Below are 102,776 nucleotides of genomic sequence, written 5' to 3' on the forward strand. Positions count from 1 at the left end.
TAGACATTAATTATTCCTCTCATTGTAGATTGGTTTTGAGATGAAACCCCATCAATATTAATATACACCCACAAGATGATATTCAAAGGTGAATCATGTGGGTGGGCATACTGGACTAAAATAAGATTTCAGATTGACATCTTAATATTTACATTGATTTATGATGATAATATCTGTATTTTTAATACAACAAATTGTGAAAATGTGTGAATTTAAACTTCCGACTTCAAGAGAAGAAATAACTGTTCTTAAGTTAGTTAATAATAATTGAGAATTGACTCGAACTTGTCCTAATCAATAGTATAATAAAATAAATTTAATAATCTCTTCATAAATTGAACTTAAACTTTGAGCTTGAAACATGCTCAATTTTGGGATTCTAGTGTAACTCAAAATTTTCACTGACTCCTTATATAATATGAAATAGAACACTACACACCTATGAATCTTGTTTATTCCATGTATTATTTTAATGGATTGATTTTTAGATTATGATTATAAATTAGAATAATGTTGTTAATAACTTAGACTTATTAAAATCAATAAATGAGTTATTCTTCAAAATTTTATTACTTTAGCATTTTCCAAAGAAGCCAATTATTCCAAGATTCCATGAAAATTGTAGTTTTTTGAGAAACCTTGAAATTAATTAAAGGCCAACATCATCGAATCCCCGTGTTCTAATTTTGGGAAAAAAGCAAAATGAATCATTAAATTAGAAAATTGCCCAAACAAATGAAAAAGATACATTAAATTCAACCAATAATAAAAAAAAAACTTAAAATTAACTCGTAAAAACATTTCAACCTCAAGTAAATAAAAATAGTCTCGTTTAAACATAAAAATGTTCAAATTAATTCCAACATAAAACATAAAAGGATTTAGATATTATTTTGGTCTTGTATTTTTAAGTTTAGTTTATTTCAGTCCAAGTACTCCCAATAATGATTTATTTACTTTAAAAAAAAATTATTTTTGTCATTATTTAAAAAATTTTGAAATGTCATACTAAAGTTGTAATTAAAAAAAAAGATAAAAATAGAAATGGAAAAGCCAAGATAGACCTTAAATGGTAAGAATCAAAATAATATTTAAATCAAATAAAAATTAGTTTCACCACATGGTTAAATTCAATGGTTTTTTTTTTCCAATAGTTTCCAAATATAGCTATATAATTGTAATAAGGAAGATATGAAACTACAAATTTGATAGACTTCACAGAAAATCTCAAACCTCAAAAGTGTCCATTCAATGAAAATTAAACAAATGGGTTGAAAGTAAAGGGATAAAAAAATAAACTTTCCTTCAAAAAAAAAAAAAAAAAAAGGTTAAAACTTGCACCAATTTTCAGGTGTTCCTTGTTTGCATGCGGCGTACAAATAGCGGATGATCATTGGAAATTGGGTTCCGGAAAAGAAGAAAGGAAGAAGAAGAAGATGATGGATCGAGTCTATTGCTGACATGAACCTTTCCCACTTTCTTGTTTTTAGTATAAATTCTCGTGAGAGGCCTCACATGCCCATAATTTCCTTCGCCATCACCGCCTTCTTCTACATCACTCACGTTTTTCACTCTGTTTCCTCCCTCTTTCTCGCTTCTACTTCCATCCCCATTCCTAATCTCACTTCCCTCTGATTCCCCTTTCTTCCCGCTTTCGATTCATTTCCCTTTGGTAAGTTTTTGATCTTTCATCCTCTTGCTTTACTTTTCTTTCTTGGGGCTTCTGATTTGCATCTACTTTTCTGGGTTTCTGTTATTATTTTAGACCATTTTCTTTATTCTGTTGCTAGTGTGATCTGTACTCTAAATGGTTGCTTAGATTCGAGCTTTTGCTTTATTGGGATTTGAGCTGGGGGTTATTACTGATTATATTGTATTTTGCACCATTTCTGATGCTGTATTTCCGATTGAAGGAAGGAGTGACTGATTTTTGTTAGATTTGGCGTTGGCTGTGAGACGGGTGCGATGGATTCTTGCTTTGTGTCTTTGAAACCCAATACCCATTTGGTGAAGGGAAACTGGGGTGGTCTGAATCGTGGAGAAAATGGATTGTATGGAGAGAAAGTTAGTGGAGGTCTGAATGGTAATGCCTGGGTTAATCGCCTCGCTAAGAGTTTCAAAGCTGAGAAGAAAGCTTGGAAGGTCACTCCTAATGTTGTTTATGCTGTTGCCACACCAAATATGGCCAAACAGGCTGCGGTGAGTTTACTGCATTGGATGGATGGCCATGTTGAATTGATTTCTGATATCTTTGGAAGTTAAGAGGAAAACCCATCTTGATTTTCTCTGTCTTTTCATTTTTTTGTATTGAACTTGATTATTGTTCTTTGAATTGAACTTATTTGCAGAGCATTCAAGCGCCACCATTTCCCAGAGTAAAAGTTAACCCCAAAAATGTTGCTTCTATCATATTGGGAGGGGGTGCCGGGACTCAGCTGTTTCCCCTTACTATAAGATCTGCAACCCCCGCTGTAAGGAAATATCTTGTACATATTTGATTGTGGAACTTAACAAGGGGCCAGGGCTCCGTTCAGATAGTTTTCAAAGCAGTTCTCTGTTTCTTAGAACTTAACTGTTGTTAATGTGTTCTCACTGATGTTGATGTATTTCTTAGAATGAATGAAGTTGTTTTATCTTTAAAATTCATGGGTTAAAAGGCGGATTTTCCAATAGCTTTTGTCATATTTTACTTGACTATTTCAAAAAGTCCAAGTTATTCACTGTGAAGTGTGAAGGATTATCTTTTTTTACTGTATACAATTTGACCGTCTAATATTTTTCATATTGGTAGGTTCCAGTTGGAGGATGCTATAGGCTTATAGATATTCCAATGAGCAACTGCATTAACAGTGGGATCAACAAGATATTTGTGCTTACCCAGTTCAACTCTGCTTCTTTGAATCGTCATATTTCACGCACATACTTCGGAAACGGTGTCAACTTCGGAGAAGGATTTGTGGAGGTATGGCAAAATGTGTTAGGCAGCTATCTTAAATTCTTGAATCAATAAACTATGAACTTAATGATAACAAGAAGGACATGAAAGCTGAACTTAAGAGTTGATCTTTTACTAGAACAACTGTCAATGCAATCATTTGAATCGACTATGTTTATTTGAAAAATGAGAGAGTATACAGCTGTGATTATTATCAGTAGTTAATTATTTCAGATCTGTGGATTAAACAGGTTCTTGCGGCCACTCAAACACCTGGGGAATCCGGCATGTACTGGTTCCAAGGAACTGCGGATGCTGTGAGACAATTTGTTTGGGTATTTGAGGTACGTACTAAAATTTACTCCTTTAGTTCCGTCTCAACACGAATATGAGCCTCTGGTTCATTTCTTTACTTTATCGATATTATAAAGTTTGACTCTCATATTAATTCTTGTAGGATGCCAAGAACAGAAATGTTGAGAACATTCTAATTTTAGCAGGGGATCACCTTTACAGAATGGACTATATGGACTTTGTGCAGGTAATAAATTTCTTTTCGAATGCTTATTAATGATAGTAGTTTCTGTTCTAGGTTTCGAAAATCTTACTGTATGCTATGATTTCACACAGCATCATGTTGATAGAAACGCTGACATTTCGATCTCGTGCGCAGCTGTGGGCGAAAGGTCTTATCAATGTCCCTTTTACCTCTTGATGCTTTTCTAAGAATTTGTTTGCTTTTATGTAATTGGGAAAGATGTGATAACTTCAGTTGTTTCTCTAAGTTAATTTTAGTACCTAATTTTGTGTGCTTAGAGAGCAGTGGAAATGCTAGAAATTATTCTTGATCATATACAGTTTGTTTATTTATTCTTTAGATGGAGCCTATGTATCATCTAATGTTTAATCCACTATTTGCAGCCGCGCATCAGACTATGGATTGGTGAAAGTAGATTGCAGAGGTCGAATTATCCAGTTTTCTGAGAAGCCAAAGGGTGCCAATTTGAATGCAATGGTAAATACTGGAGAAAATATAGAATGGTTACTTTTTTCACTGTGTGAATAGACTATTGAATTCAGCCATACTTTGGCAATAAGATTATCTTTATTGGCTGTAAAAGCGTCCTGTGTGCAAAAACCTTTTCTTAAATCATTGAGATGAATCTTGTTCAAGTCACAATATCATTCTAATTGGTCGGTTTTCTACAGCGAGTAGATACAACTTCATTGGGTTTGTCTCAGGAGGAGTCGTTGAAGTCCCCTTACATTGCGTCGATGGGAGTTTATGTTTTCAAAACAGATACTTTGCTAAAACTTTTGAAGTGGAGATATCCTACAGCCAATGACTTTGGCTCTGAAATCATTCCTGCGGCTATAGAGGAGCACAGTGTCCAAGTAAGATGACTCGCTATCAACTCTTAATGTTTCTCCATTACTTACATTTTTCGAGGTAGTAATAGTGACAATGTATGGAAACTGACGTAGCCAACAATTTCGAAACTCCCCGGATTGTGGAATCTTGAATTAATAACTTGGTGAAAGAGTATATTTTGGTTATGTTAATTGTGTGGTTGGTAATGATTCTTCATACAAAGTGCTTCACTAGGAATAAAGTTTGAGTACTAGACTTTTGTTTTGGCTGTACTTAGTAAACGAATCCCGAACCGACCATGGTTTGTTACTTCGACGTCTCGCTCTCTCTTCTATTAATATAGAGATTTATATGAATCCCTCATACTTGAACTTCTTGCAAGCCAATGTTTTGAGATTGATTTATCCATATGTGAGTGTAACTCCTCTTTCATTTTTCCTTCTCTTTTTGCTTATTCCAAAGGCCTATATGTTTAGAGACTACTGGGAGGACATTGGTACAATAAAGACCTTCTATGATGCAAACTTGGCCCTCACGGAAGAGGTATGTTTGATTTGTTCAGCCCATTTTTTTTTTTTTAATTTTCCTATATTATCGTATATGATCGGTCTGAACAGTGTGTTACTGGAACCTGCAATCTGTATCTTAAAAATCTGAATCATGGAATTAACCAAAGGCCAGAGTTTTTTGTTTCGAGCAACATATTTCATATCCAATGCCACATTGCTCCAATTGTTTCACATAAGTTGGCATTGATTATCTATTTTTCACTTTCTTGCAGTTTCCCAAGTTTGAATTTTATGACCCCAAAACGCCCATCTATACATCTCCTCGATTCCTACCGCCAACCAAGATCGACAAATGTCAGGTATATCAATAAACCTGATCTGATTCTCAGCTCATCTTTAGGACTCCACTCTTAAGCTTCAGCTGGGTTTTGCAGATTGTTGATGCAATAATCTCACATGGATGCTTTTTGAGAGAATGTAGCATCCAGCATTCGATAGTTGGTGAACGGTCAAGATTAGACTACGGTGTTGAACTTAAGGTGAAACCAGAAAATCTATACATTCAGACAAAGCTGCAGATTGGATGAAAACTTGGAATTGTAACCCAGGTTGCTGTCTTCTTTTAAACAGGATACTATAATGATGGGTGCAGACAACTACCAAACCGAATCTGAAATTGCAGCTTTGCTAGCAGAGGGAAAGGTCCCCATCGGGATTGGACGAAACACGAAAATCAGGTAAATAGACACAAATCTAGAGAAACCCATTACCATAGAGCTGCACAAGAACCTCCCAACAGTTTTGATGGCGCATTTTGTTGCAGGAACTGTGTAATCGACAAGAACGCAAAAATTGGAAAAGATGTTATCGTTATGAACAAAGATGTAAGCATATCCAACCCAGTCCTGCAATCAATCTCAAAACCCTCAGAGCGCTCTCCATGCACTAATCTGAATCTTTGTCAATTTCAGGGTGTTCAAGAAGCAGATCGGCCAGAAGAAGGATTCTACATTCGGTCGGGAGTCACGATCATACTGGAAAAGGCAACGATCGAAGATGGGACGGTTATATAAACAGATGTCAAAGTGTGTTGAGCCCTGAGAGGTGGAAAAAGAAAGCAAGCTGTGAAGTTGTTATCATGAGAGACTGCACTGTGGGAGCTGAAGAATGGGATTTGCAGCATTTCTGGGTGAGAATTTGAAGCTGGTTGGTTACAAAGATTGAATTTGAAGCTTCATTCAGATATAGGAGTTTTGGAGAGGAAATTTTACATGTTCCACTTTATTATATATATTATTATATAAAATATAGTAGGAGAGATCGAAACTAGAGCTTCTAAGTCTCAGTGTATTTCTCTCCAATAAGAGTGGCTACTAACTAGCCAGTTTAGTATTGTTATTTTATGTACATAGGATTTATATGTTGATCTTTATGGTGTATTATCCATACTCGTTACATTTATCAGTTGATATTGGTCACTTTCTTCAAAAAATGAAATCAAACTCCAACATATTTGATTTTATTTTATTAGTAGCACAGCCTAACATATATATTTTTTTTAACTTCATACATATTTTTTACTCGTATTTCGTTTGATCAGATTGCAGATAAATTTCAATCACTAAATCTGTTTTACATATTTTGTAATGTAATTCAATATTTTAAATGTAAAAATGAGATATTCAACCTTTGGGCAAGAATGAGATTAGGGATGTTGATGGAGCTAAGTGGGCAAGGACAACGAAGGCTTCCTCACCCCCATTTCATTTTTCATCCCCACGAAATTCCTCTCGAAATTCTGCGGGATGGGTCTCCACAGAGAATTTCTCCATTTATTCTTTTATTTTTAAAATTATTTCTCAAATTAAATATTTTTTGCTTAATTTTTAACAATAAATTTTTATTTACACAGTCCAATCCTTCCTATGTTGGGTGAGTAGGGAAGAATAGTGTTCTTTTAGTATATGTAAATATAGAGATAATAATAAGATTTTTTTAGTGTATATATATACATAAAGTGAGACGGGGAGAGGAACGGGAGACTGGACCAGGGAACTCATTTAGGTGACGGGAAAAAGCTTTCCTTATCTCCATCCTGAGAGGACTTTAAATGGAGATTCTCCACCTCATTTAGGCGAGTCCCCAAGGAACTCCATCCTCGTGTGAAAAATGAACATACTTAAATGATATGCATCGATCGCTTACTCAGTCATGTTGACTTAAAAAGAGTTTAGTTCAACGATAAGTGATACCTATCTCTGACCAAGAGATTGTAAATTCAAATCGAAGGAAAAAAATTTAAAAAATTTAAGTAAGCTGAAAATATGGAGAGATGTTATTTTCAAAATTTCCACGAGAGTCCAAAAATATGATAAGAAACGGTTTTATAGAAATAAATGATTGGCCCTAATTATTTGGAAGTATAACTTTTGTGTCCTTTTCCAAAAAAAGAAAAAGGAAAAGAAATGTATGATACGTGGCAGACAAAGATCTATGATAGATCCACACGTGGAAAAGAATGTGGCCATTCCACACTTCCCTTTCCCTCCCATCGAAAGCAGAGCCAAGACCAAAACCAAATTCCAAAGGCAAACGAATCGGAGAAGACGCACCCGATTCCAAAATGGCTCAGGCCGACCACAACTCCGGCCAAGAGATTGATTCCGCCGCCGCTCTACAACTCTACCTCGACCGCATCCCCGTCACTTCCATCTCCGGCATCAAAGCCGCCGCCGGTACCCTTCTCTTCTCTCTGTTTTCATCCCCATTCTCAAGCTCCACCATTGAATCATCTGGTTTTCTTCTTTCCATTGGTTTCTGCAAGTTCTGGAAGTCGAAACCGGAGACTCCGTGAAGGATGCGATCCGGATCATGCACGACAGGGATGCATCTGGCGCTCTCGTCGCCGACGTTTCCAGCCACGGATTTCCCGATCGCTTCATCGGCTTCCTTAATCTCTCGAGCTTGCTTCTATGGTGCCTCGAGGTAAATTTCTAAACGTCGCTCAACTCTATCACGAAGGATCCCGCTCTTAAACGCCTGGATTCTCAACTTATTCAGGAGATTGGGAAGTTGGAGAATGGAATCAAGTGCGTTGAGTCTGAGGAGACTAAGGAGACTGTATCTGGCATTCTAGGTTTTCTTGAACAGAATCCACACATTGCCCAAACCAAGGTTTCTGTTCTGCTCTGTGCAATTACACTGTCCATATCCCATTCCATAATTTAGAACAATACAAATCAGTTCTGATGGGTTTTTCTCAGGTGGGTGAGTTAGGGAAGACATTCTTGTGGGATCCTTATTTCCCAGTTAGGCTGGGGGATACGCTTCTTCATGTTCTTCTGCTGCTCTCCAAGCATCGCTTGCAGACTGTGCCTGTGGTTGAGATCTCCAATTCTCACGTCACTGGCTTCATTACTCAGGTACTTACCAGAAATCTCTGTTTCACATGATTCATTGATGTATCAAATCAGGCTAATAGAATTAGAGGCTGTGTTTATAACTAAACCTGCTGTGGAAGTTCAGAAGGTAGAATTAGAATCATTTCAGGTTTATGGAATGCTTGTAATCGTTTGTTTACATTCTATAATAGAATGCAGTAGTTCATTTGCTTCTGGAGTCAAGTGGACTGGAGTGGTTTGACAGCATAGCGGACAAAGTTATATCAGACTTACGGTAAGGGATATAATTGATGACTAACAGAATTATCTATGTGCAATCTGAATCACACAACACAATGGCTTCCTTGTTATCAATTCAGGTTTAGTAATGAAGAGCTCGTTCTTCATGTGTATGGGGACGAAAACATTACAGAAGCTTTTCATATATTATGGGAGAATCAAGTGGGTGCAGTTGCTGTAACAGATAGAGAAAGTAAGAGACTCATTGGTAGTTTGAGGAACAGCGACGTGTGTCTTCTCTTGGAGAAGGAAGATTTATTTCAAAATAGAAAGTAAGTCAATTTGGTGCACTTTTTGGATGCATTATCTGAATGATCTACCAGAACAATGATAAGAATTTACCTAAGTTTTGCCTCTTCTTTTCATTCATAATATAGTGTAAGGATTAGAGTTTATGGATGCAATTGCTAATGGGTCTTAAGTGATGCACAACTGCAGAAGACTAACAGTGAAGGAATTCATTCACATGGAATCGAATAGAGCAGACTTTAACCTGAACGTCGAAGGGGGCCACGGTACACCTACCTTGTTGGGCGCTCGTCCTTTGACTAACTGTGCGCTTCCAAATATGCACACCCCAGTCACCAGCAAGAGAGATGACACTCTGAAGCAGGTGATGAAAACATTGGCTGCGGCAAATAGCAGTTTCAGCTTCCTTGTCAATAATTCACACCGAGCAATGGGTATACTCACTTTGCGAGATGTGATAACTCAGTTTTCTCCTCCCTGCATGGATTCAACATTTCAAGGAGGTGGTTTTTTTGAATCTGCTCTGGAACAAACTGGGTGTCAGGTTAGAAATGGGACCATAATTTGTAACAAAACATTTTAGTATATTGTGCTGAGTTTATCGATCTGAGGAGAATAGATATACCAGAGGAGTAATCTGCAAGCATTGTCGCCTTTACCTAACTTGTTCAAACTCCATCAACTTCCATCCTATATGTTAGTTTTCTTCCTTGAAAAAGTAGAGGGTCGCTAAAATCATATGCAAAAAGTGGTACCATATATTGAGAAGGGAAAATGCAGTATCTGCACTTTCAATGGTTCCACGCAGAATACAAATCATTAAAACTATAAAATTGTATACAAGCTCGCTGCTCGTTTCTTTGCTATAAAATGGATGGATGCTTCACGTTCCCTATAGCCCCAGGGGGAAACGAGGCGGCTGCAGCAGCAGCAGCAGCTTTCTCTCCCTCACTCTAGTGGTAACGAGTGTAACGAGCTTATCCAACAGCTTAATTTAGCCCCAAGGCCTGAAGCAGACAACTAAAGGTCAATGAAAATTTAGAAAACTATAAAAGCAGCATTCATGGTCTCTCTAGCAGTTCAAACTTCTTGGGAGAGTTGATGACGGCCAGGCAGAAACCTGAATGACTCGGGGCTTTCAAATACCCTGAGTATTCCAAACTAAAGAAGAACCTCTTCTACTAAACTCGCATTGGGGAAGCCCAGCCACTGTCTTGCCCATCAATGCCATAGCAGCTACACTAGGAAATGGCTGAACTAATGTTCGTTTTGTATACTGTGGTTTTTGCTGTGGTGTTTGAACCACAGTAGTTTCAAGATTCCTTTCAGAAGGCGCTGGTCTATTCTTATGACACAATCTCCGGATCCAGGGATTGTAGAGCATAATTTCTCGATTTTTTGCACTTGGGTTGCTGCTTAAGTCGCTATCCTTTACTATAGTTGCTGTCTGACCAACTGCCACTTGTTCTTGTCCATGGAGTGGAGCCATAGAGCGGTCAGATTTGGTTGAACTGCATTTCGTTTTGTTAAAGAGCTGATTGGCTTTATCACAGGAAGAGGCTTCTTCCTTCTTCGTGCTCTTTATATCATGAACAGACTCTGAAGCACATGGCCTAAGACGGTTAAGCCACCCGCTGTCTCTCTCCCGTTTAGGCGAGTCATCTGGAGGGACAGTGGAGTTCAAAACTCTTGGCTGCTCGGCATTTGAAAGGAGGTATCCTACGTCAAAACTTTGTGTTTTTGAGGTACTTGATTCCATGTTGTCCATCAAGCTCGCAGAAGTAGAACGATTCGGTGGCCTTTCATTTATATCAAGTAATCTTTTCTTTGGAAAAGCAGTTGCGCTCGCAGAGGGGAATGATGATTTTGAGCTCCTCAAATCCTGCAAATCAAAGATCCCTCTTAGTACAGTAAATTTTTTTGTAACAGTTGAAGATACAAATACATCCATCCTGTATTTGTATGTTGACAAATATTCAGCCAAATAATAGTTGCTATTGGACCAATCCATTTGGACGTTTGGGAAGCATGAAAGCGAGATAATAGAGTGAATTGTTTTATCATGGGAAAGAAATGGAGGAAAAAAAGAAGAGGAAAACAAGATAAGACCACAAAATAAGATTGAATAAGATGAAAGAGTGAGGTCTCAGATAGAGGCTCCATTTTACCTCATCTGCTTGGGATGTATCCATGCCTGCAAAAGGTAGGGAAAGCCACATGAGAAACATTCAGAAGGAAACACAAATAAACAAACAAATAATACGAATGTCGTAATTGAAAATAAGTAAACATATAGATACCGTTTGGTAACGTTACTATTTCTTGTTTCTATTTCTTTATTTTTAATAAAGAAAAACGAATTGCATGACCCGAACATCCATGAACTCAAAGTATGATAATACAATCTTTTTATTTATGTTTTGGAATAAATTGGAAATGGGAACGAGAAAAAAGAAACTTGGTTTGATTGTTTCCAAAATTTCTATAGAGTTTTAAGAATGTTCCAAAAAAAATGAAGAAACAAGAAACATAGTGAATGCTTATATTTCTTAAGAAAATTGGAACCGAAAAACAAGAAACACATTACAGTTTTAGCCTTCTTTTCGTCATTTTTAACTTTCAGTGGAAGAATCAGGGGATAGAAGACATACCCCTCAAATGATTCTCTTGGAATGCATCCATGTCCATAATATCAGTTTCAGATGATGATTCATTGCTCAGAGAAGTTGCACTTCTCATATTTCCGAAATTTTCATTTTCTCCGTCAACAGTGCTAGAAGGTTGTATCAATTCATTTTCCTTCTGATCGTGTCTGCCAAAATCAGTGGATAAACTAAGAAGTGCACATGATGTTTTTTCTTTGAGATTGGTAGAAGCCACTGCCCCTCTAAACTCCTGACCTTCATACAAGTCAACATCAGTCTTTTTAGTGATCATAAGACGGTGAGTTGTCTGAGAAAACTTTGGAGGTCCCCTCAGAGCCTGTCCAACGGAGTCGACAGTGGTACATATTCTCATAGTTTCGACGTCGTGGACAGAATATGGAAGTCTCTGCATTGGGTAAACTCCATGATATAAGTATTCTGGTATGGTAGTGTCAGCATGGTTGCTCTGGCTTTGAAACGGCAAGCTACTAGAACTGGTTTTCCTAGTATCACGATTGCTTGAAGAGGGATTATGCAGTAAAAACGTTGTCATGTGCTGCTGCCTTGACATTGCATTTGTAGCTTCCGTTGAATCCAAAAGTTGGTTGATTTTAGTTTCTTGAACAAAAAGAGTAGAATAAGTGTGGAAATTAGTATTTCCAACCTGTTCTTTGGATGACAAATAGGAACTCGGTTCGTCGTGGATGTTTTGTTCATATGCGGTGAATGGAATCCTGTTACTCATTCCATATGGTATAAAGTTGGAAGCTGTTCCCATAGTCTCATCTCCAACAAATGTCGAAACAGTTAAAGCGTTGTTGTTACAAAACTTATTGGAATTCTCATGCTCGTTTTGATACACTCTAATGTCTCTGGAGTTTATCTGTTCCTTCTTGGGATTACCTCTTTCAGGAACTACTGCAAGCAGCGATGACGATCGACTCCCGTTCCCATTGAGAGACGAAGTTTGGTGCCCAGAGCTGGAACCAGTGTTAAATTTCAAAGCTCCACCTTGACTAGCCGTAGCCTGTTCAATATTCAGAGCCAGTTTACCCCCTCTATGCTGAGAAACACTGAGCATAGGAAAGAGCTCAGAATCTAACCTTTCTTTCCTTCTCTTCTTAGATCTCATCATAGTCAAACTCTTATTGTTGGGATTATCTGCACCTACTCCTGCTACTTCTCCAAATCCAATGTCATGTTTTATACTGCCAGTAGCTGTTGGCATTGGACCATCCAGCAAGGGGCGTTTCTTAGTTTGAGAACTCTCTTCACTAGACTCACCGCTGGTCGATAAACTATTACTGGCCCCGTTCGCAGATTTGCAGCCTGGCCGTGACCAGTGAGCCAACCAAGCTGAATGGTAGGGTCGCATTGACTTTCCATTTCCTTCTTGGTATGACTTTGTGGTATGATCAGACATGGCAATAGACAATCCTTCACTGGTAGCACCCCTGAAAAGTGTCCTAAGTAAAGTTCATAAAAACATCAGAATAACGGCTAACACACCCTCCAGCTCTAACATACGCACATGACCCGATGAAGCACCAAATAAGAGTCCTCGCCGCCGCAAGTAATTTGTATCAAACTCCACAGCACTAGAAAACTATAACTATAACCCTAGAAAACGAAGAGGAGGGGGAAATTTACAGCATACCTCAGAATTCAGTCAACAATTCATAACCAGAAGTTCGTTAATTTCAACAAGTAATAAACACAATACGCAACTAAGCCATTCCAGAACAATTCAATCAGTCCGATGCTCTGAAATACTAACCACCAACCAAGATATTGCACGAAGCCACAGAAGTTCCAGGACAAAAAGCAACAAACCAAAGAAAAATCGAGCAAGAGACCTACATGACATGCTACTATTCAGATTTCCGTTTATGTTTGCAATTACGTAAACAACTTCTAAAGACAAGCAAAATTAAAAAGAAAAAAGAAAACAGCCGCAGAGAGAAAAATTGTAGCAACAACACAGGCATCGGAGGCTAAAGAGAGAGATGCAATTTGCAGCAGAGATCGAGAGGTCTGATTATGGAGAAGAAACAGAGAACGTACCGATCAAAGAGAAGGCGAGGGGTAAAAAGAGCTGCCGTAGGATCGGTGAAGAAGAGAAAATCGAAGATAGTGAAACAGAAGAATCTGAAGCTGAGCTTCTTCTTTCTTTCTTTCTCTTCCTTTTTTTTTTTTTTTTTTTGGTTTCAGTTTCTACGTTGCATAGCCAGAGCCACATGGTTGAAGCCGCGCTACAGTAAGCGGGCCCCACTTATCCTGCACTTTTCCAATTGCTAACGCTCAATTTCTTAAAGGGAGATTTCGTGTGTTTTTCTCCACGTGTCATTTTTGCACATAGAAATTCGAATATAATTCATATTAGTTTGGAAATTAAGCACTCATTTACTAACGATTTCAAATCTTGTTTTCCAGCGACATAAACATCCCTATTATCGATATTTCGATTGATATGTTTATGAAATTTAACTTTTATTACCTTACTTTAGGATTGAAATCAAATATCTTTTATTTTTTATTTTTTGAATTTAACAATATGTAATGTGGGATTCAAACTTTTAACGTATTAGTGAAAGATATATACTAGGTATGTCCATACGTCCCAATCGATATTTAAAAATAATAATAATAACTTTATATTTATAATTTATTAGTAATGGCTTTGTCTTAAAAATCACGTCTAATATTTATTATCATTTTACAACTAAAAAAATTAACCAAGAGTTTGAGAAATGAGACAATGATGGAGAAGACAACTTTTAGGTCTAAAAGGATATGTTATATAAATATCCAATTGTTGGAGATGAATTATTGTCTACCACACGTGTCAACGCCAGAAATTATCTTTCACTTAGATAGAGAGAAGAACCTAACGAGATTTATCATTTTCTCGATAGCTCGGTAAGTGAGGCCAAGCTGACTCATCTTTCTCATCTTCATTGATCTTCTCAAGGTATGAGCCGATCTTCAAGAAAGCTGACAGTGTGCAGGCACAAATAGTCTATAACAGAATCTTAGACAACAAGTTACAATTCTCGAAATTGTTAGAGTGTCATTGTAGCACTGTCAGAGGTCTTATTAGAATTTTATCTTTATTAAATCTTGCTTCATTTGTCAGGTACACAAAACTATATTTTATCGACTATAGGTTGAATAACTATCGATTTGAGCATGTCGAAGCTATTTCTATCTTTTGTAGGTCCCTCTATTTTCATTACTATCCTCGGTTCGAACTTCGCTGCAAACCCGATCAATTTCTTGATGACATCCAACTTCATGATCACCCATTGAAGTATTGTCTTTTCGTATTTATTATAGAAAATTTCTATAAACGAGGATCAAAATGTAAGTTTCATAAAGTATAATGATAATATTTCAAAAATAAAATTAAAATCCAAACTATATTTACTAAAATAAACAAAAACTCAAAATCGATCGAGATTGAGAAAATATCTTTGCCACGTGTGATCGCATGCAAGATCCATATTGCCAGTTGCCACTACCCCTCCACCCTATTGTTTGCGGCAGATTCTTTTACAAGTATACATTTTATTATTTTCCAAAAGATTTTAAAGAGTTTTATCATACACTCTTGTTTAAGAGTTTTTTTTTCCCTTTTTAATATAATGTTATTGATTTTAAGTTTTACCCTTTCTTAAATATATTAATTAGGATTTTAGGAATATTTTTATCTTTTTCGTTTTGATTGATGAACTAGCTAGAATCTAGTTGGAAAATTATCTAAAGCCTTCCATTAAGTTATTTGAGGGAGATAGATCAGTTTTGATAAACCAACTTAAGCCATCAAATTTTGTCCTCTCAAGTTTAACAAGAAGTTTTCTTAAACTTTTGCAAAATTCATGGACTCAAAGAACGACTTAATAAACAACTCACCAAAAGACAATCTCATGTTCTTCGAATGTCATTGCAATATTTATGACTTGGGCCAAAGAAATTTTTCTTCTTCTTCCTCTTCTTCTTCTTTTTGTCTCGAGAGCTTTGAACTTAAAAGCAATCAATGTCTAAATAAGGGTTTCTAAATTCCAATTTATTAAGGTTTTCATATCATTTTGGTATCAAATCTTAAGTTCTAGATCACACATATATATGTCCCGGAAGTTCTTTGATCTTTTATTCCTGGAATGTAGATGCATCTTAATTAGGATTTTGAATTTCTTCTAATTCTTGTTGAGTGTAGCACCATAATTAATTAGGGTTGTTTATGTTGTTAATTTCCTGGAAATTTTGACTTTTTTTGGTTGGTTTAAGTTTGATCTTGCTAAATTTTGCTCGTTTGTTTTCATCTTGGATGGTTTGAAACCAATAATATATGTGAGATCAGCAGTGTTTGTTGGCGATATAAAAAATAAAATAAATTCAGGCGGTGGGAGAAATTCAAAGCAGAAGTTCGAAATAAATGTCTGCAGCCAATAAACAATTGAAGTTGCTGCAAGAATTAATGGATAAAAAGAAAATTAGTAGTGGAAATCATGCAATATCCTCATGGAAATAAATAAATTTTCTAATGAGGAAGTGTGTTTTGTTCTTAAATCTTTCCACAAATGGTAAACTTTGAAATAAGGAAAAACAATAGTGTGAAATATTACTACAAGGAAGGTGGTCCACGGATAACTTTTGAGAGTTATTATAGAATTAATGATTTTGAAAAAAGAGATTTAAGTTTAATTGATTTTTCAAAATCATCATATATAAAGTGATGTGTCAGGATCAATTTAAAGTGATTTAAAGTTGATTTTAAACTTTATTAAAATCAATTTTTTAATTTGTCAAACATGATAATAATGAGAAGGGATGAAGAAGTTATTATTGGATCGGTTCTACGAAAGGTTTAATGAGAAGGTTTCCAAGATGATTAATGAAATAGAAGAGATCTCGGAGGTACACTAAGCACACAAACACATGAAAGATTTAGGAAAATTCACAAAATTCAAAGTAAATAAATAAATAGAGAGTTTTGGAAATGAGAAAAGCCATGTGATTTTGTAAGCTCTCCGTTGATAAATGTGAGATAATAGAACTACTATTTTGTGGGATCTTTGTAAGACAGAGAATCAGAGTTGGAAAGAATGTGAAATTCAATCGATGACTTTGAAAAAGTGAAGAGAGTGCATTTGCAAAGTTTTAAAAAATAGTCATTTACAATCATGGATCGTGAGATAGTTAAGTTAGCCCAATCATAAATTGAAAAAAAAAATGTTTGAAACTATTTGTGACATTTTTTTTCTTGTCATGTAATCTCAAAATGGTCAAACTAAGTGTCATGGAATACCGAAATCTTTTTTAATTTTTTTGACGTTTAAAAATTGTCATAAAGGTCTGAAAATCTAAAAAACTTTGTGTTTTTTTCTTGCAAAAAATATGCTTTGATATTTTATGACATTTTTAAAAGTGGTCGAGGGGCGAATTTACCAAACAAGCACGGACCCAAGTACGATCCATTTCAGACGTGGGTCGGAGAAAAACCCAGCTAAAACAAGCTCAATCAAGGTAAAATTCCATATTGGGCACCTTATAGGTGACACTATATTGGACGGCTTATAGGTGCGCAGCCACCTGCATCCCATATTGGGCGGCTTATAGGTGTGCAAACACTTTCACCCAATATAAGGCAACTTATAGGTGCATAACCACCTTCGCGATATTGGACGGCTTATAGGTGCGCAACCACCTTTGTCCCATATTGGACGGCTTATAGGTGTGCAGACACCTCTGTGCCATTTTGGCCTATAGGTTGGCCTCAGCAGGTCACACCATATTGCAGGTTGTAGTGTGGACCACAAATATATTGCCACCATGTGTTCTCACAACAACAAGATCTCGTCTTTCCCCTATTTACAACCTATTGGATCTGGATATCCGATTTATCAACCCCCGACCTGACCAACTTCCAAAAAATTGCTTCAACAACTGTCATTTAATCCAAATATTTATTGACTTTTTTGTGAAGTTTAAAAAAATCCATAAATCTTTATTTGTGGGGGTGGGGGTTCGAACTCATGACCTCTCGATCAGAGATTGGTGTTTTAACCACTTGAACTATGTTCAGTTTGGCAACTTCAAATTCAATTTAAAAATTGTTTTTGGAATCTCCATTTGAAATGGGAATATGGTTGGGGACAAAAGAAAAATGAAAAGCTTTTTTATTCTTTTTTTAGGAAGGGGACACTGGGGTAAATATTTGCCCTGTCTCTTGACCTTGTCCCCGCCTTGAGATTCTTAAATTATTATTAAATATTGTTACAAAGTTAAAAAGTTTAATCTTTTTTTCTTTTTCCAGCTTGTTTTTTATACTGTTTTAAAGTTATTCTCTTTTTTTCTTTTTGAAACTTCTAAAGTAAAAAATTCATCCATGGAACTAATAAACCGTAAATATTTTAATGTTACCATTTATGGCATATAATATATATTATAGTATTTAATTAAAAATAATCCAACATCTACTAAGTACGTAATAATATAGAATTTAAATCACTAATATGAAAAAATTTCAAGTACCAACTAAAGTGAAGGATTTAGGTTTGCATAGTTCATTTATTACAAATTACTTTGTTAACATTAACTAAACGGTTAAGACATCGTACTTTTAGAGGTCAAAAGGTTCAATTTCTCATTCCTATATTGGTATATTAAAAAAAAGTTACCTATTTGTTAATTTTATGGAGAACATAAATTCATGTTACAAAAATTCATTTGTGCATATTAATTGTTAGGAAAAAAAAAAGAACTTTTCTACCCTTAATTTTGATCTTACACTTTTGCCTTTGAGATTTCAATAACATTATTTTTTTTCTTTTACTTTGAGTTAGCTTTCTTAATTGAAATTTGATGTGGCTTAGCTTTTCAAAATATTTTTCCTCCCTCTCCCCCTTAGCATTACACCCTCCTTTTCACCACCACTCATATAACTTCCTAAATACATGATTCAGAATCCAAATCTAAATTTGTACCTCTCAACTTTTTGGCCAGTTATTAATGGAATTTCTTGTTGACTTTCTGTATAATATTTATTTAGACGCGGGCTTTCAAAAAAAATGATAAGTTAAACACGTAGTGACGTTTTTGGTTTCACCCAAAATATCCTATATTATCAATTCAAGATAGTTATCTTTATTTATATACCATAAATCTTTCTCTTATATAGCCAATATGAGATTTTGGTTACATTCTCAACATCTCTACGACTTGGGCACTCAACGCAAAAAATTCCCTCAAGCCAAACACGATTTAATTTTAGAGTTCTTACGATTGAACCATAAAAAAGAAATGTGAACCTTTGTTGATAAATAGATAATAATTAACTATCACTTTTGTAAGCCCTTATTAACCATGTTTAATTTGCATAGCAAAAAGAAAAACCATAGTATAAGTTGACTCATGTATTCCTTTAATCAAATGTCATACCTTCCCTTTTAAGAAACTCCATATTTTATATTAACTTTTGAAGGTTGTGATACCATCTAAATTTTAGGGGACGAGAGAAAATAAAAAAATAACAAATAGGATTTTATTGAATTGAATTTTTTTACCTACCAACTAATAACCTATTTATACTAATATAATCCTATAATATAATCCAAATCTAATTATAATTCAAATAAGTGATCTAATAATACTATCTAAGACCTTAAGTAAAAGTAAAATAAATCAAACCTGAAAGATTAGTGACCCTTATGTCCTTCTCCAAAAGCCTAGAGTTTTTAATATAAAGAGCAATTTAATAAAAATATTATAAACAAACATAAGTGGAAGATAATAAATTTCAATATAGGTCAATGTGAATATAGCTCGTGATAATTGATATGTACTCTTTTTTTTTTTTTAATGAAAGTCGTACCTCGTACCTCCAATTGTAATTAAAACAAAAAAGAAAACTCCAACATAGATGGGAGTGGAGCCAAGGCTTGACAGCAACAACGAGCCATGGTCGCCGGTGTCGGTCCACAGCGGGGCTCAGAACATGATTATTTATGCTTTGATGCGACGTCTGTACTGCAACTCCAACCCGACGTGGCTCGGCTCGAGCCCAGCCGTCCAGCTCACGGCTAATGGCTAACACGACCCGGCCCGGTCTGTGAGGTCCGAAAGAAAGATTGTACTGTACCAAATTTGTTCCACACCCTAACAACTTCACCCCAACGAATAAAAAAATCAATGAAAACGTTACTCATATACATTAATTTCTAGCTAAGATATATAGTTAAATTACAATTTAATTCGGTTTTTGAATTTTCAAATTTTTATCTAATACGATGTTGGTAAGTTCTAAGACTTTTAATTTTGTGTCTAATAATATATATTGTTCACCTATTAGACTTTTAAAAAATAAAAATAAAAATCTACACACTGTTACTGTTAGATACAACATTCAAAATTTTTGTTGAATTCATTGAACACAGTTATACGAGCAAACACAATTCTGAAATCTTTATAGGCTGAACTTATAATTTAAAATTTTATTTTTTAGAATCGGATCCAATTTGAATATTTAATACAATGTGTTAGTTAGATTAGAAGGTAATATTGAATGAGGCCATAAATTAAAAACTTATGTTTGATTATAGATGTCGTGTTTTGACGATTAAACTCTCTAATTTACCAAACAGATAGACACATTCTAAATAAAAAGAAAAGTTCTGATGATCAAATTGTAGGAATGAAAAAAACCATTTTGACAAGATATGATGAACAAATTATTAAGGTCTAAGGGACATATGTATACTTGGCTTTATGTAAGAGAGTGATATTTTGCATAGTATACTTATGACATGATTTTATAATATAATGTTCGGATAAAGAAGACTACAAATTTTAGTACTATTCTTAACATTAATCAACGAAACAACAATCTTTTCTTAAATGTTTAGATAAAGTTAGGTGTGATCTTCATAAAAAGTTAATAAAATCAAGTGCGATATATCACAGTTGATTGAACATGATCAGGAGATTAACTAGAAAAATATAAAATTCATAAACCATAGACAAAATTTAATTATCCATTCCATCATGCTACATAAAAAATAAATTCAATGTTGAGAGGGTATTAGTCATATGAGATATTTGGAAGCAGGTGGATTGCCACGTGTCATGGCGTGGTGACACCACGCACCATACTTACAGACCAAAGGCAACAATTTGTGGCTGAGCTTCGTCCACGTCATGTATTTAAGCCTTTTTAAAGTCTCTATCGAACAACTAATTATTGGTTGAAGGATTTGTTATTAGCATAAATTAATTAACCCATGAATTGTGTTTCTAACATCAAGGCATTATATATACATTATATTTAGCAATTATCTGTCATTTTCCATCTCTTTTAAAATTTCATTTTATTTAATAGAATAATAATTTCAAAAAATGAATTCCATTTTACATAATACCATTGATTCTTTCTTTCCTTTTTCATTTTATTTTAAATTAATGCATCTTTCATACTTCTTCTATCTTGATTATCCTATTTGAATTGACATGCTTTATGAACTTTCTAGTGGTTGAAAAATCATGGGAATTCTTGAAAGGATTTTGGCTTGGGTGATAGTATGAGCTTCCATTGTTTAATCATTGAATCAAATTCTATCTAAACAATAATATGATATGGAGGTTTTTGTTGAAGTTGAAAATTGGATTTTATACTTCAAATTATTGGCAATCAAATGTTATGTCGTTTTCTTTCATGTTACGACGAAAAATTCAATAATTCTACTATAGTAGTTGTTTCTTATGAAATTTTCTTATGATCAAAGTTGGTGAGAGATGATTTTTATTTGCCTGGCGTATGTGACATCCTAACTTTTTTCAACGAATGTTCTTTTTTCTTCCTTTTTCTTGTTTGAAAAAAATATTATTGGGAATGCAATCAATGTTTCATATTTGAAAAATGAATATTTAAGCATGGAATTAGTATGAGGCCTTTTGGGTATCGTTGTCCTTAAATAAATACATTCAAAACTTTAAATAAGGTATAAAATACTATAACTCATCCGAATTGAAAATCGGTCTCAAATCCCTTTGCAATCGAAGGTGAAAGTGGGAAAAAGACGATTTCGTTATAATTTTATTTTATTCATACTATACATTTATGTGACATTCTAATTATATTATTTAAACATCACCTTAAATTATTTAGTGGAAGACAAGCCGCAACAAATTGTAAGAACTAAATAGACAATTTTAACTAAAATCTGATGGCTTCCTGTACTCAAAGTAGGAAGGCACAATTCGAGGAAGACTTGCATAGAGAAGAGGAAAATCTCACAGACTCAATTTAGTTATGGTCCGAGGTATTTGCTCCAAGACGAGCAATCAAGATCATGTACTTGCATTTGTCATTTGTCTCTGTATTTATATTATTGTTGATAGGTGGGTCCTACTCACTAGTCGCTTTTCTCAACTGCGTGATTACCGACACAATTCTAAAAGTTTAGATACCTAGTAAAAAAGTTATTATAAAGTAACGGGACTAAAAAGACAAAATCATAAAAGTTTTTCCTAAAAAAAATCATAAAAGTTTTAAGCACTTAATTTACAATTTCACACAAACATTTTGAACGGCTGCCAATAACTTCGGAAAAAAACCCTCCAATTATGAGTTAGAGAAATGCTTAGCTCCTTATCAGACATGATCAATCATTTTCTAAATACCATTAAATGTTTGAAAACTAACTAAAAGAGTGAAAGGTAAAAATAAAAACCTTTTAAAAAAATTGATGAGCTGTCAATTTTTAGTGGCGGGTCCTGACTCGTGATGCCAGGCGCGAAGTGACATTACTACCTTTTCTACTCAAAAGACAGAAATCCCAAGGCCCAGCCCACTAGAGAAGCCCAGCACCGTTTAAATGGGCCTCAGCCAGCAGTGGCAAAGGGATAGGATATGGCAATGGCATATTCTTCAAGGTGCTATTCTCACAGGTACCCGAAGAATTTTAAGATAACAGACCAATTATCTTTCGTCTCTTCCTGAAACGAGATCGGTGACCCAATCTTTCATTTTCAACCTCAAGTCCGTGACAGCAACGAATTATTCATAACTTTTCTCTCCTCTTACACAGAACGAAGAATAATTACTCCAAAAATTTAGAAAAGTAATTGAAAAACCAAAGTCCCAAAAAACTCGCAGATCTGCTGGTGTTTCGCCTCCTTACCTTCCGAATCTCCCCCCGTCGTTTCGTTTGAGCTTCAAATCTTACTCCCGAGGTTAGACCTCGTTCATTTTTCGGAACCGCTTCCTTCTTTAATGTTGATTTTCTGATGTGTGGTTCTCTTAGATTCCCAATCTTGCCTGTATCTGAGGATGAATTTGGTTTTCTTAGCTTTTCTAGATGTGTTTCCATTTCGTCTCGTGTTTTTGTCTTGCTTTACATTTCAGGTATGCTCTTGTATTTCTCTATTTTATCTTTAGGAATTTCTTCTGATTGACGATTTCTGGAGCGTCTCCATTGCGGATCTAATAGTGAAGATGCATTTTGTGTGTAACCCTAATGTTAGCTGGGTGGGATTGAGAAAGGAACCGCTAATCGAGGAGAGTCGTTGTGTTGATCTATGTCTTCAATTTTTGGACCGAACCTTAGAAAGTTTTCACTGTATGGACCCTTGAAAGTTTTTGCTTCCGGGATCCCAAAATTTATGCAACATTCTGAATTTTTTCGTTCTCGCTCTGATGGAGGGGGAAACTCTAATTAATGTATTGGGGTCTTTTTTTCATCCTTTTTTGGCGCTTATCAACTTGCAGATTTTGTGACTGTTATGCCAAAAGTGCAATAAGTTAGAGTAACTTGTATGGGTTATCTGCAGATAGTGAAGCTTTTAGTATTCAATGGACGGTATAGGAGGTGATACGGCCTCAGCAGCAGCACCCTTGAACCAGTGGCAACATGACATTTCACGGCTTTACCAATATTATCTGGATAAGACTACCCCACATGCTGTCTACAGATGGATTGGAACCATTTTTGTGTTGGCAATTTATGCATTGAGGGTCTACTATGTGCAAGGGTTCTACATTGTTTCATATGGTCTGGGTATCTATATACTCAATCTGTTGATTGGATTTTTGTCGCCCTTGGTTGACCCAGAGATGGAAGTTTCAGATGGACCTTTGCTGCCAACGAAAGGTTCAGATGAATTCAAGCCATTCATTCGACGACTTCCAGAATTTAAGTTCTGGTAACTATGGAATTTCCTTCATGAGCAAGCATTATTTTCTTTTTTATATTTGGCTGGTAAACTTTGAAGTTTGATTTTCTGTTGTTTCATTAATACATATTCGATCCGCAGTATTCTGTTTATCTATTATGTCAAGTTTGGTACTCTTAACTGGTAGTTTGGTACTATTAATTGGTTGGCTTCAATGGAGAAAAAAAAGGCATAGGCAGCGATGAGGGAAACTGACAGTGAGGTGGGCAGAGTTTGGTTAAGTTGTGAAGATATCTCATATCTGTCTACAAGTATTCTTTTGTGCCTCTTTTGTGCCTATCTCTTGTTCATTTTAATTATTACTCATTGGTGCTTGTTAATGGGCTTTGCTCATTATATATATGGTTATTTTGACATTCTGAGTCCATACTGTCATGCTTATTATTTTGCACTGTTGCACCTGCCTTGAGCTTATATAGTTGATATCTCAAGAATTAAAATGTAGTGGAGCAGGAAGGCATTTTCCTGTGGCTTGGTAATTTAAACAAGACAGGGAAAGATACAATCATCATATGGAAAAATATGCTTTTATATTTGTCAGTTCTCATTGAAATTTTGATGGTTTTAGAAGAACCTGGTCTCATTGTACCTTATTGTGTCGTGATGGTTAATGACTTCCTTTTTACCTTTTATCCTTTTTCTCTTCAAGTTTCTATTCCTTTTTTTTTCTTTCTACTATTTTCTGTGTGGAGAAGTTCCTTGACATTATAGAAGTCACTCAGAATGATAATGGTTCGAAAATGTTAACCTCTTTGTTGGGTGACGTAATAATTTGGGCACTCTCAAATATTGCCCCGAGGCTTAGTGAAGTAGACATGTTTATTAGATAAATGCTAGTCTACTCTGCACCTTGAGGGAGAGGCCCTAAGCTTCTTTCAGTTTACTTATTAAAAGAAAGGCTTCCCTTGCTCCCTGGCATTTTCTCACTTTCTTATATTAATTTGTTCGGGAGAGCTCTGCCATCCCCTCGAGATCATGCTAGGGTGTGAAACTTGGATAATTGAATTTGAACGCTTCAATTGATTATCCATTTGGGTTCTTTGGTGTTGTTCTTATTTTCCACCCCTGTACCAACTTTCCCTTTTGTTGAAGTAAATAAATTTTACTTTATTTCTCATAAAAATGAAAATTTGTGTTTGCAGGTACTCTTTTACAAAGGCGTTTTGCATTGCCTTTGTAATGACCTTCTTTTCCATATTTGACGTTCCTGTCTTCTGGCCTATTTTACTTTGTTACTGGATTGTCCTTTTTGTCCTGACAATGAGGCGTCAGATTTCACATATGATCAAGTACAAATACATACCATTTAGTCTTGGAAAGCAGGTGACTTACCAAATACTTTTAATACATTATGCAGCTGTTTCTTTCTCCTCCCTTGACCTTTCTCGAGTTGCTCCATTTTGTTGAGAAAAAAACTAGATAATCAAAACTTTGATATTTTACAGAAGTACGGTGGCAAGAAAGCTTCTGCAAGTAGCGGTATCTCCAACGACGATTGAAGCACATGGCTCATTATTTACAGCAATTAGTACAAGTACTGAATGGAGAGAGGAATTAGAGACCTGGATATTCACAGTAGCAGAAAATTTTTTCATTGAAGTTACTTGTAGTTAAGATTGCTTATGGATTTAAACATTGACGATGCACAGGACATGCTTATGCCAAACCCTTTATGATAACTGAAGGACTGCTGTTGTAGAAATTATCAGTTTATACACGTTGCCTTCTGCGATTAGTCGGGCGTCATTGCAAATCTTTGTTTTCTGGTTTTGATTCCCCCAACCCATCCTTTTTTCTGGTCTTGATGATGCAAATTTGAGCTGATAGAGTTGGCAGTGTTGTTGTAGAGTTCCCCAAATTGCACGTGGGAGGGAACTTTGTGTGTTTGATTATATTGATAATGATATCTGAGAGTTTTGTGTGACAGAGTCATGATTGGGAAAACTCAATTATTAGGTATATTGGAGAGTTATAGATACCTGAAAATTTAAGCCTAGGTTGATGTTTAAGGCAATTCAATTGACAATGTTGGGTAAATTGTGTAATGATATTTATTTTACCAAACTATGCTAAGTTTCAGGGCATCTCCTGGTTCCTGCTATTTTATTTGGCTAAGTTAATATTTGAAACTTTTAAATAGTTTTAGAGATTAAATAAATTTTTTAAGGACTAAATGTTAAATTTATTTTAAATGCAAGCGTATTTTATAATACTTTCTGGATGAAAATATACATAACACTGGATATTCTTAAAAAATATTGCTAATTTTAAAACTTTTTAAAAATATATTATAACTTTCAAACTTATTTAAAAAGTAATACTTCAAAATTATTTTATTAAAAAGATGTTCCAAAGGTCGCGTGTCTGCATGTTGTTTGTGTGTCTTTTCTTTTTGAAGCATTATTTTTAGAATATGATGTGAAGTTTAAAATATTTGAAAAACAAGTTCAAAAATTATTAATATTACAAAAAGTCCTAAATTATTGCTATGGTTAGTGAATTAATTTTTAAAGAAAAGAATTTTTTTTTTATATAGGTGCGTCCCGATTAATCACGGGTTAACTGTCTAACGTTAGCCTTAAAATCCTAAATTTTTAAAGAAAAGATAACATTTATGTAACAAATTTTTGAAAGGTGTAATTTTTCTTAAAAGGTTAAACGGTGTAATTTTCCATACTTACATATTTAAAAATGTAATACACAATATGATATTTATAAAAGTCCAATGTAAATTATTGGCATGGTTGGTAAATTAGCATACATGTAACCGATTTTCAAACGGAAAGTAACGTTAAGTGTCTAATTTACTGCACTTATGTATTTAAAAATAGACATACATGTATGTATTTTATTTATAAAATTTAAAAGTAATTATACCGTAAGTTCCAGTGTAGCTTAATTGATCAAAATATCTATCTCATATAAAAATTCATGAATTTAAATTTCCATTTCAAGAAAAATAATTATGTCATTTGATAAAAATTCTTATGTTTTTAACTCTTATTTTTTTATCTTAATTAGTCGACTATGTTTAAGTTGGTAAACATATTTGTCTAGATTCACTTTTAATGGCATAATTTTAATCATATTATTATGAATTAAATAATATTAATAAATTAGGTCAAATCGAACCTAGCTTTAAGACTTCAAGAGGTCATCGGTTTGAACCCACCCACGTCTTTGTAACAAAAAAAAAAGAGGGGGAAAAATGGAAAACCCCTAAACTAAAACCCTTAACCTGTGTCGCCACTATCGATGGGGTATTCGGAGGAGTAATAAAAAGCTGGGCTCTCCTTCTTCCTCTAAAAACCTAAAGGCCACAGCGCCATCGCCACCAAAATCCCAATTCCGCCATGGGCAAAGTCAAGGGGAAGCATCGTTTGGATAAGTACTATCGCCTCGCCAAAGAGCATGGCTATCGCTCTCGTGCCTCCTGGAAACTCGCCCAGCTCGATTCCAAATACAACTTCCTCCGCTCCGCCCATGCCGTCCTCGATCTCTGCGCCGCCCCCGGTGGTTGGATGCAAGTCGCCGTCGAGCGGGTTCCTGTCGGTAGCCTCGTCGTCGGCGTCGATTTGGTTCCCATTGCGCCGGTTCGCGGTGCGGTCGCCATCGAGCAGGACATCACCAAGCCCGAGTGCAAGGCCAGGCTCAAGAAGATTATGAACGAGAAAGGCTGCCCAGCTTTCGATTTGGTCTTGCACGATGGATCCCCAAACGTCGGTGGAGCTTGGGCGCAGGAGGCTATGAGCCAGAATTCCTTGGTTATTGATTCAGTCAAATTAGCTACTCAATTACTGGCTCCCAGGGGTACATTCGTAACCAAGGTAGGTTTGTTTTTTTATTTTGGGTTTTGATTTTGGTATTCAATTGTTTTATAATCCTCTGTGTTTTGTTCTTGTTCCATGGTGTTTCTTTTTATTTGATAATTAACTATTAGTTGAATGGTAAGTTGTCCTTAACTTACCTATAGCTCGTTCTATTAGTTAGTCTTAGTTGACAAACAAACGAATCCCAGTTCAGTCATGGTTCTCAATAATTAAATCTTAGGCGACTTCCTTTTTATTATGTAGTAAGCTTAAGTAAATTTCATTCTTTCATTTTGCTTTAGGCTCTGCTTACCCTTTTATGACATTCATTGATGAGTGAAGGTAATTTTTCGGTCCTCCTACATCATTTTACTATAGTTCCTTTGCTCCTGTGTCAAGGATGTGGCTGTGGGGATTATATAAGCGATATGCATTTGAGATTTCCTTTTTAAAAAATATAAATACGAGTAGGACAGGGGATTAAGATTTTGGATGTGAATTTTAAACTAATTGACTTTACTGGTTGAGTTGAGCTATTACTAATGGATCACTTGATACTGGTGTCCTGGATATGCTAAGTTGCTATATTGTTAATATCTATGAGCACTCTTTTCTTTCAGCCTGGACATGACTGGCTTCTGATTGCTTATTTCTCTTTCATTGTCAGGTTTTCAGGTCTCAAGATTACAGTTCTGTCCTATACTGTCTCAAACAGGTAATTTTTCTACTCGAATTGATGTCATGGTCATTTGTTTCTTTCTATCTGCAATTTGTAAACATTCAAATGGCTTTGCAGTTATTTGAAAAGGTTGAGGTGGACAAACCTGCAGCTAGTCGATCTGCATCTGCAGAAATATATGTTTTGGGTCTTAGGTATAAGGCTCCTGCAAAGATTGATCCTCGTCTTCTTGATGTGAAGCACCTATTTCAAGGATCTGTAGAACCCCAGCGAAAGGTAATTGTTACTGCATCCAAATGAAGCTAAAATGTGTGATTTTTTATTTACATATTCAGTTTGTATGTGATTCATTCATCATAATCGTCAATATGTTATTTTAAATCCTTTGTTTTTGTGTAGGTTGTGGACGTACTTAGAGGAACAAAACAAAAGAGACATCGTGATGGGTATTCCTTCACTTTAAGGACATATTCATATGTTTCATTCATTATTTGTCTATGCCATGTTTGACTGATTCCCTGCAACAATTGAACTGTTATAATTTAGAAATAAACTGTATGTTAGTCTAAAGGGTTTCAGGGAGAGAGTAAACTTCCAATGGTTTTAGGTACAAAGCATGGTAGCGTGAAAGAGGGATAATGCTCATGTTCATCTTTATGCTGGGAAAATATTGTTCATTTGTGCAGTTCAAAGGGGTTGCTAATTTATTTAAATTTGTTCCGGTGATAAGCAATGGGTGGGAGAGAGGGGTAGTGGTGGAGATCAGTGGTAATAATTGTCTTCTTTATGCCAGTGCAGAATTGTTCATTTATTTAATATTTTTTGTGATAATAGATATGAAGATGGAGATATGACTCTTCGAAAAGTGTCTTCCGCTTCTAATTTCATCTGGTCAGATTCTCCTCTTGAGATCCTAGGATCTGTGACCTCCATAACTTTTGATGATTCTGCTTGTTTGCCAATTAAGGATCATGATTTAACAACTGAAGAGGTATTGTATTTTTAGTATTTGTCTTTTCAAAGGTAGAAATCATCATATGGAATACTAAGCAAGTGCCTATTCTCTAACAGGTTAAGACACTTTGTGATGATTTGCGTGTCTTGGGCAAGCAAGATTTTAAGCATCTGCTAAAGTATGATTCTCACCCTTCTAGATAATTGCATTTCAGTCTTTTGATTTGATTTTATTTTTTTGCATCTTTTGCGTGTCTTTGTATAGCTCTTTTCTAATAAGACCTTTTTAATTCCTGCTGCTGCTGTTTGGTTTGGATTGATAGGACTCATAGTACTTATTTCATTAATGTGAAATGAAAACAGAAAAGAGATTACAGACTTTCCAAGCTCTTCAGGAGGTCCTCCTCCTAAATAATCGTAATACTAATCAGAATGCCCCTAGCTCTCTCCCTTAATATTTTCTACCTACACGTACCAGAATATTTATCTCGTCTGTAACTACAAAATTATGCCTCACATATACATGCACGAAATGCTCCCTCCTATATAACAGAATTTCTAACTTCTCTTGGTAGGCTTAGTAGCCTTGTCTTTACTGGATTGCAGGTCTTGCATTGCTTTCATAGTTGTAGTGTAGGGTAGTGCAGAGCCACAAGTAATTAGGCTTATGAATAAGTCTAATTTACATTTCGCTCCACCTGATAGGAACATGTATATTTAGGACATTAGATTGCTTTCTGCCTGGGAGATTACCTGTAAAAAGAAGGAAGGCAATGGATTGTAAAGGTTGATTCAGTGTAATGATGGGTTTTGTATTTGCACACATCCATATACAACTCTGTGACAATTCTCTGATTCCATGAGGCTTTACTACTTCATGGTTTTGAAATCTTTTATAATGCTTCATTTAGGTGGCGATTGCACATAAGGAAGGCCTTATCTCCCAGTCAAAAGGCTACATCTACTTCTGTTAAAGATGCTGAAAATGAGGTAAAGCAGGATGACGATGATAAAATACTAAATGAAATGGAGCAGCTGACCTTCAATATGGAGCGAAAGAAGAGAAGGGAAAAGAAGCGACTTGCAAAAAGGATAGCTAAGGTTTGTTCTCTTGCAGAGTTCTCTCAATTTTCCATCCTCTTGGAATTAATGTTTACAGAGAATTAAATATGTTGTTCTTTTACACAAGAATAGAATATGGTGTTTCAATTGATTGTAATCTAATGTTCGTTTTATTTAGAAAATGATTGCTGTTTAGTTTTTTTTCTTTTTTTTTGGCACTTGGGGTCTACTATTTATAATGTTATTTGGTAAAAAAGAACTTAGGTCTTATCTCCATACAGTATCGGTGTCTAATTCATTGTTAAATTTCTACAACTTTCTTTTTAACTTACTGCTATGTGCGACCTTTTGACTTAAAGTGGGAAGCGCATGTTCTTTTTAACCTTCCACTTGACTTGACTGCCAATTGTGTAAGTTCTATCTTTTATCAAATAGTAGAATAGAAGTAAGCATGGGTTGATCAGTCTATATTGGAATTATGGAATCTTTTTCCCCACCAAATAAAAACTCCTGAATATGATCATGTCTTCTCCTTACTCTTTTATCACAAGTCACGTCACATGGTAGCTGATTGAGTTGCTATTTTTCTGTATATTAAAGGACAAAGCTAGGAAAGCAACAGGGATGCAACGAGATGTCATGGACGATAGTTATGGTGATCCCGACTTGTTCTCTCTTAGTTCCATTAAGGTATACTTTCCCTTGAATATTTTCTCCCTAATTTTTTTATTTTGCTTTTTTTTTTTGGAATTAGACTTCTTTGCATCTTTTTGTGAAATTCATCTGCCTTTGTATTTTGACCAGGATAAGAAGGGTTTAAGAGGAATTGATTCGACCGAATATGATGATAATGTTGAGGTGGGAGAATATGAAAATCATGTAGCCAAAGTGGAAAATGATGGGTCCTCAGCTAGTGACATTGACTCTGATGAAGAGCGCAGAAGGTGTTCTCTCCCTTCGCTTAATACTGTTAACTTTCAGAATGGAGTAATAAGTTTCTGCTTTTTGTTATTTTGTGATGCATACTGAGGCTATTCTTCTAGGTATGATGAACGTATGGAGTCATTGTTGGATCAGGCTTATGAAAGCTTTGTTGCCAGAAAGGAAGGAAGTACAAAGCAGCGGAAACGTGCAAAAAAAGCCTATTCTGATGATGCCGAGGTGCTTGAGGTATGAAGCTGTAGTGGGTAAAGGTTTTGAATGATAACTAATTCAATTTATTTCCAGTCACTTAGTTTGGTATTGCTTTTCTCTCTTCATTTCAGGTTTTTTTTGTTGTGTGCGCACATGAGATTTCTATCCATTATTTCCCATAGGCATAGGTTACTAATTGTCATTTGGAGGTAGAAATTGTAATAGGAAACTTCATTACATCATTATTCACGTGTGTGAAGTAGAAATATGGTCATATGAAGCATATTTAGTCACAAGTTGCTGATGATTTATTATCCTCACTTTGGAGTTTGGCTGTGCAGGAGGATGAGAATGGAGGTGATGGTATTCAATCTGATTATGACTCTGACGAAAATCTGGTAGACGAGGATAAAAATCCACTGATGGTATCGCTTGATGATGGTGAAGCGCCAACTCAAGAGGAGATCGCAAACAAGTGGTTCAGTCAGGATATCTTTGCCGAAGCAGCACAGGAGGGAGATATGGAGATGTTGGATAGCGAAGATGATATGCAGGTTGATGAACCAAAGGAAATAACTTGTGTCTCTAAAGAGGCCAAGTCTAATATTTCAAAGAATGCAAGAGAGAAGTCAAATATTTCAAAGAATGCAAGAGAGACTGATAAGGCAGACGATGGATTTGAGGTAGTCCCTGCCCCGGCTACAGATTCGAGCGATGATTCATCATCATCGGAGGATGAAGATCCTGAGACAAAAGCAGAGATATTGGCATGTGCAAAGAAGATGCTGAGGAAAAAGCAAAGAGAGCAGATTCTCGATGATTCTTATAACAAATACATGTTTGACGATGCAGGCTTGCCCAACTGGTTTTTGGATGAAGAGCGAAGACACCGTATACCAATAAAGCCTGTTACCAAAGAGGAGATTGCTGCAATGAGAGCACAGTTTAAAGAAATCAATGCCCGCCCTGCCAAGAAGGTTGCTGAAGCTAAAGCACGGAAGAAGCGAGTTGCAATGAAGAAACTCGAGAAGGTTCGCAAGAAGGCAAACGCCATCTCAGACCAGGCTGATATAAATGATCGATCAAAGAGGAAGATGATCGACCAACTATACAAAAAAGCAGTACCCCAGAGGCCCAAAAAGGAATTCGTGGTAGCAAAGAAAGGAGTTCAAGTCAAGGTTGGCAAGGGTAAAGTCCGGGTCGATCGACGTATGAAGAAGGATGCAAGGAAGCACGGAATGAGCAAGCAGGGTAAAGGTTCAAAAAAGGGAAAGAACTTGAAGGCTCAGAGAGGTAAGGGTGGATCCGCGAAGGCTTCTTCGGCTAAGAAAGGAAGGAAATGAAACAAATAAAGATGGTGATACAGAGAGATGAAGGATTCTTCCAATTTGTACTCATCTCTGGTGTTCAATTTTGCAGTTGATTCATTTGATATTTTATTGTTTATCAATCAAAAGCTGTTGTGGAGTCTCTGCCCAAGTTCGGTATAGTCTCAAGTTTGAAGGTTTTTTTCCCTTTAATTTTAAAAGCTAAGTTTATTGTTAAATACAAGACCTCATGTTAAGTTGGCTAAACCGAATACCCAACACTATGGACTAATTGAAGTAATTTTCAAACAGTGGATTTAAAAGTGTGATTTTTAAACCAAAGCTTAGGAAAAAAGGTAATTTAACCCAATAATTTTATTGTGCATCTATCATTTATTTTAACAATAATGGGGTGGGAGATTGAATTTTGTAATAGATACCCATCGAGCAATTCTCGAATAGGTAAAATCCAGCCATTTTTATCCATAATCCATTTCCTTTTTATTTGAAAGCCTATTTGGTTTCATATATATATATTTTTATCTAAACTTTTAACTTTCATAACCTTGATTTAATATTCTCATATACCTTATATTGAATGTCAGTTCATCACCACTCTATCACGTGTAAAGAAAATGTTCTACATAAAAGAATCATGAACATCTCATAATAGCATTGACACTTTTGAGAGATTTAACTAATTCATAAGATTATGATAAAATTTTGAAAATCATAGAAATTACGGTCTCGTATCTATCGACTTTTTGACTCCTGAATTGCAACTTAGTAACAATTATTTCCAATTGATAGTATGGTTTTATTCAAAACCAGCTGATATTACATCATTACATTATCGGTCTACCTTCAGAATTTGCAGCTATAGTAAGTATCTGAGAGAGCATTCTAACACTTGCTGTCAGAGAAAAAAAACACAAAGAATTAACATTTTGTTCTACCCTCGTATTTAGAAAAAGAAAAAATAATGCAACTTTTGGTCGGTGAGGCCATCTACAATTGCCTTTGTTTTGAAACGACAGCAGCTCCTTATTTTTCATTTATTTTTTGATAATTGGGAGTTGGAACTTTGCTACCCTACACCCAGGAGCATGCTCCTGAGAGCAGTTCCTTATTATACCTAAAAAGAGGCTACAGCTACTTACACCCATTGAAAGAAAACGACCATGGGGGTTGTTTTCTCCTCAGACAAACTGGTTGAGGAATTCTTCCACAGTCTGTATTGAACATCTGGGTACAGCTCTGAAGCTTCCACTCCGAATGATGATCCAATATCAAAGTTGGTATGATCTCCCTTCACAAACGCAGTGTGACTGATTGCTAATACCGTATTAAGTGGAAATGGGGCCTCTGCAAAAAAAAAAAAGATTAGCAAACATTGATTTGTTATTGGTCTTTGAGTTAGAAAGCAAGGCAGAAATGAAAAATTTGTTGCTTTGCCCAACCAACCTTGGATGTTCTTCAACAGCTCCTCCTCTGGAACATAGCTTCTTTCAAGGGTCCTGCCAATTTTTTTCTCCCACAGCGAAACTAGCTTGTTGGTCGAGTAGATATTGGCTGGGGGTCTAATGTACAAGATCTTGTTGAGGGTTCTTGGATCATCTATGGCTCGGATGGTGTATGTCCCAATGTCTTCTTCCTTGTTGTAAATCACTGCACCAAACAAAACAGATACAGAATGAACAGTGTGAGGAGCTGCTGAAACCAAATCCATTTCTCCCTTCAAGAAACTGGTTAAGTTATAAATGATACTTCATGTTGCAGTCAATTATATATGACATGTATATGTAGAAACTTATTCCTTGCTGTAAATTACTTCAGGAAACGAAACAGATGCAGAATGAACAGTGTGAGGTGCTGCTGAACTAAATCCATTTCCATTCAAGAAACTGATCATGAATAATGCTGCTTCATTTTTGCAGTCAATTATGTATTTCCTAACATGTTCATATGAAGTTTCTGATTTAAAAAACAAAAAACCAATGAAACAGTTCAAAATCTTTTGAATTTCCAGGGAGGCTGTCACTTTGGAAACCATTTCAGCTCAAGAAAATGGGATATGGTACTGCAAAACAACCCGGCAAAGGAAGAAGTCCAATAAAAAAATCAAGAGAATGAAATCAACATTTTATACCTTTGATACTTCCGTCCCCTAAGATTACAATTTTGTCTCTAGGTGGGGCGGTGGCGCCTGGCTGGGACAAGTTGCGAAGAAAGTAACCATCAAAGAAATTGCAAACCACAAACGTATGGGGGATTCCTTCTGCCTCAACAGCCCTACGAATTTCAACCTTAGCGGCGAACATTGATTTCGCCGGCTCCACTGCGTGGACGCGATCCACATCGTTGCCGAACTCCGAGGGAAAGAATCTCTGTAACCACACAAACTTAATCGCTCAAACGTTTCAAAATCCACATGAACTCTCGTGGCAGAATTCATCTTGCAGTATCGATGATTGGCAAAATGTCGAACAAATTTGGTTAGAAGGTTACCTTGACATTGCCGGCTTGTTTGATAGCAGATATGATCTTATCTTGATCCGCTAACAGAGCACGGCCGGCGGTGGAAATCACCACATCAACCTGCTTTATCGCCGTAACCAGACTCTCATTGTCGAAGATATCGCCCTGCCCTAATTCTCAGCGTTTTAGCAAAATTGAACATGATATCTTCCACTACGTAAATTGTTTTCGTTCCACAGATTTTGTGGATTTATAATGTGAATTGTGAATGACTTAATCGATCATCAGCAAATGTACATTATTAGTTTGAGAGAAACCAAACAGAAAACGATCATTTCGACGGAATTGGAGTAAACAAACGTAATTTTACTTATTCGTGAACGCAATAGAAAAGCAAGAAAATCGGAAACATTCAGCCTGAATGTTCTTAGCTACGAAACAACAAAATCAAGAGAAACAGATTGTAATGAACTTACGAAGACAAAATTGACCCCCAAGCTCCTGAAATTATCGATGATCGGAGACTTGGCGGAGTTGGCGAGCGTAGACTCCCGGAGCAATGCATAGGTTGGATGACCAGCTTTGGCGCTGGCCTCTACGATAAATTTTCCGATATAACCAGTACCTCCGACGATGAGAACCTTGAGCTTCTGCGCCATCGGATTAAGCTTTCCGGCGAACAAATAGTTGATCGGTGCACTTCCAGTTCCGACGAGCTGTAAATGGATGAAAGAGACGCTCGGAGAACTCACACATTTACATTTATATATATTTTGTTCAATAGATAAATGTTGAACATAATTTAAGTGAGATAATTATATTATTTAATGTACTAAAAATGGTATTATTTATGGATTAAATAGTTGATTGACTAATTTTGGATAGGTTCAAAAGTCAAGTATTAAGAAATATAAATATTAAGCCGATAGTGTTAAAAGAATACCTATTAGATACTAGATTAAAAGTTCGCTTTTAATATATTAAAAAGTAAATTAAATTTTAAAAATACTAAAATAAATACATATATATATATAAATTTGAGTAAACTTTGTATTTCAATGAAGCAAAATTCAATTTCTTTTGAATATTATTTACAATTAGGCGAGAACAATAGTGACAACCGTTGCAAGTTTTGATACTTTCTATTTACTTGATTTTGTGGCTCATTTGAGGCACTTTTTTTTGTTAGGTTACTTTTCTTTTATCATCCAGTAAAGATAATTTTTTTTAATGAATAAAACTTAGGTACATACGCATAAGTATAAATATATATTTTATTATCTAATACTATTAAAAAATAGATTATATATATATATATATAATGCATTCATCTATTCTAATTATCATTTTTTTTGAATGATCATAGGTGGGAAGATAACTACTCATCAGTAGGTACCTAAATTTTAACGTCTTCCTGATTTAGTTTTGAGAAGGTATTAACTTTTACAATTTTCTTTCTAAATTTTAAGATTAAATCTGTGGAAATAATAGTTTAAAATCAAGATTAAAAAAAGTGGTTGATTTAGTTTTGAGAAGGTATTAACTTTTACAATTTTCTTTCTAAATTTTAAGATTAAATCTGTGGAAATAATAGTTTAAAATCAAGATTAAAAAAAGTGGTTGCATTGGTGGCCGTGGGTAAAGGATAAGGCCAGCGCCGGCGGCGGCGGCTCACGTTAGTCACGATTTTAATAGGTTGGTCAACAATGGCCAACTTCTACAATTTTGTTCTTTTTGGGTGTGTGGGGTATTATAGATCATAAATTTGTAATGAGTTATTTAAGATTATAAATTTCTATAAAGAAAATAAGAAAAAAGAAAAAAAATTTCTATAGAAAGGAAGAAGGGATATAGGTAGAAAAAAGAAAAAATTAATATATTATATTATAAGTTCAAATCCTACCATTCTACTCCTTCGTGGTTAATATTTTCATTAAAATATGTGGTATATAATATTTTAGATGATAATTAACTTAGTTTTTAATATTTTAAAATTCTCAATGTTATCTGATTAAATCATATATAAACATGTCTATATGAAGAATTGAATTTTGTTAATAGACCGATCATGTTTTGTTGAATGGAAAATTGGGTTGCATTTGGAATGACATGTCTATATATCTAAATATTTTAATAAAAATTTATTAAAATTTTTCTTCAAATCAAATGACCCTAGAAAGGGCCCCCAATTAAACTAACATAAGGCGACTTACCTTACTAGATAGAGGGGACACGGCTGTCCTTAAACAGAAAAAGACATTCTTTTATTGGTAAGCCAAAAGGATTCTTACTTTAGAAATTAGAAATTATTTTAGTTAAGTTTCTAAAATTTTAAAGATTATTAATTTAATTTTTTAATAGTTAAATATTATGTTCGTGCCTTTATACTTTGCCTAAAAAAAATGTTAAATTACAAATTTTGTCCCTAAACTTTTAGAGTTAATGTATAATCCATCTCTGAACTTAAAAAAATATTCTAATAAGTCCTTGAGCTCTCAATATTGTGGCTGGTAAAACTTTAAAAAATATCTAACATTTTCCCCAAACATTCAATTGCATCTCAAATACATCCTTGATGCATGATATATATATATATATATATATATATATATATATATATATATATATATATATATATATATATATATATATATATATATATATTCTTTTTAAAGGTTAAAGATCTATTAAACACAAATTAATACCAAATCGAGCATAACTCAACGGTAATTGACATATATCTCCAACAAAGAGGTTGTGAGTTTGATCTCATACGCCTACATGATGCACTCAAAAAAGAATTAATAGTATGTCAATAGTTCAAAGACCTTTTAAATATTTTTGAAGTTTAGGGGCAAAAAAAAATACTAATGGCTCGTTTGATAACGTTCTTGTTTTTGTTTCTTCATTTTTAATAAAGAAAAATTAATTGCATGACCTTAACATCCACGAATTCAAAGTATGATAAAAACAACCTTTTTATCTATGTTTTGAAACAAATTGGAAATGGAAACAAAAAATAATAAACTGTTGGTTTCCAAAATTTGTATACAATTTTGAGAATATTCTCAAAAAAAGGAAAAACAAGAAATATAGGGCTCATGTTTCGTGTTTTTGTTTCTTTATTTTTAAAGAAGAAAAATGTGTTGCATGGTTTCAACCTCCAAGAATTCATCAAGAAATAAAGTTAGTTGTAAAATACTTAGATTTCTTAAGAAAATGCCTATATAATTAGTTGCTAAAATGCTTAGATTTCTTAAGAAAATTAGAAACAAGAAACAAGAAACGAAAACGTTCATTACCAAACAAGTCATAAAAGTTTAGAAACTTATTAAACACTTTTGAAATTTTGATATATATTTGACATAATTCAAGGTCTGAACTTATATTTGACATAATTCAAGGTCTGAACTTATAATTTAACCTGAAAAGATTTAATCTTTTCGTTATACTTTTGTTTAATCATTTAACAAAAACTCAAATTTATTTAAAAAGATTAACGGTAAGAACCTCAATATAGCTTTTTTCTGGTAAGCGTACAGATTGCTCATCTTTTTTCCCATTTTTTCTTGGGATAAAAGTGCTTCACTATAACAAAATAAAGCCACTTTAGGCTACTGGCTTAAATTATGCAATTCTGGGTCAGTGAGGCCATCTACAAGAACCTCTGTTCTTCAAACGAGTGCATTTCCTTATTTTACACAAATAGAAGACAAACCTGGCTGAACCCATTACACCCAAAGAAAAAGGGGAAAAAGAAAAGAGAGGCTTCTTGGGGTTGTTTGCTTTTTAGACAAATTGGTTGAGGTATTCATCCACAGTTGTGTATTGAACATCTGGGTACAGCTCTGAGGCTTCCACTCCAAATGATGGTTCAATATCAAAGTTGGTTTGATCTCCCTTCACCTGAGCAGTGTGACAAAGTGCCAATTCTATATTAAGTGGATATGAGGCCTCTGCAAAAGATCATTTGCAAAAAAATGAATGTGTTCGTTAGTCTATGTATTAGAACTGAAAACATGTGGTAGAACAGAAATTTTGTTGTTTTTCCCACACCAACCTTGGATTTTCTTCAGCAGCTCCTCCTCTGGGACGTAGGTCCTTCTAAGACTCCTGCCGATTTTTCTTTCCCACAGCGAGACCAGATCGTTGGTCGAGTAGATGTTGGCTGGGGGTCTAATGTACACGATCTTGTTGAGGGTTCTTGGATCATCTATGGCTCGGATGGTGTATGTTCCAACGTCTTCTTCCTTGTTGTAAATCACTTCACCAAACAAAATAGATACAGAGTGAATTGTGTGAGAGGTGCTTCTCTTCAAACAGCTGGTGTTGTGAATGATGATTCATGTTGCAGTCCATTATATATAACATGTGTATATGTAGAACTTCTTTTTATTATAAAGTTTTCTTCCTTGTACATTACTACTTCAGGAAACAAACAACTGCAGAATGAATAGTGTAAGGTGCTGCTGAAACCAAATCCATTTCACCCTTCAAGAAACAGTGCTTCATGTTGCAGTCAATTATATATTGCATGTGCATATGTAGAAGTATTTCTAGAAAAGTTGTAAATTGCTTCAGGAAAAAACACAGATTCAGAATGGGTAGTGTGAGGTGCTACTGAAGCCAAATCCATTTCCCTTCAATAAAATGATCATGAATGAATCTTTCTTGTTGCGGTCAACCATACATAACAAATATATGTACATGTTGGAAGTTTTTGATTAAAAAAAATCCAATGAAACGCTTCAATATCTATTTGATTTCGAGGAAGCTTATCACTTTGGAAACCAATTCAACTCAAGGAAATGGGAAATGGTGCTGTAAAATAACCCGGGAAAATAAAAAGTTCAATCAGAATTCAAGACAATGCAATTAACAATTTATACCTTTGGGATTTCCATCCCCTAAGATTACGACTTTGTCTCTAGGTGGAACGTCTGCATCTGGCTGAGACAAGTTGCTAAGAAAGTAACCATCGAAGAAATTGCATACCACAAATGTATGAGGGATTCCCTCTGCTTCAACAGCCCTACGAAATTCAGCCTTCGCAGCATACATTGATTTCGCCGGCTCCACCGCGTGGATGTGATCGGCATCGTTGCCAAACTCTGAGGGAAAGAATCTCTGCACCATACAAACTTTAATTGTCATAGTTTTCCAATCCATTAGCAGAACGCATATTGCAGTAACGATAATCAATGCCATAGTTGTATGGCAAAATATTGAACAAGTTTGGTGAAGAAATAATAGTGATGAAATGAAGGTTACCTTGACATTGCCCGCTTGTTTGATAGCAGATAAGATCTTATGCTGATAGGGTATCATATGGCCACCAATGGTGGATATCACCACATCAACCTGCTTTATAGCCTCAACCAGACTCTCATTGTCGAAGATATCTCCCTGCTCAATTCTCAGCGTTTTAGCAAATCGAACATTGTCATTTCCACTACGAAAATTCATCTTGATTCCCAAGATTAAAGAGATTTATGATGCGAATGACTTAAATGATCATCAGTATATGCTACATTATTAGTTTCAAAGAAACAAAACACGAGCAAATTGAGGCAAACAAACCTACATTAGGTAATTGCGAACAAACTAGTAATGCAAGAAAACCGGGAACAGTTCAGCAATCGATTCCACATAATCTTCCTGAACATTCTGATCAACCAAACAACAAAATCCAGAGAAATAGAGTATAACGAACTTACGTAGACAAAATTGACGCCCAAGCTCCTGAAATTGTTGATGATCCGAGACTTGGCGGAGGATTTGCGGAGCAATGCGTAGGTTGGATGACCAGCTTTGGCGCTGGCTTGTACAATAAATTTTCCGATATAACCAGTTCCTCCGATGATGAGAACCTTGAGCTTCTGCGCCATCGGATTAAGCCTCACGGAGAACAAATAGTTGATCGGAGAACTACCGGCGAGCTGGAAATCGAAAGAAGAAGACGGTGGGAGAATTTTCGTTCTTCGTTGATTCGAAATATTGCCTTTGATTCGTATGGGACTCGGAAGTGTGAAAACTCATATTTATATATTGCGAAATGGAATAATCGTAAAATGTCAAAATTACCCCTATAGGGCCATAAGCCCTTCAATCCATTATTTTTTATAAATAAAAAACTAACGTGGGCGACGAAGTTAATATTAATTTTTTAAAGTTAATTTAAAATTTAAATTTTGTCCAATTAAATTCTGAATTTAGATAAGCATTGAAATTATAGATTTCGCTTTCATTTCTTTTTTTCCAAAGATTTGCAGCTAACTCTGAGCTAAAGCAATTATTTTTGTGGGTGCTAAATTTTTTTATTCGTGTTGGATACTTTTTAATTAAGTTTGGACTTTGGACTGAGTCTTTTTTCTAGAAGTTTTATTGTTGAGTTTATTCCTTTTTCTTTACTTGCTTGATTTTGTGGCTAAATTATTGTATTTCTGTAATTACTTTAAATTTTCACATCACATCTATTTATTTCAGGAACTAGCTCAACAAAACTAAATTTAAAATAAAAAATGTAAAGTTTAAAAACAAAGCTTAAAAATGAATTTCTTTTCCTTCCAAAATTAGAAAAAAAATACTGAGTGCTCATCTATGTTATCAGAGCAACCTTCCTTTGTTTAAAAAAAATCTATTTTTTATCTTTTATCTCTTACGTGTCAAAAATTTAACGATAATTAGTAAAATATTGCGGTACCAAATTGATATTTATGGATTATATCTCAAAGTGAATGTAAAGTTATTATACATTTTTATTACGTGGTATCCTTGGTTAAAAACAAATAAAATAATGTTAAAAAAGTATTATTTTTTTTTTCCTTTTCTTTTCCGCTATTAAAATGGTGGAACATTGAGGAAGATGCGGTGGCCGGTGGCTAAGAGCCTTAAGACATGTGGCAGTGGTTGGTGGGGGAAGGATGGCCGCCGCCGCCATTAACTTGGGTTCTTCTCGAAGGTCAACAATGGCCAACTTTTATTTTTATTTTTATTATTATTTTTACATTTTGCTCATTTTGTGTGGACTGTGGATATTTTCGTTTTTTCCTTCATTCTTCTCAGTACAATATTTTTGGGTAGATATATATTTTGGCCTCCAGTGTATTTAGTGTTTTTCAATTTAGTTTCTATTATTTAAAATTTTTAATAGTATAATAATTAGTAAATGTTAAAATTGGTTGATAGTAAATTTATATGAAATAATTCTGAGGTGTGTTGAGTTAGCACAAATTTAGAGAGAAAAATGCGAGAGGAAAATTTATAATTTCCAAAATTTTAAGAAATTGGTAAAAATTTTAAGCTTTCTCCCATTGATTATATTTTTCCTCTTCTAAATTTTTGTCAAATTCACTAAGTATTATGTGATGTAAGTTTATCATTTCTTAATTTTAATATTCACCAACGGTGAGTGACTAGATTGAAAAATATTAAAACATAAAGAAACTAAATCAAAACTTTTAAACAATAGAGACTAAATTGAAAAAACACAAAAATTTAGACACTAAAACATATATTTAACCTATATTTTAATGCTCCAATTTCAAATATTTTGGTTTACTCTCTAAAATTTTCATTACAAACCATCTTAATCGTTTTTTAGAAAAATTGGATCTATCAGGAACCTAACAATTGATCAAGTTCGATCCCCCAATTCCACATGTTTTACTTTAAAAAAATGGTAAATTTAACCACTTTATCTTGAATATTGTTGCTATTCAGTATATGAACTCATTAATGTAATATTGACGTAGAATACCTATTAGATAAATTTGATCTCAGTGATGTGATATAATGAACATGCCACGCCAGTATTTCGTTAGTAGTGTTCAACAAGTATCTAACAGTTCCCATGAATTAATAACCTAAAAATTAAAAGTTATCAAATAAGAGCATGAATGCATAATACTATCTTATTGTTACTGGTTACCACTATCAATCAATATGAACAAAAAATTAATAAGAATTTGAAAATCATTACAATAGGGTGTCCAGAAATTCACTAATTGTGGTGTGCTTGAGTTGTGGAAACAATTTTGAACCATCAACGCCATTTGATGCCTCGATATCGAAATACGTTTGATCTCCCTTTACGAATGCAGAATATATGAAAATGAACTCCATGTTGTCAGGGTAAGGAGTCTCTGCAATCACAATAGAGAATCAAAAGAACAATTAAGTGCAACATCATTGGGCAACCAGATAATTGAATAGCCAATTTATATTCCAATTCAGTTCTACAATGTCCATTCTCTATTCATGCAGAAAATAGTTTGTGTACGAAATGAACTAATATGAGGTTAATGAGCCCCGGGTCACTAAGGTTTATACCTGTTAGAGAGGAAATAAAGTAGAGGGGCGACATAGTGAGTGAGGGCGTCTGATTTGTGGGACACAAAGAATATTGTTAGTTAGAGAGGGAGTGTGATGAGGTAAAATTTGGGAGTGATTTAAAGAGTAAGAGGAATGAGGGGAGGGTATGTTTTTTGGTACCTTTTGTAAGGCTCATATTTTTTAGGGTTCTGGTAAGAGTTGGGGAAGCTCCCTTGGGCATTTTTTGCTCTGTAATTGTAGATAAAATTGGGTCATAACATTTTATCTCTCGGAAGTCGGCCCCTAACATTTTCAACTCACAGATTAAAGAATCTATGATGGAAATTTGGCCCAAGGAATTGGTTTGAGTAGCCTAGAATTAAGCTATAGGGTTAGTAACTCCTGCCCATTACCTATGTAAACCACCTAAATTACATAAAACCCAAGCTTTTGAATCCTATCTCTTAGGCTACTCTTAAGTATTGAGTTACAGAAACGGTAATTTAAGGCCCCATTTGATAATCATTTTGATTTTTGTTTCTGTTTCTTAAAATTAAAACAATTTTTTGGTATGTTTTCACATTCCTTCAAAACACATTTGAATTCCTAAGCTAAATTTCAAAACCGAAAATAAGTTTTGAAAAACTATTTTTCTAAGTTTTCAAGATTTGGCTTAAATTTTGGAAACCTTTTCAAAAGGTAGATAACAAAACAAAGAAACACTTGAAATTAGTGTTTCTAGCTTTATTTTTAAAAACCAAAAACCAAAAACAAAATGGTTATCAGCCTAATTTCTGAAACTTATTTTTCTTGACAATCCAATTATAGGCTATAAAAATCCAGGTTTCTCAACGTCAAGTCACCAACTCAACTCAGACTTCCTAAACTGGTGAAGCAAGCCCCCCTCTATGCTTAAACATAAATGTGTATTTGAACCAAAAAAATAAAAAACAAGAAATTTTGAATTTCCCAAGATCAGCTGCAAATTGGGTCATGATTAATGAATCACTGCATTTACATTCGGTTTTTGTTCCAAGTCATGTTTGTTCCAAGTCATCTTTACATTCGGTTTTTGAGAGGCATCATTCATAGTTATTGCATAGAACAATTGCTTGTGCTAGTAATGAAAATTTCAGAATTCAAAGGCTCATTTGAAATGAAATATAATACCTTTAATTATCCTTAGCAGATCTTCTTCTGAAACATAAATCCTCTCAAGCGTCTTCCCAATTTTACACTCCCAAATCTCTACCAATTCATTCAAGGAATAGACATTTCCTTCAGGCCTTAGATATACAATCTTGTTCAATGTGCGTGGATCATCTACTGCCCTAATTGTTAAGGCAGCAACATCACTGATGTTCACAAATACACCTGCCGTATGATCACAAAGAAGCAACTAATCATCAAATTTCCTCCATATCTGAAGATCATAATTATCAACATCCAAAAGAAATCAACGTGTAGAATTGAGTTTGCGGTAAACACAGACCTTTGGTATTTCCATCACCAAATATTGTCACCTTATCCCTTGGAGGACTTTTCATGCCTGGTTGAACAAGTGAAGGAAGTAAATAGCTCGTAAAAAAATTACAAGAAATTATGGTATATGGAATGCCTTCTTCAACTAGCCGACGAATTTCAGCTTTCCTGGAATAGAAGTCATAGTCCATTTTTGATATTTGAACCTTATCAGGATCTAGTCCAAATTCCGATGGAATAAACCTCTGCAGTGTAACCAAACAACCAAGATGAAATCTTTGTGAAAGTTACTAAGCTAGCCTATAAATATCATTCAAATTTCAAAGAATAATATCCTAAATTGCAGATTTGAGATTGCAGTACCTAAGGAATGTGATCTTAACATAGAAGCAGATCAAAACCATTACATTAATCTACAACCTCAACCAACAGATTGATGCAAAAATTATCCACGAGTAACAGTTCAATGCCGTCTGGCACTTATGCATTCTAATTTCCTTATCGTTTTTGTTCATTTTCTAGAGTACGCACAACAGAAATGTGCCAAGAATAAGAATTACATGAACTAAAATCAAATCTAGGAATGAAATTTGCACAAGGAAAATAAAGAGGCGTCGAGCAGTACTTGCCTTGACGCATCCAGTTTGTTTAATGATTCGAATCAGAAGCTTCTGATCCAAAACCTGTCTAGACGAAACGGCACAAATGATCGCATCGACTTGATTAACAGCTTCCTTAAGGCTAGCTTCGTCTTCCAGAGAACCCTAAGTGGTTAAAACAGTTCAAAATTAATATCATTTCATCGCCAGCACGAAACAACTGCAAAATGTGATCAAAATTGTCCAAGAAAACGAAGATGAAGAGAGAAACCCTGAGGAATGTAACTCCGGCATCGGAGAGAGTTCGGAGCTTGTCCAGTTTGTGAGGTGTAGAGAAGGCAGAATCTCTGACCAGAGCAAACGTAGGGTGGGAAGCATTGCAGCTGGCTTGAGCCAAATGGAACCCTAGGTTTCCTGTCGCTCCGATGATCAGAATCTTGCTTTTCCCCTCCATTTTCGAGCTGAACCGGAGAAATGTGGCAACTTCCGCCGGCGGGGAAAAAGAATTGGAGGAATTGGAATTTGGAATTGAAGCTCTACCCTGCCTTGGGTTTTGGATTTTAACAAAAAATATCCAATTTGTTCAGTTAAAATTTCTTTTAATCTTCCAACATATCTGATACATTATTCTTCCTACTATGAACACGCTTTAATCATATTCTTTCTCAGTTTCTAAAGTGAAAATTTGTTAGTTCGTTGGTGATTGCTACCTACTCCTTATCGGAGATTCAACAATAATTTGTTAGTTGGGCGTGAAGATGTTATCTCTTACTTATATACCATGTTTTTTTCTCTTATCTAAGTAATGCGAAATGTTAATGTTGGATTTTGAACGAGGTGACATGTCAGCATGAGCTCATGTGAAAGGACTCTAACTGTTTATCAAAATTGAGCATGATGTGAACATATCAACACGAGTCTAATGTGGAAGCCTTACTAACCTAAGCTGATAATGGTGTATTAGAATTGAGGACGAGGTGATACGTCAACATGAGCCTAATGTAGAAGTCTTACGACATGAACTAGTTACTGTACATCAAAACCTAGCACATATGTGGTACTCGACCAACTGACTCCACCCCTTTTGTAGAAGGAGAATATTAGGAAGGGTGATCAAGGTGGTAGTATGTACCTATCAGGAGATCTTCTCCTTGTAGTATAATCACCTTTTTACTATATGACAGCACTCTCGATTATCCCACAACATAGAACTTTAGTCGCATCGCTAACAAGTGAGATATTCACACATTCGACTATAAAATTAAATTTATTCAACACCAATTTGAAAATGGCTTGTGCGATCCAAGTGAGTATGAATGAAATATACAACAAACAAATTTGAAAACAATGAGAAGTTATGTAACCATTAATGAAATAGTTTTGATAATTATAAGAAAGAGATGATGAGTTATGTTGTTTTGTTAGACATTAATGGTGGAAGAAGTGGAAGAGCTCCTCTTGAAATGAGAAGGCGAAGGTCGAAGCCAAGCTCGGCCGCCGATCATGTCTTTAGTGAAGAAGACAGCAGCTTCATTGGTCGATAGGTTGCGCGACCACGAAACTCTTTTGGCTCTGTTGGCCCCTACCCCGTAGCACTTGTATTCTCCATATACCACCGTTCTGTTCATTACCTCGCACAAAATCATAAAATTTAAATTTAGACCCGTTATTGGGATCTCTATTTAGACACCATTAAAGAAATCTATTAGATACAAAACTGAAATTTTATATACCTATTAAACATAACCTTAAAAGTCCAAAAACTAAACTTGTAATTTCACTAAAAACAAGTGTAAAATACTAAAATACTATTTTGGCCTATTTTTCAGGTTGGTTTTAGTTCTTGTAAACCATATTGGAAATAATTTGTGAAGTTTAAATGCAAGAATTTAACCTAAAACAATGATAGGCCATTTATTACCTTTGCTTGGTTTGATCTCCCCAATCACTCCAGCCTTTAGGAACAACAACATTGGACATGTAAGTGTAGCCAAACACAACCCTAGAGCAAGCCCCCCATGGCCGTCCAAGCAAAGTCGATCCAGTTCCTGTGATTTTACACCCCAAGAACATGAACCCAGTGTTCTCCTCCCCCGAGTTTCGGTGTTGCGCAGTCATTGCCCCACCCCTCTCCGACGTTGAATGCAAGTGACACTTCTACAACTCAATAAACTAAAATGTTAGACTCGTTTGATAACTATTTTGTTTTCAGTTTTTTATTTTAAAAAATTAAGCCAAGTTAAACTGCTCTTCATGAAGACATTCGTTTGTTTTTTAATAGTTTTTTTTTTCTAGTAAAACATGTGCGGAGGAGATTGAATTCACAACCTTTTGGTTGGAGATAACCACTGACCTATGTCCGCTTTGACCTTAAAATTTAAATAGTTAAGGCTCCAATAATAAATTTTACGCGTGGTTTTCAATTTTTGAAAATTAAGTTGGTAAAACACTATTTTCAACCACAGAATTTTTTGTTTTATTATCTTTTTGTTTAATATTTTGTTAGACTAAAAAAATAGTTTTAAGAGCTTGTTTCTCTTTTTTAAATTTAGCTAAGAATTGAAATTTGATTTTAAAAAAATAAAAATATACGGAAAAAAATTGTGACTAAATAAACCCAATTTTCAAAAAATGATATAATTATATTTTAAAAATTTAAGGATAAAACTAGACATTTTTACTAACCAAAATAAAACAAATTTTAACAAAGAATTGAAAATAAACAAAAAAAATCTCAAAAGAAACAGAAATTTTAGAATTCAATTAACTAGAACCTCATAGAGAGAAGCGGCGTTTCCGCAGATGAAATCGGTGGCTCCTTCGATGTAGCAGTTCTTGAAATAATGCCTTCCGGCGTCGTCGAGAAGCGTGTCTTGATAGGATATTATCCGGCAGCCGTAGAAGGCGGCTCTGTCAGCGGAGACACGTAGCGCCACCGCAATGCCGCTGCTGCCGAACGTGTTCTGGATGGTCAGAAAACGGCCGACGAAGTCCGGAGCGAACACAGAGATGGCCGCAGATTCCAGTAAATCTGTCCCTTGCTTCCACGTTATTATGGTGTCGGCGGCGTTGCTGCCGCTCAGTGTTATGTACGGCTTCTCCTCCGGCACCACAATTTTTTCCCTGCAGCCCAATTTCGAAAAAAGAAAAGGAAAATCCCAATTAAATTACCACAGAGACATAACATAATTGTTTAATATCTGGATTTTATTTAATTAAGATTAAAAAACACTCTAAGAATTCTCAACTGGAATTTAGAAGAGCTTCTTTAATTTAAAGTAAAAAGTTTCGATTTAATCTTAAAACGTTCGAAAACAAACAAAATTAATTACATATAAATAGGAGAAACAAAAAGGCTAATTTGCATGGGAAAATAATTAGCTTCGTACAGTTGTGTAATCTTTGTCCTCAGCCATCATTACAAAAATTGACAAACATTTAATATGAACGAGGATAAAATTGTTCAGAGTAAAGTATTTTCCTTTGTTTTCTAAATGTTTCAAAAATACCCTTTAAAAAAATATTCATTAAAATCTTGAATAGAAATTTGATATATGATAGAATTTAGAACTGTCATAAGGTAATTAACCTGGAAATTTACTTGTATTAAGTCGGAAAACATAACAAATGTGGGAGAAACTATCATTTCTAACGGAGAGATTAAGGCAAGATCGGATAGACAATAGAAAAGCACAACCCTAATCTCAACAATAGAAAGAGAAGGTTTTAGGTAAGATTGGAACGTGGTAATTACCACGCAGTCCCAAATTCTATATACATATGTCAACTTTTTATTCAAAATATTAGCTAATGTTGAGATTAACGACAAAATTTGAGACTAATGGAATAGAGATGAGAAATTTAACCTATAAGTTCCAGGCTTAACCCAAATGAAAACAAGTTCATTGTTATGGGAAGGAACAGAATCAATGGCGTCTTGAATCTTCTTGAAATCCCCCCTTCCTGACTGATCCACTCTTATCAGCCGTGCTGTGTTCATGTCTGCAGGAGCAGGACCCCTTGCCATTGTTATTGTTGAACAAGAATAAGTTTCGAAATTCCAAAAAACTTCAGTTTTAATTCCTTCCCACTTACCATATTATAAATATAACATATGATTTGTGTGTATATAATATATGGTGTGGCTTGGCTTAGCTGCAAAAACCCATGTGCCCATGTGGGGACTTTCCTTACCCCTCCATGGGCTTGCAAAGAATGAAAGTTTCCCCCATTTTTTAAATGTCTAAAAATATGTTATTTGGTTTTCAAGTATATATATATATTTTATTTATATCCTTTAAGTTTTTTGACCAGTTCCACGCATCTAATCATTTAACTCAAGATTTAAAATATTATTTTGATTTGTATTTTCAGTTTGGGTTCATTTTAGTCTCCGTACTTTAAAAATGTTTATTTTGATATCTGTACTTTTAAAAGGTGGTAATTTTAATTTCACTTTGCAAAATTTTAACATAAATTTTACCCATACGAAAACTCTTTAGTATAAAGTAATATTTACATTTTAAGAAATATATTGATTTTAGTGTCGTGTTGAAATTGTGATTTAAAAAAATGGGATTAAAAATAAAACTAATGGACCAAAATGATCACTTTTTAAATATACAGGGACCAAAATAAATATTTTGAAAAAAAAAATGACTAAAATGAACCAAAATTGAAATTGCAAAGACTAAAACAAATATTTTAAGAGTATAGAGATCAAAACAAACCAAAGTTGGAAGTAGAAGAACCAAATCAATATTTTAACCTAAATTTAATTCTTTAATCTTTGAAATTGAATCATAAAACAATACTATATTTATTTACAGGGTTTTTTTTTTTTTAAGGAAAGATAGGGGTGGGGTTTCTTTATTTTTCTTAAAAAGAAAACTAAATATATAATAAATCACTAAAAGGTCAAAGACGAAGGGGTGGACCAAATGATATGTATAAACATTAAAATAATAATAATAATAACAATAATGGCATTGAAAGGAAAGAATGAAGCAAAAGAAAAGGCAGCAGTTGGAGTGCTATTTCAACAATAGCAACTTCCACAATAATTTCTTTTTCGTTTTCAATTTTTTATTTTATAAAACACAGCTGGTGGAGGTGAGTTTTGATTTTTCTTTTCATCAGATTTTCTTTTTGTATTTTCAATATTTTTTAATAAATTTACATGATTAAGAAGGATTGATATTAGAACCAATAACTTATAATAAAAATCGTAACTCAAATGGACACATTCGTTACATGCAACCTTAGTCCATTACTCGTTATATGGCAAATTATAAGGATATGAGAAAAATAAATATATTTTTTTTGTGTTGCTCATGGGTCAAAAGTAAATTTACAAAAGGTTTATAAAAAATAAAATGAACATTTATCATTAATAAATATTGTTCGGCCAATTTTCAAAATGGAACCAATTTTTCTAGAATAATTGGGCTCATGAGTCCACCGGATAAGTCTGTGGATAATGGGCTTTGAAAAATGGGCCCGTGGGCTTTTAACAATTTCGAATGACATTCGAAACGGTTCGTCCAGCGATCAGAATCCGTCTTCTATAAATAGTTCCTGCTACGATTTCCGTCGCCGAAACTCTTAAACCCTAAATCGCCTTTGCAGCGTATTTGACTCCTCTTTTGTTCATTCTATCAAATAAACTCTAATTTCTCTGTTTCTTTCGCAAATGAGAAGGGTGCGGTGATGATGATTTTGAATAATCTCGTTAATCCGATCTGATTGTGAGGATAAACTCTCATCCATTCATTTATTTCTGAGCACCTTCTCTTTCAGTTCTCTTCTTGTTCTTCTTCAATTTTCGCTTTTCTGTGTAATCTGAACATTGCAAGCATTTGCTATGGCCAAATAATTGGAAAAGATTTTGAGCAATTCAGCGATTCCATCTCATCTCTGATTTTAATTAGCAGTTTCGGTTTTCTTTGCGGTGGTTCCTCCGTCATAGGCAATAATGCTCGTTCTGATTGATTAAAGAGGAATCGTTAGAATTTCATTTTCTGTTTTGCGACTGCTTCTGTGATTTTAAACACCTTTTTCTGCTTCCTTCCCATGTAAACATGTTCCATCTTGGTTTTCTGTTCATTTTCTTGTTCTTTCAAGAGTGTGTTTAACTACCTTATTTTGCGTTTACTCTTTAATTTTTCTAGGCTGCATTCTAATTATTGAAACTTTGCATAAAAGGTATTTCTAGTATTGTGTTTTTTAAATAAAAATACATAGTTTTTGCCATGTTTTTGTTCAACAATTTACCAAAAGGATAAGAGGTATTATGGTGAAAAATGATGGATCACACACATGAATCACTTGAAATTTCTTGTTCTCTTTTGAATATAAGAAAGTTTAGCCCAAGTTTTCTGGACAAAAGGACGATATTGCTGGTAGATCCCAAAGCAAGTTGCACTAGATTGAAGTGTGCATACTAAACAAATTTTAACCTCCTACCAAAACAAAATTATGTATTGGGTGAAAATGTGTTTGAAGTATTAGAAATATGGGTAAGAGAATTGAAATACTAAAAGTTGGGCAGTCCTGAAGGAATGCGACTGTTAGAATGTGTAATCAAAGCATGGTTTAATGGATAAGACAAGGAAGAATATATTTATATAACGTGGGAAGATAGGTTTCCAATATTTTATTTGCTTTAATTGAAAAGAAAAGAGAAAAAATGAACAAAATAGTTTTCATTCCTGAATCCTAACTATATTGGTTGAATCAAAACTTAAAAAGAGGTTGGCTAAAGAATGGCGGTTTCGGGATGCCAAATTTTCAAGAGGTTGGCTAATTGAAAATTATTAAGAAAGAATAATTAGTTCATATATAAAGCATAAATTTTCTTAGATGTAAACTGTTTCTTTATATTAAAAAAATAGAAAATTATCTGTAAACAATCATCCAATCCAACCGTTGTGAAAATGAGTCAAAAAAGTTCAACACGCAATTCATTCCAGCCAGCTTCGGCGGCTGTAAAAAGCAAATCAAAAAGTCCCACCCACCCGCCGCCGGCCACCATTTTAAACCCCCAAATCACCACCTATTTTCCATCTCTCCGATTCGATTCTCCAATCCAAACCCCAAAACCCCAATTTCTTTTTGCTTCCGATGGAGACATTGATGGAGGATGAGGAGGAATACAGCTGGAGAGAAGTGCGGCTGCCGTCTCTGATCCCGGTGGTGCCGGAGCCGGAGCTGGAGAGAGAGACGGCGGAGAGACGCCGCGGGCGAGACATCCTGGTGGCCGTCGATCACGGACCCAACAGCAAACACGCCTTGGATTGGGCTCTCGTCCATTTCTGCCGCCTCGCCGACACCATCCATCTCGTCCACGCCGTTTCCAGTAACTACTCTCAAACCAAAATTTTCCCATTTCCCAGATTCCATTCTCAAATTTTGTTTTGTGATTCTGATCTGTTTGTTTTGTAGATGTGAAGAACGAATTGGTTTATGAGGCGAGCCAGGGGCTGATGGAGAAGCTTGCGGTGGAGGCCTTCGAGGTGGCCATGGTCAGGACTGTGGCTCGGATTGTGCAGGGAGATGCAGGGAAGGTTGTCTGTAAAGAAGCAGAGAAGTTGAAGCCTGCTGCTGTTGTTATGGGCACCAGAGGAAGAAGCTTGATTCAAAGGTATAACCACATAACTTCGTCCAAAATTTTACCATTTTAAGCTTCAAATTTGAATACCATTTGGTTCTTCTCTCTTGATACATGTGTTTTTGTTTTAGGATAATATAAGTTTTGGGAGTGCATTTAAAATTTTGGATGGCTGCACTACAAAGGAATCTAGGCTTACTTTTATTCAAAAGAGAGAAAACTATATATATATTTTGTATATTTGTGCAAGTGTCCGAACTAGTTTACTGCATTTGACGGTTGTCAGTGAAACTTGTAGGTAGTTGCTATGGTTTGAACTTATTCTCCGAACACCTACCTTTTCAGTGCTCCCAATGACTACTAGGCTAACTCACAATAGTTCATAGACATATACTATAGGAGTATTTGACTTAAGTTGGGTTAAAAAGTTTTAAGTTTGGTAGATGTATTTATCTCAACTAGCTACATAACTTTTGACTTATAAAACTCTATAACGGTGAAGTACTGTTTTGGTGCGGTCTGCGAGAGCTATATCAAACCAATATAAACTTAAACTAGATCTGATGAGGGATTAACTTCGTCGTCAAGAGGGAAACAACTTGGAGAATTGTATGCTACACGAGTTGTTATTAAATTTATGGTTTAAAATACTAACTTAGTCCCCGTACCTTCGATTTTGGTTTATTTTAGTCTCTATATTTTTAAGACTTTTTTTTTCAGTGTTTTGCAGGGAAGTGTGAGTGAATATGTGTTCCACAACTGCAAATCAGCACCTGTTATAATAGTTCCTGGGAAAGGTACTATTTTGTAAGACAGAAAAAGGGGGGGAATTACAAATCCTTTGCTTTTACAGCTAAAAGGTTGAATCAAATCAAACTTCGAAGTCTGAGTTTGGAATTGTCTTTCTCATTTGTGACAGAAGCTGGAGATGTATCTCTCATTTAAATGCCAACTTCTTGAGCAGTGCTGCCTGAAATGAAGCTTCTCCATTTCTTTCTCACTCTCTGGTTTGTTATTTTTTTTAACATAAAGTTTTAGATTTGTACTTATGTTGTAAGAATATGATATTGTATTTGTAATATGTGATATCATATCATATGTGAATGTATTTTTCTTCTTTGGAATACTCTTGTGCTTGCTTTATTTCAGTTTTAGAATGTAGAAATTTATCACACTTTTTCTCCTGATAAGGTTTGGCCATTTACACCAATTTTTGTTAAACCTCGGGAAAAAGGCTTTCTCCCAACGCAAACAGAAAAAACATCAAGAAAAGGCAAGTATCTTTTACAAGGTGTCGTTACATTTTAATATTTAATTAAATATGAATTTTATTTCTATATTTAATTTAAGAGTTTAAAGTTTTAGAGGTTTTAACAAAAACGTATTTGGAATAGAGAATTTAAAAAATCTTTTTTTTTTATTAAGTTACTAAAAATCTACAACTCCTATAAATACCTCTGTTACCTCACTCTCAATACACACCAACACAACCTACAATTCATACTCTCTTATCTATTTTCTCTATTTTATACTTTGCTCTTTTAAAAGCAATTGTCCAAAAGAGGGGTGGGGTGTTCTTTGTTGTGGAGCTTTGAGCTTAACCTCTAGTTGTAGGGGACATGCGCTCATTCAACTCGGTTGATAGTCTCGATCGAGATATGAAAACTAAGAAAAAGGGCAAGTATCTTAAAACGGCGGGAGGAAACCTTTTTCCCAACCATTTTTTTCTTTTTCCAAACAAATATATATTTTAAAAGGTTAGAAACAACTTTTTTAAATTATAACATTTTTAAAATTTGAAGGCAATTGAATTTGGACATTCGTATCACCACTATTAGTTAACACCCGCCACCAATGAGACCCAAACAGCGAAGACTCGAGTAGGGGTGTAACTAATTCGGATCGGGTCAGTTGTTTTTAGGAAATTGAGAGATGGGTTTCGGGAAGAGAATGTACATTTTGCAAACTCTGGATCTCAACTTCTGGGGAGGCGGAGATTCCGTTATTGAAACAAATTCTTTCAAAAATTAAAATGTAAGCGCATCTGGTGTAGTGGTATCATAGTACCCTCCCACGGTACTGACCGGGGTTCGATTCCCCGGATGCGCAATTTTTTTGTTATTTTTTATTTGAAAACAATATCATTTTGTAAGAATTAATAGATCAAAAATTTTGCGGTGAGCGTGGATCGAACACGCGACCTTCAGATCTTCAGTCTGACGCTCTCCCAACTGAGCTATCCCCGCATGTGATGTTTGTGTAAAACTTATATCACATTTATTTAGTAAAGTATGAGGGTCTCAATCATTCGGAACTCACATTTGAGCTAAGAACGCAGAATACAAAACACATCAATAACTTAATAAATATTGGATATGTGTCTAATAAGTGTTGAATCTATGTTCATTTCGTACAACTCGACACACGTCTAACAAGCTAACAAGTGTATGATATAATTAATCTCCCTTGAGTGTCGGAGTTTCTAGGACACGTTACCCAAATTGGTATGGATACTTCTTAGCATTTGGTTTGGGGCACTTTGTTTAGGGAACAAATTCAAACATTTTTCTGTGTTTAATTATGATTAATTTGATAAGAGAAAAATAGATTATTGAATAAAATGATTATACATATTTAATTGTTTTGTAACAATTGATTATGTCCATAAATTAGAACACATGTTAGAAACCAACAACGATCCTATAGAGTGTGAATCCAACTCGTGAACGGATCGAATCGCTCTCTCGTAAAAGTGGGTATCACGAAGGAAAGAGAAATATGATAAGTAGGGTTTTGGCATTTGGCATTTAGAGAAAGTGCAAAAAAGCATAGAAGATAAGATAGTACCCAATATTTGGGACCTAAGAAAATGAAACAACAAAATCATATCTCCCCATCCTCTGCCCAAAAAATAGAGTCAATGGGATTTATTTATTTTATTATTTTTATTTTTCCTATTGAAAGTTAAGTAAGAAGAATGGGATGCAGTGAAGGAGCAGGCATCTCATTTTCTGTGGTCCTTTCTCTGAAAAGTCTCAATCTTTTCCTTAAAAAAATAAATATTTATTAATTGTTTCAAATAAATTGGGTTGCATTTCTAAACTAGAGACAAATAAAACATTCTTCAACTGCCTCACAAACCAACAGTTTTTTCTTTTTCTTTTTTTAAATTTTTATTTTCTAGTTTTGGACTTTTGGTGTACTTGAATCTAAAACTAAAATCAATTAACCCATCTTAATAGGTAGTGGTTAAGGATGGACAAGTTTTCAGAATTAGAGAATGCTTTATTATTATTTTTATTTAGTAGTAATGTTATAAAAACCCTTGCAAGAAGTCCTCGAGTGAGCCTATCACGGGGGATCGTCAAGGATCAATGGGATCTCGTAGTTGCATAGTTCAGGTCGTAACAACGCGCCATCGGACGTTCAATAGGCAGTTTTACTATCGGCCATGAGTGTTCGGAAATTGTCATTGGCACCCATTCTAACATGGCCTAATAAATAAATTGACAAAGGCTGACTTTTAATTTTTCTATTAATTTATTAAAATCTATTATCTCATCAAAGGAAGGAGATGCGTCGCAGAAGAGCAGAGCGGTCCCGAATCTTTAGACAAAAGTTTATTTTCCTTAATCCATGATATATTCTAAAATAATAGTTTAGTTAATGTTTATCGCTAGCACTCATAATCCTGCTGGTTATCGCTAAAATTTTGGCAGGTCTTTTTCTAAGTAGAAAATTAGGGTGTACTTGGTTGGTAATTATCAGAAAACAAGGGATTCAATGAAAAATATAATTGCATCTTTTGTTTTGAATATTTTCAAATATGTGTTTGGTAGCAGATTTGAAAACTGAATTTGAAGTCGCAAAATTCTTCTATGTTTATTTAGAAATATATTTGTTAACTAATTAGTTTAATCTAAAACAATATCACTTAATTTATCAACATTTTTATTATAAATTTTGTGTATGAATATTATTTTACAATGTTATATAATTTATAATATGTTTTAATTTAAAAAAATAAAATGAGTTTATAACCTAAAATAATATATAGATCATATTTATTTTTTTCTTTTTTTAATATACATCTCTATTTTAGAGTTTCTAATTCAAAATTCGAAAACACTAACAACATATAAAAATGTTTTTTAGAATTTTCACCGTTTGGATCTCAAAATCTGAAAAACAATTCTCAAAACAAATAGCCAAACATTGGCAAAAGCATATTGGGAGAGTCCATTACCTCCAATGAATCTGAAACGAGAAACATAATCTAGATTGCCAACCAAACAGATTCTAAGATATTTTATTTTGTTCACATTACTCTCCTTTATTTATAAAACATTTAGTGATCGTCAACTCGTAAGCACCCGAATATTATTTTATATTCAATGAAGACAATATTTTTTACCATCAATTGAAGGAGAGAGATATGAATCACACCTAAATCTAGTAAACCTCATCAATTAGACAGGCATTGATGAGTTCAACAATAGACAATTTTCCCTTAATACAAATAAAACAAATGACACTAACTTATCAATCTTTACCAAATTACATTTGAAAAAAAGAATATGGCATTCTAAAACACCAATTATCCATGAAATTAAAAATCTAAACCAACAAATTATTTTATTTTATTTTATTGAGTTCGTGTTGAAAATCTGTTGGATTCGAATGTCTGCAACTAATTCTAACGTTAAATTGGAAATTAATTAAAACCAACTTTCTTGTCTACGAAAAGTTATCTTTTTTCATCTTCGTTGCCTGAATTTATTGCGGCAATTGGAAGCTCGGAGGCGATAACAATGGCGGCCAGGCTTGTTCAAAGGCCATGCTGTGAAGGCTCTGTAAATCGTCTCCCCAAGTTGAAGAGAGCTCCAAACGCTGAAGAAGAAAAGTATGAAATATGAAAATTCATAAGAAAAAGTGAAGAAATTTGAAGCAGAGAGAAAAGAAATAGAAGTGGGAAATAATTACGCCAAAAGAATCTGAGTTCATTAATGGAGTTTGTGGGATTGTTACAGAGCTTGAGCAGATTCCGAGTTGGTCATAGTACGATGATGAATTAGCCGTTTCCGGCGAGATTTCCGCCGTCGGAAGCACCTACAAAATTTTCCCCCTAAATAATTACTTCCAATGTTAAATTATTTTGGTTTTTTATTTTTTATTTTTAATTCGTTTGTTTTCATTTTTTATTTTCTATATTTTAACAAATAGAAACATAATTGTACATGATAATTGTTTCTGGTTTATTTATTATTATTAATTTTTTTTGAAAGAAAAATAAAAACATTTTTAGTGATGTTTCTTGTTTCTTTAAAATTTTAAATTAAAGAAATAAATTTTTTATATGAAAATTAAATTTTCAAATTAAATGTTTTAAAACTATTTTATTTTTATTTTTTTTTCTAAATTTTCTATACAATTTTATCTTAAATGAGAAACGATAACAATAACGATAGACCAAATATTTTTATTTCTAATAAATTAGAAATAAAAAACAATAAACATCAACAACCTGATGTTTTGACTTCTAAAAGTTTAATCTTCATTTGATAGGTATCATGTTTGTATTTTACACCCAACAATAAATTTCTTTTTCAATTAAGCTTCAAATTATCTAAAGAATAATAGTGTAATGTGAAAATATATTTATTAATTGCGTTGAAAATATTATATATTTAGAATTGGATGGAATGAAATAGACCTTACTCACCCATCAAATAGAAAATACATAAAATAAATATGTATTTTTCTAATCTAATAAAAAATTTAAAATTGAAAAAGAAAAATAGTAATCAGTTGGTCAAAAAATACATTTGGTCCCTGTACTTTTACTAAATAACAATTTAGTCTCTGAACTTTAGTTTATAACGATTTAGTACCTATATTTTCATTAAAGTAACAATTTAGTCCCTGAACTTTAGCTTCTAAAGATTTAGTTCTGTAATTCAAAATTTGTAACAATTTAGTCTTTATTGTAAAAATATTTATTAAAATTAAGTGTCAAATTTTATCCTATAACAACTTAATGTTTATAATTTATAAACATATTTGGTCCTCTTTAATTTATCAATTTATACATAGAAGAAATTTAACAAAAAAGTTTTACGGTAAGAACTAAATCGTTACCAATTTTAAATTACAATGACTAAATTATTACATATTAAAGTTCAAGGCTAAATTGTTACCGATTTGAAAGTATATGAACTAAATCGTAACAAACTAAAATTCGAAGACTAAGTTGTTACTTTAGCAAAAGATGTTTTTTAACCTAATTAGTATCTTATCTATTGAACTTGCTCAATACCTATGAAAGTTAAAGGAAAATACTAAAATTGACACGTAAGATAGAAAAATTCGAAAACAGACAAATTTTTTAAGATTAATGAGCGGTTAAATTTCCAGACTAAATATTTCCATAGTCAAGTATTTGTGAATCTTTGAAAAACATAAACCAAATAGGAAAAAAAAATTGAAAAAAACGTGTTTTCTCCCTTTTTGTGGGAATAAAATAAATTGTGTCACCTGTTTGGCAAATTGGTGGTCGACATTGATGAACTCGAGTGTGGGATTCAGAGCAGCCAACTTCATTGATAAGAACTGCTTCACATTCAACAAAAAATGCCTCAAATTTTTGGTAAATAATTTCACTTTTTTTTTTTTTTTGAAGTTGTTTTAGAGATGAAATTATCACCTCCACTTGCTGCTGAAGAGATTGAACATAATTTATAATCTCGTCGAGCATTCCAGCTTTTCCAGCGATTCTGTCACACCCAGGCACCAAATTCTGCAGACATTTCATCCTCTCACTAATCTTCTCTCTCCTCGCCTGCACAGTCACATTTTCATTTTCCCGAGAAACAAACAGAAAAAACAGAGTCCCCTGTTCCATAATCTCGAGAATTCTTACTCTTTCTGCCAGGCTATGGCTGTCCGTGGCTTGGCCTCGACGTGCTCGAACGTGAATGTATTCTGATTTTTTAACTTCTTCAGATGCTTTTGAATTCTGCTTCCATGTCTCTGTTTCCTCTGTTCTAGTGATCTTTGATTCTCCATCTTCTTCCCCAATGGCTTTGATTCTCTTCTCTTCAAATTTTCCCGCCTTCGATTTCGTCTCGTTATTTGCTTTTCTCTTCTTCTGATTCTCTCCCTCCGCCGCAGAATTCGCCTGCTCGTCGAGGATACAGGATAGAATGATTAATTATATTATTACCTATACATTTAAACTTTTCTCAAGTGTTTACAAATACGTAGGTAATCTTTTTACTTACTGTCGTAAAAGAATCCGTTATTATTTTTTCTCTCTCTAAATTTTCAACTGTGGTAATTAGGAGATACTTATCCGACTATAGACTATTCTTCGTTATAAAGGGAATGTGATTATTGACTACATCTGAAAATTTCAAGTTCTTTTCCTCCTGTATTTTCCTAAAATATATTGTCGAGGAGGAGAGTACTTTTGTAGAAAATATAAATAAATGTTTGAATATACTAAATTTCATTCGTTTAAGTGATAATTTAAAAACACGAGCTATGATCACCTTTAGTGGTAGATTGGTCGTGGGCGTCTCAGACTTGGTCAGTCGAGACGGTGCTGGAGAGGCTACTAGATCTTGGAAGTCCTCGACCCGACTCGCCTGAGTTGTCACCGACGATAGGCCCTCACCGTTGTAGAAGTGGCCGTGGTCTCGCCGCCACCTGATGCAAGCCATAGGTCTTTCCAACACCGACATCTCCGGCACCGGTGACCGAAAAAGGTGGTGGTTTTCCGTTGAAGAAATTAAGGGCAGCAGAAGAGAGGAGATGTGTGTGTGTGTGTGTGTATATATATATATATATATATAGAAGGGAAGAAGGGGGAGGAGGGTGGTGGCAGTGGCAGTGGTGGCACCGAAATCTGACAGCAACGGCGGTGGGGCCGGTGACATGACGGCCACGTGGTTGTGGAGCAAATGGCAGAACCGTAAATTCGATCTGAGCTTTGTCTCTGCCATTGGCCATATGATTTCTAAGGTAAATATATACAACGAACAATTGCGTGAAAATTGTTCTTCATGTTGGTTTCATCTTTCCAATGGGTGAAGCTTAAAAAGGGAACTTTTTTAGCCAAACAATTTTATAGAATTCTTACATTACACCATAATTGGATCCTAAAATGAATGATGTCAATTAGTTGTATTTGGTTGTTGTGGTGTACAATATATTAGTCGTCTCACACATTATATTAGAGCATAAACCTTTATTCATCTCCTTTCTCTAATCTCTCCACACATTATATACATAATAATTTCTTTATTAAGGAAACCAAAACCTAAAATAGGCAATTAACTAAAGGAGTTGCGAAACAATTTTATTTTTCAAAAATAAAAGTTGAAATGGTTTTATCAATGGTGAGAGGGGAAACTTTAGAAATTAATTTAAGCACTATATATATAGTTAAAAAAGGCACTATATATAGTATTTTAAATTTAAAGAATAAAGAGCATAAAAAAAAAAAAAAGAAATCAACATAAATTAATGTACTATAACTTTTGGAAAATAGAAAAGGAAGAAGACAATTGCACTCTTATAAACTTTACATGTGCCATCAGATCATCTATTGACACCTCTATACATGAATGTTAACCTTTTTTTTTCTTTTCTTTTCCAATCCCGTAAAGATTTAGATATAGATTTTTCTAGTTATAGAATTTTTTTAAAAAAATATTTAAGTGTTCAGGCCAGCTTATATTAGGGATTACAACACGGCCGTTGAAATTGCCTTTAAGTTTAAGAAATTTTGAAATTTCCCAGTCGAAAAGATGAGTTCTTCTCTCCATCGGAACAATAGGGCCGTTATGCTCATTACTAAACTTGTTGAAGAGATGAAATATAACAAAGGTATATCTTTTTGATCAGAGGTTGAATCGATCATCAGAAGAAGAATTTGGCAAAAAATTGGGATACATTCTGGGAAAATAAAACTTCCATCGAAGAGAAGCAAATGAAAGGCTTTCATAAAAATTCTCGTAGAATCGAGAATGAAGTTTTCATTCTGTACATGCCAGGGCCGGGAGACCATCTCCATTCCTGCCCTCGTCCCCAAAATTTTGGGGGCGGGGACAGGACGGGGATTATTCCCCAATCAGGGATGAGTTCCTCGTCCTCGGTATAAATATATATTTTTTAATTTTTTTATTAACTTATTTTATTACTAGTATAAAAAAAGTGGCTAAATAGGCTAGTTTTTTAAGAAATAAAAAATAAAAAGTATTTATAAAATTAATATATATTATATAAAAAATAGAAAAATTAATAAAATATTAAATGGGGTGGGGAGACCTCCCCCATCCCCACTCCGTCCCCACCGGGGACCCGATTAGGGGGATCCCCGATCTGATCGGGTCGGATACTCGCGGGGATTGGGTCCCGTGAGTTTTTCTGCCGTATCCCTAGCTTATATGTACCTCGACTAATTTTATGAAACAACCGTCTAATCCTACCATCTTTAATTGTAAAAAGAACACGTATGATATTAAATCCTAGGTTTTACTATAACATTTATGAAAGATATACTCAAACAAACTCAAAATTAAAGGTTGAATTTTGAGTTCTAACTCCAGCTATAAGTGGGAGCTTTCAAAATAAAAACAAGAAAGAGGAGACCTAAAGTAGCCCTATAGAAAGTGCAATTGTTTGAGGGAATAGTTTGGTTCATTTCACCAAATTTGACTTAAAATGGTTAGATGGGAACATGAATGCCATCACATAATAACCAATAGAGACGCATAAATTTGAAATTTGTATGGAAAAGGACTGATGGACTGAGATAACATGCTGTGTTTTGGCCAAGCTTTTTTGTTTGACAACTACTTGTAGACACTACAAAAAGAATTAGTTTATTATCTAAGTAGCTAAGTTTGAGCATTTTTTTCCTTCTTTTTAGGTTATAAGAAATATGGTGTGCTTGTGTTGGATGTGAGCGTATAATTCTACTTGAAACTAGGAAATGTCTTTGGTATATAAAACAAAGACGATAACTTAGGATGTTGATGTATGAATGGTTTTAGTCTCCAAAACGTCAATAGCTCTGACAAACACCTGCATGTAAAGAAAACTGATGCCTACGATCTCTGATGCATAAGTGAGAGAAGACGAAAAATCGGGATATGAGAGCATACCTCGCGCTCAGGATCTTTCCTCTTATTTATAGAAGTCTCTCATTTGGGTTGGTTCGGATGGATCGGGTTTGGGTCAACTCGAATCTAGTCTAGTTGGATGGTCTAGCCGAGGTGATTTGACCCGACGGCTCAACTAATTCAATGGAAACTTAATGAGATAATTTCACCCATAACATCAGGTATTGACATAATAGTTCTCGAGGTAGAGATGATGGGGTTGGTCCATGAATTTTCCTTCCTTTTGTAGCATTTTGCTCAAATGGTTGCATAACCACTCCTCGGAGTTATCGTTAACCACACGTCATTAATAGTAAGACATATTCTAAAAATAACTATATCAAAACCTATACAATAGATGTGTGATATGGTCATACATCTCAAGGAAGAATTTTGTAACACTCCATGCCCATGATTCAAAATCATATGAAAATTGTCCCTACAAATCAACATGAGTCCTTTTAGTATGTTTTGTCCTCGTGCCTCACATGATTCCTAGCAAATTAACTAGGATGTCACCCAACCAAAGATTGTTTCAACCCAAACACGCTTAACTTTGGAGTTATTATGACTGAGTCACCAAAAGGAAAGTACACCTTGTTAGTTGTTTAGGTAGTAACTATCAATTTTTTTAAACCTTTTTTTTTTTAACTATGCTTCCATAATCTCATGATCTCTCATTCGGATGTGGTACCAGTACATTCATGCACCCTTCCCCCCTATTCGAATGTCACAAATTTATTCATGTCCATATCTTAAGAAGAGAAGAAAGAAGAAGGAATATGATAGTACTCTTGCATATATTATCACATGAGATGGGGCCTCCTTTTTAATGAATCTCATAAAATTTCCTCTCCTAGTCCTACCTAGTAGAATAGTTGTATACACATGATCTACACCATTTTGACCCTATACACCACCCTACAACTACCAGCCAACAATGGCCCCAATCTTGATACTAAAAATAAAACTAAATAAATATGATATGAATGTCCGTTTTATCCACTTGAATTCAGGGTGAGAATTCAAACTTCTAATTTCTAGGAGAGATTATTAATATCCCGACCTATTGATCAATTATTCTCATATTTAATATGTAAATCGTTCAATAGAGTAGAAAATAAAGGTGCTTAATCAGCTTTAATTTCAAGTTTCAGATCTGAGACAAACTTAATTTTCCGAAATTAAAGAAGATATGGAAGGAGGATGGAGAAGACATTCATCTCCCATCCTCACAGATCCACTCATGTGATACAAAATAATAGACTCCTTCCCACCATCATAATTGTTTTGTTCTTGGTATACATACATGTGACATCAAACATCTTTACAACTATTTTATTATTATTATTATTATTATTATTACATCAAATATGACAAAAAATTAAAAGACAAAGATATTGATTCAAATATTGTAATAAATATTTGGATGAAGGAAGATGGGACAACATATTTTGTGGTACAAAACATATAATTTGCTTTGGAGACCAATAATGCAACCATATCAATTATATTAGAAGAAGCAATGGATTTGGGATTGCTTGGACCCATATTCTTGCAACCACCAAGGATACTTTTTTTTTATTATTATTATTATCATTGCCTCTTTCTGTCAAGTTTTATACTCTGCAAATTAATACACTTTTTTATTATGTGATATTTTTGTACTAAAGTAATTTCATATATACACTTATAAAAGTTATTACAATTAAGAGTTTTTGGTTTGTGGGTTTTATTTGTTAGAAATTTGAGAGCTCTACAAAATCCTAAATCCTCTCTTACAAGTGCAATAAACAAACAAAAACACAAAAGTAGAAGAAGAAAAGCAAATGGAATGATAGCTAATTGCGGGATGTTGACCCTTTACCTAAACTATATTTTATTTTATCCGAAGTTTGCGAGTTCTATTAAATTACGACAATAAAACAACAAACATCCTCTATTTTCTAGTTAGAACGCTTAATTCTCCATAAAATTATGTTAAAAGTCGATTTGCTGGGCATCACTAAAGATTAATTATTTGTACCACAATATTCAAGAGGTTCAAAATACTTTATTTGTTCTCCTTATCGGTTGGAATGGTGCTCTACAGACACATTCACATGTATATATGCTTCATTGGACTTGAAGTAGTCCAATCCATCTGGTTTTAAGATTCAATCTAAATTTATATCTCATTTTGAAACGAGTCTCATTTGATAGTGAATTAGACTCCACGATAACCCAACGCTGCAATCTCTATATATACAAACTCAAATATTAAACATAGACTCAATCAATTTCTTTTAACTCCGGATTACATAAACTTACCCAATAAGCAAATTCATTGCTATGTTTAATTTTGCATTTGTTCATTTGCTTTCCCATCACCATCTTGGTGGTCCTAAGGGAAAAAACCCAATGATTGTCTCTAATGACTACTCCCTGTTTTCACTTGTCTAAGGAAATTCCACCTCTCTTTTTTCTCTTTGTTTTGGCATTTGAATTGACCTTATTCCATTAGGTGAATTGCACTTATTCTATTTTGTTCAAACACCCATTTTTCTACATGTTATAGCACACACCATGTGTAAATTTCAACAAAAAGTTTGCCCCTTTATGAGGATAAGATCATCAAAAAGTACTTTGGCTTTAAATTTTTCCCTATTTGCTATGCCATCTGTCTCAACTCCACGTGACTCCCCCAAATTCAAAGGCCTTTGTGTAAACTATTGGAAATGTATTTAAAGGAAATGACAATTTTCTGAAATATATTCCTACAAAATTTAAATTAATAAAAAAAGCAAATATAATAGAGAGCTAAGAATCGTCCGTAAATTAAGAATTTTGAGACATGTTTATGTGTCCCACGGAACTGAATGGCACTCTACCCCAAAGATACAACAATATTTGGATAGACTTTGTGTGTAGTGCTAAGTTCTTTTACGAATCTCTAATTTCTTATATGCTCAAAATTAAAATGACAAAATACAACCGAACCGGTTTAGTTTTAAATAATATTAGTGCAAGGATGGTCCAGATCGACTCTACAAATTCCCTTGATAATAGGAACACTTGTTAACCAAATCTATTAAACCAGTCCCTATTTCTAGTAAAATCTTACAAATATGTAACATAAAATGACCCAACTTTTTGTTCATCTCTCGTACCTTTTTACACTGTTCTTGGCACTTGTCTCACTGGAAGTTTGTGGAAGGTTTGGATTGTACTAAAACCATCATGTTTTTTTTGTTTTTGTTTTTGTTTTTTTGTTGATGACCAATAGAATATGTAGTACTGTGTCCTGGCAATGTACTTGGAGTTAAAATTTATTGCAATGTTTGTTGAAATGTTGTAGACAATGTGATAGCGAGAGAATGTAGAACCCTAATAGAATTTACTATTTAGTTAGATTTTGAAAGTTCTAATTGTGCATTAAACGTCATCAATCTGATTGTGGGCGAGGTGAATTTCTGCAATGAGGTGGCTTCGTGGATTGTCGATATACAAAATCTAAAGGAATCTTTCGAAGAAACCCATTTCCAACACGTTAACCAGAAGTTGAACAATCCTGTCCATACCCTTGCGAAATATGATCTCCACCATCATGTTTCTACTCTCTGGGTTTCTGGTTTTACTGTTTGGCTCCATCGTGTGGCAGAGAGAGATTTATCTTCTTCTGATGTCTTAGACCTGTTGAGTTGGTTTTTGTTTTTCTGTCCTAAAAAAAAAAATTGTGTATTAAACTGAGTTTGTTTTTAGATGGGTACGAAAGTTGTAACCTTCTTAATAATTTTATTCAAGTAATAACTTAAAAAAAATATCTTATGTGGGTGTGCCGTGGAACCTCCGTCCCCCTTTCTTTTGTCATTCCTTCTCTCAGCTCGTTGCTCGGGCTTCAACTACAACGGAGTAGTTGGTTTCTGCAAAATAGAAACATGACCAATGCGATTCTGTGCCAAATTGATGTTCGCCCCTAATCACTACAGTCGTTCGAATACAAGACCTCCTATTTTGATACCATGTTAAACATATTAAGTTTACTAATAAATCCAAAAGCTTGAGTTGATGGGTTAAGATAAATTTAATTACTTAGAGGTTAATATACTTTTTTCATATTTAAAAATTTTAGTAATTATATTACATATATCTTAAAATATTACATCATAAATTCAATGAAAGAGATTTGAGCATCTACGAAGAGGAGGCAATAATGATTGAGAAATTATTTAATGTTTTTTATTATATGCGTGTGTATCAGTCCCTTATTTTATGGGATTAGTACATTGATGGGCTATTTAAAGATCATAATTACATAAAATGATGGAATTTACACATTTGTCATGTATCAATCATATTTAAGAGGGTACCCATCATATAAATTACTTAAATAGCCTCTTGTATTTACAAATTAATTTTAAATTCATTTTAATATGCAAAATTGATTAATTGGAAGGTTATAATTTAGATCCGATTAATATACTTTCCAAAACAAATTAAAACACCAAAACATTAAAAACAAAACCCTAAATTCCCCAAAATTGAAATCATAGCCTCCCAAAATATCTCCAAATCCCGTCCAAAAATCTCCCAAATTCGAAATCAAGAACTTTTTTCGCTTCATCTATGAGACGTTTAAAACTTCAGTTTTGGAGGACCCTTTCTACATTACTATAGGATATATGCATTTATATCTTGTATACAATTATAAGATATATACACATATACAATATATACCTAGACTAATAATTACAAATGGTATGGAGGACCATTTCTAGAGAACTATAAGATATATGTATACACATATAAGATATATTCACATATACAATATGTACCTATATATACGAATATAATCAGGAATACTAAGACTGTGAGACGTTTAGAACTTCTATTTTTTGTACATATACATAAAATATATCCTCATATATACCAATCTTAATGGAAGACTAATAAGTATCAATGGTAAAAATAGAAGGGGACAGGAGACGAGGAACGCGCTGAACGGCGTCGGAAACGTTCAAAGACGTCGACGGAAAGTTTATTCGACGACGAAAATTGAAGGAATAAATACCTCGTTGACGGAAGCACGCTGCACGGCGTTGGAAACGTGGAACGAGAAGTACACACGATATGCACTTCAATGTTGTCGACGTTAACGAATGTATGCACGAAAAAAAGGAAGACGTCGAGGAAAAAAATCAAGGTTGGAGAAGGAAGCACACACATTTGGAAGTTCTTAATTGGTGAGAGAATAAAATCTTTTTTGAAGGAGAGCTTTGAGGAATTTAGGTTGAATAATTGAACGGGGTCCACAATAATTAAATGAATATAATAACAAATTAAGGATTCAAATCTTTTAAATTTTAAAATTATAATAAAATAAAAGGCAATAAATAAGGTAGAAACGATATTAGAATAAAATCCTAAATTTAGAAAACTAAAGATATTTATGAAATTAAGAATTAAAAATAGCCCCCAAGATATTATCTCTTATTTTATTCGATATCCAAAACCTCAGTCCAATAATAACACTCTTGAATTTTTTAAGCCCAAACTCGTAGAATCCCAAAGCCCAATCACTTTCCAACCCTTTTTTTTTCTCTAGAAGAAAAAAATCTAACATATACAAATATCAATCAACAACTCCATTTGTTATCTCAGGCATGATTTTCATAAAAAAAATTAATAATAAAAATAAAAATACCAATTAAAGTGGAGGGTTTCTTTAAACAACAAGCAGCTAGGTCAACTGTTCAACCCAATAGAAAGTGGAAAGAAAATATTTTTGGTCATAATATTTGATTATGTGTCTACCTATTTGGGCTCTAATATTTCCATTGAAGGTACTCTAAGGTGAGCTCGTTACATCGAAGTATTGGTTTTGGAAGAACTGCAAGCGAACGAAACAGTCAAAACGCGAGCTATAGCTCGGGAAAAACAAGTTGGCTATAAGGGTTGTTACCTAAATTGCTAAAGTTGTAAGGGACTCGATGATTCAGTTCACTCTCATGATCCCTGGCCAACTAGCCACAATAGACATAGAACCACTCCCATTTCCAGTCTTTTACGGAGGAGAGGCCCCTAATAAGTTTCCCTACGCCTTGTCAAGCTGTTAGGTAGAACCGACCAGGATTTTTGGGCAAATTCTTTCCTGTGTAAAAGGAAAGGAGTTACTCGGGGGTCAGATAGTCAACGCTAGCGGTGTCCACCCCAAGGAGGATCCCCAACCGTTGTGAGCGAGTTGGGCGGGAACGAGGTTCACTTCGGCCAGGAACTCTTGGGCGTAAGGATGGAGTGGAAGCCTAACCCCGAACTCAACAATTTTCTCATAGAAGACTACGTGCCCCTCATATGGGTTCTATATCGTCTCGTCATGCATAGGGAACCTTATCCCAATCAACGCACGGACTTCGTACATGTTCCTGATAAATGCTAGTGTGCCATCAGCCAACTTGAAAGGACTCCCCTCGTACTTCTTAGAGGGAACAACCTGAGGTACATAGGGTTGGATCTTCATACCTTGGAGGGTACCTTCCCCCTTTACTCCCCCATCGGCTGTAGGAGGCAACTCACTCCCAGACAGGGACACGGCGGCCGACCTTCCACTCGATGACTTGGCAGCACCGACCTACCTTCGGAACAACTCGCCTAAGGAGACCTATCCTTAGGGGAACCCCCTAGAAGGGACCTAAAACTCCCCTCGAAGCTACTCTCTAATGACCCTGAACTACCGCTACGACATAATGGGAATTTACAAAGAAAGGGAACGAGCTACTAACCTCGGTGCGAGAGCAAAAGTGATCCAGAAAGTGTAGAATGAAGGGAAGCCCTAAAGCTTTTATATACCAAGCGAGAAACGATCCCTGCTCTACACATGTCCACCCTCCAGCGGTCTAGTTCGCGCTCAAGGGTGATGGTTAAGTGCTCGAGAGTGCCTTGAAGGTCGTTCCCGACATATGACATCTCAGACGGCTAATAAATGCACTTGTCGGGGGTAGGTAATTGGGCCACATCATCATGGTTTATACAACGACGCAGGTATGAACAAATCGTCCCTCCCCTCCAGCTCTCATGTGGGAAGCACGCTACCCAACCTGAGAGGGGCCAATGTTGGGAGGCAAAGTCCAAGAGGCCGACCTGTTCGAGTAAGACCGACAAGCCTGAAGTCAGGGTCAAGAAGTTCGATGGGAACAAGGATGTCCGAGAGTCTCATCCAAAGGGCAGGGGAAGTTCGGGTGACATGCATGGACCAACGGACCTTATAAGGAACCCAGTCCGAGTAAGGAAATACCGTGATAGGACAAATAGCTACCCTGATCGCCACTATAAATACACCACTCACACATAACCCAGGTATGAAAAATCTGTCTAAAGCTGAATACCTAGACTAACTTGGCGTTGGAGTGGCCTACCGGTTTTACATGTGTCCGAGAAGAATTTCACCTTCAAGTCGCTCACATCGACCTCCCAGGTCATTCTCCATGCCTTAGGCAGATTTTTGCATCAACATCAAATAATTTTAACTCTCTACCATAATTTATATTTTTCTGATACATATAAATATAAAATATGTTTAAATCTGCGTTTATATAGTCCGCCACGTGATTCTCTTATATTTTGAGTTTGTGCGCTGTCGCAATTCCGTTATGTTAAAATAATTCTTAGTTGATATGAATACTCTATCAAATCCCTTGTGTCCATACGCAATCAAAGCAATGGATTATTTATTTATTTATTTTTCTTTGAAGCTTATCCAATGTGGCTGTAACCTTTGATAGTGATACATACTAAATCTTTTTAATTTTATATTTTAATTGTGTCTTACAATGCTTTTTTAATTGTTTTTTAATTGTTCCAACCTCTGGACAATAAACAAAGCACCTTACAAGTAGGAGTGAGAGATCAAACTTACAATATCTTAACTAGAGATATATGTCAATTACTTGAGTTATACTCACTTTGACAATAATACATATTCCTAATAATCATCATTATTATTACATAAAATGTTATATATTATTAAATTTTCATCTTTTAATGCATAAATATTACTTGAATTTCATCCACAACCACATATAAAAATATGAATTATTCGTGTTCAATTGGTTAAGATATATATATCCTACTATAATTTTCTAAAAAAAAACTATAAAATATAAATAAAGATCATTGAGGGATCAATGTTCTGACATATTACCTTGAAATAATAATAATAAATAAATAATTTTCCAATATATTTTAGTAAATGAAAACCACTTTAAAAAGTTAAAAATTGATTTAGGAAATTAAAAATCTATTATAATTATATAAATTAATATACTTTTGTGGAGTAAGTACGTAGGTATTTATCTTATATATATAAAGATTATAATTTTAATTAATTATAGAAAACCCCAGATAAAGACAAAATTAAAGGGCAGAGTTATCATAAAAATAAAATAAAATCAACAAACTAGCTAATGAAACATCAGAATTTTGAAGACAAATGGAAAAGTAACTGCTAACGTGGTCACCAAAACATATTGCTACTTTTAAAATAATAATAATAATAAAATAAACGTATATTCAAAATCTGTAAGCCTCTAATCACTTTAAAAAATATATACTATTGATATATTTTCTTAGTACAACGTGTCGGGAGATTCAAACTCACAGCCTTTTGGTTAGAGTTATATGCTAATTATTGTTGAGGTATACTCGCTTCGACTTTCAAATTTCGTTTATCGTTTAATGTTTTATCCTTTCTTCTTTTTTTTTTTAAGAAAAATAGATATTTAGTAAATATTTTTTGTTGGAAATAAAAATGTGTTGGATAACACAATTTCTTATTTTCTGTTCTCTTAAATATTAAATTAAAAAATAAAATTTTGTATGAAAATTAATTATTATAAATGAAATATTAAAGATGTTGTTTATTTTATAAATAAAAATGATCCAACAATTTTGTATTTATGTATTTGAAATCTGAAACAGGAACAACAAAAATTGCTTCCAAAATTAACATTTCATAAGAATGAAAAATGAGAAAAACAAACCTGCAAAACCTATTTCTCGGCCAAAAATTTTCAAAATTATGATTGTATGACCCTAATTATCTGCTCCTTCTTTTAAGGTCATGATTTTGATATAGCTAGAATCAATTTTACTCATGTCAAAATTGTAAAGTACAATGATACCTTCGTACCTCAAGTATCTGTACAATTGTATGATATTATGGGAACGTAACCGGCTTTACTTCACTCAAAATGTCTAATACCAATAGAAATAATTATAAAAAAAATCGAATAAAAAATAAATTTTAAATTAAATATAACTAACAAAATCTTAAATCACACCAAAAAAAATAAAAGAAAATCAATTTAACCCTTGTTATTAAACATTTAAATTAAAAATCAAATCTAATTTTTAAAAATGAGATCAAATGGTGATACTTTTGATTAGAATCAAATGTATGCTTGTTTAGTGACATTCTATGCAACACAATAGAGTTGAGTCATCAATCTCCAACTCGACAATAATTTGCAACAACTTCGATAAAATTCATTTTCTATTTATGACATTTAAGACTTAGTTATAAGTTTCCACCTAACAATTGCCAATCCTTCTCTGCTTTTTCTTTAATATTTATGAGGAATATATCATTCTATTTTGAAGTTTGTATTTTTGAAAAATAGATTTTTTGGTTTGTTTTAAGATTTTGTTAGTTAAGTTTGATTTGATTTTTGCCAAACTGGTCGTATATATATCAAAAGGCCACGTTAATAGAGATCCCTAGCTGCCATTCATAGGTCGTCCCCACCAATATTTTTCTAGCATTATTGTTAAAAATAGTTTGATGGATGGTACATTTTTATAATAAATTTAATAATAAACCATATTAAAAAAATCCAACAAAAATCACTTCTATCTAAAAACAATAGAATTAATAATAGTTAAGGATTCATAAATTCAAAATAACTCTAATCATATCAAAATAAATATAAAAACCACTTTTACAAAATCAATTATCACTCATTGAAAATAGTCAATGGATCAAAAATCAATTCTCCGACTAGAGGAGTTCGTCATTTTTAAATCTTCAACAGAATCATTGATCAGATGAATCGATGTTAGTTCAATTGCGTCAGTTTTTCAAAATTTTTTGTTGACCCACGTGACGAACTTTAAACAAGATTGACAGTGGTCCGTACTTACAACAACATGTTATTTAATATTATTTCCACATTAAATTCTTACAAATAAAGGCTCAAAGTGTGAAGAAAACAATAAAAGAATATAAATAGGAAGACGAGTATTTAGGCAGAGTGGCATGCAAATGCACTACACACAGGGGACAACTTTCCATCAACCCCTCAATATATAAACAGCCATGGAAAACTGATAACTCAACCAAGCATTTTTCTTTCCCACCCTTACAAATTTAGTCACTGAAATTTGAAATTTAAAATAGATTTGGAAGGATTAGTGGAAGCAAATATTTTAAAACATGTCACCTGTTTTAATTGCTTCCACAGTTCTTTGGAGCTATTGTTGATGGGGAACAAGAAAAAATGTCGATGTCAATGGATATTTTTGTAAAAGTTATAAAATTTTAAAAACCCTAAAAAATATTTCAATTAACAAATAAATATTTTCCTATTTCTAAATTAGTTAAAATTAATTAATATTAATTTTATATATATATTAGTGACATTTCGTTGATATTTTTTATATTTTATCGATTTTTATATAATATAATGAAAATGTCGATTCACCCCTAATGTCGATGTTGAATCCATGGAAACATGAATATTTAGAACCATCGTCACAGCATAGAATTCGATCAGAAACTCAAAACTCATATATGAGTTTGTGGCGGAGATCTGGCCGGAGTTTGTGGCGGCGATGGTGGTCACGGGGTCGCCGGCGGCATTGACGGAGTCGCTTAGCCGTGGGTCGCTGGAGGAGATCGGGTACAAGAGTTAGCCGGATTATTTGATTCCGGCGACGGTGAAGGACGTGAGGTCAATGTTTGAAATTGCTTCCTATAAGTTGCCGCCGCTTCCTGATTGGTTTTTCAAACACTAAAAAAAAAACTCCCCTCTTAAATTCTCAATCTTCGACTTTTTTTATTTTATTCTCAAAATATTAAATATTTTACTTCTCCAAACTTTTCAAAAATAACTGGTTTTAATCCTTACCTAATTTATTTGTATTTATTCTCTAAATTTTTATAATGGAAAGATTATATATATTATAATATTTATGAGAAAATTTTACTCTTGTCTAAAATTATTTTTTTGGTTTTCAGCGAGGACTTCCCATTCTAATACAATCACTTAATCCAAAATCTTAAATTGATCGATTGTGTAAATTTAATTTATTTATTGAATATCTAACCATAATAATTTAACAAGATATATATTACATAACAACGATATATTAACCTTTTGAAAATTTTGTAAAAAATATATTAAACTTGAAAGGTTATGCAACAAAATATTATATCTACAATAAAGGTGGAATATGGAAATTTTTACGGCTATACTTTTTTTGCGAGCCAAAATTAAATTTCATCCGGTGGCTCCATTTAATAATTTTTACTCTCACAGGCAATGATTATTCACAGAAAGGAGAGAGCAGAACTCCTTGAAGCTTTGATTTCTGCAGATGATTTTACCATCACTCGATACCCACAGGTTTTATAAATGTTTATTTAGAAAAATGGAGGCAAATTCTTTTTAGATCATGGCTTTTTATGAATATATTTTATTTGATAAGGTTAAACGAAGCGCTCCATGTTCGATCAAAAGGTTGTCCCTCGTGGGTCTTGCTCAAAAATCTCTCATCACTAAAGTAAATAATTTAAAAAAATACTCATTTCTACGGGAAGAATTGTTTTGTTATTAGAAACAAGAAACTGCTTATACTTGTAACGATATAGACCATAATATTAATCCTAGCTATAGGAACATATATTTATAGAATGCAAGAAATTTCTCCTGGTTGAAAATCTTCCAATTCTATCTAAAAAATTTAAATGAATTATAGTCGTAGTGGTAAAGAACAAACGGAATCTAATAATTAATTTTTTAAGTATGACAATACAATATTTTGTGGTTGTCGGTGCTCAACTCTAACTTTAAAAGTTAGAAAAGTCAAAGAGAAAATTGATATAGGAGAATTAAAGGAAATCAACCAACTTTGGGAAGAAAAAGAAAACAATGTTATTAAATCGATTCACTCAAAAACTTTAGTCCCTTCCTTCTTGGTTCCGCTCCTAAACAAGAGTTGTACTCAGTACGAAATTTTTATGTTTTTTATTCTATCCAACTAAGTTTTATAGAGTTCTATTATCTTATGTCATTAATTTAGTGAATTGTCACCGAGTATCATAAGAAGAAGAACAAATCTTTTAAGGAGTTTTCTAATTTCTCTATTTGTGAAATATCAATAAGAGAAACGAACACATCCAAAACATTAATGAGGGAAGTTACACCAACCATAGTCCACAATGGGACCGTCAATAATCAATGAAACATTTTGGTCACATATACTAAGTTTCAAAATCTTGTCACTAACATTTAAGTAGTCAAAGTGAAGGTGAGAGTGATATTTTATTAACCTTTTAAAGGGCAAATAATTTATTGAGATTTATATCTAATAATGTCATGTCTATATGTTACATTTAGTTGGAAATTTTTTGAAATTATTTGAGATGAAATCAAAACTTTGGAACATTAAATAGAAAAAATTAAATATATTTTTTCTTTTTAAAGTAGATTATGTAATTACTTCTAAATTGCAACTTTTCAATCTTCTCCATTCATCTCATGTGTTTTTGCTCAATTGATTTTACAGAGGATGCTTATTATATGGGAAGAAAATGACAATTTGTTTGATCTGCAAATTGCTTACAAAATGAAAGAGTAAGTTTAATTTCTCTCTAATTCCTAATTTAATTTATTTTTAATCATTGTAGAACAAAAATTGGTAAATTGTAGTATTATTTAATCTGGTCCTTTTTTGCATTATACATAACACAAATAAATCCATTTTTATACCTAAATAAAATAATTGAAGTCAAATTCAAAATCCATTTTAGAAAGATAAGTTGATAATTAGGGACTATGGTTTTGATTTTAATTTCGTCATTTATATGTTAATTTTATATTTAAAAAATTGGCAGTATATAAATTTGAAAATGGTAAAGAAAATATGATGGAAAAAATGTGTTTGATTGGCTAGATTTGACTGTGGTCCTTTTAGAGTCTAATGGTTCATATAAATGTGGATTTTTCATATATAATTGGTTTATTATATTGATTGAAATGATAATGATCAATTAATTGGTGGAAATTTATGAAGGAAATTGGGAGGAAAAGTAAAAGTGGATTGCATAGAGAAAGCAGGCCATATTGTTGCAAATGCCTTCAAAAATTTCTTCATTCCTTGCTTGAAGAGGATAGTACCCAACAAATTTCTTCACTCGACCAAGTTACAATCAAGTAACTTCAGTTGCAGGACATCTCTTCTTGAGTTACTCGAGCTTTAGCGAACGAGAAGCAACTTTACTAATTGCTTTTATTTTTTTTTTCTTAAAAATAAGATCAAGGTTGATTATTAGACACAAACGTTACATCTCAGTCACTTTATGTTCTACTTATTTTAAGTCATGTGTGTATATATATGAATTTGTGTTATTGCATCAAAGTTTGGATTGGATCGCGAATATTTTTCTCTTTATTATTACTTTTATTTACTTTTAGTTTAGTGAGGTGAGGATGAGGATTTAAATATACCTTTTAAATCAAATGGATAGATATAGATTAACTTTTAAAGATGTTTTATTTTACTTTTCTTTTAAAACAAAATTTTGTCTGAAGTCTTTTTAAGCAAATTGTTATATCTATTCCGAAACAAATTTTGTCCCAAGTTTAGAAATTTAATTTTTATTTTGCCTCCGAGTACTTTAAAGTCCAACTTATTTTATCTTAATGATAATGTATCATTAATTGACATGTAATCTTTTTTTTTTTTTTAGAGATTGACATGTAATCTGTTTTTTAGAGGTTCACATTTCTAAATGGTTGTATTAAAAAATATTGTCCAACCTATCTTTTAGGATTTTTATTTTTTTTAGAGTATATTTGGCTTTTCTTTTCTGAAAGAGAATGATTAATGAAAAAAAAAAACACTCCTATTTATGATGTCAGCCAACATCATCGTTTTTTCCCCATCTTGAAATCCTGGTGGGTTTTTTCCTTCTCTCGTATCGGCCGCCAGCAACCCCCTTGCCCTCGACCTTCCTTCGCCGGCGTGACCAGCCCTACGGCGAGCCACCATCTACGAACGGCTGCAACACCGAGTAGATCCGGCGGCGCAGATCTGCGAACAGCGAGACCCACTGGCAGTGAGCGGCGGCGACAGATCCGAGCGAGACACCCAGACCCGTGGCAGCCTCCACTCGACGGCGAGACGTCCCTCCCCTGCGACGGCGGCACCGTGACAGCTTCGATCTGCAACAGCGCCACACCCACGACGCGAAGACCCGACGAGCGACGGCGGCACGTTCTCACCGACTTTAGATCTGTTTGGATTTGGACACTAATCCAGCAAAGATCGAAGTTGCTTCAGTAAGGGATCCGGCCTAATAGAGCTTAGGAGCGCGTTAGGACCCTTTTGTAAGTATAATTGGTTCGTGGCATGCTTGTTGTTTATGTGCCTGCTACTTCTTGAACATAGGTATGCAGATGTGACTTGGATTTCTGAATGGTTGATTTTGAAGTAAAGCATGTTATGAAATTAGTTGAGTCTGTTTCGTGCTGACTTGCAATTGTGCACATTGCGATGTTGAGATTATTAAGTTGTGAGCATGTATGCTTTTTGTGATTATGAAGCTAGCTGGAGTTGGTTAATGTTAGTTCAGCCATAGGTTTGAAGTAGAAAGTATGGTTGGGTCGGGTTGGGTTAGGAGAATTTTTTGGTCGAGTTCGTCAGTTCTGCTATCTAAGCGACCCGATTCAAGTGTGCAAACTCTTATATTTCGGGTTGGGTTGGATTGGTAAAATTTTGGGATTTTCACGATTAGTTGCATTGTGAGAATGGGAGAGAAATAAGGAAGGGAAGTTAATATATGGTTTAGCAATATAAGGAAATGGAGGCAGGCAGAAAATGGAGGCAAAAGCTATTGAAAATGGAGGAAGGGTGGGGCCTTGAGGCAAGCTAGGGTTATTTGAACACCCCTAGTAGAAAGTTTGTTATATGACTTGGACTATGAGTTCTAGAAATATTGACAAGCTGAATTAAGTGGGTGAATATCTTTTTTTTTTTTCTGGATAAGAAACACTTTGTATTAAAAACGAAAAAAACGAAGCACGGCCTAAGGGCAGAGGGTGGAGATTACCCTCCCCACAAACTAGACCAGAGTAGCTTTTCAATCTTTTGACAATCAAAAAGGGACTGTAATTATAAAAGAAAGTCTTGTGGTTTGTAGCCCACCAAGAAGCAGTGTGTACAACACTCTGACAAAAAAAAATTTCATGGGACTCTTTCCTCGGATATAAATGGTTGGGCTGATATGTCACTATTGGGTGTTGAAGCCTCTATGTAAAAGTGGGGGGCATTGATACCACATATTTGTTTTAAAAGTAGTTGTCCGTTTGAAAGAAACAAACAAACAAAAAAACCAATGAATAATCAACAAACGCTCATAATTCTCCTAATTCATTGTGGTTCCAAAATTTACCCCATTTTATTTAACATCTTATACACTTAACTTTGTGTTGTTCTGTGGGGGCTATGGAACTAAGAAATAACAAGATTTTTAGAGGGTGGTCGAGATATCTTGGAAGGAGATTTGGGTTTTTGCTCGGTTTCATGTTTCTCTTTGGGCCTCGGTATCCAAGTTTTTTGTAATTATCCCTTAAGTTTGATCTTGAGTCCCTCCTTTTAGTGTGGCTCCTTTTGTTGGCCTGTCTTTTTGCACGCCATTTTATATTCTTTCATTATTTTCAATGAAAGCATAGTTTTCATTAAAAAAAACATTATCCTTGTATTCTTTCTAATCGAACCATCTTTTTTGCATCACACTTCCCTTTTTTTCTATAAGAAACCCAGCTTCCATGGAGAAAAATGAAAAAATATACTTGTGTATACAAAAAAAAAAAAAAAAAAAGAGCCTAACAAAAGGAATCCAAACTTACAGAAAGGTTCTTCAATCCAAATAACAACTCCTAATTTATAATTATAAAAAGCCTTAGAAACAGAACCAGATGCCACGAGAAGATGCATCACACTTTTGTTCTATGACTTACAAGGACCCTAGCTCCTACAAAGTCACTCGATGCCTGAACTACCCCTCTTCATTCCCTTTCCCTTTCTCGACTTCTCGTATGTCTAGTATCGCGGGTCTATCAATTTGAATTTTGTTACTAAAATTGGTTTAGAAAGAAGCTTACATGAAGGTTGTGGCTATACAAAATCTAGAAAAAGGGAAAGAAATGTTAGTCTATCTCTGTATGTGGTAAGAGTAAAGGTAGCCAAGATAAAGGAGAGTTTGAAGACGATAAAGAACTGAAACTGCATTCCGTGTAGCTTATGTTGAACTGAAACTGAAACTAAGATGTCTAGGAGGCAGCATAGTGGTTCCACATTCCTTGAAGGTTTCACTGATTGTTGTTCATTGACCAAAAAAGGTAGAACTTTTTTCTGTCCAGCCAATTATGTTCCCTTTTTATCTTACTGGAATAACTGTGGTATCAGGTCTAAAACCAATGGAACCACAGAAAGCCCAAAATGAAAAACTGTCGGCTGCAGGTGCTCCAAATCCACCACCCATGGCTTCTTGTCGAAAGAAGAAGAATGATGACGCTACTTTCCTGGAGGATTTGAAGGATCACATCGACGAGTTCATTAATGCATCCATGGACGAACACAAATCGTGCTTCAAGAAGACTATCAACAAGGTTTACTTCCATTGCCCTTTTTGAGCGTCTAAAAGAAGTGATCACTTTCTGATATAGATAGTTATAGGGACGAAGTGAAGAGAGGCGGCAATTACCCCCTCTTAGTTTGTTTACAAGTTGATATATTGGGGTTGGTTTGGTTGCAGATGTTCCGAATGTCGAAAGTTGTAGCAGATAGGAACTCAGAGACCACAAATGGAGTTGAAAGTTCTCTTCCTCTTCGAACAACAGTATCAGAATAAAGTTTCTTTCTTTCATCAAAGTTTGTCTACTTCTTGAACCAACCCCATGTAATCTGGGATTCTTGTTTTGGTTTATTTCTACTGTTTATAGTCTTTTTTTTTAATTATTATTTTAATTTTAGTCCATGTGAAATTTTACTGTTGTTTTCCTTGTTTAGCTACCAAGAACTGTTATATTTTGAGCCCAGCAACCAATACTGTTTTCGGATTTTCTCTGTTTGCTAACCTCTTGATAGTGAGAGTTTATTTAATATAAAAAGGACTAATACATTCAACAAAATAATGAGAATGAAGAATTCACGATGACCGCCTACCTTGGACATTAATTTCTCTGTGTTTCTCCATTGCAAATGTCGTAGGGTCAAGCAGTTGACTTATGAGATTAGTCGTGGTCCAAATACTTACACTTGTCTTATGAGATTAGTCATGGCTGGGATACTTATGGATATAAAAAAATAATGAAAATCAAGAACAAAAACTTTATCCAACAGTGATTTTGAAAAGTCTATTAACACCAAAATAATTATACATTTTAAATTGCTTTTTTCCTTTTTAGAGAAGTACTTAACTTTGCAGCTTGAGTATAGTTGTAATGTGGTATTTGAACTTTGCCTCAATTTGGTGTATGGACGACAGTATTGCTCTTTCTTCTAAAAATATACTTAGCCAACTTAGGTATGTAATAAAAATCAAAAGAAATCTATTCACTGATTTAAAATGATTTCGTCTGATTCTGTTGGACTTTGTTACCATTAACATTAATTAGTTATTATTAATCATGGCCCATTACAGATAATTGTGAAGATTTAATAAATTTAAACGAATTAAAAAAGATTGTTAATATCTAGAAAGTATTACATATAGAGGAAATTAGTAGAAAGAGACATATATTAAATTCATTCTCCTACATCCATTAGCTTTTTAGTTGGAAAAAGAAATTCCCAAAAAAAAAAAAAAAAACAGAGAGAGAGATTTTAGAACATAGAATTGCAGGTTTTGATTCTTGAAGTGCTGCAATTTTACTAGATTGATATGTCATCTTAGGGGCAAAACAGTAATCCACCATCCATCTTTATTCTTCCTCATCCCACCACTTCCTTTTTCAACCAATTTAGTGAAGCTTCAGGTTTCTCATCCTGCAATTTTAAATGAGTTAGCCCCATGATTGCAATTTCTCAAAAAGTAAAATAAATTTCATTCTAGTCCTTAAACTTTCAAAAGGTATATGTCATTATCCTTCCTTAATTGTTTAATTTTGAATGTGTGCATATAGTAAGGTGAAATTTTGACCGAAAAATAATTAGAGACAAAATTTCATAACTTTTAAAAAAGGATTAGAGATTAAATGAGATTGTCTTAATTTCTTAAAGGAAAGCTAAATTTTAATACTTTATTTACAAAATAAATTAATTTAAAAACCTTTTTATAATTTACACTCGTCATTAGGAAACCGCTTTTGAAGAGTCAATTTTGAGCGTGACATAATTTAAAAACCAAAATATATGTTCTAATAAGCTTTTAAATTATTATACACCCATTTAATAACTACTTTATACCAACAATTTTTTTTTACTTCTCAATCCTACTTCTTTTTTCTCTGGAAAAGGAATTAAATCTTACATCTAAGAAGGTTATTTAAATCTTAATCAAGTTAATAAAAAAAAATTAAAAAGATAGTTTTCACAACTCTATTTTTCAAATTTAAGAATTGGTCCATTTTTCAAAAACATTTCGAAAATTAAACAAAGATAATTGCACGTAAAGAAAATAATACTATTAAAAAATTCAAAAAACCCAAAATCAAATTTGTTGCGTAAAAAAGTCAATATTAATAAAAATTATTTATAAAAAAATACTTTTAATTTTCAAATAGTCCCCTGGTCTCTGACGAGTTGCATTTTTTTTTTTGTCAGCAAATGAAAAAATATCTAACATTAAACAATCAATTAAGTTGCTTTTAAATGGCCAATAAACGGATTATAATATTTATAACACCAATTATTGCTTCTAATCGTGATTAGCTATATGAGAGAAGGCACGTGAGTAGCACGCCGTGGGGTTCTCGTAAATTGTTGACTTCAATTTAAAAATCAATCAATAAATAAATAACATTTCATTTACCAATAGAGGGATGATTTGATTGCATGCTTTTATCTTTTTGTGGAAACCTAAAGGCCTCCCTCAACAACCAAGTTTCAATAACTTTTTTTTTTTTTAATGAAATTAGAAATGGATTTAATAAGTCAAATAAGGAAACTTTAAAGACATAAAAAAGCTTTAAAATTGTATTTAATGAGATAAAAAAGAACAAGAATTTTTTTAAGGGTTGCAAGGATTTTAAAAAAACAAGTCAAATAAAAAAGTTAAAGATCGAAAGGAAAAGATCAAAATAATTGAGATGGGGCAAAAAAATGCATGAGTGGGTCGATAACGACTCGAATGTTGGATTCGGATCTCTTATTTCTCATTTGTATATTCTCTCGTCAAAAAAATAATGTATATATTTATCTATAAACTCATAATTTATCTAACGACGATTAGTTTATATAAATCTTTTATCCAAACCAACCCGAACATAGTTGATAGGGATTTCGGTCCCCACAGAAGACATACATTATTTGAAGGGACATTGCAAAGGGCAAAACAAGGCTACCTTTTTTCCTCGTCATTGACGTTGCCATTGGAGGATCCGGTGGTGGTGGCGGTGTAATTAGGGAAGGGAATGCGGCCGGATTCGATGTGCTTGACATCTTCGACGAGAAGGTCGAAATGCCTCTTGACTTCGTCGGCGGTCTTGCCGCCGACGGCGTTGGCGACATTGTGCCAGCGATCAGGGGTGTCCTTGTCAAAGACAGCCAAGGCCCTTTCGAAGGCCTTGTTTTGGTTTGGAGTCCATGAGCCAGAAGAGTCACGAGAGGACATGGCAGCCATTGATGAGAGGTAGAAGAAGAAGAAGTTGCAGAAAAGTGGGTGGCAGAGGGAGGGGATTTTATAAAGGTGGGGGCAGAATTGGTAGTTTGGCAGAGGAAATGATGTTGTAAAAAGGGAGGAGAGGAGGGAGTGAGAATTTTGAATGATTTGTCTGCTTAGGAACCACAAGATGGAAATGGAAGAAGGGACAAAGATGCACAGAAGCAATACAAAATACAAAATACAAATACAATACTATGTAAGATAATTTCATCATCTCTCTTCTCTCTCAAAACAACAGGACAAAAAAGTTCTCTTCTTTCTTTCTTCTTTGAAGAGGTTTTTTTGGTCTTTGGAATGGTGCAGCGGCAAGAGCCTTTGTGTCTTGTGATGTCACCTACCGTGAGATCTTGAATTCAAATTATGCATTGGTCATCGTGTTGTTCAAGGTCTCGATTGTAGGGATCTAAAGCATAAATCACACAACATTGATTCTGAGTTTTGTGTTTGTTTCGTATTAATGCTTTAATAAGTTTCTAATAGATCTTTGAACATTCAAAATTGTATCTACTCGGTTTCTTGTTCTTTCAAAAGCCTCAAATAGATTTCGATTTTGTGTTTAATAAGACTTAGTTGTTGACTCCTTTTGTTTTATGCTTACATGGCACGCTGATTATATTATGTAACGATTATCTAACTAGCTAATTTCAAGCAAGTTTAAGTATTTGGCTGTCTAAATTAGTGGACTTAATGACATGGATTTATTAGATACAAAATTTGAAGTTAAAAGCCTATTGAAATCTTTTGTAATACAGGGACTAAGTAAACAAACTTTGGAAGTTTAGAGATCTATTAAAAAAAAAATTAATAGAAGAGCTATATAAGTACTATCCTAAAAAGTAGTCATATATCTTCCGCTTCGTTGTATTGGAGGGTTCGACCTTAGTCAAATATATTTTTCCATAGGACTTTTAAACTATTTCATACTTTTAAAATATATTATGTTTTGTCAAACTGTTTCATACTTTTAAAATATACTATGTTTTGTCGAATTTAGTTTAGTGGATAAGATATCTATTATTATCTCAAAAGTTGATGGTTCGATCTCCAATATTTAAGTATACGTATATATCTACCCATACTTGAACGTGAAACAAAACATGACATATTTTATTATTTATTATCATCCACCTATCATTAATAGGTCATGACATACATATATAAATTACACATTTTATAACATCACTCATATATAATTTGGTGGACACTTGTGATATTTCAGCTTGAAACGCCTTCTATTTGATCATTCTCTAGATGTTAAACATCATTGGAGGGGTTATTTTTTATTGACAGTAGATCATATTTTAAGGAAAAATAAATTTGTTTAACAATATTACATCATAAAATAAAGAAGCATATTTAAATCTAATAGATGTAAATTTGTCAAGAAAAATATAATCTAAAGACAATAAAAGAGAGTACGAATCCTAATTAGGAAATCCTGCACAATGAAACTTTGAACATCGAAGATAATCCTAATTTATTTGGATTTTTCTTATTTCATTTAGCTTATTCCTAACAGTTTTTTTGGATTTTTTTTATATGAGAGTTGAAGTTCGAACTTTACCATCTCTAGAAGAAAGTAGAGACATTGTAATCACTAATCTATGTTCATGTTAGCACAATTTTATACGATGTTGGTACTTATTTACATCGAATTACAATTGCCACATGTGACTTCTTCGTTAAAATAAGTCAGCATCATATCTCGAAGAAAAATGAGGCACGTCATTTATTTTATTAAGGGTTTTTATTTTTATCTAATTCAAACTAGAGTTGTTAAAATTTAAAAAAAAAAAAACCACTAGAGTTAGAGTAAGAATTCAAACCTGGAAAAAAAAAATCTAAGAGTTAAGAAATTCATAAAATAAGTTAAAATTAACTAATAAACATTTTACATTTTTTAAATAAGTTAAAAAATTTTATTATTGATATTATGCTCACATTAGTAATATTTTGATGAATATTTTCTCACATCTTATCAGTTCTTTTACCATATAATAAAAATGTCACTATACTTTTTGTGTGGACGTCCAACCCTACAAACACATGAAAATACTAACAAAAATATCGACATAACAAGAAGCACTCAACACTGTGCTAAAACTTTAAACATTAAATTGAAAAAAAAAAAGAAAAGAAAAGAAAAAGGGCCCAAAATTTTATTTCAACTAAAAATAAACAAATCCTCTCCCTTTTCATCGTGCGAGAAGGAATTTCCTTTTGTCAACAAAAAAAGAAAACCAAGAGAGAGAGAGAGAGAGAAAACACCATTTTGTGACAAAGACATGGCAAATAAAGAACAAATTTTTCAAACACGAAAACGCACCCCACCACTCCCAAAATCCTCTCGTTTCAGTAAACAATTGGTGGTGCTAAAAAAAATCGCATGTGGTTCAAAGAAACCCAAGGCAGAGCCAGCGGCAGAGACTGAGAGACCCTCTGTTGAGCAGAAGAAATTTGCCCCAATTCCATTCCACCACAAATCACGCAGTCCTGCTTCGTGGGTTTCAATTTGGTCTGAAACAACTGTAGAAGATAAGCACGCCAACCCAACTGAGACACAAAGAAAGAAAGAAAGAAAAATCAAACCCAAAATCCATCCATCCCATTTGAGGTCAGCTTCTTCTTCCGTTGAGATATTTTCCAGATTACCCATTTCTGTTTTATTCTCCTCCTTAGTAGGTTTTATGGGCCCAAACCCAGAGCAGAATCAATCGATTGTACAAAAAATTTCACGTGTGTGCTTCTGCTCTAGAACCCCCTTTTCTTTTTCTTCTTCTTTTCTTTTTTTTTTTTTTAATCTTTCATCTTTGCAAAAGTTTCCCTCTTCCCCATATTGCTACAAATAGTTATCTGGCAAATGAAATCCCTTTGCGTTCTTCTTTCACTGCAGGTGTATCTTTGATGTGTCCTCTATCCTGAACAACATTCCAAGCAAAGCTAGCTGGCCAAACGAGTCCGTGCAATGATTGTATTGTGTTCCTTTTTTCCTTTTCTTTTTCCTTTTTTTCTTTTTCTTTGGATAAAATGTTTGGTTCCCATTTCCTCAATGTTGGTGGTTTCTTAGCCATTGATATCTTAGCAAGTAAACCTCTTGTTTTTCCTCTGCTTTTATTGATAGGAGTTGATATGTTCTTTGCCATCATTGTTCTTGAGATTTGAAACTTAATTCTCTAACCAAATTATCTCGGATGTATTATATCATCTTACTGTGGCATTACTTTGGAGTGTGGAGTTTAAACATTGTTAGAGCCATAATTATGAACCCACATTTCACCTTGATATCCTTTAAACAATAAAGTGATAGTTAATATCTAGAAAGTTAGATATCAATTTCTTGTTCAACCCTGTGAATTGTGTGGAAGACTTCCTTTCTCCAAAACAAGACAAACAAGTGTGAATTGTGTGGAAGTCCTTCCTGTCTCCAAACAAGACGAACAAATATAGAATCAGATCGTTTGTTAAATGCCTTTCTGGATATTCCTCGGTGTCAATAAGCCATTAGTACCTTTTAGTGCTGTGTATATTGATAATGAAGTCTGGTTTAGCACGCCCGTAATTAGATAAGAAGAACGAGTAATAAACCTATGAATCTTTAGTATGAAGAACTATTTGGTGGTGCTAGAAATTGTGTCAGTTCTGGATGAAATATTTCTTGGAATCAAGCATATCCATGATGACCTGTTTGGTTTGTTTTGTAGCAGCTGTTTTGGAATGGGGTTATTGCAACCACAAAGATTGGTTCATATGCTTTGCCTGCTGATTTTTTCATGTAAGTTTTTTATGGTCCACAGCTATATGTTCCCCTTGCTATATTTGGTTATTCTTATGTAAATAAAAAGTGACGTAAATTTTACTGGTCTCCAGCTAGGAGATATGGTTGGGCTCTGGCTGGCCCATTTTATATGTATCACCCTTCAATTTTCAAAATATTTATAATCATATTCCAATTCTGATACCATGATATTCTTTTCAACTGAAATGTGGTATAGAATCTCTGTTGTCCTAGATGCAAAGAATTGCGATGGCCCAACTGAGTTTTTTTTTTTTTGTCTGCTCTTATTTTTCTTTTGTCACAAAAGATACTTGATCAGGGGGCCTCATTTTTTGTTACTAATTTATATAGTGTCGACGAAATTATTTGTCTCGAGTTCTTTAAGAGCAGCAAGCCTTTTATTTTCGATTTCTCTTGTGATACTGTCTAAATACTTAGAATTCATAAACCGCAATCCATTTCTCTTCCATTTAAGTACTAAATGGTGAAGATCTACACCTTCAACTTACAACGTATTACATGTCTGACATTGTTTTTGGAATTAGAGAAAAATAGAGTTTGCAAGCTGTTTCCCTTCCCCAGCAGCCTACTGAAATTGCAGATCTAAGTATAGACTTGTATTGGACATGCTCCGAATCAAGAAATAACATAACTACTTGGGTAAAAAGTGCTAGTTTTGGGAGTGAAAGGCATACTTTAAGAAAGAAAGGATAACATAAGATGACAAGGTGACACCACTGCTTTAATCTACAATTTGGGTAGAGATGCCCGGTATACGATCGTTGTGAGTTAGTATCTCAAAGCAAGCTTGTGATATGTTGTCTATTTTCTATTTGCACAGTTCAAACAAGTAATTTCTCTGTATTGGCCGGTATAAAGAGATGATGGGATTGGCAAGTGAAACTTCAGTTGTTGGGATTCATGATGGTGTCTTACAGTTTTTAAGCCAGATAGATAAAGGTTGATGAAATGGCATTCTTGGACGAGCTTCTGGAAACAATCGATAAACGTAAAAGATCAATTAAAACAACTAGTTCCGTCCAAAAGTTTTGTTGGGTGCAATAATTGATCTTGCTAAAAAGCATTGTTTTTCAATGGCTATAGTTTCAGAATTTCTTTCTTGTGATCTTAAACCTGCATTAGATGGTACACCTTTGTCTTTAATACCATTTTGGCTGGTGAAAACAGCTAGCAAATGAAAGTGAATGCAGCCCCTTTGTCAAGTTGCACTAGTTTTAGTCAATGTGATACTGGCTGCTAGCTTGTGGGCATGAAACTTGGAACTGATCATTGCTCGATTTTTTCATCCATCACACAGAACGGGATCGGTTTCTGAATAATATGTACACTCAAATCCACTCTCTGGTTAGCATTAAGAATCCTCATCAAGTATTGTTCTATTCCTATCCTTCTTCACATGAAAGTAATACCGATATTGGTTCCTCCTCTCTCGGGGAACTGTTTTACTACATAGTGGTCGTCTTTCTACGACTTGTAGATAGATGCAATCATGTTTGACTGCTCCGTGAGTGAGTGTGAATGTGCTTTTTTTTTTTTTTGTTTAGTTCCCGAAAGCTAATGGAACGGATGCTTATTTAATCATTAAGACATGATACGTGCCTTTTAGATTCATTTCAGCCTTTCCAGGTTGGAGAAAACCGACGAGAATCTTGAACTTTATGGAGAGAAGTATCGCACCACCCCGACCTAGTTGAATGGTCCAAAGGCAGCTGCAAAAGGATAAAGGTAACTTATTATATGGAACCTTTGGGGCAAGTTAGCTTTGAATTCTGAGATGTTTGCTCTGCCTTTCTCCAAGATTTATGCTGGTGAAGTAGAACGAAATAGAAAAGGTTACTGCCAGAGGAATGTCTAGAGGGCAATTTTTCTTTGCGTCATCGAGAAGCTTGCAAAAATCTTGAATAGCATCAACTTGAGCTTGTTTTTGAATAGGCAACAATTGAACTTTCAGCAGTGAGGAGAGAAAGAGAGAGAGAGAGAGATTATGTTAAAGAGTTTCTTACAAAAATAGAAATTTTGGACTGGAAAGTCCATTTAGGCTTGTAGTGTCATTTGATATGATCTCATGCTGCTTGTGTTTACGCATATTCTGAGTGTCAAGAAGATACACGGGGGAGCCCGTCGACATCTCGTGGTCGTGGCCCGGGGATTCTCATCTTCTTTCACTTAGACATTCGACCATTGGCTTGGTATAATTTTTTTGTCATATGATTGTCGTTTAATCCTTCCAACTTGCATGAATAAAAATAGTTTAAAGAATCGTGTTGATGAATATGTTTTGAGGGTCCATTTTTTAATTTTAAAAACATGTTCTAAAATTTTGTAAGTTAAAAAAAATAATAAAACATCAAAAATTCCATTTTGACCCATTCCAAAGTTTGATAACCAATTAGATAGAAAAGAAATATCTCCAAATATCTCTCTAATACCAAGATTTTATTTATCAACCAAAGCCTCAACGGATTAGATTCCATTGGTCATTCTTGAGAAGTCCCATGCATATATTTGAATCTCTACCCCTTGTACTCAAAATAATAATAAATCGGACAAGTCAAGATTAACCTATATATTAAAACTCCATCTATTATTTTAAGTTCAGCACTAATAATTACGAAATGTGACAAAAGTAATCAAAAATCGAATATTAGCAATGGATTAAACATAATTCATACTATTCGTAGTCCCTTTAAACATTTCATGATATTCTTTAAAAAATAGTAAAAAACCATCAGAGAGAAGAATTCAATTACCGATAGAAAACTGAGCTTTACAGGCCCCAAAAACAGGCCCATGTGTGAAGTTACAAAGCCCAGAGGCCCACTATATTCCCGCTCCCATAAACGACAAATTTATCCCGCAACATAGAATATTCCAAAAACATTTTATCAGATTCCATAATTACTTGTCCGCTACGCAACCCGAGATGCGGGCCCATGGAGGTACTGTTTAGAAACCCGAATCATTACAAATATCTGACGCCTTTAACGCAAAAATATCTCGAATCGTACTACGATATTTTTTCTACAGCTGTCAACAGGATTAGAACGAAACCAGATCCACCCATTTCTCATCACAGCTTTAAAATTGCATAAATATATTTCTCTTCGCCGGCCGACGGAACTGGTTTGATTAAAATTATATCGAATTTGCGTTTCTCTATTCAAAGCTTTGAGAACTTTGGGCATGGCGGAAGCGGAATAAACAATGATTTAATGAAAACGAAGACTGGAAATATTTGTATGGAGTGAGAACGAATGATTTAATGAAAACGAAGACTGGAAATATTTGTATGGAGTGAGAACGAAGAGCTGCACTTCATTTTCTTATGTAATATTTTTTTTCCTTGTAACATAGAGCGACAATGAGGAACACGAAACCCATCGGTCATCGGTCATCGGTCAAAAAAGAGAGGCACCAAACGGAACAGTAAAAAGCATCACAAAAGAAAACAAAGAGGCTGCTAGGATTTCACCACACTAAAACTTCCAACCCAAAAGCTATATCATAACGCCCCACCGCCGCCGCCACCTAGTTTCTCCAGCCTCCTTCAGATCCGCCGCCGCCTCCACCCCTGGAGTACCGGGAACCACCATCACCACCGCCATATCCACCTTCACGGCGCCCACCGCCGTAACCACCTCCTCCGTATCCACCTCCACCACCGCCATAGCCACCGCCACCACGGTTGTAACCACCCTCACGGCGTCCACCGCCGTATCCACCACCGCCGCCACCACGGTTGTATCCACCTCCACCGCCTCCGCCGCCTCCTCTGGCCTGCGCCTCGTTGACGGTGATATTACGGCCATCGAGGTTCTGGCCGTTCATTCCTTCAATAGCACTTCTCATGGACTTCTCATCGGCAAAAGTCACGAATCCAAATCCCCTCGACCTTCCAGTATCACGGTCGTTGACGATCTGAACAACAAATCACATAGAAACAGAGATCAGTCACAGAACCACATCAAAGATTTCAAAGGTATCACAATCGAAAAAACAAAATAGAAAACCGATCGTTCTTCGTCTCTGTAAGCAAGATGAAGGTGAACGTACCGATTAAAGGAGAGTAATAAAAGTAACATAGAACGTAGAGCAGTAAAGTAACACAAAACAGATCAGAGTCACAGAGTCACAGAGTCACAGATCAGATTTAGGATCGACAAAGCCGAATCGGAACAAATCCAGATCTCGACGTCAAACGGACCTTCGCTTCCACGATATGGCCATAAGGAGAGAAAGCTTCCTCTAGGGCTTGACTGTCAGTGGCCCAGGCAAGGCCACCCACGAAGCAACGAAACTCAACATCAGCGGCGGCCATTGAAATGGAATCCGAAACCCTAAAAAAGGGTAAAAAGGGAATAATAAGAGATAGAGAGAGAGAGAGAGGGGAGGGATCAACGCAAATCCACACCCTAGAGAAGAGCAGAATGAATTTGGGAAGAACCATGGGGCGTGGTTATATAGAAGGGAGAAGGTAACTAGGGTTAGTTTCAGGGTTCGCTCCAAATTGAACCGACGCGGTTTATTTCCAATCAGGGTTGGTTAACCAAAAGGCGGTGTGATTGGGACCTTGTTTGGACGCGCTCCAAACCTTATCCCCCCGTTGGTTACGTTATGTCTCCGTTCGTTACTTCTATCCCTTTTTAGATATTTTCTTAGATATTTTCCATTCTTTTGTCCCTTCTTTTTAATAATACGATTAATACTTAACTCTTTGGTTTTTTTCTCTTTTTTAATATTTGTTATATTAATTTTCTTTAATCAGCGGAGATTTTTTTTATTGAGGAAATACTAAATATCTTGATAATATATTTTTTATTACACTGTACCTCAAATTTTAAAGGATTTCAATCATGATAGATTTCAAATGAATTTCACTGTTATGATTTTGAATAGTTTTAAATCAATTTTTTTTACAACGATTTTAAATCAATTTCAAATCCTATTTCTATGTAAAAATGTTTGATTTCAAAGTAAATTCCATATTTAATCTTTTTATATTTTAATTTTTAATTAATAAATTTATATTAAACACTCAAATAAATAAAGTTTTATTTTATTTTCATTTCCAACCCAAACATCAAACAAAGAAATTTAATTTAATTTATTTTAAATCATTTTTTGGATTTCAAATCACAAAATTTTAAATCATTTATTTAACTTTCAAACAAAGGGTTAGGCAGTGTAAAAAATTTACCGAAATGTTATTTTATTAAAAAAATATAAACATTACATTGACTTTTTTTTTAGTTCTAATTTTTATTTAATGTTTATAAAAATTTCAAAGAACTTTGATGTTGATCGTAGATAGCGTATTTCTTTTATTTTCCAAGGTTATGTTATAGAATAAGATTCTTTAAAAAATTTCCAAATACATCAACCACTTCAAATAAAATCTCACACAAAATAAAATCTTGCTTTAAATTTGTAATGGGAGGATCCCTTCAATTAAGTGGATTTTCCCTCCCATTTAAATATCAAGATAAGAAAGGAAAATGCTTTTTTTTTCTCTCTAAATACGATTTTGATAAACTTACCCTTTTTTATTGGAAACTTCAGCAAAATATTGGGAAAGATTTTATCCCCACACCCTCGATAAACTTTAAAAAAAAATGTTATTTTTTATAAATTGACTCATAAAAACTTAGAAATGAGATATTTAATTAACGTAAATATATAATTTTCGTGTTTGGATTCCAAAATGGAAAAAGGTCCAAGTCCTTTAATTGAAAATAATAATAAACAATAAAATTGTTCCTAATATTCACCTTTTTCTGCTGTTATCAATTTTAATTTGGAGGGCCATTGAACAAATAATTTTTTATAAAAACTAACCCTAAAAAAAAAAAAAAAAAAAAAAAAGTCGCCCCTCCCATGACTTATCATATTATAATGTGAATTAGATTTATGGCCCTTACAAAAGTATTTGGTCTTTATGGTATTTTTGCATTTCTTTCCACAATTTTTGGCCCTACAAATGTTCATATGTCTCCTTCGTCTGAATCGTACAAATATCACTTTCCTTTTTTTGAAATTTAATGATAGGTATCGATTGATCTTGCTAACTTCACGTAATATCAAAGACTATATCATTTAAAGATACATATTTTGAAGCTTGATATGTGATAAAGTGGGGTAGGTCAATCTTGGAGGCGTCATTAGGATGGATTTTAAAAATTATTAGGTTGAAAAGATCGTGGTTAATGTTAATAGTGTCGTATATTATATTATTCTTAATGACAGATCTTGTAGAGCTTAGGTATAATTAGATCGGGACATTTGACGGAATATTATTTCTTTCCAAGAAAGCTGTTAACTCTCCTTGAATAAAGCATATATTACTATTTTTCTTTTTTCATATAAAATATAAAGTACACGTTACTTCTCTGTTGTCTCTATGCTTTGCTCATGTTGGTAACTTTATTTTATTAGTCAATTTAGTTCATCAAATATTTTTGTACCAAATATTATTCGGGTATTATTTTTATTAATGAGCACAAACAAATACATGCATCTTTAAAAAAAATTGGGCCAACAAAAAAAGATATATTACATATTATAATTGGGGCAACATGTCAAGACTCTTGAATCCAGCCCAATGAGCCAATCAAATGACTCATTATTGAGTGGGCTTATTGGGCTGGCCCAAACATAAAATTTTATGAACCTCTCTCATTTTCATTGGCCTATTACCTTTTTTAGTTCATTTGGGGGCGAGGGTTCAATATCCGACCTTTAGATCAAATATATATGTTTTAATCAGTAGAGTTCGAAGAGATGTACCGTGGATTTGAAAGTGTTGATTTAAGAACGATGATAAGATATTTTGAAGGGCAAGTAATAATAAAAATCACCAAGCGTGTTCCCAATATGGTGAATATTTATCTAGTTGAGGCAATTTGGTAAAAGAAGGGGTTTGGCTAGCAGTAGAATTGGAGATACGCCCAATTATGCTTGAAAATGGAGTTAAATATATATGCTAATCACTAAAGAAACAAGAAGACAATTAGAGTGAGATAAAGTTATATAAATATTTTAAAAACAATATTGGAAAAGACATATGCACCAGACATTTAGAATATGAGCATTTCATTTCCCCTCTTTTTTTGTTTCAAATAAGGAGAATGGCAAGAAGAATATTACAGGGAGGATAATTAAAATGTTCAGGAGGTAAATTATGTTCTATGTCAAAATTAATACTACTTTTAAATAATTAAGACTTCCTTTTAGGTTTCATAAAAATTCAAGATTTCAGGCGATAAGCCTCTATATTTCCATATTTATTTTGTATGAATGTAAAATATCTAGGTATCTTAAAATGCTCATACGACGTGAGTATCACACTAAACTTACATTTAGTAGTGTTTCATCCTTAATTTCTTACGACATAATCTCTATATATACACTTCATTTCTCTCGAGTTACTATTTACACACTTCTTCACACTAACTTCTTTTTTTATCACTGATATACTTTTCATAGAGTTTCGTCTCACTATCTCTCTTCATTTCACATAATTTCTCATTACACAACAATTTCTCTCTAGCAATTTCTCTCTGCACTCTTGATCTCACTAGCTTCTCTCATCAAATATATCATCTATTACCAATTCAACATAAATGTTTTTTTAATTTTCCATATCGTTCAAATATGAATTCGTTTTATTTAAAAAAGAAACTTAATTATTCGATTGTAAAAGGTATCCTTGAACCATTTAAGATGGTTATAGACGTGTATCAATTGAGTATTACTTTTCAAACACTTAAAACGCACCTCAATATTTATTCCAGAGAAATACTTTTAAGTGCTAACTGAACACTTATCCCTATATTTACCGCCATTGAAAAATTAACCAATCATTATTTGGAAAAAAATTATAGGTTTTTTCTGATTTTTTTATTTGTAAAATATTTATCTTTGTAGGTAAGTATTTTAATTCATATAAACAAAATAGTGAATAAAACTGCAGAAAATTAGAATGAACAGAAAAAGCGTCAATAACATCAAGAAGGTGGTTGGCTGACTGAAAAACAAAACAAGACAGTGATAAATAATTTTTTTTAAGAAAGAAATAAGAGAGAGAGAGAGAGAATAAAATAAAAGAAAAATAAAAATAAAAGAAAGGAGACTGCTTCCACGCGTTAAGCCCCTTTTTGGTCCTTTCAAGTATCTCTCAAATATTATTCCAAAGGTTTCCTATTCGTTGTTCTCTTATTTTATTCGAGATAATTTTTTCTTTTATGAAATTATTTATTTTAGAATCTAAACTTTAAAAATTAATTGTAATTTTTTCAGCTCAGTCAATGTCTTAATCTTATATGTATTTTATATATTGATGTTTTTATTGTCATTTTCTCTCGATTTTCACCCCAATCACCTACCTTAATATGATTATAACGTAATAAAATTTCTAAATAATTTCACGATGCTCTATTGTTGTTATTAATTTTATTAGATCAATCAAATTTTAGTTGAAATAAATATTTCAATGTATGCGTTCAATTTGTAGAAGGCTAGTATATATCAATTAAATTTATTTGATAAGCTAACCCTAAAATAAAATATTTAACTGATTGGATATCTTCCCGTAGAGTTCTAATTTTATCGTGAGAGAAAACTATTTTATAGATTTTAATTCTTGTTATGAGAAAAAATGTGCATCTAATTCAAGGCATGGCTGTTATGTAATTATTAAAGTCATACGTCTAAAAGGTTAAAAAAAAATCCCTGATTTAGACTCGTCTTAATTATTAGTGATTTTACCTATTTTTATTTTTTTTTTCTTTTTGCTTTTGTAAGTTGACTTTTCAAAAAATTAATATTTTAACTAATCCGGAAAAAGACAATTAACAAAGGGAGATCACTTCAAACGTTTCATCAGTGCCAGTGCCATCACGTCATTAGCAAAGCATAGAAGTTTATTTCGGCAAGCCCTCTAATTTTGAAAATAATCTTGAAAAATAAGAGGTCTTTTTCTTAGTGTTTTATTAAATAATATTTCATATAGATATTTTAATTCACATTTTTGTTTAAAACATATTATCGGCTTACCTTTTAAAAGATAATTTTACCATTTCTTTATTCGAAAAATAATATTTTTATCAAATTAAAGTTCACTGTTTGGGGGAGAGGAATACCCTGGACACGTGGAGGACCCCCATTGATGCTCCAAGATGGCTCATGAGTCATGCCCAGCTCGGATAGCCGAGATAGCCGCCACCAACGCCGACAAATGCTAAGTATGAGGGCCGAGGTGAGCCTGGCCTAGGTCTGACCTACCGGGGAGCTCGGTAGGGACCGAGATGAGCAACTGTCTGCGGCGTGATTATCGGGCATAACTGTCGGTCCCGAGATTACCGGGTGTAACCGACGGCCCCGAGATTACCGAATGTAACAGTCGCTAGATTAGCGGGACCGCCACCCATAAGTAGAGGACCTCACTCCCCGATCAGGTACGATGATTTCTGGCTCCGAACTAAACTTGGAATCCAACCTATACTGACTTGATCGTCGGAGTGCTCACCTTTTTGTGCAGGTCCGCCCAAGTGTTCAGGTCGGTCCGGAGACCGAGTTCGAGCTACAATCAGGAACACACTGTTGTGCACATTTTTGCATAAACATTTGGCGCCGTCTGTGGGGACGCTGACAATCTAAGTCATCCCAATTCCTTTAAACCAACACGCGAGCGAACATGGCTCAACCAGCGAATTCGACCAATACGACAGATCGAAGGACTCTAGCTGCCAGCAATGCCCACCAGAGGGAGGTCGGAGCAGCGGCAGTAGAAGGGCAAGGTCACGACGGCCTACCAACGGAACCCCTCCGCAGGTCGGCACGAATCACCGCGCCCGCCCTACCGCCCGCGCACCCGAGGACGTCCAAGGCCACCTGTGGCCGAGGTGGGACCTCTAAGAAGGGCGCCCGGGGTCCAGCCCCGACTCCAACAAGCGAGAACTTTGATGCGCTCCAGAGAGAGATGGAGGCAATGCGCACACAAATGCGCTCCATGGAGGCAACGTATAACGAAATGGTGCTAGCTGCAGGCGCAGGGTCCCGATCTGAAAATCGAGTGACGCGCATGGACGTACGCGAGCAAAGGGGTTCCCACCTCGGCCCAGCCGAGGAAGAACGTCCCGAAGACAACGAGAGTGAGGGGTACACTCGCCAGAGGGGAGACCTCCGTGAGCATCTCAACAGAAAGAGAGGCTCGTCTCTCCGAAAAGGGCAGTCACCATCCCGCTCCCATAGGAGCTCCAACCAGCAGGCTGAATCCTCTCACAATCCCGCAGGGATAATCACAAGGGAGGAGTTCGACCAGCTGAGGGGGGAGCTCGATGCTCAGGTGGAGGCCTTAAAGGCCAAATGTGAGCAGAAAGACGATTCACTGAACGATGGCAACTTGGGAGAATCGCCTTTCACCTCGGACGTTTTGGAAGCACCAATCCCTCCGAAGTTCAAAGCTCCTACCGTGAAGCCTTATGACGGGACGAAGGACCCCAAGGACTATGTTGAGGTCTTTGAAGGCCTCATGGACTTCCAAGCGGCATCAGACGCAATCAAATGCCGCGCCTTTCAGATCGCGCTTACTGGCAGCGCGCGATTGTGGTACCGGAGACTGCCAGCCGGGTCGATCTCGACCTACTCTCAGCTGAGAAGGGAGTTCCTCGCCCAGTTCTCTTCTCGGCACTATGACAAAAAGACAGCGACCCATCTCGCCACCATCAGGCAGAAGGAGGGCGAGACGTTGCGGGAGTATGTCACCAGATTCCAGGAGGAGCAGTTGAAGGTTGCACACTGCTCCGATGACTCGGCCATGTGCTATTTCCTCACCGGTCTAGCCGACGAAGCCCTCACGGTGAAACTTGGAGAAGAGGCCCGGGCCACCTTCGCCGAGGTGCTCCAGAAGGCGAAGAAAGTCATCGATGGACAGGAGCTCCTCCGAACCAAAACCGGCCGACCTGAACGAAAGATCGGCCGGGGCAGAAGTGGAAAAGATGAAAGGGCAGATCCCAAGTCCAAGGACAAGGGATCCTTCTCCAGCGGCCGAGCTGAGTATCGAAGGGCGGAGAACGGACCTACCAGGATCCGACCTTACGAGCGCTTCACCCCAACCACGATTCCAATTTCTGAGATCCTAACGAACATCGAGGATTCTGGAATGGAAAAACTACTCAAGCGTTCGGAGAAACTTCGGGGAGCCCCGGAGAGGCGTAGCAAGGACAAGTATTGCCGCTTCCATCGGGAGCACGGCCACAACACGTCGGACTGCTGGGAATTGAAGCGCCAAATTGAGGATCTAATTCAAGACGGCTACTTCAAGAAGTTTGTGGGAAAGCCCAGGACCAACTCAGCAGAGAAAAAGGAAGAGCGAAAGCGTTCAAGGACGCCACCCCGGCGCACCGACCGACCTGCGGTCATCAATACCATTTTTGGAGGGCCAAGCGGGGGTCAATCCGGACATAAAAGAAAGGAGTTAGCCCGTGAAGCCAGGCGCGAGGTGTGCATCATCAGGAAGCAGGGGCCGACCTGCCCAATCACCTTCGACGGTGCAGACTTGGAGGAGGTCCACCTGCCCCACAATGATGCCCTTGTGATTGCTCCCTTGATTGATCATGTGGTGGTCAGGAGAGTGCTGGTAGACGGGGGCGCATCCGCTAACATCCTGTCCTTACCGACCTACCTCGCCTTGGGCTGGACGAGGTCGCAATTGAAGAGAAGCCCGACGCCGCTGGTTGGGTTCTCTGGAGAATCGCCGGGGCCAGAGGGTTGCATCGACTTGCCGGTCACGCTGGGGCAGGACCAAACTCGGGTCACTCAAATGGCCGAGTTCGTGGTAGTTGACGGTAAATCGGCCTATAACGCCATCTTTGGGAGACCCATCATCCACTCATTTCGGGCCATTCCCTCAACACTTCATCAAGTTTTGAAGTATTCCACCCCCAATGGCGTGGGCACGGTCCGAGGAGAACAGACCGCTTCGAGGGAATGCTATGCCGCCGCACTCAAAGGCTCATCGGTCTGCGCCCTCGAAACTCTCAGGGATGGGACGCTCGAGCTCGAGGCCGACCTGCCGAGGAAGGAGTTTGCCGCACCCACCGAGGAGCTCGAGCTTGTTCCTCTGCTTAGTCCCGAGAAGCAGGTAAGCATAGGAACCAAGCTGGGGGCCACCGACAGAGAGGAGCTAATCCACTTCCTCAGATCCAACTCGGACGTCTTTGCGTGGTCCCATGAGGACATGCCTGGCATTGACCCGCGAATTATGACGCATCGCCTCAGCATAGATCCATCATTCCGACCTGTGAAAAAAGAGAAGACCTATAAACAAGGAGATGAGTGATGTAATTGTTGAGAAAGTTAACAAACTTTTGAAAGCTGAATACATAAGAGAAATTTCGTATCCCGAATGGCTCTTCAATGTTGTATTAGTTAAAAAATCTAACGGCAAATGGAGAATGTGCGTTGATTTTACGAACTTAAATAAGACATGTCCGAAAGATTGCTTCCCACTGCCGAGGATTGATTAGCTCGTGGACGCCACAGCCGGGCACGAACTGCTCACCTTCATGGACGCCTACTCTGGGTACAACCAAATCAAGATGCATGTCCCAGATGAGGGTCATACCGCTTTCATAACAGACCAAGGTCTGTACTGCTACAAGGTCATGCCCTTCGGGTTAAAGAACGCAGGAGCAACCTACCAGAGAATGGTGAACAAAATGTTCGCCAAGCAGATCGGCCGGAATATGGAAGTGTATGTGGACGACATGCTTGTCAAGAGCAAGCAGTCTAAGTCGCATCTCTCCGACCTGGCCGAAGCCTTCGAGGTTCTGAGGGCATATCAAATGAAGCTCAACCCTGCTAAGTGTGCCTTTGGAGTCTCCTCGGGAAAATTCTTTGGCTTCATGGTAAACAACCGAGGAATCGAGGCCAACCCCGAAAAGATTAAAGCCGTGATCGAGATGGAGGCACCTAAAACGCTGAAACAACTTCAGTGCCTCAATGGCAGGATTGCAGCCCTGAACCGGTTTGTTTCAAGGCCGACAGATAAGTGCCTCCCTTTCTTCAAGGTCTTACGAAAGAAAGGGCCGTTTGAATGGACAGCGGAGTGCGAGCAAGCGTTTCAGCAATTGAAGAGCTACCTCTGTTCGGCACCCTTGCTTGCCAAACCCGTGCCGGGGGACAAGCTCCAATTGTACCTAGCAGTGTCTGACAGTGCCGTCAGCTCGGCCCTAATCAGGCAAGAGGAAGCGCGGCAAAACCCGGTCTACTACACAAGCAAGGCTATGACCGAAGCCGAGACTAGATACCCTCAGATGGAGAAGTTGGCTCTCGCTTTGGTCACCTCGGCCCGACGACTTAGACCATACTTCCAAGCCCATACGGTGGTGGTGCTCACTAACTTGCCCCTTAAAAGTATCTTCCACAAGCCGGAAGCTTCCGGACGCCTAATGAAGTGGGCAATAGAGCTAAGTGAGTACGACATCCAGTTCAAACCCAGAACTGCGTTGAAAGGACAAGTAGCGGCAGATTTCATAGCCGAGCTCACACCACCTTCCGAGCTGAGCGAGTCCGACCTACCTTGGACAGTCTATGTCGACGGATCCTCCAATGAGAAGGGGTGCGGAGCCGGGGTCCTCTTGCTCGGACCAGGGGGTGAGCGATTTGAGTATGCCTTGCGGTTCAGCTTCCGGACTTCTAACAACGAGGCTGAGTATGAAGCATTTATTGCCGGCCTGCGAATCGCTCGAGCATTGGGGGCCTCTTGTGTTAAGGTCTTCAGTGACTCCCAGCTGGTTGTGAGCCAGATCAAGGACGAATACCAAGCCAAAGACACCCGAATGGAGAAGTATTTGGGCAAGGTCAGATCACACCTCGCCCAGTTTCAAACTTACGAGGTAAGCAGGATTCCGCGAGCAGAAAATTCTAATGCTGACGCCTTGGCCAAGTTAGCATCGGCGTACGAGACCGATCTCGCCAGGTCGGTCCCCGTCGAGATCCTAGATAATCCCTCGATCTTAGAGCCAGATCTGATGGAGATCGGCGCTCCAGAATCCTCATGGATGGACCCGATCACGGACTTCATTAGGGGCAATTCACCACAAGATCCCAAGGAGCGCAGAAAGTTGGCAAGGCGGGCAGCTCGGTTCGTGGTCCGAGATGGGGGATTGTACCGACGTGGCTTTTCCCTGCCTCTATTGAAATGCCTAACCCCTGAAGAGGGCCTGTACGTCCTCAGAGAGATCCACGAAGGAGTGTGCGGCAATCACTCAGGCGCCCGGTCGCTGTCAGCCAAAGTGATCCGGCAAGGATACTATTGGCCGACCCTCAGCCAGGACGCCAAGAAGTTCGTTAGAACTTGCGACAATTGCCAACGCTACGGAACCATAATCCACCAACCTCCCGAGCTGCTCACCCCCATCTCGGCCCCATGGCCATTCGCGCGGTGGGGGGTAGATATCATTGGTCCTTTCCCTTTGGGCAAGGGCCAGACCAAATTCGCTGTGGTTGCTGTGGATTACTTCACCAAGTAGGCCGAGGCCGAGGCGCTCTCCCACATAACGGAATCCAGGGTCACGTCCTTCGTATGGACGAATATCATATGTCGCTTTGGTATACCGCAGGCCATAGTGACAGACAATGGGAAGCAGTTTGACAACGCCAAGTTCAAAGACTTTTACAGCAAACTTGGCATAAGTCATCTCAGCTCGTCCCCCGCACATCCGCAAGCAAATGGGCAGGTGGAGGCAGTCAACAAGATCATCAAGCGCGCATCAAACTTAGACTGGACTCCAAGGCAGGTGGGCCGAGGAGCTACCAGGTCGTACCTACCACCCAAGACGACGGGTGAGACACCGTTCTCCCTGGCCTTCGCCGCTCCGAAGCTCCGAAGCTGTCCCGGTTGAGATCGGCATGTCATCTGACAGAGTAGAGCATTACGAGCCTACGACGGATGAGGATGGGCTGCTCCTCAACCTCGACTTGTGGAAGAAAGAAGAGCAATGGCCGGCTACGCCTGGCGGAATATCAGGGCAGAATGGCCAGACATTACAATGCTCGCGTTCGACCTCGGGCCTTTCAGGTCGGACATCTGGTCTTAAGGAGGGTCCAAACGCATGTGGGTGCCCTTGATCCGGCCTGGGAGGGCCCGTTTGAGATCAAGGGCATAGTCCGACCTGGGACGTACATATTGGCCGATCTGAAAGGAGACGTCCTCGCGCACCCGTGGAACGCGGAGCACCTGAAGCGTTATTATCCTTGAAATGACAAAAGGATTTTCAATGCATCTGTAAAGACTGTTCCAAAAGAATTATGATCGGAATAAATGTGATGATTTAATTTCATGCTTCCGAGTTCGACCAGAAATTAAATGGGGGCCGCGGACTCCCACGCGATCGCATTCCAGCAGTTGGTTCAAATTCAACCCTCCGAAGCCTAAGGGTACGAGGTGCGATGCCAAAGCCACTGACGAACTTAAAATTCAAAACCTTCAAGGCAAAGGGGCGATGTGAAAAGTTCAAAATGATCAAGCCTCCGAACTTGGGGGTACGAGGAATGATATGAAGAATAGCTACGGACTTGAAGAGTAGCTACGGACTTAGGATTTTAGCCTTGTTACCTTTTTTAAGTTAA

At 35.2% G+C, this 102,776-nt stretch overlaps 14 protein-coding genes, 1 long non-coding RNA gene, 3 other non-coding genes and 1 pseudogene across 30 annotated transcripts; 10 read left to right on the forward strand and 9 right to left on the reverse strand.

Annotated features, from left to right (window-relative positions):
• The first annotated feature begins 1,390 nt into the window (after positions 1 to 1,390).
• On the forward strand, positions 1,391 to 6,338 carry LOC111015527 (glucose-1-phosphate adenylyltransferase large subunit 1). Of its 2 annotated transcripts, none has more exons than XM_088120950.1 (15): positions 1,391 to 1,672; positions 1,938 to 2,199; positions 2,349 to 2,471; positions 2,792 to 2,962; positions 3,187 to 3,279; positions 3,393 to 3,476; positions 3,566 to 3,621; positions 3,857 to 3,950; positions 4,145 to 4,330; positions 4,770 to 4,850; positions 5,089 to 5,175; positions 5,251 to 5,355; positions 5,447 to 5,553; positions 5,640 to 5,700; positions 5,788 to 6,338. In XM_088120950.1, the coding sequence occupies exons 2-15, from the start codon at positions 1,966 to 1,968 to the stop codon at positions 5,887 to 5,889; spliced, it is 1,584 nt and encodes a 527-aa protein (XP_087977076.1). In that variant the 5' UTR covers positions 1,391 to 1,672; positions 1,938 to 1,965; the 3' UTR covers positions 5,890 to 6,338. The 2 variants fall into 2 exon arrangements, with proteins under 2 accessions (XP_087977076.1, XP_022146276.1); XM_022290584.2 differs by having other exon boundaries at positions 1,392 to 1,672; positions 1,914 to 2,199.
• An 815-nt stretch (positions 6,339 to 7,153) lies between these two features.
• LOC111015432 (SNF1-related protein kinase regulatory subunit gamma-1) lies at positions 7,154 to 9,403 on the forward strand. Of its 2 annotated transcripts, XM_088120956.1 has the most exons (7): positions 7,154 to 7,551; positions 7,641 to 7,801; positions 7,877 to 7,990; positions 8,080 to 8,238; positions 8,409 to 8,491; positions 8,577 to 8,768; positions 8,874 to 9,039. In XM_088120956.1, exons 1-7 carry the CDS (start codon positions 7,335 to 7,337, stop codon positions 8,905 to 8,907), a joined length of 960 nt encoding a protein of 319 aa, XP_087977082.1. In that variant the 5' UTR covers positions 7,154 to 7,334; the 3' UTR covers positions 8,908 to 9,039. The 2 variants fall into 2 exon arrangements, with proteins under 2 accessions (XP_087977082.1, XP_022146144.2); XM_022290452.2 differs by lacking the exons at positions 7,154 to 7,551; positions 7,641 to 7,801 and having other exon boundaries at positions 7,818 to 7,990; positions 8,935 to 9,403.
• Positions 9,404 to 9,485: 82 nt separating this feature from the next.
• LOC111015431 (uncharacterized) lies at positions 9,486 to 13,593 on the reverse strand. 4 transcript variants are annotated; one of them, XM_088120953.1, is made up of 5 exons: positions 13,455 to 13,593; positions 12,922 to 13,010; positions 11,397 to 12,844; positions 10,914 to 10,939; positions 9,486 to 10,627 (listed from the first exon to the last, which is right to left on the reverse strand). In XM_088120953.1, coding segments are annotated over exons 2-5 (2,220 nt in total). In that variant the 5' UTR covers positions 12,924 to 13,010; positions 13,455 to 13,593; the 3' UTR covers positions 9,486 to 9,883. The 4 variants fall into 4 exon arrangements, with proteins under 4 accessions (XP_087977079.1, XP_087977080.1, XP_087977081.1 ...); XM_088120954.1 differs by lacking the exon at positions 12,922 to 13,010 and having other exon boundaries at positions 13,455 to 13,587; XM_088120955.1 differs by lacking the exon at positions 12,922 to 13,010 and having other exon boundaries at positions 11,397 to 12,856; positions 13,455 to 13,587.
• An 8,825-nt stretch (positions 13,594 to 22,418) lies between these two features.
• On the forward strand, positions 22,419 to 25,353 carry LOC111015523 (protein RER1A). Its single transcript, XM_022290581.2, has 4 exons — positions 22,419 to 22,619; positions 23,217 to 23,588; positions 24,761 to 24,941; positions 25,064 to 25,353. The coding sequence occupies exons 2-4, from the start codon at positions 23,239 to 23,241 to the stop codon at positions 25,115 to 25,117; spliced, it is 585 nt and encodes a 194-aa protein (XP_022146273.1). The 5' UTR covers positions 22,419 to 22,619; positions 23,217 to 23,238; the 3' UTR covers positions 25,118 to 25,353.
• Positions 25,354 to 26,871: 1,518 nt separating this feature from the next.
• On the forward strand, positions 26,872 to 32,735 carry LOC111015464 (FtsJ-like methyltransferase family protein). Its single transcript, XM_022290493.2, has 11 exons — positions 26,872 to 27,445; positions 28,095 to 28,142; positions 28,224 to 28,382; positions 28,506 to 28,552; positions 28,941 to 29,097; positions 29,178 to 29,239; positions 29,972 to 30,161; positions 30,723 to 30,812; positions 30,927 to 31,066; positions 31,166 to 31,292; positions 31,598 to 32,735. The coding sequence occupies exons 1-11, from the start codon at positions 26,972 to 26,974 to the stop codon at positions 32,597 to 32,599; spliced, it is 2,496 nt and encodes an 831-aa protein (XP_022146185.1). The 5' UTR covers positions 26,872 to 26,971; the 3' UTR covers positions 32,600 to 32,735.
• Positions 32,736 to 33,284: 549 nt separating this feature from the next.
• Positions 33,285 to 35,810, reverse strand: LOC111015392 (phenylcoumaran benzylic ether reductase POP1-like; annotated as a pseudogene). Its single transcript, XR_015789400.1, has 5 exons — positions 35,518 to 35,810; positions 35,072 to 35,206; positions 34,713 to 34,950; positions 34,028 to 34,231; positions 33,285 to 33,928 (listed from the first exon to the last, which is right to left on the reverse strand). The product of XR_015789400.1 is annotated as a phenylcoumaran benzylic ether reductase POP1-like (transcript).
• A 2,822-nt stretch (positions 35,811 to 38,632) lies between these two features.
• On the reverse strand, positions 38,633 to 41,064 carry LOC111015535 (phenylcoumaran benzylic ether reductase Pyrc5). The gene is made up of 5 exons (XM_022290599.2): positions 40,759 to 41,064; positions 40,313 to 40,447; positions 39,931 to 40,168; positions 39,102 to 39,305; positions 38,633 to 38,997 (listed from the first exon to the last, which is right to left on the reverse strand). The coding sequence occupies exons 1-5, from the start codon at positions 40,927 to 40,929 to the stop codon at positions 38,831 to 38,833; spliced, it is 915 nt and encodes a 304-aa protein (XP_022146291.1). The 5' UTR covers positions 40,930 to 41,064; the 3' UTR covers positions 38,633 to 38,830.
• A 1,864-nt stretch (positions 41,065 to 42,928) lies between these two features.
• Positions 42,929 to 46,068, reverse strand: LOC111015396 (NmrA-like negative transcriptional regulator family protein). The gene is made up of 5 exons (XM_022290410.2): positions 45,707 to 46,068; positions 45,466 to 45,600; positions 44,847 to 45,081; positions 44,525 to 44,728; positions 42,929 to 43,185 (listed from the first exon to the last, which is right to left on the reverse strand). Exons 1-5 carry the CDS (start codon positions 45,887 to 45,889, stop codon positions 43,019 to 43,021), a joined length of 924 nt encoding a protein of 307 aa, XP_022146102.1. The 5' UTR covers positions 45,890 to 46,068; the 3' UTR covers positions 42,929 to 43,018.
• A 621-nt stretch (positions 46,069 to 46,689) lies between these two features.
• PE11 (pectinesterase 11) lies at positions 46,690 to 49,515 on the reverse strand. Of its 2 annotated transcripts, none has more exons than XM_088120866.1 (4): positions 49,302 to 49,515; positions 48,210 to 48,558; positions 47,357 to 47,589; positions 46,690 to 47,055 (listed from the first exon to the last, which is right to left on the reverse strand). In XM_088120866.1, the coding sequence occupies exons 1-4, from the start codon at positions 49,460 to 49,462 to the stop codon at positions 46,857 to 46,859; spliced, it is 942 nt and encodes a 313-aa protein (XP_087976992.1). In that variant the 5' UTR covers positions 49,463 to 49,515; the 3' UTR covers positions 46,690 to 46,856. The 2 variants fall into 2 exon arrangements, with proteins under 2 accessions (XP_087976992.1, XP_022146302.1); XM_022290610.2 differs by having other exon boundaries at positions 47,357 to 47,592.
• A 1,622-nt stretch (positions 49,516 to 51,137) lies between these two features.
• LOC148212757 (small nucleolar RNA U30) lies at positions 51,138 to 51,220 on the forward strand. Its single transcript, XR_015789538.1, has one exon. It is a non-coding gene; the product is annotated as a small nucleolar RNA U30 (small nucleolar RNA).
• Positions 51,221 to 52,394: 1,174 nt separating this feature from the next.
• RD2 (Adenine nucleotide alpha hydrolases-like superfamily protein) lies at positions 52,395 to 54,170 on the forward strand. Of its 3 annotated transcripts, none has more exons than XR_015789332.1 (4): positions 52,395 to 52,792; positions 52,879 to 53,077; positions 53,775 to 53,841; positions 53,964 to 54,170. XR_015789332.1 is itself a non-coding variant. In XM_022290611.2 (4 exons), exons 1-4 carry the CDS (start codon positions 52,558 to 52,560, stop codon positions 53,987 to 53,989), a joined length of 537 nt encoding a protein of 178 aa, XP_022146303.1. In that variant the 5' UTR covers positions 52,396 to 52,557; the 3' UTR covers positions 53,990 to 54,170. The 3 variants fall into 3 exon arrangements, 2 of the variants coding, with proteins under 2 accessions (XP_022146304.1, XP_022146303.1); XM_022290611.2 differs by having other exon boundaries at positions 52,396 to 52,792; positions 53,765 to 53,841; XM_022290612.2 differs by having other exon boundaries at positions 53,775 to 54,170.
• Positions 54,171 to 55,082: 912 nt separating this feature from the next.
• On the forward strand, positions 55,083 to 55,153 carry TRNAG-CCC (transfer RNA glycine (anticodon CCC)). Its single transcript has one exon. It is a non-coding gene; the product is annotated as a tRNA-Gly (tRNA).
• A 64-nt stretch (positions 55,154 to 55,217) lies between these two features.
• TRNAF-GAA (transfer RNA phenylalanine (anticodon GAA)) lies at positions 55,218 to 55,290 on the reverse strand. Its single transcript has one exon. It is a non-coding gene; the product is annotated as a tRNA-Phe (tRNA).
• Positions 55,291 to 57,391: 2,101 nt separating this feature from the next.
• CIB1 (cryptochrome-interacting basic-helix-loop-helix 1) lies at positions 57,392 to 60,870 on the reverse strand. The gene is made up of 6 exons (XM_022290536.2): positions 60,595 to 60,870; positions 59,964 to 60,221; positions 59,748 to 59,882; positions 59,579 to 59,653; positions 58,028 to 58,153; positions 57,392 to 57,934 (listed from the first exon to the last, which is right to left on the reverse strand). The coding sequence occupies exons 1-6, from the start codon at positions 60,784 to 60,786 to the stop codon at positions 57,821 to 57,823; spliced, it is 900 nt and encodes a 299-aa protein (XP_022146228.1). The 5' UTR covers positions 60,787 to 60,870; the 3' UTR covers positions 57,392 to 57,820.
• A 13,840-nt stretch (positions 60,871 to 74,710) lies between these two features.
• LOC148212758 (uncharacterized) lies at positions 74,711 to 76,874 on the forward strand. The gene is made up of 3 exons (XR_015789450.1): positions 74,711 to 74,867; positions 76,030 to 76,097; positions 76,537 to 76,874. It is a non-coding gene; the product is annotated as an uncharacterized LOC148212758 (long non-coding RNA).
• Positions 76,875 to 77,392: 518 nt separating this feature from the next.
• LOC111015478 (uncharacterized) lies at positions 77,393 to 80,588 on the forward strand. Of its 2 annotated transcripts, none has more exons than XM_022290513.2 (3): positions 77,393 to 77,852; positions 79,933 to 80,135; positions 80,282 to 80,588. In XM_022290513.2, the coding sequence occupies exons 2-3, from the start codon at positions 79,944 to 79,946 to the stop codon at positions 80,375 to 80,377; spliced, it is 288 nt and encodes a 95-aa protein (XP_022146205.1). In that variant the 5' UTR covers positions 77,393 to 77,852; positions 79,933 to 79,943; the 3' UTR covers positions 80,378 to 80,588. The 2 variants fall into 2 exon arrangements, with proteins under 2 accessions (XP_022146205.1, XP_087977277.1); XM_088121151.1 differs by lacking the exon at positions 77,393 to 77,852 and adding an exon at positions 77,859 to 79,865.
• Positions 80,589 to 81,247: 659 nt separating this feature from the next.
• On the reverse strand, positions 81,248 to 83,419 carry MEE3 (Homeodomain-like superfamily protein). Its single transcript, XM_022290564.2, has 2 exons — positions 83,031 to 83,419; positions 81,248 to 81,513 (listed from the first exon to the last, which is right to left on the reverse strand). The coding sequence occupies exons 1-2, from the start codon at positions 83,306 to 83,308 to the stop codon at positions 81,489 to 81,491; spliced, it is 303 nt and encodes a 100-aa protein (XP_022146256.1). The 5' UTR covers positions 83,309 to 83,419; the 3' UTR covers positions 81,248 to 81,488.
• Positions 83,420 to 85,545: 2,126 nt separating this feature from the next.
• LOC111015434 (uncharacterized) lies at positions 85,546 to 89,420 on the forward strand. Of its 3 annotated transcripts, XR_015789292.1 has the most exons (5): positions 85,548 to 85,964; positions 86,244 to 86,306; positions 87,052 to 87,122; positions 88,753 to 88,871; positions 88,945 to 89,420. XR_015789292.1 is itself a non-coding variant. In XM_022290459.2 (4 exons), the coding sequence occupies exons 1-4, from the start codon at positions 85,636 to 85,638 to the stop codon at positions 88,008 to 88,010; spliced, it is 507 nt and encodes a 168-aa protein (XP_022146151.1). In that variant the 5' UTR covers positions 85,546 to 85,635; the 3' UTR covers positions 88,011 to 89,420. The 3 variants fall into 3 exon arrangements, 2 of the variants coding, with proteins under 2 accessions (XP_022146151.1, XP_022146150.1); XM_022290459.2 differs by having other exon boundaries at positions 85,546 to 85,964; positions 87,967 to 89,420; XM_022290458.2 differs by having other exon boundaries at positions 85,547 to 85,964; positions 88,753 to 89,420.
• A 1,021-nt stretch (positions 89,421 to 90,441) lies between these two features.
• On the reverse strand, positions 90,442 to 91,583 carry LOC111015433 (putative glycine-rich RNA-binding protein 1). The gene is made up of 2 exons (XM_022290454.2): positions 91,351 to 91,583; positions 90,442 to 91,064 (listed from the first exon to the last, which is right to left on the reverse strand). The coding sequence occupies exons 1-2, from the start codon at positions 91,462 to 91,464 to the stop codon at positions 90,675 to 90,677; spliced, it is 504 nt and encodes a 167-aa protein (XP_022146146.1). The 5' UTR covers positions 91,465 to 91,583; the 3' UTR covers positions 90,442 to 90,674.
• Positions 91,584 to 102,776: the final 11,193 nt, after the last annotated feature.

Source organism: Momordica charantia (assembly GCF_013281855.1).
Source record: "Momordica charantia cultivar OHB3-1 chromosome 2 unlocalized genomic scaffold, Mcharantia_2.0 BLBB01000002.1, whole genome shotgun sequence".
In the NCBI taxonomy this organism is placed as follows: domain Eukaryota; kingdom Viridiplantae; phylum Streptophyta; class Magnoliopsida; order Cucurbitales; family Cucurbitaceae; genus Momordica; species Momordica charantia.

Bases quoted from the DNA above. Each gene is read 5' to 3' on its own strand.
- LOC111015527 (XM_088120950.1), top strand. From the start codon at position 1,966: ATGGATTCTTGCTTTGTGTCTTTGAAACCCAATACCCATTTGGTGAAG. The intron at 2,963-3,186 runs GTATGGCAAAAT...TGGATTAAACAG, and splicing joins TCGGAGAAGGATTTGTGGAG to GTTCTTGCGGCCACTCAAAC. The intron at 5,176-5,250 runs GTATATCAATAA...TGGGTTTTGCAG, and splicing joins CCAAGATCGACAAATGTCAG to ATTGTTGATGCAATAATCTC.
- LOC111015432 (XM_088120956.1), top strand. From the start codon at position 7,335: ATGTGGCCATTCCACACTTCCCTTTCCCTCCCATCGAAAGCAGAGCCA. The intron at 7,552-7,640 runs GTACCCTTCTCT...GGTTTCTGCAAG, and splicing joins CGGCATCAAAGCCGCCGCCG to TTCTGGAAGTCGAAACCGGA. The intron at 7,991-8,079 runs GTTTCTGTTCTG...GGTTTTTCTCAG, and splicing joins CACACATTGCCCAAACCAAG to GTGGGTGAGTTAGGGAAGAC.
- LOC111015431 (XM_088120953.1), bottom strand. The intron at 10,940-11,396 runs GTATGTCTTCTA...TACCTTTTGCAG, and splicing joins CCAAGAGAATCATTTGAGGG to GCATGGATACATCCCAAGCA. The intron at 10,628-10,913 runs GTAAAATGGAGC...TTTGATTTGCAG, and splicing joins ATACATCCCAAGCAGATGAG to GATTTGAGGAGCTCAAAATC.
- LOC111015523 (XM_022290581.2), top strand. From the start codon at position 23,239: ATGGACGGTATAGGAGGTGATACGGCCTCAGCAGCAGCACCCTTGAAC. The intron at 23,589-24,760 runs GTAACTATGGAA...TTGTGTTTGCAG, and splicing joins CTTCCAGAATTTAAGTTCTG to GTACTCTTTTACAAAGGCGT. The intron at 24,942-25,063 runs GTGACTTACCAA...GATATTTTACAG, and splicing joins CATTTAGTCTTGGAAAGCAG to AAGTACGGTGGCAAGAAAGC.
- LOC111015464 (XM_022290493.2), top strand. From the start codon at position 26,972: ATGGGCAAAGTCAAGGGGAAGCATCGTTTGGATAAGTACTATCGCCTC. The intron at 28,383-28,505 runs GTAATTGTTACT...GTTTTTGTGTAG, and splicing joins CTGTAGAACCCCAGCGAAAG to GTTGTGGACGTACTTAGAGG. The intron at 31,067-31,165 runs GTGTTCTCTCCC...CTATTCTTCTAG, and splicing joins TCTGATGAAGAGCGCAGAAG to GTATGATGAACGTATGGAGT.
- LOC111015535 (XM_022290599.2), bottom strand. From the start codon at position 40,929: ATGGCGCAGAAGCTCAAGGTTCTCATCATCGGAGGAACTGGTTATATC. The intron at 39,306-39,930 runs GTATAAATTGTT...TGTTTGGTGAAG, and splicing joins AGGGGATGGAAATCCCAAAG to TGATTTACAACAAGGAAGAA. The intron at 38,998-39,101 runs GTTGGTGTGGGA...GATCTTTTGCAG, and splicing joins GCTGCTGAAGAAAATCCAAG to AGGCCTCATATCCACTTAAT.
- LOC111015396 (XM_022290410.2), bottom strand. From the start codon at position 45,889: ATGGAGGGGAAAAGCAAGATTCTGATCATCGGAGCGACAGGAAACCTA. The intron at 44,729-44,846 runs GTCTGTGTTTAC...ATCATACGGCAG, and splicing joins TGGTGATGGAAATACCAAAG to GTGTATTTGTGAACATCAGT. The intron at 43,186-44,524 runs GTATTATATTTC...TTGTGATTGCAG, and splicing joins TCTGCTAAGGATAATTAAAG to AGACTCCTTACCCTGACAAC.
- PE11 (XM_022290610.2), bottom strand. From the start codon at position 49,462: ATGGCAAGGGGTCCTGCTCCTGCAGACATGAACACAGCACGGCTGATA. The intron at 48,559-49,301 runs GTTAAATTTCTC...ATTGGGCTGCAG, and splicing joins GTTAAGCCTGGAACTTATAG to GGAAAAAATTGTGGTGCCGG. The intron at 47,056-47,356 runs GTAATAAATGGC...GGTAATGAACAG, and splicing joins GGAGATCAAACCAAGCAAAG to AACGGTGGTATATGGAGAAT.
- RD2 (XM_022290611.2), top strand. From the start codon at position 52,558: ATGGAGACATTGATGGAGGATGAGGAGGAATACAGCTGGAGAGAAGTG. The intron at 52,793-52,878 runs GTAACTACTCTC...TTTGTTTTGTAG, and splicing joins TCTCGTCCACGCCGTTTCCA to ATGTGAAGAACGAATTGGTT. The intron at 53,842-53,963 runs GTACTATTTTGT...CATTTGTGACAG, and splicing joins TATAATAGTTCCTGGGAAAG to AAGCTGGAGATGTATCTCTC.
- CIB1 (XM_022290536.2), bottom strand. From the start codon at position 60,786: ATGTCGGTGTTGGAAAGACCTATGGCTTGCATCAGGTGGCGGCGAGAC. The intron at 59,654-59,747 runs GTGATAATTTCA...AATGTGAAGCAG, and splicing joins CTCTTCAGCAGCAAGTGGAG to TTCTTATCAATGAAGTTGGC. The intron at 58,154-59,578 runs GTGACACAATTT...AAAATTTTGTAG, and splicing joins ACCACCAATTTGCCAAACAG to GTGCTTCCGACGGCGGAAAT.
- LOC111015478 (XM_088121151.1), top strand. From the start codon at position 79,793: ATGTCTAGGAGGCAGCATAGTGGTTCCACATTCCTTGAAGGTTTCACT. The intron at 79,866-79,932 runs GTAGAACTTTTT...CTGTGGTATCAG, and splicing joins TTGTTCATTGACCAAAAAAG to GTCTAAAACCAATGGAACCA. The intron at 80,136-80,281 runs GTTTACTTCCAT...GTTTGGTTGCAG, and splicing joins TCAAGAAGACTATCAACAAG to ATGTTCCGAATGTCGAAAGT.
- MEE3 (XM_022290564.2), bottom strand. From the start codon at position 83,308: ATGGCTGCCATGTCCTCTCGTGACTCTTCTGGCTCATGGACTCCAAAC. The intron at 81,514-83,030 runs GTAGCCTTGTTT...TTAAAATTGCAG, and splicing joins GTCAATGACGAGGAAAAAAG to GATGAGAAACCTGAAGCTTC.
- LOC111015434 (XM_022290458.2), top strand. From the start codon at position 85,636: ATGGCAAATAAAGAACAAATTTTTCAAACACGAAAACGCACCCCACCA. The intron at 85,965-86,243 runs GTCAGCTTCTTC...CTTTCACTGCAG, and splicing joins ATCCATCCATCCCATTTGAG to GTGTATCTTTGATGTGTCCT. The intron at 87,123-88,752 runs GTAAGTTTTTTA...CGTGCCTTTTAG, and splicing joins TTGCCTGCTGATTTTTTCAT to ATTCATTTCAGCCTTTCCAG.
- LOC111015433 (XM_022290454.2), bottom strand. From the start codon at position 91,464: ATGGCCGCCGCTGATGTTGAGTTTCGTTGCTTCGTGGGTGGCCTTGCC. The intron at 91,065-91,350 runs GTCCGTTTGACG...TTTGTTGTTCAG, and splicing joins GCCATATCGTGGAAGCGAAG to ATCGTCAACGACCGTGATAC.